The 121,334-nt window shown below is 41.3% G+C and overlaps 6 protein-coding genes, 1 long non-coding RNA gene and 2 other non-coding genes across 22 annotated transcripts; 4 read left to right on the top strand and 5 right to left on the bottom strand.

Moving 5' to 3' along the window:
• Nucleotides 1–8,411: 8,411 nt before the first annotated feature.
• On the top strand, nucleotides 8,412–15,312 carry LOC112564407 (fumarylacetoacetate hydrolase domain-containing protein 2-like). The gene is made up of 7 exons (XM_025239196.1): nucleotides 8,412–8,935; nucleotides 9,720–9,936; nucleotides 10,830–10,889; nucleotides 11,587–11,746; nucleotides 12,552–12,660; nucleotides 13,070–13,157; nucleotides 13,642–15,312. Exons 1-7 carry the CDS (start codon nucleotides 8,673–8,675, stop codon nucleotides 13,702–13,704), a joined length of 960 nt encoding a protein of 319 aa, XP_025094981.1. The 5' UTR covers nucleotides 8,412–8,672; the 3' UTR covers nucleotides 13,705–15,312.
• A 1,185-nt stretch (nucleotides 15,313–16,497) lies between these two features.
• On the bottom strand, nucleotides 16,498–24,883 carry LOC112564408. Of its 2 annotated transcripts, XR_003099208.1 has the most exons (6): nucleotides 23,445–24,883; nucleotides 22,194–23,220; nucleotides 20,935–21,945; nucleotides 20,471–20,644; nucleotides 19,688–19,886; nucleotides 16,498–19,344 (listed from the first exon to the last, which is right to left on the bottom strand). It is a non-coding gene; the product is annotated as an uncharacterized LOC112564408 (long non-coding RNA). The 2 variants fall into 2 exon arrangements; XR_003099207.1 differs by lacking the exon at nucleotides 22,194–23,220 and having other exon boundaries at nucleotides 23,445–23,706.
• On the bottom strand, nucleotides 24,609–24,680 carry Trnag-ucc. The gene has a single exon. It is a non-coding gene; the product is annotated as a tRNA-Gly (tRNA).
• Nucleotides 24,884–26,423: 1,540 nt separating the features above from the next.
• Trnar-ucg lies at nucleotides 26,424–26,496 on the bottom strand. The gene has a single exon. It is a non-coding gene; the product is annotated as a tRNA-Arg (tRNA).
• A 954-nt stretch (nucleotides 26,497–27,450) lies between these two features.
• Nucleotides 27,451–37,599, top strand: LOC112563886. 4 transcript variants are annotated; one of them, XM_025238324.1, is made up of 7 exons: nucleotides 27,451–27,723; nucleotides 28,043–28,417; nucleotides 33,673–34,200; nucleotides 34,611–34,847; nucleotides 35,397–35,618; nucleotides 35,893–36,144; nucleotides 36,562–37,599. In XM_025238324.1, exons 4-7 carry the CDS (start codon nucleotides 34,818–34,820, stop codon nucleotides 37,045–37,047), a joined length of 990 nt encoding a protein of 329 aa, XP_025094109.1. In that variant the 5' UTR covers nucleotides 27,451–27,723; nucleotides 28,043–28,417; nucleotides 33,673–34,200; nucleotides 34,611–34,817; the 3' UTR covers nucleotides 37,048–37,599. The 4 variants fall into 4 exon arrangements, with proteins under 4 accessions (XP_025094109.1, XP_025094111.1, XP_025094112.1 ...); XM_025238326.1 differs by having other exon boundaries at nucleotides 33,673–34,320; XM_025238327.1 differs by lacking the exon at nucleotides 28,043–28,417.
• Nucleotides 37,600–37,751: 152 nt separating this feature from the next.
• LOC112563888 (polycomb group RING finger protein 3-like) lies at nucleotides 37,752–44,617 on the bottom strand. 6 transcript variants are annotated; one of them, XM_025238333.1, is made up of 10 exons: nucleotides 44,540–44,617; nucleotides 43,527–43,792; nucleotides 42,868–42,964; nucleotides 42,248–42,303; nucleotides 41,819–41,857; nucleotides 41,364–41,502; nucleotides 40,520–40,538; nucleotides 40,061–40,159; nucleotides 39,324–39,416; nucleotides 37,752–38,985 (listed from the first exon to the last, which is right to left on the bottom strand). In XM_025238333.1, exons 2-10 carry the CDS (start codon nucleotides 43,756–43,758, stop codon nucleotides 38,953–38,955), a joined length of 807 nt encoding a protein of 268 aa, XP_025094118.1. In that variant the 5' UTR covers nucleotides 43,759–43,792; nucleotides 44,540–44,617; the 3' UTR covers nucleotides 37,752–38,952. The 6 variants fall into 6 exon arrangements, with proteins under 6 accessions (XP_025094118.1, XP_025094117.1, XP_025094119.1 ...); XM_025238332.1 differs by lacking the exon at nucleotides 44,540–44,617 and adding an exon at nucleotides 44,358–44,528; XM_025238334.1 differs by lacking the exon at nucleotides 44,540–44,617 and adding an exon at nucleotides 44,246–44,353.
• A 118-nt stretch (nucleotides 44,618–44,735) lies between these two features.
• On the top strand, nucleotides 44,736–51,339 carry LOC112563884 (nucleolar protein 56-like). The gene is made up of 10 exons (XM_025238318.1): nucleotides 44,736–44,855; nucleotides 45,369–45,576; nucleotides 46,166–46,333; nucleotides 46,867–47,065; nucleotides 47,308–47,495; nucleotides 48,034–48,185; nucleotides 48,521–48,621; nucleotides 48,913–49,061; nucleotides 49,273–49,394; nucleotides 50,552–51,339. Exons 1-10 carry the CDS (start codon nucleotides 44,853–44,855, stop codon nucleotides 51,002–51,004), a joined length of 1,743 nt encoding a protein of 580 aa, XP_025094103.1. The 5' UTR covers nucleotides 44,736–44,852; the 3' UTR covers nucleotides 51,005–51,339.
• Nucleotides 51,340–51,479: 140 nt separating this feature from the next.
• On the top strand, nucleotides 51,480–114,848 carry LOC112563883 (uncharacterized protein C20orf194-like). Its single transcript, XM_025238317.1, has 39 exons — nucleotides 51,480–52,384; nucleotides 53,205–53,296; nucleotides 53,604–53,694; nucleotides 53,988–54,016; nucleotides 54,286–54,410; nucleotides 54,675–54,792; nucleotides 55,196–55,271; nucleotides 55,560–55,665; nucleotides 56,142–56,200; nucleotides 56,718–56,760; nucleotides 59,811–59,866; nucleotides 62,584–62,713; nucleotides 63,003–63,075; nucleotides 91,053–91,091; nucleotides 93,004–93,049; nucleotides 98,814–98,898; nucleotides 101,979–102,061; nucleotides 102,420–102,464; nucleotides 103,055–103,212; nucleotides 104,185–104,255; nucleotides 104,504–104,648; nucleotides 105,185–105,288; nucleotides 105,771–105,917; nucleotides 106,126–106,211; nucleotides 106,865–106,969; nucleotides 107,313–107,427; nucleotides 108,577–108,665; nucleotides 109,070–109,207; nucleotides 109,772–109,848; nucleotides 110,243–110,291; nucleotides 110,984–111,065; nucleotides 111,701–111,789; nucleotides 112,341–112,427; nucleotides 112,689–112,795; nucleotides 113,319–113,393; nucleotides 113,717–113,894; nucleotides 114,015–114,080; nucleotides 114,480–114,571; nucleotides 114,801–114,848. The coding sequence occupies exons 1-37, from the start codon at nucleotides 52,272–52,274 to the stop codon at nucleotides 114,052–114,054; spliced, it is 3,351 nt and encodes a 1,116-aa protein (XP_025094102.1). The 5' UTR covers nucleotides 51,480–52,271; the 3' UTR covers nucleotides 114,055–114,080; nucleotides 114,480–114,571; nucleotides 114,801–114,848.
• LOC112563885 (FMRFamide receptor-like) lies at nucleotides 75,818–83,558 on the bottom strand. 5 transcript variants are annotated; one of them, XM_025238321.1, is made up of 2 exons: nucleotides 82,424–83,558; nucleotides 75,818–78,499 (listed from the first exon to the last, which is right to left on the bottom strand). In XM_025238321.1, exon 2 carries the CDS (start codon nucleotides 78,459–78,461, stop codon nucleotides 77,382–77,384), a length of 1,080 nt encoding a protein of 359 aa, XP_025094106.1. In that variant the 5' UTR covers nucleotides 78,462–78,499; nucleotides 82,424–83,558; the 3' UTR covers nucleotides 75,818–77,381. The 5 variants fall into 5 exon arrangements, with proteins under 5 accessions (XP_025094106.1, XP_025094107.1, XP_025094108.1 ...); XM_025238322.1 differs by lacking the exon at nucleotides 82,424–83,558 and adding an exon at nucleotides 80,036–81,400; XM_025238323.1 differs by lacking the exon at nucleotides 82,424–83,558 and adding an exon at nucleotides 80,041–81,400 and having other exon boundaries at nucleotides 75,818–78,495.
• Nucleotides 114,849–121,334: the final 6,486 nt, after the last annotated feature.

Below are 121,334 nucleotides of genomic sequence, written 5' to 3'. Positions count from 1 at the left end.
TCATTTTCCGAAAACACAACACGTTCCCAGAAATTCATTTCTCTATTAATGTCTTACAAGCGGACCAGAAGTGATTTTTGATTTTCAGAGCTTATCAAGCTGCAGTCATTGTGCATGTGATTACAGCTATTTTGCACGCGATGTGCAATCATTGTGTTGTGATTGTGATGACTGTTGCATTCCCTCTTTCCTTAGGGAGCATTGTACAGTGAAAAGCTATGAGACGACACTGCAAGTGATACACCGTGGTAACCACGGCCGGTTCTACTATGAGACGAACTAGGCAGTCACCTAGGCCCTAGGGCGCAGTCACGGAGGGGGCAATGGCCTGCTTTTGTTGTTGTTGTTGTTTTGTTTTTTTTGATAATTTTAGGGGAAAAGATCATTTTCGTAGAATGACATTTGGAGGACAGTTTTCTTTTGCTTATAGGTAGAGTACCATGCTAGTTTCTCAGTAAATGTATGATAGAAAAACCCCATCATTCGAGGGTGCATTTGCAGTAACATGGGGGCAAGTAGAGGGCGGAGGGGGGCGGAGGGGAGGGGGAGGAAATTGTTTTTTTACGCCGTGCCAGCAGCTGAGGCTATATTACGGCAAGCAGCCAGCCCTGTAAACAGATGCCACGTGCAGAGAAAGAACAGCGTGCCCGAGACGAGAAATGAACTCAGGGCAGCCAACCTTCACTGTATTGGTGACGGGCGCTAACCGTTGCGCCACCGGACCGCTAAGAGGGGGGCGGAGGAGGGGCGGAGGGCAGTGGTGCTGTGGAAGGGTGACGATGGTGGATGAAGAAGTGGCTGATGGCGCAGTCATGGAAGTGGCAATTATGTTCTATGGTTTGGGTTTTTTTTTTTTTTTAAAGTGATGAATAGTTTTCGGGAAAAATATCATTTTCATAAAATGACATTTGCACGACACATTTCCCCTGCTTGTAGGTTCACTTCACCACTCGGTTTTCTCACTTTATGTATTACAGGAAAGCCCAAGTATTTGAGGGCGCTTTCGTAGTGACCAGCTAACCAGCAGGGAAGTAGAGGGCGGAGAGTTAGACACAGAGCGAGCGGTGCTGGCTATTGGAATGTGTTTGGGCAGCACCCTGACACCATGATTTACAACTTTACGACTCTTTGTTAGCATCAGAAAATAAGAGGTACTACAGGGGGAAAGGGTAGCAAAAAATCTGTTAATGACCAGTCGGGTCAGATTATCAGGACTGAACAAAGGAGCTGCAGAAAATTCGTTTACCACTTTAACGCCGCAAAGGCCTCAGTTCGGTGACACTTGACAAGTAAAATGAAAATGTCCGTAAAATGAAAATGAGAAAGAGAGAGAGAGAGAGGAAAAATGATTGAAAAGACTGAAGTCAGGTATATTCAACAATGGTTACACATCCATGGTCCTACAACCACATCACGAGAGTTTGTAAAGATAAGTCTGCATACTTTTTATACACTGTCACATAGCTGAATATATTTTATCAACACGATTTGCCTCTTTATATTTTCATTATTTATATAATGAAATCATAATTTTATTATTACTTATGTTATCTTTCTTGCTTGTACATCCATAGACATAAATAGACTATAATGTCTATACAGTAAAGTAGGATGTAAGATAGGTCCGGTATGCTTGCAAATCGATTGTTGTGGAGATTTTCCTGTTTCTATCATGTGAGTGTACACAACAATGGACTGCATTCCCTTCGAACGGTCCTTTCAGTTTACTTTGTCCGCACATAGAGACAGTCCTTTCTGAGTGTTGAATAGTCAGTTTATAAGGTCGGTATCCTTTCTTTGTGGCTTGATTATCGAAGGTCATTGGCATGGCCGCCGAAAGCCGGCACTGGCCCCGGGGCAGACAACTTTTCAGGGTCCCTTGTATTAATCATTAATTGTACTCGTTTATTACTTTCCTAGTATATACGAGTATGCTCAAAAGTTATGATTCGACTGGCAATATCTATATTTCATTCAGTAGCTTAATCTAGACATCAAACGTTATGAAAAGTGTATACATCTAGGATCTTCTGAATGAGATGAAAATTTTAGAGCTGTGTACACGTGAGTGGTCAGTAATTGAGGAAGAATTACGTGAAAAGATCAAGCTATTCGCACGCCTTCTAAAGGAAAATAGCACAAAAAAAAAATCGACAGAATAAAGAAACGAAGATTAAAGTCAGCACAAGGTTTGTATCATTCCCCTTAATGCATGAGTGATGTCACAGTCGCTACAGGGTTTGGTACAATTATTGGAAGTAGCAGTAACTCTAGTAGTGGTAAAGCCTACACTTTATAGTTTATTTGAAGTCTTGCTTTTTTTTTTTTTCTCGTGATGCATTTTCTTTTCGCTTTTGTTTGAAAAAAACAAAACAAAACAAAAAACCCCGGTGACCTAGGCCAAGCCCCTCCACAGCCGCGGGTCCTCGTACACAAGCGTTCCCTCTAGTCAGCTTTGGTCATTGGTGTATAGCAGGGATGCACAACCTACGGCCCGCGGGCCATATCTGGCCCCCGACGCGGTGTCATCCGGCCCGCGAAACTTCTGCCCACAGTGCAGGAAATCGGCATGTTATTAATAAAAGAAGACCTTAAAAAACGAAAAAAAAAAAAAAGGAAGAAGTATTTATCCCCACGTAGGTGCGTTTCCCAATCTTTTTTTCGATGGACGAACATTTCGATTCAGTGCTCCGACTTGGTGTCTCTACGATGAGGCCGGACATTCAGAAGTTGGTTTCGGGAAAACAACTTCAAATATCCCACTAATTACTACATAATTAATGGTAAGTACAACTTGTTTCTAATAAAAAAAAATGGTATCTGCTCTATTTTTTTTTTTCCTTTTTTGTATTTTTGCGGTGAAGTGGCCCGCGACACGGCTGTCCGAAATGGATATGGCCCGCGACACGGCTGTCCGAAATGGATATGGCCCGCAGGCCGAAAAAGGTTGGGCATCACTGGTGTATAGTATACGACCGAACTGACTTCTTTTAGCTACACTGAGAAGAAAATTTGCGTATCGCTAATTTTTCGGGAATTTTTTTTTTTTTTTAAAGTAACAGGAATATGGCAATGCTTGAATGTCATAACTTGTGGTGTCCTAGGCAACTCGAAGACGCTATACTGCGACTCATTGTCAAGAGCTGCTTCTGTGTGGTAATCCTTAGTTCGTGTCAAAACGTCTTGACCTTTACCAATACATGAGTAGATCTTTTGTGCACATGCTTATCTCACCTACACTCATGTATTCCATTTCAATCTGTTCAGTCCACTGATTTTGACTGTTATTAGGGGCACTGACAAAAAATATTGGGGTATGTCGATCGAGAACTGTTACAAAGAAGTCATTTTCCGAAAACACAACACGTTCCCAGAAATTCATTTCTCTACTAATGTCTTACAAGCGGACCAGAAGTGATTTTTGATTTTCAGAGCTTATCAAGCTGCAGTCATTGTGCATGTGATTACAGCTATTTTTCACGCGATGTGCAATCATTGTGTTGTGATTGTGATGACTGTTGCATTCCCTCTTTCCTTAGGGAGCATTGTACAGTGAAAAGCTATGAGACGACACTGCAAGTGATACCGTGGTAACCACGGCCGGTTCTACTATAAGACGAACTAGGCAGTCACCTAGGGCGCAGTCACGGAGGGGGCAATGGCCTGCTTTTGTTGTTGTTGTTGTTGTTTTGATTTTTTTGATAATTTTAGGGGAAAAGATCATTTTCGTAGAATGACATTTGGAGGACAGTTTTCTTTTGCTTATAGGTAGAGTACCATGCTAGTTTCTCAGTACATGTATTATGGAAAAACCCCATCATTCGAGGGTGCATTTGCAGTGACCAGGGGGCAAGTAGAGGGCGGAGGGGGGCGGAGTAAGGCGGGGGCAGTGGTGCTGTGGAAGGGTGACGATGGTGGATGAAGAAGTGGCTGATGGCGCAGTCACGGAAATGGGAGGGGCGCAATTGTTATCTGGTTTGGTTTTTGTTTTTTTTTTTAAAGTGACGAATAGTTTTCGGGAAAAATATCATTTTCATAAAATGACATTTGCACGACAGATTTCCCCTGCTTGTAGGTTCACTTCACCACTCGATTTTCTCACTTTATGTATTACAGGAAAGCCCAAATATTTGAGGGCGCTTTCGAAGTGACCAGCTAACCAGCAGGGAAGTAGAAGGGGGAGAGTTAGAGGGGGCGGGGGGAAGGCGGCGTTGGTGGATGGGGAAGGGGCTGGTCGGATAGGATCCCAAGGATCCATACCAGCCTCATCTTTCTCTCTTCGGAAAGTAGGAAGTCGTTCCGCACTTATGTATAGGAAACACTACAGCTGAGTTCAGGGACAACACTGACCTTAGGGTTGTGTACACCGGTGACACTACTGGGGATTAAGATTTGATGACCTATAATTTTGTATTTACTGTTGTGACTCATGGTCGTGAATATTTCACTTTCTTATTTAATTTTTAAAATTTGTTCCTAGTTAATTGTTATTATTCTCTATTGGCAGAATATTTGAAATTGGTTATCAAGAGATAATGCGTATTAAGACCTATAGCTATATGCTTCTCTAGTTTTCAACTCTCAGACACAGAGCGAGAGGCGCTGGCAATTGAAATGTGTTTGGGCAGCACCCTGACACCATGTTTTACAACTTTACGACTCTTTGTACTGGTAGCATCAGAAAATAACAGGTAATACAGGGGGAAAGGGTAGCGAAAAATCTGTTAATGACCAGTGGGGTCAGATTATCAGGACTGAACAAAGGAGCTGCAGAAAATCCGTTTTCCACTTTAACGCCGCAAAGGCCTCAGTTCGGTGACACTTGACAAGTAAAATGAAAATGTCCGTAAAATGAAAATGAGAAAGAGAGAGAGAGAGGAAAAATGATCGAAAAGACTGAAGTCGGGTATATTCAACAATGGTTACACGTCCATGGTCCTACAACCACATCACGAGAGTTTGTAAAGATAAGTCTGCATAATTTTTATACAGTCACATAGCTGAATATATTTTATTAACACGATTTGTCTCTTAATATTTTCATTATTTATATAATGATATCATAATTTTATTATTACTTATGTTATCTTTCTTGCTTGTACATCCATACAAGTGGTTGAGTTAGTGGGGGGTTGTAAAGCTTAACAAAACATTTCATTGTGCCAGCGGATCCATTACAGTTCTGTCTCTGGTCTTTATTATGTCACAGTTACGCTTGGTGAGGCCTGTAAGAAAGAAGGCAACGAAAAAAAACAACAACAACAACAACAACAACAAAAAAAAAAACAACCCCTGAGGGGATATAAGCTTTACTCTGCTATTGTGTTACCAGTGATGCACATTCACCTAGGTTTTAATGTTCATTCGTCACCGAAAATCGTTCTTTACGGATCGATTGGCATCGTGTCAGGACTTATCGGGTGTCTGCAAATGTTTTGACTGCATGTGAGCTCGTGAATGCAAGTCTGTCTCAGCAAGTCATTTTCGGGAAAAGGGGACGATTATTTCTGGAAAAAGGTACTTGACCGTTTTTTCCAGAAAAAGCTGACGACACAACAGGGAAACAAAGCCAGCCGATCTCCAACCCCCCTCTCTCTCACACGCACGCACGCACACACGCACGCACACACTTACACGAACGTCTGCAGGTCACTTCTGAACGTGCTTCAGCTTGCAGAAAGACAATGCCAGCACCAACAGTTCAATGCATGCCTGCTTGCCGTGCGCCTACGTACGTGGTGCGAAAGTGAGCTTCTATTTTCTTATCGAACAGTATACTGTGCTCGTTGAGCTTCCGTGACTTCACGCCTTCGATGTTGAATTTTCACATCACATGACATAGCTTCTCGTGCAAGTCTCTTTTAAAGACCAACCTGAATGGTTTGCGGTTTTTTGAAGATATCGGTAGATATAGGTGATATAAAACTAACCTGTAAATTTCAGCCCCCAAAACCCATCCCTTAATTAATTATCCACTACCAAAGCAAAGGATTCACACCTGCGATCAACGAGCGCTGCTAACGGTGTGTTGCGTCACATTGGTACACCATTCACAACATCGCCAGCAGTCAACACCAAACAGAGCGACAGTTCGGGTCATTCGGGCGTTGAAAGTCTGCCTTTCTCGTGTTTCTAAAAAAAAACCTGCTACTTTAGCTCTTTCTATCTCTTCTCGTATGACTGGTAGATCGGCAGGTTCACTGTTTCTAGTCTGGTTGTTTTGAAGGATGTTAGTGTCAGTCTTAAGCTAGAAGTTATACAGGTCTTTAAGACGCTCAGTCCATCGGTTGAGTGCAGCATTGTTTACTGCAAAAATGTGGCTATTGCTGTCCTCGATGAGTGAGGTCTTGTGCTGATCTGTCTTAGTAGATGGAGGCCTTTTTTTTGTAGGTTAAAAGAATCTAATGGCGTGCCTCAGACTTGTCAACTGTTGTATGGCTCAGCAGGAACATCAAGATCATGTTAGGTTGTTGTTGCTTTTTTTTTTTTTATCTTGCTTGAAAAAAGCCGCATAATGACTGCGCAAGTGCAGTAGACCAGAACGCGGCAGAGAGCTGCACGAATCACTACACATCATTCGGGCACTTAGCTAGAATGTTTCAGCGCACGTATTGACATTTGGTCTCTTTGGTGCAAGTCACTCGATTTTTACACCGGACGAAGGACTAGAAGTTCAATTTGCCACCAAACAATTTTTGGCACGACGATACTTACGCTAGGCATCCGTGATTTCATGTCATCCTGGGGGTAGCTGACCTCAAGACTTATTGCACGTCGCAGATGGGGCATGCCTAAATAACTTGTTACAGAAATGGTTTTCGAAAGTCAGTTCAAGAGACACGCAAAAAATGGACACCGCTTTAACCTGAACCGAGAGCAAAGATGGACGATCGAAGGGTTGTTATATATTTATAAGTACAGTGATACCTCGGTTCTCGAACGCCTTGACTTTCGACCAAATCGGTATTCGACCAGGAAATTCGAGAAAATTTTGTCTTGGAATCCGAACAAATATTTGGAACTCGAACATCCGAACGTCCGAGATGAGCCGAGTTGAGTCGAATGGCGTTCATTCGGCCAGCGCGCCTTGCTTGCGTCATCAGTGACAATAACCATCCCCCTTCCCTCCTCCCTCCACATTCATTCCCTCCTGCCATAAAGTTTGGTACAGGTACAGTAAATGAAACACAATTTACTGTACTGTACAGTACATTTTGTTTGTTTGTTTGTTTTTTTGTTTTGTTTTAATAAATACACTTTAATTTCTTATTTCTTGTTGAGACTCTTTTTTTTTTCTACATATTATATACAAATTAGGCCAGTAAATAGGCATTTTATGGGGCTTGGAACGAATTAATCCAGTTTCCATTATTTCCTTTGGGTTTCATTACTTCGGTTCTCGAACAATTTGGTTCTCGACCGTCCTCCCGGAACGAATTATGTTCGAAAACCGAGGTATCACTGTATATATATATTTAAATTGCCTTCCTTTCACTTGCTAATGTACATCTTGAACCTTGCAGTTAACTTGTACTATTTTTACTTTTACTTTTATTTTTAACTTACTGTAACTAAAGCACCTTCCCATGTTCAAATTGCCCACTGGCACCAATAAAGTTGATCATCATTGTCATAACCCAGTCAAATGTGTGGGGACATGCACCAGTTGTTCAAAGTAGAACTAAGAACTAAGAAGGGAGAAGGAACGAAGAAGATATATATGTATCGAAGAGGACTTCATTTATTAGTCGATAGTGATATTGCACGAGGGACATCTTAATGTCTTATGTCCTCACTTTCCCGTGACCTGACTGCCGTACTTATGTCTTTCTTAAAACTAGTAGCTGGAAAAGTTCGTAGAGTCAAGAGTGACAAGAGGCTAAAGAAAGACATGTCAGGCAAATCAGTTACAAAACATTGTGCATGTTCCAAATCTCAATTGTCTGATTCTCCACCAGCAAGTCAGCCATACAACATCACCTTTCCACCACTGGCAGAAAACAATTAAGGTGACGGTCACTCTCAACAAGTGTCATCATGACAAGCGAAGGTCACAAATATAGTGATTCTGCAACTGATTTTGAAACCAATTTCCATTCCTATTATGTTTGTGTATTTTTGGTTTGTTTTTTAGTAAAGGTCTTTGAGTCCACCTTAAATGGTGGGAAAAGGCTATTGCCCTATACAAATAAACTTTATTATTATGTCGCAGTCGCTTACTCGACAAATACAAATCTCTCTCTCACACAGACACTGCTGCTGATATACGCTTGTGATTTATGGCTACTAATGCGATAGTCTAGACATAGAGGTCCTTGGCCATTGCGAAGATAATGCAGCGTGTGTCTGACAGACCACTCACCCTCGCCTACTGCTGGCGCTTTGTGATTACGCCCCCTTACGCTTCCACCAAGGGCATTTAATCACGTGATCTACAGCGCTATCGGAGCAGCACGAACTCGTACACGGGTCCATGGGAGCAGCGAAAGGTTCCTTCCACCCCTTACAAGCCTGCTGTACAGATAAAAGCGACGGTAGAGGTAGTTGCATGCTGTTTCAGTTACACTTGGTGACTGATCTCGGCTATACATGTACCGACACGTCTAAAGCATAGTTCAAAGGTCATAGGTACAAGGTAACTCAAGTCTGACACCCGCAGCGGCATGGTATAGATGAAAGTACCCTTTTGGTGTTCGCATTTATTCAAAAATTATAGCTACCAGTTTGGAAACGATCTCCATCGAGCATTTCTTAGCCGTGCCACGACAGGAAAAATGCGCTTTGTACAGTTCGAGTGGAGCGGAAGGAAAGGTGTTGGAGTTGAGGTGGAGGATGGAGGCGATGTTGTGGATGTGACAGAGGCAGACCCAAGCGTGCCTCACAACATGAGGGACTTCATCGATGGGGGCCATCGAAATCTCCTAGCCGCGCAAAAGTGAGGTTATATCTACAAAATAAACGTTGCATAAATAGAGTGAAAAAAATGATTTAGTTAAACTGCTTTTAGCGCGCAAGCACCAAATTTCACACTTTAGACACAACATTTTTTATTTTTTATTCTAACATGTTTTATTTTCATACTAAGGCAGTAAAACTAATCGCGTGATACAGGCTGCAATACTTTAAAAAGAGGAGCTGTTGATTACTGTCTCTTAACAATTGTTTTTGTTTAGCATCTAGCATAGACCGATGAAAGTAGACGAAAGCTGGTTTTCATTGTAGCTACTGTCTTTTCCCAGCTGTCAAGGGCAGTGGACTTTCCATAGAGCCTGATGACTTGCACAAATGTTTAGATCACTTTTATTTTGTGCATTGAATAGGTCAATATTTAGGTGACAGAACATTCATTCACACAATTTTTAAAAAGTTGCACTTGGTGATAAAATGCTGGAACAAAGTCATTGGTTGGGTGGAACACCACGCCATGAGCCTCGCCTACCTGGCCTAATTATAACTGATGCAAAAAAAAACAAAACAAAAACCAACCTATCTCCTGGTTCATTAATGGCAAACAACTCCATACCACACTCCTCTATTATGGTGTTATGGCGCCTCATAAGTAACCTTTTCTTATCAAAATGCTAATAACCAAGAAAGCTAATCTGTTCTTTTTTCATTTTCAACATCTATTTGAGAGCTGTTTTATCTTCAATTCAATAACAGTGATATTAATATGTCTAATAGAAATTTCAAGAATAATTTGTCCTGCCTGTCACCAGTGCAGTTAACAGCGGTCATTTTGTGCTGAAGCGGGAAAAAGTGAAGATCATTGCACCCATTACCAACCCAGAAAAGTTGCTGTGCATTGGAATGAATTATATTGATCACTGCAAAGAGCAGGACTGCCCCATTCCAGAAGAACCAGTAGTCTTCAGCAAATTTAACAGTGCCATCATTGGACCAACAGATGATTTAATTTATCCTGAGGAAACAAAGGTTAGTTGTTGCTGGAACTGATGGTGAATTGTTTCGCATATTAGCTATGGAAACCCATACTTCTAAAGCTGACAGTTATAAGTGTTCCTAAATGTATTGTTTGAATTGCTTTAATCATTATTAAGATCACCCAATGTTCAATTTAAACATTATAATCACTTATTGTAGTTTACATAGATAAATGAGTATTGAACAGGTATCTACAAGTTGGACAGGTAACCCATGTAATTATCTACATCTATCTTTGAACTTTTAACATTTTCAGAAGCTGGAATGAGCACAAATATAAAACCTTACCATTTGTAGTAAGCCATTTATTAACATTTTTCTCCAACACATGTTGTTCAGTAGAATTACAGTACACAATGCTACAGGTCAGAACTACGCTGCACAATAAATACAGATATACTATAGTGACAGGCAATTCACTTTGCACTGCTACACAGCACTATACTTACCATAGTAAAACTATCACTTGAGCTATTTCCATTACAGCATACATCACATATCATGTCATAAAAATTGTTACTTTTCAAGCAGCATGAAGTGAGTTTATAGATCACTTTCTGTGAGACAGTAAAACAAATGCACAGTATTACTGTAGGGGTGCTGGTAGTGGTTATTTTTTGGCGCTTGAAAATAAAACTGTTTATGTAAAAGTAATGCAGTTCTGAGGTACAGAAATTCATATGCAAACTTGTATTTTTCAAGTTTGCTGTATTGAAAAAATTATGCCCTTTACAGTCATGAAATAAGAATGTCCATCAGCAACTGTTAGTAAAAAAAAATTTTTTTTAGTTTAAAGAAATTCTCTCTCGCAACTTGTACATTAGAAATACTTTAGTCAATAAGTAAAGCATGCGTTTTGACCCTGTAAACAACTATTGTTTCAGCAACTTGACTGGGAGGTAGAGCTTGCTGTTGTGATTGGGAAAACAGCAAAAAATGTTCCAGTAAGCATACTAATTTCTAGTGATTATTTATTAACATTGGCAAATTGGAATTAGCCTTTTTATTAATATTTCCTTAAAGGGAATCAGATTTTATCAACTGATCATATAGATTGGTACTTTGTAATAAAAGGTGATATTGTATCTTTAAAGTTTCATGTTTCTTTGGTTGGTTAGATGTTTTTGGTTAGAATAGTGTTCTACATGTAGGTCAGTGTATATTTACTTGCAGGTTACAGCAGTTTTACTTGTATAAATGTATAATATACGCATATAATGAATAGAAGGTCACACACACGCACACATTATGATCAGTAAATGTTACCTTGGTGGACTTCTTTCCTGGCAGCATTTCTCTGATGGAGAAAAGTATAATAGATGTAGAGAGAGAAAAAAGAAGAATGGAGATAGTGTGGTTGATCTGCAGTCATGTACCATGATCCATATGAATAACATTTGAACATTGTAGAAGAAAAGTTTGATACAAAACCCAATTCACTTTGAATATGTGTACACTAGGTTCCATAAATTGTGAACCCTGTGAGAGCTTTTTGTTTAATGTTTTAAAGAAAATGTGTGATCTTACAGATGTACAATAAGCACCATTTGAAAATCATATTGATTAGTTTGCTTTAATGTCATTGAATAAGACGTGAATGGGACGTGAGGATAATCTATTTAATAGAACTCTTTTCAACAGGTGGAAAAGGCAATGGACTATGTTTTTGGCTTTATGGTTGCTCATGATGTCAGTGCAAGAGACTGGCAGTTCAAGAATGGAGGGCAGTTCCTGTTAGGCAAAACTATGGATGGTTTCTGTCCTTTGGGGCCTGCTATTGTTATGAAGGAAGACCTAAGGGGTGTGTAGGATTTTTGCATTCAATTTTAATGACAATTATAAATTCTTGCTTGTCTTTTTGTCATATCTTGAATTGGCTTTGTTGAGAGAAGCTTGTTTCTTGTTTCATCTTGTTCTGCAGAAGAGCTCAACAGTCATCTGGTCTTAGTTGGTTTCAGGTTTTTTTTCCTAAATTCTAATGAGTGCGAAAGTTTGTTTCTTTTATTTTGTCACAATTTTACAGTAAGGAATTGAAGTCACAATTTCCAGGCTACACCTTGTCTGCTACAGAAAGAATTCATACAATTCAAAAATAAAGAGATTTCTTAAATTTCACTATACAGTTACAATTGTTTTCAAAGTTTTGATTTATGTTGCCATATGTCATCTAAAGAAAAATAGCACACTTCTCCCTTCGTTATACCCTTGGAGTAAAGGATTACCTCCCATTTATGAATCATCATTAATACCAACAGTTTTACTTGCATTTAAATAGAAATACGTTTGGAAAAGTATTGTCAAAAGATGATGTACTGCTGTGGGTTTAAGTGCTAAAGTGGCAGCAACTGGAAAAAATAACAGTGATATTACAATGAAACTGCTAAAACCATTGTATGATGTTTTTTGTTCTTAGTGTTTTGAATAAAATTTGTGTTCAGACATGAATGGATTTCAGCCTTATCTTGAATAATTCAGATATTGCTTTAGTTTACATTTTTCATTTATTCTTAATTATCTTCTGCTATTTATTATATCCCAATTTCATGATAACCAGATTTGTGTTGCTAAATATCATTTTTGTATACTGAGCAAAGCAATCTGTTCAGATCCTCATAATCTGAAGATGTGGACACGAGTAAATGGTATTGTGAAACAAGACAGCAGTACAAACCAGCTTGTTTTCAAAACACCTGAACTTATCACCTTTCTCTCCAGGTAATATTGTAATGTTATTTAATCACTCTTTATTGTTAAGAGAACTTAAGACTGGTTAAAGCAAGCAGAATACATAGATATGGGTAGATTGGTATACAATTTATTACATGATGGCCACCATTGTTGTATTCTTCTTAAACAAATTTAGATTTCTTATAATGTCCATATTGGAATAAGAGATGTTAGTGACCTCTTTTGATCTTTGAAGAATAATGATAATATATCTATCAAAAGCATTTAGCTATAGGATATTAGGGTCATAGATCTATGTCTAAAGTAGCAATTTATTTAAAGCATATATGCATATATCTGCCTAATCTGATTATCAAAAGGAATCCTATTTGATACACGTTTAGCAGCAGGAAAAATGTACGCAGTTTTTACTGGGATCAGAATGTACCCTTTGCAGGTTTATGACCCTTAAGCCAGGAGATGTCATCCTGACAGGTACACCTCCTGGTGTTGGTGTCTTTCGTAAGCCCCCAGAATTTTTGAAAGTAAGTATCCTTTGCACTTTAACTTTTGTTTAATTTTTTTGGTATTGTTGCTTTCAATCATGCATATAAATTGGTGTATAATATGCTGAGGCTGAAGATTACACAGGCTTGCAAGGTGAAGTTCAAGCTAACTTTCCCATGGTATGTTGTAGTTAATGCTCTTGTTAATGACGCAGAACTGAGATATCCTTGTCAGGTTTAGAGATTATGATAAAAGAAACCCAGATTACTTATTTGCATTTCAAGCAATGAAATGGCTCATTGACTGAAATGTAGCCAAAGTTGTGTGATAAGCAGTTGCATATTCCCTTATCATACTGGAACATACTGTAATAATCACATAACAATCATAAAAAGCACTATCATTGTCAGCAGAAAGAAAGCTATAGAAGACATATGCTTTACTGCTTAGAAAAGCTAAAGATCTGTGTGATGTTTCTCGTATAAAGACATTAATAATGTTAATTACTGTCTTGTGTTGCAGAGAGGGGATATAGTAGAGGTGGAAATTGAAGACATAGGCACATTGCGGAATAAAGTTGTTTGAGGTGCAAGCATTTTGTACTATACAATGTTCTCAGTTCATTATTTTTTTATTACATTAATTCTGCATCTGTTTGATATCTTAACATGATGGTTAGTGTATCATAATAGAACACTCCTCGTGTTCTAATCTGGTGCAGAGTAGATGAGGATCATTTAGAATTTATGCATTTTTAAAGATGATAACCTTTTGCAATGTATTTTTTTTATCCTAGCCCTCTGTATTAACATTTACAGATTTTATAATGATTTTACATGAACTGCTTAGAATGCAGAGAGACATTTCTACCTTATGCAAGGAGCTATATGAATAGCATTGTGCATGCAAAAATGTGATCTTAAAGACTGTAGGAGGCTGTGCCTTTACACAAATCCTTAAATGTTTTTTTGTTCTCATCAATAGGATAAAAAATAGCTTGGTGTAATATACCATTTCGCCTAATGCCTGCTGGTGCACTTTTTTAAAAACTTTTTGTGCTACTTATTTTCTCCATAACCTAAGCCTTAAGATAAATCTGGTGAAAAAGAATTGGTTGTTTACATTACACCCTGGGTGTATTATGCCTGGAGTAAACATGTCATAAAAGATTGCTGTTGCCATGGTGAGAACCCACTGTTGTAAAAATAATTTGATACTAGTAAATTTTATAGTAGCACTTTATCACTTGTAGCACTTTCCTTTTGTCTGTTGATGCTAAAGAAAAAATGTTACCAAAAAATTCTTCAAAACCTCTACAATCCAAAATATTTCATCATATTTATTCCTGCACTTATTTGTTATCTATAAAAACAAATTTGTAAACTTTTGCACTTCTCTTTTTAATTTTTCTTGTCACGTTTTGAAATAAATGTTGTAGATCTGTAAATTGGTTTTACAGATTTTTCAGGTTAGTGTATGGAAGGGCATTCTTGTGATTATTATTATTTAAACAAAAGGGCTCTTGCTGGCTGGTGCTACTTCTGATACTTGTTGATGTTGACCAGAGTGATGAACTCCTGGCTGAAAAAAATTTCACTTAAACAGGGTACCCTTTTGATTCACATTGTTCCGTATTTGTCTTGTATGCACACACACTCCTCCTCCCTTGAGGGTTCCAGTCAAGTGCCAGCCTGGCAATGGTATCAGCTGGTATGCGCAGGGTGTGTCCTATCCAGCCCCATTAGAGCTTTTTGATGTCTTGGTTAGTGGCATTCTGGTTGGTTCTTTTTCACAGGCTGCTGCTGGAGATTTTTTCAGGCCATCTTATTCCCAGAATATGGTGTAGGCATTGGTTGATAAAGGTCTGGAGCTTGTTGTTGATGGTGTTTGTTACCATGTTTCAGAATCATACAGTAGGACTGCTTTCACATTAGTGTTAAAGATGCGGATCTTCACAGTGAAAGCATGTTACAGCTTTTGATGTCGTCATCTGCTCCACCATCCTTGTTGACAATGCTCCCCAGATACATGAAGCGATCTGTTTCCAGGATGTTCTCTCCTTCAAGTTGGATTGGGAGTTCCTGCTTTTTGTTGATTCTCATCACTTCAGTCTTCTTTCTTTTGACCTTTAAGCCAGTCTTCTCTGCTTCCTCTGTTAGCTAACTCAGTTTGGTTTTTGCATTCTGCTGCTGATGTAATGTCATCTGCCAATGATTGTAATATGTGTCAGCAGTTTGATGAAAGACAAGCAGAATAGCTGTTTTTAGTTCGTTTTAAGGATTTGGAATAAGGCACACTTCATCACTTGGTCTGCACAGAGTGTATGATCTATCTTGGTGGTGATGTTGTGCGTTATAAGTTGACATTATTATTATTATCTGGTCTTTCAACAAAAATGAGTTTCACATGCAATGATTTGTTTTTGCTGTCAAAACCAGTTGTGCATAATGCAAATTTTAAAGGAAGTCTATTTATGGAAAAAGGCTGCATTGTTTGATAAAGTTGTTGATAAAGCAATTTTTTCAGATAATTTTTTTTTTAATTACAGAATACTATTTCCATAAACTTGAGACAGTAACTCCTCTCTCTGTAAAAGAAAAAGTTTTAAACGACACCATGTATGCAGGAGAACAAAGCCAACCTCATGAGAACAGTAATAATTCTACATACATTTTTCCACCTCTTCCTGCCGTTGGTAGTTTTTGAAAGATAAGCTTTTACAAATCAGTTTCACCTTCAAATTCATGCATAAGAGTTAATGCTCATGTATAAAAAAATATTTTCTAAAAACTAAATACCATACAGTGAACTAATGTCATTGTTGATTGTATTCATAGCATGCTACATACATGCATGCATTTGCCTATAATGCTATACCTCTTAAAAGATGTGGATGTGTGCCTTTATTGTATTTTACGCATTTATCATATTACCCAGATATTTCTTTAGTATGTGACCAGGTTAATCGTTTTTTTGTATTTGGGGCACAAATGTCTAAATCTGGTTAGTCGTACTGTACAATAATGTGGGCACGTGCCATATTGTGTTGCAGGTGCAACATTTCATTATGATTTGACATGTTTTGAAAATATTTACCTTTTTTCCCCAACCACGTCTTTGGTTAAAATCTAAATGTATGCATCCCTGTTTCATGTTATTGTAATGATACCATTGTTATTATAATAAACTAAATTCTTCCTCCACAAGTCATTTGCACCTATGTATTAATGTTTATTATACAAATGTGATGAAAGTATCAAAGAGGTGTAATGGTACAAAAATGTGTCATGACCTACCTGTAAATGTTCTCATTGCACATGCTCTCATAAGCTAGAAAAGTTCCATAGTATACAATCAACCATCAGCAAGAAACAATGCTATTCATCGTTTATTTTATTAAGCAAAGATCCCAGCACCAGGCATTTATTTTTATAGTTCTCAAGAGTTTTTGCAATATGTCTCTGTATGGATAAATATACAAGCAACATATATTATATCTTATCAAGTACAAGGCCTGTGACATTTAAGTTGAAGAGAAACTTGTAATAATAAATTATGGATAGGTGTACCATTGTGCATGTGTATAATCATGAAAGATCAAGGAAATGTGTTTATTCATGGACAAAATAGTAATAATAACAGCTGGTACAACACATCATCCCTCACAGTGGAAGCTTTGAGTACAGTCCAATGATAAAAATTGCAAGAACGTGTGAAAAATTTATTAAAAATGTATAAATAAATGATCATGGGAAACTTTGCAAGAACATGAAGTGTGCAGGAAAAAGAAAAAGCATGGTGGAAGAGGGAGTTGGTAAGTGATAGGGGGAATGTAACAGTCAGCACTTTGGTGTGTTCATTCGGATATCCCAGCCTCCCCTACTGTTCCCATATGGGTCGCGAATGTTTTAAAATGTTCTGAACTGATGTAATTTTGAAAAAAAAACCCCACAAAAAAATCGAAAATGCAGATATGTCCCTCCCTGGAGAAATCTTAATGATTTTTTTTTTGAGTATTGCCCAGCGAAAGTGTGCGCTCTTGCACGTTGTGATATGGAAAGCACTCAGCAAGAATGTTGTTAGTATTCTTACCTGGCCACTTCGAAAAGGCGAAAAGTTGACAATTACTCGGCTTGTGGGACACACGGGTTAACAGTACAACACCAGTCAGATATTATGTGTGCTGTTACATGGAGCCGAAAAGCTGAACACATACTCAGTTCACTTTCCTGGAAAATGTGTATCTGGTGCGAAACTGAAAGTGGACTTTGCATCTGTAGTACAGAAGCCAGACATCTGTGGCACACCTAACACGAGGTCTTCATGGCTGTTCGAAATCGAAACCAGATGAATCCTCTCTGTGACACAACTGATCGAAATCAAATAATTCATGTTTTGTACGAAATTCAAACCGAATTATGTATGTCTGGTGCCATAACTGACCACACTATGCATGACTGCGGTACTGAAGTGAAATCACAGAATCCATGTTTGATCCGAAACACAAACCCCAGATCATGGACTCTGATACGAAATGTATATCTGCTGTAAAACTGACAGAAATTTATACAAGCTCCAGTAAGAAACAGAAGTCAGACATCTGTGAAACCAGTGGAAAGCTAAATAATCAGGTGTAGTTGGAAATTGAAACCAGATTGAATCATCTGTGGAACGTATAATCAAAATCAAATAATTCATTTCTGGCACGAAATTTCAAATCATGCGGACTTCTGGTACTACACACTGACCACAGATTATGGTTCACTGGTTCTAGAAATCAGAGTATCCACATCTGATACGAAATAAAAGCCAACTTATGGATGGCTGTTTCGAAACTTTAAATCAGATTATGGATGTCTGATACGAAATTAAGCCAGATTTTCTCTGTTATGAAACAAACCAGTTTCTGGTACAAAACTCAAACAGTTTATGGTCCTAAGCGAAAAACCAGACATCTGTGAAACTAATTGAAACGAAATCATGTCTGGTTGAAAATCGAAACCAGATTAATCATCTGTAGAACCAATCGAAAGTAAAATGCCATGTGGTACGAAATTCAAACCAGATTTCTGGTACTACACACTGACCACTGATTATGCACCACTGGTTCTAGAAATCAGAGTATCTACATCTGGTTTTCTGTTACGAAACTTTGAACCAGCTTATGGACGTCTGTTAGGAAACAAACCAGTTTCTAGTAGAAAGCTCAAACCAGGTTATGGTCCTAAACGAAAATCATATCTGGTAGAAAAGAACTAGATAACGGATGTCTGATAAACTGAAACCGGACTGTTTATTTCTTGCCGAAAACATAATTATATCATCCATTTCTAACTTGAAGCGCAAACCAGATTGTTATGTCTGCCATAAAACTAATACCACATTAAACTCACCAAGAAAACGTAACAGCATGTATATACGTCTCGCTATGGTATCTTTCCTTCTTTCTGTCTTCTTCTTAATTTGTTTTGTCAGTCACTTTAATGAGAGAGAAAGTGTGTGTGTGTTTTCGTGAGGGCCGGTCTTGTCCCAGGAAAACTGTGGAGGTATTTGATCTACATTGGTAGACTCGAATGGCACGGTTATTAAAAAATAATACAGCAAAAGAACTGAAGGACAATAAAAACTATAGTACAAACGAAGCGTATACAGAATTTTCTATATCATGTTCAACAATGAACAGCACAGCAAAATAAACTTTAGTTCCACTTTCTCGAGAGGCAAACACACACCTTGACCGTAACCTTCAAAGCCGATATATCCACCCCAGCGCCTGCAAATTTTCTTAAATACTAATTTAATCCAAGAGTCGCAGGCGCGACATCTTAGGTCTGGTCAGGGATTAGCTTCACACTCGCACAGGAGTTTGAGGGTCGATCTTAAAAGTTACCATGTGTTTTAAGTCCCGGTATTGCTGGGTCTCCATCAGCCAGCGTTTCAGTCTGCCGTCAGTGTCCGGCGAACTGTCCAGCATCACCTTGCCCACATCGTCCTTGCCCACTGCAGCCTCTCCAGCAGCTGTTACCTGTCGCTGAGCTCGCCTCCGCCGCAGTATCTCTCGCTCCAGTCGGCGCTGCTGCAAAGCGTTGTGCAAGTTTAGGTTGTGAAGGGTCAACGCCACTGGTTGATGGACACCTCCTCCGTCAAGTCCTTGGCTCAGGTCTTCTTCCAACACGTAGGTGCAAACCAGAGGCGCTGGGGTGCAGAAATGTCTTTTGTTGGATTCTGGTGAAAAAAAATTTTTTTTGAGACACTAGGATGGTGGTGGTTATTACAATAATAGCTGAGGTATGAGAGTTTTACTCGGATGTGACAATTGAGAGGATTCAGCAAGCTCCATTAATCTGCATTTAAAGGATCTTTCCTGTTTGCCATCTTTCTTTGTTCTCTTTCTCTCTTGAAGTTTGTGAGAGTATACGTTAATCATTTCTGCATTAAATTCACCACTACCACAGCCACCACCCCGCGATCTACTCTCCTTATCATTTGTCTATCACTTCTGTTTCAGAGACTTCAAAATTTTGAGATTAAGGTTATTTTGAGCTTTGGGGATTCTGACAGCCCTTACAGTTTCCGAGTTGTCGCTAGACCCGCTGTTACAATCGCGGTCTTCCATCGAAGTTTCCATTGCCTTTCTGGTCCTGCTGCACTTGAACGGCGTGGGCTGTCTGACGACCCTGGCAGGAGCTTGAGATTCTTGAGGAGGTGGTGCTGGACCAGCAGCGGTGATTATACAATCATCCTCAGTCGGACAGTCCATCACAAACCTTGCGCATAAATAACAAAACATTAATCGATGTTCAGTTTCCAATGCACAAAACTATTACTTTATGATGTGTGGTACAGAAAATATTCCTTGGTTGTTGTAAAAACACCAAGAGTATTACAAGATAAGTTTGGACCAACATTTGTATACGTTTACTGATTTAGTTATATTGTAGATATATGTTATTAATACTATTGTCTCTTGTAAACTTATTGTATTTTTTTCTTGATTATTCCGCATATCATGGTTGTGTAGATTCGACTGAGTGTGTTAGTGTGTTTTGGCAACAGGTCCGTTACAGGGATTCATCTTGTTGCAACGTCACATCCGATCAGTCCCGTCAGTCTTTTACACACAAACGACCATCGCAACATAATTACTGACACATAACATAGTTAATCACGCAGCTATTGACACATTATGTAGTTAATGACACATTTGATAGTTACTGAGACATACCACGTACAGCACTGACAGATCTGTCACGTAAAGGCCACGTAGTTAATGAGTGATCACGTAGTTAATGAAGTGATCATGTATTAAAGGTGAAGGGCAAATCTTAACAATGTTTGAGTCGTCACGTACTTGTTGTGGTTCATCCTCAGACGCCGCTTGTACATCTCTATAGAAGCTGAGCGCCGCTGGTAGTCAGAGCGCTGGGCAGAGTCGCTATGGACTGGTTGCCTTGACGACGGATGGCGCTTCCCCGCACACTTCTTCCCTCGTCTGCAGCAGGACGTGAACGGCCCCTGCTGGCATCTGTCAAACCATAGTCACGTGTGTTGTGTAAATTGTAAATAACCTACATCACAGTGGCGTATGAACCAGGATGGGGTTGGAGGGGGAAGCTACCCTCTCAGGAAGATACAGAGGAGGCAAGAATGTGAACGTCGTTCACTGATAGCATAAAGTTCCCTCTCCCCCCTACAAAAAAATCGAGCATCTTTCTACGCCACTGCATCTTCAAAATTTGTGTAGTTTTCGCATACTTAGTTGAAATGGGTTTGTTTGTGTACACTGATCTTTGCAAGAAAATAAATAAATGTTACCCATCGACTGGTTGTGTGCGTAATCGTCTGTGTGGAACCTCACTGTCCTGTCGGGGTGTGGCCCATGGGCTTCTTGGTCCTGACATGTGCGCAGGTGCTTGCTGGGTTCTTGTGCAGAATCAGATGGCACGGACGTATTGAAGACCCTTGTCCGGGCTGATCGCTGGAATGGTGAAAGAGTTCTGATGAGCATCCTGGAATAATGTTTGCCAGCTGCGGAAGCCTGTTTTGTCAAATATGGCTGCTCCTGTCTGTGGCTTCTTTCTGTTACAGTAGGGACGTTCTCTATGTTGTGCTGAATGACCACAATGCGCGACGGACCCTTCATTGAACTGATCCTTCTCTCCTGTCCAGTTACTACTTTTCTTGCCCGCCTTTCTCCTTTCTTTGCAAAAGACTTTGTAAAATCCTCAGTTGCAGCAAGGTCAGGTAGAGCTGCTGCTGCTGCTGTCATAGCAAGGTGTGTTTCATTATGGTCATCATCTTCAGACCCCAGCAGTCGAGGAGGATGCGGCAGTAGAGAAGAATGACGCAGTGTCATTGGTGTTGGCGTGTTCGTACTCAGCTCACTCAGCACGACGCGCTCACGTCCTTGCTGCCAAGGTGCCTCATGAGACTCGTCAACAAGCCCCCTATCTCGCCGCTTGACCCCAGACGCCCTCACACGCCCTCGCGACAACAGAGAACTCGCGACGCTTTTCTTCAGGTCGATGATCACCTCTGCGATATTTTCGTTGCCATGGTTATAGCTTATATCCATTGCGTTGCACGCGTCTTTGGACCTTTGAGGAGCTCCTTGTCTTGTCGTTGATTCCACTAAGCTTCTTGGCACCAGGTCTCTCCTCTTTGCCTCTCACCAGCTGCACAACCATCTGCCGCAGATTCTCTGACCTCCGAGCTCCAGTGAACCGCTTTCTGGGGTCACCCACCGCACTCGGACGGCGCTGAGGCTCAGGAGAGACTGGGGGCTGTGGCGCCCTGGCACCTAAGCGTATCATGACGGGTATCCGGCTAGAATTGTAAACAAATAAATTAAATATGCTAGATATACAATAATTTAATAATAATTATGATAAGTAGCATATTTGTATAGCGCCTTTTTCCAAAATCAGCCACACTCAAGGCGCTTTACACATAATCATGCAAGCACATCATATTAATTTATACATATAATAATATAATATTAATTAACACATCATATTAATAGAAGTAGAAAAATGTTATTGCTAGGTGCCATGGAATAGTATATAGACAGCTACTTAGATTATATCCTGCAGATGTCAGAAACACACTGTGAGGATGTTTGCTGAACCAAAGACACGACACACTCATGATATATACACAATCCTGACTCAATGTTGTTGACACCATCTTGCCTTCTGGACTCAAGTCGTTAGATTGTTAGAAGATCGGAGGTTCTGCCCTCGCCACCATGACGGACTGTCGGGTATGTCGCGAGCGCTGCTCTCACATTCCTACGCTTGACTAACGACCGAGGTAGACAAGGTTCACCAAGCTCTCAGCCGTTGCGCTCGGAAACAGATCGAGTTCACCGCTTTGAAGGAGTTGTGTACCTGGCTAAGTGGATAACGATCAAGTGGTGACAGGTTTTCGTTCGTTTATTCTATATGTTTCGTAGACATTTGTTTTTTAAAATTCTTTTTAAACTCTCAACACTCACAGATCATCAACAAAATCACACAATCTGTTCCTCCTTGCATATGTGTGAACCTGTACGTTTGCGATGTTGTACACAATGTGTGAAAACCGGTGGCGATGTTATCACAGCATGTGAGATAATATGTTGGCGTTCTTCGTTTACGCGTTTATAATCGCTTTCTTGGCATTGTCGATGTACAAGATCCCACTTGAGTTTTGTTGGCTGTAATTTCTTGTGAAAGTAAGCAATGATTGATAAAAATCAAACTACTTTCCTTATATATATAGTGTTCACCCCTAGTTTCACACACACACACACTTCAAACGCATAACTTGTTGCCTTCGATGTCACAAAGGCGGCGAGTATTTCCCTAGACACAGACTCCTGTAGTAGCGAGAGAACAAAGACTGTGGTCAGTGATGTCTCTACTCTTCTCTCAACTATCACACACCTCTTGCTGCATCTCAATCACGTACAAAGTAGAATATGAAAGTGTGCGTTTGTCAGTCAGTGATTGAGGGATATGTATGTGTCCGTGAGTGTGTGCGCGCTCTTGTAGTCTTCGTATAAGCAGTGGATTCTGGTTATACTGCCCATGGCCGCCTGATTCATCTGCACACAATTTCCTAAGAAGTAACCGAAGGGAGGAGAACAGGTTAAAAGAGACTCATAAAGCAAAACTTGCAAAAGATTTCTATATTTTCATGGAATCGACTATTTAATTAAAATGTATTACAACAACAACAACAACGACGACGACGACGACGACGACGACGACGACGACGACGACGACGACGACAGGAGCAGCAGCAAGAAAAACAAAAACCAACAAAAAATGGAACTGGCTCACCTAAAACTCTGATCGCAATCATCCAAAGTTCATGGCAGCCTCGGCTTGTTGTTCCAGACCAGAATGACTCGGTCTGCATGTGGCAGTTACAGGTATAGAGCGATCGGATATCACCGCCTCTCCTCGCATTCAATAGTCAATTATCTGTAAGCGTGAAGTCTGTGAAGAGTCCTGGCACTCGCTCAAGAGCTGTAAACAAAGAAGACTGTGCGGCACTGTCAGACCACAGACTTCTGAGTGGAATTATGGACATGTGCGTGTGTATGTATCTACGTCCGCGATATCAGTTCCAGCTCTGCTGGTCCATATCTTTATACTGAATCATCAAACTTTTTTTTAATGGGTGCCGGCTACTTTAATCAATTACTGGTGTGTGTTCATAAGGACACGTGCAAATGCCTAACTCATTTTCAATCTCTCTTTCGCTCGCTCTTCAGCAGAAACCTTTGTATATCTGCTTTTCTTCTATCAAACCAGAACGTCTTCTGTTGTTACATCAAGTTCACTTTTTAAAAATGTCTTAATGGTTTTTAGTGTCTCTTTGCTGTTGTTTTTTGCGCCGTTACTATTCTTCTGACTTGTTCTTTCTATGCCTGCACTATGACACTTTGTACCTCTACACCACTTCCTCCACTAACGGTTTTGTCTTCGTCGTGACCTTCTTGTTTGCAGTTCTTCGTTCTACAGGGTTAATTGTTCTCCACTTCTCTGAAACTTTCCTTTTTCTGACTTTTTAATCTTCCTTTTTCTCCGCTCTCCAGACCACGTACTCCCACGACTGAACTCGTGATGTTTGGCGCCATTCTGCGTCCTGCTTCATGAATTTATTAATTTTATAAACTGCTATGATATTAATTTTTGTAAACTGCTATAGGGCTCATTAATTTTGTTAGCTGCTATGGTGTTCTCTAATGTTTCATCGGTGCTGCAACTGACACCATCGTACATGTACTCTTCTCTTCATTGTTCCATACCCATCAAAAAAAAAAAAAAAAAAAAAAAGAAAAATCAGACCACAGCTTCCAGTATAATGCTCAAACTTGTCTCCACCTCACCTTGACTTGTAAGCTATGTTGTTGTCTCCGTGTCTGTTGGTATGATTTATGTGTACCTAATAATTATAAGGACCGAATACATAGAAGACGATGAGGGGAAAAAAAAACATGCGTTGGCCGGGAGTCGAACCCGGGTCGACTGCTTGGAAGGCAGCCATGCTGACCGTTACACCACCGACGCACTTACGAGCTAAGCTGAATTTTATATATATATATACATTTCAAACCAGAATTTTTTTAACTCGTCGTTTTCATGTTTGCGTACTTTTGGTATTCTTGTAAAGTAAGATATGCTGTTTCTTATTTTTCAAACAGATGCAAACATTTAAGTTTGAAATCTGATTTCCAAGTAAAATTGTTTTCAGAAGCACAGTGGTGTCTATACCTGCCTGCTGAGAGATCTTACATAGCAGCAGATGCGTACCTGACGTAAAATAAGTAAGAATTTACATATCCCTGAGTATTTCAAGCTTGATTTATAGAGGTTTAAAGTCTAGGAATGGGAATATTCACCTTTGGAAAGGTTCTACTGTTATTGGATGAAAGCAGTAAAGAGAGCCTTGGCGATAGTTTACCTGTCAGTATTGTATGCATGAAAATGCAATTAATGTATTAAATGTAATAGACGTGTGAACTCATTTGGGTCTATTTCCGGCTTTAGCAGAACAGTTCAGTGGCGTAGGAAGATGTTGGGCTTTGGGGGGGGGCAAACTCCCTGCTGACAGTGAACGGCGTTCGCACTCGCACATTACGTAAAAAAGGATGGGGGGGGGGTAGAGCACGCACGTACACAGTGGTAGCATCACAACACGCTGCTTTATTGTTTAAAAGGCAAAGCAGCATTAAACAAGAAAAAACAAATTAAAGAATGACTCCCGGCTAACGCATTCACAAGAAAATGTGATAAACGTTATAATCATATAAATATATTAATCAAGGTTGCAAGTCAGTGTGCCAAAAAAACTGTGTCCTCGGTGATTTCTATTAATGAACTCCATTGCAATCTCGTCCAGATTAAGCAGATCAACCCTCTCTTTAAATACATGCATAATGAGACAGTTATCAAGCGCGTTTGTGTCATGGAACTTCTCAGGTATGTTTTGTTCGTTTTAAGGCAGAAAAACTGCGTTCTGCAGTGCCGTGGTAACTGGGATAGTAGATACAGTTTCAAAAGCTTATCGATCTCGCTTAACATCTTTCTCACTAAACCCTTCGGCCAAGAGCAATCCCCCGTCTCCCATGTTACCTACTGGTCAGCTCTTCCAGTACCTCTGTTACAAAATACACTACCGAACATTATACTTAAAAAAGAAAACACCAAACCCCCGTGACAGCAACGATCAACATTCCAGCTCTGCACATATACACCAGCGCGCACACACCTATGCACACATGCGCGCATGCACAGGCCACGCAGTCACACTCGGTCACACACCGTGGGTGGGGGATGTTTTATGTTGGTCAAACGAAAACCGCCAAAGAAAAGGCGTCGCATTATGGGGGAGGGAGACGACACTCGATGTACCGATGTACTGTCCGGCTGCTTTCTTCACTCAGGCTTCAACACAGCCTGCAATTAGCATGGCAAACAAGACCAACGGACTGTCCCCGATCTGATCGTCAGAGGTGTTAGAGCCTCACTTGCCTCAGGCCCGCTTTTGTGACCGTGATGACCGTCTCCTCTCTACGTTCCCCTACCTTTCTTCAGTTCTTTGCTCTTTGTGAGGAATTACGTCTCAAATATTGGGGGGGCAAAAGGATATTCCTGCCCCCCCTGTATTTTCCTTGGGGGGGCGGCTGCCCCCGCTGCCCCCCTGGTTCCTACGCCACTGCAGTTTGATCATGAACGTACGTCCATGGTTTGATTGCTCGCCTCTGAACACTTGTTAGGTTTCAAAAAAGAACATATTACAACCCAAGTGTGCGACCCCGACGAGATTCGAACTCGCAATCTTCTGATCCGAAGTCAGACGCCTTATCCATTAGGCCACGGGGCCAACTTATTAGAACGTGGCTACAGGGAAAGAGATTACTGAGACGGACCTAAAATACTTTCATAAGCTTGATTCGTGGAGAGGTTGTAAGACTTATATATTCTGTTATCGGATTGCGTTTCCACTCAATATCCAGTGTCTGCAACTTGAATACCTTACCGTGTACTTATACTCGATACTAATTAAATTCTGCAACTTGACGCCCAGACCTGGCAGACGCTCAAAACCTGACTGTCCTGTCTCAATGCCACCTTTTGATGCAAATGCATGAACCGTAAAACATGTCTGATCATTTAATTGTAGGCATAGTAAGGATCTAGGATGTGCTGAAATGTAGTAGTCGGATTTATGTACGAGAAGTACGGCAACATTAAATAGTTGTAGCTGACTGTATATATATATATAGAGCTAACAGCAACTAAACCTCTAGTAAAACCTCCCACAAAACAATTAAGGCGCTAACATATATATATATAACTATGTTTACTTTAAACCGCTCAAACTTTACTATCTCTAATGTGTCTGCACTTTAGAAAACTGCATGTAGAGTGCTTTCTTACGATTATTTCCCAATCAGCTTTCAAAATTTTCTAGGAAATTATGACAATTAAGTTAAACAACAAACCAGACAAATTATCTTTAATGTTGTGTTACTGTTTTAATTTAAATTCACACTCTTGTTTTATAAATATCGCCAAATCCTTCAACTGGGACATTTTGTGTACGGTGACCGAGTTCACTTTCAAGAACAGCATTAAACGGGCACGCAAGAAACACAAATTTACAAATGGAATTCGACTCTTTAATTCTTCTTGTGTAGTACACTGCATGGTTTATTAACCGTGAGTTAAAGTGTGTCATACATCAACGACAGTTAAAATCCCATTAGTGTGATGAAGTCAGCCTTGCATATAAACTTCATACATTTCTGCTGTCTGGTGTAGTACTTGACGGCCCCTGCTCAGGCTGACTATATGCTTTATCAGCCTACAAAAGAAGATATACCACAGACAGCCACGCATTCTGTGACTGCGACACGCATGAACGGAGCTCACTGAGTTCAAACAGAGGAAACCCCGCGCAGTCTGTAGAATGTTAAAGAGTTTGAGCTCTGTACCTACAAGTACCATTCAGTCACAGACTTGATAACCCTCAACGGGCTAAAAACTAGTTAGAAGCCGTCCGTTTGTCGCTGTTGTCAGTTAGAACTGATAATGAAAGATCGCAGTGGTGAGTAACTTTGTACCTGGGCACTCACTGTTCGCTTTTCTCCCCCACAACGCACACACTCACAGAACACCTGCTAAAATCATAGTATAACCTAACCTTTAACCCCACGAGAAGTAAAATTTCTTAAAAGCCGACTAACTCAGCGCCCATTGTGTGTGCACACTCGCTTTGTGCGGAGAATGGCGAAGGTTACAGCAATATTCAGAGAAGTAAAAAGCCAGATCTTGAAGCTGTAATGTGTAGAATGAGCTTTGGTGTAAAGGCGGTAGTGTTGTGGTGATCTTTATTCCCAGTTGATTGTGATTACCATTTCTTGCAGTCGGTGTCTGTTGACAGCACAGATCAGTGCGCAGCGGCAACACGACGGCGTGTGCAACATTGTGGTAACCGCTGGCCAAGCTGGCGTCACCATTATACTGACTCTCGGTGAGTCCTCGGTCACAGCAGGCAGTGCGGGGTACCAGACGTTTCTTATTTCGCTGACGTGCAAACCGTGTATCCTATTGGCAAGCTTTGTTTGTTAACTCGCCATCTGAATAGCCAACGGTCGGCGCTAGTGACGTCAGTTGCAGACAAGTGGCCAGTGGAGGACGTTGGAGAACCTGCGAGTGATCGCCAGTGGCACGTCACACAAGCACGTACGCCGGCTTCAAGAGCAATAAAACGGTCATGGGAAAATTCGATGGATATTTCGGTAAGCCTCCTTTATCATAAGATTGGTTTCTTATGAGCTCAAGCTATTCTGAGCTTTGGAAGCATTAATATTTTGATCTGTGAATCGACCAAAGAGTTAGATACCCTAAAGTATATTAATTCCGATACAAGTTTCTTGCGAGGAAGTTTTATGACTGATTCAAATGATGGAGCAGGCTCGTGCAGGCTTAATGATGATGTATGTATATTCACCCACTCTTGTATGGATTACGCAAAAGGCACGAACATGTTTTTATTGCTAAACCAATGCAGCTAATATTTTTCTTCAGATATTTTTCTCAACACCTTAAGATACGACTAAGTAAGAATAAGTAACTTTAATTATATATACGAACGTAAGAAGAAGAAACTCGGGCTGTAAAGAGCGAAATTCACAAACTAATTAAAAAAAAAAAATAAAGCCTCGCTGGGTAACTGTGGACAGGTCCTCCATTCCGACTTTTCAAACTGTCAGCTCGCGAGTCCTACGGCTCTTAACTCCGTGACCTTACCTGTGAGCGTACACCTACACCGACGGTAAGGTTGTTACTATTACCATCTGACGAGATATCTAGAGCTTACCTGTGTTGCATGCCACAGTCGACAAGGGAGGGAAGGGAACGGGTCGCCAAAGGTCGGGGCACCTTTCGTGGTGTACACAAAGTAGCTGTAATTTATGCACTGTGTTAGGCGACAGTAAAATCTACTTATGCAGCACTACCCTCATTTCAGTTCTCAAAAGCTGATAATAAATGAGAGTAAGTGTCATGTGCTAAACTTTCGCACTTCACCTGCATCGTCAGGATGACAAGTTGCGTGTGTCTAAATTATGTTCTGTTGAGAATTGCCGTCTGCGCCTTTCTTTGAAATGAAGGCACTTTGTTGTTTCCGTTTGTTTGGTTTTTTTTTTTTTAACTATAGTACGTTTCCTCGTGAATTACTTTTAAAGAATGGAACTGCGATTTTCTTTTTCTCTTCTCTTTCTCACAACTAATACTGAACATGCATACTGCCTGGCCAGAAATATTACTTCTTTTTGATTTTGATATTCTCTAATTTAGTTCTGTAGCTATTACCCTTCTGTATGGACAGTCCGGTGGCACAACGGTTAGCGGCTGTCACCTTAAGTTGCCTGTCCTGGGTTCAGATCTCGTCTCGAATACAGCTGTACTTTCTCTGTATGGGGCATCTGTTTACAGGGCTGGCTGCCTTGCCTTAGTTGCTGGCTCGGCGAAAAACACGAAGTTCCCCCCACCTTCTTTTGTGGATAGAGCTATGGCCTACAACTCTCTCAGCTGCTGTTAATGCTCTTATTGATAATGATGATTGATGATGATTGATTGATGATGATGATGACGACGATGAAGAGGATGGTGTTCTTGTTGAATATCCTTCATAACTGTACTATCGAGAATGAAACTAGTTGCTCCTTTTCTCACTTGAAATGGGATCAGGTTCTGTTCAATACAAGTTGGAGCTCCCCCTCTCCCTCCTGTTTTTCGTCTTTCTTGACGTGCACGTAGGACCCATTACACCTGATTCGCAAATCTTGATTTTTTTTTTTTTCATTTTCTGGCTCCTAGGTATATTTCTGGCGGGCCACAAAAACGGGATCGTAAAGGAGTCAAAATATAGCTACGGCCTGATATTAATGCTTTTATATCATAAGCATCTTGTTTCAACTTCTCTACCACGAAAGATTCTGTTGTCTCTCGCGATGAAGTTCCTTACTATTTTAATTATGAAAGGATTATTCGAGAATGCTGGATTTGTATCCTGGATGTGTACTATGCAAGGTTGGCCTTAATTACAGATGATCAATCTTTCTGAAGATTCAGGTCAGAGCCGTGTAACATGTAGTATAACCACATTTTCCAAAGACACATAAAGAGAAATGCGTTAAAATACGCTAAAGATAAAGTAGTTAATAAGTATAATTAGCCATCCCGAGTGACAGGTTTAGAGATAAAATAAACCTGATCCTATTACAAATACAGGCCAACGTATATATATATATATCTGACTTTGTAAAATTGTTATCAGAATATATAGTGTTTAACCCGTCTGTGTACAGTAACCCACACACAAGTCCTGCGACTCAGTCGGAAAGCAATCGATCTTGTGATTGTCAGGGTCCAGTCACAGACATTGCTCTGCGTGCTAACAGGACGTTTTTGCTTGAAACCACTGGCACCACGTCTGCTATTACCTTTGCTACGAATACTTTGCTGGAATAAATAAAAGCAAAAAAGAGCAAATGGATTGGGTCGAAATCGATGGCCATACAGCCTTTACTTTGAGATCGATATCACACAAAGGCCGACAGTTACATACACATTATTTTCAGCTCAGAAACTGTGTAAATTGTATTTATAAATCGAAGACATTTAAGTGCTACTTCTAGACCACCATTATGTTAATTTGATTTCTAAATCGATGTTAAACAAATTTGATTTGTAGATCGACATCACGTAAATGAAATTTTAGTAGTTGCATGCCAAGTAAAGGTTGCTTCTAGATAGGTGTGGAGTACATTTTATTTCCATGGTCATTTACAAATAATGCTGGTTTTATATCCCCGTACAATGGCACACAAATTTCGTATTATAAGATCTTAAAGACCTGCAGTGAACTACTTTGCCTGCTTGCTGTGGTCAGACTGGACCGTGTGTGACTCCAGCTCCAAACTTTTGTCCTTTCCACTTCAAGGCAGCTACAGCAGGAAAACTCACCTATACTTCCATATGCTCTTCACCGGCTGCGAACCAGAAAGCCGTAAGTCTTGGGAGACATCAAGCTTCACGAATACACGCAGCAGCTGAGATGTACTGTTAGCATACCTGTCTATGCCCCTTTTCTCCAAAAAAATGTACTTCATACCACTATAGAAGCAGGGTTAACGTGGCATTGGTCCATTAAAATATCATTTTTAAGAGACATCGATCTGGAAATAACATTTAAAATGCATTTCTCGTATTATAATTAAACGTATTTGGCTTTAAGTATTGTTATAATGCATCGCCAAATGAAAAAATGTATTTTTGATCAAAAACATGACAGGACTGCTAAGGTGGACCATCTGGCAGACTGTACTTTTTGCACCATAACATTGTCTGCTGTTAACGTTTGCGTCATAATTCACTTTATTGGCTCCTGCCACCTGTCTAATCCGATCAGGTGTTGCAATGGAGAGCAGGTGGCCTTCACCAGGTGAAAGACTTCAATCGCAAACACGTCACAGAAAGTCTGTTGCCAACACATACCACCGGGGACTGTGACTGTCCCGGTACACGGACTTTTCGCCGACGGACGTTTCGCCGCCGGACGTTTCGGAGCCGGACGTTTTGCCGACCGGACGTTTCGCCACCGGACGTTTCGGAGTCGGACCATTTGCCGACCGGCGTTTCGCCGCCGGACGTTTCGGCGCGGGGCACTCATTTCGGCATTTCACGCGGGACCTTTACGAAGTCAAGTGTGGGACGCCCCTTCGCTACACATTTCTCTCGCCATTGTATCAATGTATCAGTGAACTCTCTCTCCACTATCCCTCCTCATGTGAACCGTTAGCTCACACATTTCTCTCGCCATTGTATCAATGTTTTTTCTCTAAGCTGTTGCGCATAATCTGTGACAATCAAAGTGAACTGTCTGTGAAGTCTGTGTGTCAAATTTGTTTGAAATAAAGAATTATTGTGTAATCTAGTAGTTACTTTCATTCTTTGAGAAGTAAGCTATCTCTCTCTGACAAAATGCGACGAAACGTCCGGCGGCGAAACGCCGGTCGGCAAAACGTCCGACTCCGAAACGTCCGGCGGCGAAACGTCCAGTCGACAAAACGTCCGGCTCCGAAACGTCCGGCGGCGAAACGTCCGTCGGCAAAACGTCCGCACACGGACTGTCCCACACAAAGACCACGACACCGTCTTGAGCAAGTGGGCAATGTACAGTGGCATTACAGGGCTCCACGAGCTGTGGGTTATCTCTTTCATCTGTTAAAGGATCCATACAACCACATACGGAGATTAAGGACATTATGCATGAAGAAGGGAAACGTTATATACAAAAGCTCATGGAATACGACTCAGAGATATTAACAAATGTGTGGCTTATAAAATCAACAAACAGCACACATGGATTTGTGAGATAAAATGGACGATATTTAGCTTCTAATAAAGAAACTGAATGAACTAATCGAAAGCTTGTGTTTCGGGTTGGCGCCTGTGACGACAAAAGAGTGCTTAGTTGCCGGAAATGCTTTCATTGTTACGTGAGGCCATGAAGGTTCATCGAAAGGTTACCCACATTATTATGTGAGGGTTCGTCGAAAGGTGACCCACATTATTATGTAAGGGTTCGTCAAAAGGCAACACACTTTGCTGATAAAAGTTCGCCTCTCAACAATAGAAGTTTCTCCACAAAAACGACCAGAGAAAGCAGTGTCATCTAAGTCAATACTGGAACCACTCGGTGATTCTTGAGAGGAAACCAAGGAGCTTGTCGGGACCTATAGGTCCTGTATATACTATATATAAGCATTGATCGAGTTTCGGATGGCGAAGTCATTCGCGTGTCGGCCTGCGTCGGGAAAATGACTTCATCACTGCCCCGAAGGTGTTGGTTTACTTAATAACAATTATCATAACATGCATCAGACAAGAGCATTTCTTCTCCCCTCCATTTGAAATTGTCCCCTCTTCCAACTGTGACTAAGTTCGAAGCTTTCAAGTCTGGCCTCACAACCCACATCTTTCGGAGGTATCCATAATTCGGGGAATATATATTCCACTCAATCCTCAGTTCTATTTCTTGGTCCATGCACTTCGTTTGTTTGCCATCTTTCCTCTTTATGACTTTGATTGTTTAATTAGTCATACAGTAAATTGTCGGCTTAATATATAATTGTTTTCACAGTGAATTGAGTTCACGCTCTGCAGCAACAAAACACGCACAAGCGGGTTTCACAAGCCACAAATACGGACAAGTAGTTTAGTAATGTCACCGTCCAGTTGCCTTCTACACTTATAGAATTATAGGTATAGACGAGAATGAAAAATGATAGAATGCGTTATACTTCACATTGCAATTATCCGTCTGCTCAAACAATGTATCTTATGATGTTCTTCATTGACAGGTGAATACAATTAGTATGCATTCCTGAATTTGGTAGCGTGTAACCGCAAGATATGATTAAAATCTTATACTTGGAAACTTTTTTTTAGAATGCTTACTGAAGAATGGTTTTGTTTATTTAAACAGATTATAGACGGCATGGCTGAACATGAGCGTGCCATGACCGTATCGTTTGTGCAGAAACAGAACGTCCCTTGCTGACATGATGGGTCTGCAAGACATCCCTATGAAGTCGCCCGCCTGCTCTAAGGATCTCGGGAACTTGAAAAGTCTGGATAACGTCCGACCCAGAGGGTCAGCCAAGGACAGACGTCCTTTTTCTGGAGAAAGATGTGAGACAGCGGGCGGCACCGGCTCTACTGCCACTGACATTGTCACCGCTGCCACAGTCACGAATGCTGTTAGCAACACGGAAGAGATTTACGACGACGATGACGAAAACTTTGGAAGCGACTCTGATGATTGGGAGACGGAGGAGGGTAGGTTGTCGAGGGCGCTGCAAAGGTGGATGCCAGAGTACGTCCTGACTCCCGTACCTCAGCAGGACACCTCCTCCCGCCAGCCCGTCTTTAGTGCGCGCCTGGGCTCCCGGGGTGTGACCGTCAGGCGTTCCGACAGTTCCGAGTCTACAGACACACAGATTTCTCTCTTCAGGTCAGTTCTTTGACGACCAAATACCAACAGTCAATCAAGTGACCGACTGACCGACCTGACTAGCCAGAGAAGCGGAAGAAAGCCACTCATTTCAGGCAACGAAAGTTTGTGCGTGCTCACGTGAGTGTGCATGTGTGTGGGAGAGTCCGTCCGCCCGGCTGTTCTGTCAGGAAGCTATTAATTAAGCTTTGCTGTCATTAGAGCTATCAAACTTCTGTCATTTGCACTTCACAGACATAGATTTTCCAGTATCCAGGTTAATTTGATTATAGCTATTCTCACTATTAGGGAACAGCGATCTATGAAGCCGGTGTAGCTGCTTAATTATACAGATTACTAATGGATAGAGGGGAGAAAACTCTACCATCTGCCTCTGATGCTTTTATCCGTATGTATCCGTCAACCTACAGCTGTTCCAGCTACAGTTCACGCGTCGTCAAACGACGAAAGAGACGAGGACGACGAAAGAAGGCGGAACCCACGTCAAGGTGGACGGAAGAGGGGGCAGCACGACGAAGCCAGGGTCCGCAGCATCAACAACAGCATTGGCAACAGCAACAGGGGGGAGTCGCTGGGAGGAGTTTGCAAAGAAGCGACAGAGCGAACTAAATCGCTTCATGAAGTCACAGACACATGCTCTCTCCCAGGTATAATATTTCAGAAGGAAATATTTCACTTATCATTATTGTGAGCATCACGGCCATCGTCACCCAGCAAATCGTTCGAGTCGTTGATGCATCACGGCTAGTAATTCTTTAGAGTTTTTCTCCATTCTGTGCTAGGTCACATAAAAAAATATTTCTTAAATCACCGGTCTTAAGTGCAAGTCGATTTCTCTAAGTTTGGTCGAGTTGAGAAAGATGACTTAAAAATCATTTCTAACATATCACATGCACACCAGCTTTAAGACAGATTTTTGGAAGCCCCGGCACCCCCACCCCTTCCAAAAAAAAAATAAATAAAATAATAAACTTTAATCCAACCCAGCCCTAATGTCTTTAGCTTCTACAATCCTGAGAACACGAGCTTTGAACATTGTCTTCTTGCTAAGCACAGTTTGTTCCACTTGTTTTCACAATGTTGACATTAAATGTTGTTTAATGTTTAATAAAGTTAACACCTTTTAAAACTGAACTTGTCACTCTGCATACACCACAAAGAAGAGAGATCCTGTAGGTGAGGGTGTCGATTTGTAGGGCTTCAACTTGACGGAGGAATCCGAGGCCTTCCGACTGTGCGACAAGGATGAACAAAAAGCTTTGTTTGAGTGTGGGAGGCTGGACAAGCTGGCCTTCGCCGCTGGACTCAAGAAAAGTGGCAGCATGACCAACATCAAGCAAGAGGTCCGAGGAAAACCCCAGCAAAGAGTGGCTTCAGCGAGCGCCAAGAAATCTTTCGGAAAACCTGTAGACTTCCAAGTAAGCGTCATGCCAATCATTAACAAAACTGCTTCGTGAGTTTGAATGTGTAACTACCTTTAACACATTAACCGATCTTCTGTACAGTAATAAGACGATCACATTATAAGTTATAAAAATGGACTCTTGATTAGCAGTTTACATTGCTTTTATCTTTTACATCTGCATCCTATAACGGAAAATTGTCTTCCTTGACATTATTGCAACAGTTTCTGTTACTCAACGTCTTTTTTTTTTTAAATTTTAAATGCCTTACACATAGAATTCTTTGTAGGAGCTGAAGCGCCAGTTGCTGATGGCACAGCGTTTGACAGCAATGTCACACAAGTCCTCCAGACGGCGATCCTTGCACAGAACTGCCTCTCGCCAATCTCTCTTCTCCACTGAAAACAGTGAGGTCTACCTGTCAGCACGGACACTTACACCACCGTCAGCAGCAGAACCCGTGAAAGAGAAACCAGTGACCGTTTGGAAAGGCGACAGCCAGATATTGGCTATTGATCTCAATCGGGAATTGACAACAACAGTAAGCATACCTAGCTAGAAAGTGTAACTGTAGTGTACGAGGATGCTGACAAGTGTGATTATATTGCTGACGTGAAATAATATTTTGTCACAATGTCTTGTTTTCAAAGCAATAAATTTCTTTAGGAGAAAGCTTTCTTTGTTATGTAAAACTTGTTCCTTTACATTATCACCTTCATTCTTACTTGGCAGTTTTAAGTCATAATTGAAAATATTTTGTGAACCTTTTTTGTAAAAGATTGTTTTACATAAATATTTTATGCCCCATTTTTCACAACTTTTGGACTTTGTTGTTGTTGGTGTTACATTTGTCATCCTCGAACATTTGAGTTGATACTCGACAGAAATGCAGTATGCAATTGCCATGAGATCACATATACCAAGAGTATACTCAGGACTAATTGTTGACCTTTTCCAGGTAAAGCAGCGTATTGCAGGCACAACAATCGCTCTGGAGCGAGTGACAGGTATGGGAGATAATAATGAACCACGGATGTACCCTGCTCATCTAGACGAATTTCCGTCCTTTACTGAAGAAAACTTTGCCACGATAGCCAGAATACCTCAAAAAATCCGTATTTCTCCCCATCTTAGTGATGTGATCAAGAGTGACATCAAGGTTCGCATGGGTCGTCCTCGATACCACGAAATTCGAGAAGAAGACCTCGAGATGTGGAACCGTGGGCTGTCGCTGAACAGGGCACACAGGAACTTGAAAGTATTTAATTGGCTCCACAGTTTACGAGAAGATGAATTTGATGTAAATCCCATGCATCAGACTATCAGTGATGTACTTCCTGATGAAGATGACACTACATTTGGGGAAATGGTGTTGGTAAAAGCAGTGGATGAGCCAGACATCAGGCCATTACTAGAAAGAATTAGAAAAAATTATATCAAATAGCCTTAAAATCATCTGAGAAAAACTCGAAATTGTTTTTTTAATTTCTTATGATTCTCCTAGTTCAATACCCTCCACTAATAAAAACAAAAAAATACTGACTGCAAGTAATGGTATGATTGCAATGAGTTTCCAATAAACAACCTTCCTGCAATGAATGCATACCGATGATACGTCACATCTGCATGTGAACATTTTAATCATAAGCTGGTGTCATAGATACAATTTTCCAGATTTAGATGCTTTACATCTTGTGTAACTTTCTGAACAGCGATAGGGTCATGCCTAAATTGTATGCTCGCATGTGTGTTTCTTTGTCTGTATGATCGCCTGAGAAATTTCCTAGTATTACTAGGGGTTAAACGGATATTAACTCTTAGGACTCTAGGACATAATTAAAATATTCTGTTTTACAATTACAGGAGGAATGCTTGTTGATAATGGCTGACTCATGTCTAGTTGAAATGATCCCAAAATTGAGTAAACGAAGAATGTCTCTGTAATACTATCATGACCGTAGCACAAATCTGCCTTCAAATATTCTTATACGAAACTAATCACCGCACATTTACTGAGCTGGTGGATTTGAACTATTAAGAGAAAGACATAAATCAGAAGAAGAGAAGCTACTGTGAGGATAATGGCAAAACAAATGTTAAAAACACAAAAATAATTGATCAATCAAACAATGTAAGCAAAATATAGCATTTGTTAGAGCAACGATTTAATAATAAAGCATACTTGAGATAAAGGGAAGACAATTCAACAAAATGCAGACCATGTAAAATTATCTTAGTTGTATTGCAAGGTCTTTGTAAGCCATTCACTTGAGGTAGGTATTTATTATTTCTTTACTACTGTGCATATTAAACAATGTCAAGACCTCAAATCTTTAAATGTCTTTTTCAAAAGGACGTGATAGTATTAACTCCAAAGATTTCTTAGCTTTAGTTATTTCTGTTGATGCATTCAAATCGTAAACCAATGTTTTTTTCACCCCATCTTAAGTTTTAAATAATCACATGTGAATGCATGCACACACACACACAGAGTACACATTAACAAAACAACCTCTTTTTCAAATCATACACTCATGCATGTTCTCCCTTGGGAACCGTTCAAACCAAAGTTGCTAGATATACAACTTAATCGTCATAAATTGATACAAATAAAAGAAACTTCTCACTTAAAAGCTGTTTGGGTATATTTAAAAAATGCAGATCTCTTGTAAGTAAAAATCAAATAATTTAAGTGAGAAAGTATATCACAATCACTGTAAGAAAAAGCCAAAATGCTTAATAAGCCATGGGTGGACTGCAATGGTGGTCTTTATCTTGTTTTTCCTTCCATTTTAAAGAAAAAAAAAAAATCAACCTTTTTGTCCTCTTGCAGACATTTTTAAGAATGGAAATGAAGGTAGAAATGCTTATGCAACCAATTCCACATTCTCTGCAAGAAAATGTCTAAATGAAGGGTGTCATCAGCGCATATTATCAACATTACTTTCAGTGCAGGATAGTTTAAGATATTATGAAACAATTGCCTCAGTAGTAACAGCTAAGGGCATTTATGACTGAAAGTTAACATAAATTGCATAAGAAAAGAATATTCATGCATGGATTTCTTTAATATTTCCTTAGCGTAAATGTCTGAATCCTTTCAGCATTTTCAAAGTAATAACATCAAGGCAACTCAGCCTTATAGTCTTTTTGATTCCACCAAAGAATCTCATAAAATGTTCAGCACCGTTATTCTCCATGCACCAAATGGATATCCCATCATTAAAATGGGCTAAGTCAAGGTAACCAACAATAAAAGGTTGAACATGGAAGTTAAATCTGTAAAAGCTAAATCTGACTCAAAAAAACACAATCTTCAAGTGCTCCTGTGTTTCATGCTGAAGATGATTTAGCTGATGTCAAACTCCAAGTGAACAAATTCCTGTCAACAGTGAGAAACACTATAGTGAGTTTCCCCAAAAGCTTTCTATATCTGTAAATTTATTTTCTTTGCATCTTAAAGAGGATGGGAACTCTTGTTCATATGGATATTCATCCTTCCACCTCCAAAAATAAACATGTTTTATAAGACTCAGCTTTATGATAAATTTTCTGCATTATAACATTTTGTATACATGTAGACTTAATTAAATATTCTCTTCTTTTTTTTCTTGTGTTCACTTGTGCACATACACACACATATATCTTGCACACAGAATTTGTACCATCTTCCAGCAAAACAGCTATCATTAAAACACCAAATCAAAGCAATTTTCTCACTGCATTTTTGAAGTATTTGTCCTTTAAAACCTGCATAGTGTTGCCAGTTTCTAAGACGATATAGCTGTCACCACAGCAACAGTAGACATCAATCTGAAAACAAAATATTAGCTATAAGCACTATGACCATATTGAATTTTTTTAAAGCAGTTTATTTCCCAGCCTTGTTTTATTTTTTTAACTGAAAGTTTCTTTTGTGTAGTATAGCTGCATGATCTGAAAAGTGTGGAAGAACAGTAATTTAGGGTAAGCATTTTTTCTGCCATCAGTAAGAATTTTTTTCTACCATCAATAAGAATTGTCCAGATCTATTGCTTCCCATCTGTTTTAGCATAAAACTTGTTTTTATCATGTAATAGAAATACAATTTTTGAAATAAACAAATGAGTAATTTTCTATTTTATTCATAAACTTGGTAGCTCTGTAGCATGGTGGTCAGCGTATTGGACTATAGAACAGAAGATTGCCACGCAGCTTCAGACTTGCTTGGTCCTGTGGCTAGAAATCTCCCTCTGCCCATTGGCCCCTGAATTAGCAGATCTATCATGGAATGCAAATGTTGTGTAACTTGCAAATGACTGCTTAGAGGTGAAATGATATTGCTGACAAATTTTGTCTATTTTATATATATTTTTTAAAAATTAGTGAAACATGCAATCTAAAGCAAATACTTTGGAAGAAAAATGTAATGTAAAAAAAAAAAATAATTGCAGAGTGAATATTTTAATCAATCAAACCCTGTGTTCTTCCTCTATAAGTAATTTCTTGCGCAGGAACGAAACAAGATTTTGGACAGTTGCTAGTCCTGTAACTCGGATGAACTTCTTCTCCAGTACCTACAAGTATGAAATAATAATGAGTTTGGCAACTGCATCCAGAGGAGTAAATGCACAGGAGTAAATGCACAATCAGGAGGAGAAAGAGGAAGATGAGAGATGATGAAATAAATGTCATGACTGCTAATGGAGACAACATTATGACAGAAAGTGAAAACAAATATTAGGATGACAATAGTTATAAATATAATGACAACAGGTAGGGAGATCAAATGGATTATATCCTTGCCTCTTTTCATTAACTTTTCATACTGTAAATGAAATTAAGCACAACTAGGTTTGATAGGTAATGTATTCTTATTATATAAGCTTTCTTTTATTTAAGCAAACCAATAAATAAAGATACAAAAAAACATTTACCTTTTCTGGTGAGGAAGTGCTGTAAAGATACCCCCACATCCCCCAAAAAAAAATTAATTGGTTATGCACAAGATTTTTGTTTGCAGTCAACAGATTCTGACCTACTATTGAAGTCTGTCAATCACACTAAAAAATGTGCTCATTGTAAATCTAAACCTTGTCACATACACTTCTGTAGTAAGAATATTCCATATGCAGCTTCTTTACTGATATACAGCCAAGGCAATCAAATAGTAAAATCTATCAATATTACAAATAAACAAATTTTTCTGGTCAGTGTTTCAAAGAAAATGGAAACTTGTTGGCAGGTTGTTGAAGTTACTATGTCAGCAACATGTACCATATCAATGTAAGTTTTTAAAAGAAATTAAAGAAAAAATTAGAAGCTTAAGTGCCTACATCTGGTGATGGACAAAGCACCCACACCTAAAAGGGTCAGCATGTGTCAGAGCACTTGTTAGACATGTTATGTCTTTTATGAATAAAAGCATTTATGCACACATAGTTTGCTCTACATTCCAGACCAATTAAGTACTGTAGCACTTGCTTATTAAATTTGTGTAGGTAAATTAATACTTAAACAGTATTATCTGCCTCCAATACGTTGTTGTATACACCTATATGGACAATTTCAATCACAGACTTTCAAATGTTCATATTCTTACGCCATTGCACTGCAGCTTTTTTATTGCTCCAGTTTTAAAATTCCTTCAGGATATATTATGGAAAACATATTTTAAGTCTATGGGTTTTGTCCTGAAAAGTATGCAAATAATAAATCAAAGACAACTATGTGAGACTGCCTGCATGCTAGTGAACTGCTTTCATATATTTTTTGGCATACCATCTGCATTGAAGAACAAGAGAGACAACAGGAACCACTCCACTTTTACTTGATGCTGGTTGTGGCATGCCACAACCAGCAGTCTTTGTATTTTCTGGAGATTTCACAGGCTTTACAGGCGACGCTCTTGAATCAGAAGCTAAAGTAAAAAATTATTTACATCAATAAATAACATCAAATCAAATGTTATTCTGTAAATTACTTTACAATACATAAAGGAAATGACCATGTGTTATATAAAAGTAACTATATGTGTCAAATACATGCATTGTTTTTGATCTGTAACATGTGTCTCAGAAGAATTTGAAAGAACTAAAACTTGCCATGCATTTTACAAAATAAGCTGAGAAGGAAACTACCTATTCATTGCTTTTAACTTTACAGAGAAAAAAAAAAATTGTTGCCAATGGCATGACATGTCTGTTTATAAAACAATATTTTGTTTAGTTTATTACCGCAATCTGCATAAAACTTCTTTTTCTTTGCAAGCTCGTCTGAAATAAAATGATTGTCATATGATAAATTTATATAAATATTCCATTAAAAGTCACAAATATCAGGAAAAATTACATATGCATGAAGATAATTACAAATTTGGTAATGAAGCAGTAATGCATTAGCTGCAAATAAGTAATTTTAAAAGAAATACATTAAACAACTGTGTTAGCATGAAAATTAAAAAAAACAACAACTCAGATTTGTTTTGGCAGGAGAAAAACTAAACCTTTATGCTCGATAAAAAGTATGCAAGCATCTGTATAGAGATTTAGCACACATTTGATAGTATACACAAATTGTTTTTTGGTTGTTCATGTAACTAACATAAATATGTTTTGGACAGATATATATGTTATTAAAAAGATAAATACTGGCAACAATATTACCTTCTGCAAGATGTGGTAAAAGTCCATACACAATGTCCTGAAGAAGCCTATCAAGTCTGTTAATTAAAATGCAATAAAATCTTATTATTTTAACATATAACAGCAATCAAAAGCAAATCTACACTCTCTTTATTACTGTCTGTCTCTCGTGCACACGAATTGTGCTGAAACAGGCTTACATATAACTGGTGACATCAAAAATTGTATGTTTGCCTTCTTGTAATAGATATTTAAGTACAAGCAAAATGGAAAAAGTTGAAATATGATATACTGCCTAACTAGATTTTAATAACAATGAATGCATATGAATGGCTGTATAGTATATTCTTCTTTATAATGCAATAAAACCAACATATACTGACTGAGAATTCATGCCACAAACTTCATTATAAAATATGCGTAAGCTAAAAGATACTTAAAACAATCAAAGTGCTTTTACAGTTAAAAATAAATCAGAACAGTCTGCTAAATCAGTGCCAATCATCAAGCCAAACATTCCCCTTAGCAAACGCTTTTAATACTATGCATGTCACAAAACATGTATGCTTTTTTTTTGGTTTGATGGTAAAAAAAAAAGAATGCAAAAGACTACAAATTTAAAGAAAACTGAAATACTTTACCTGATATGAACAAAAGGGTCTGTGGGATGGATTAAGATGTGACAAGTGGGACAGTGAAGGCTGCGTTCTACATGCCTGACAATGCAGTTTTTGCAAACTGCAATGAAGTAATACATATGCAAATGCAAAAGGTGAATGAAACCCAGCATGAGATAAAGATGACAAAATCTCAAGACTTTGACACTTTTGGGCAGGAAGACCTTGTACAATCATTATCTACCCATAAATACATACACATGCAATGCAAATATTACAATACTACTAACTAGTTAAATTTTGTTCCAAATCAAATTTTAAATTTCCATATCCAACAGCATGATCATCATCTGGTAATGAGCTAAAGTATTAATAAAAAAAAAGTAGACAGTCAATGATAAGGTCATCTCAAAACTCTGACAATAATTATTTTGTATAATCTTCATACACCAGTATTGGTTAGACTCATGCTACAAACTGGAATCCCAACACCATTTAGCAAATGATGGGTTTTTTAAATTAATTAAAAGTTAAGATGAAAGGGAATTTGACTTACAATTTACACTTAACCATCCATAAGCTAACATGATGACTGACTTACATGATTAATATTTAAATGCTGTAACTTGCTATGTCTGATACAGTCTATTGATATCTAAGGATACTGTACCATTTTAACTTACAGGAATGCATGCATTCTGTAACTGTAGAAGCTTCATAGAGATATCCATAACAGATGCCACAAGTAATGTACTGGTTAATATTTTTTATAGGCAGCCACAAAGTATTAGTGGCATCGATTCTGTTTTTTCCAGAGGTGCTTCTTGTGTCTAAATCATCTGATTTCTCTGCTGTGATGCTACCATTGCTAGAGTGGGCCGACTTCTGTTCACATTCTGCGCTGCCGTCTGCCATCTCGTATTGATCGTCAGGACAGAGGGGGATGTATCTGTACAGAAAAAAATACACTTTTTCATTTACAGATTACTTGGTTATGATTCTTTTTATCATTATTTTCACAACATCAGGTACAAACCCCATTAAGCTGCGAGCTATCGAGTCGTTAGAGCTACGGTCTAATGACGACGAGCGTGTGTGAAGCATTCGCTTTTCCACCCAGGCGATCTCATAATGCTACCAACACTTTAACGTAATGTACAGGTTAATTCGCTGTTTAATACAAGGGTGTGTCGTGTTGATTTCTTGCGATTCACACGCGGCGTCCATTAATTTGTTCCAAGGCGGACGCTGGCCCCTAAACGGAACCACAGCCCGTCTGGATCACAGCTCGCTCGCCGTGCAGCCAACGCTGGACGTAGTTTCAGTTTGAACAGTCGTACGCAGAGTATAAGAGGAAAGAAGTTTCTTTGTGCACACTCTTAGTCACCAGCTAACAATTCACCTAGTCTAAATATGGCGATCGTTTTCAACCTTCCATATATTCCATCTTAGTCGCAAAACATGTAATGGAAAAAGCAGGCTATTTTTGTTTGTCAGTAATGAATGTTCCTTACGTCTCTTATGAATGCTCGCCAAATACGATCTGTTTTTTTAGTCAATTAAAAGATAGATATCCCTTGGACGACAAGATTAACGTATGGAAACGCTAGAATGATATTTCCTCTAGAAAAGGATATGCTATAAAATGCAGAGGTAGACGTGTTGTATAAATTTATCACAATCTACTAAGTGTCACCATCGTTTTTCCCCTTGCTCCTGCAGAAAGGTTTGGGTCTTTTAGTTATACAAGCGATAGTATGTAGTGCTTTCGTGTTTCTATTCGTTGTACATCAAAGCGTAAGTTGTTTATAATGTGTGCAAATGTACAGAGATTTATTTAAGAAAAAATTTCGATCTGTCTGCTTGCTGTCCATCGCTACAATTACATAATAAGTCGACAAAGAGCAATGTTGAATCCCGACACGTGATTGGTCGAAAACTGGAAAGCAAAGCCTGCTGGAGCCACTAGCTGAGTGGCTTAGTAAATGAGTCCGTAAGTCGGATCCATCATGGTGGGTATCACAACACGTGGTGAACTTTAAGTTTTGTCTGTAAAATGATGTTAGATGCACAATGTTTTAACCGTTTATTAATATCCATGTATAGAGTTAAACAGGATTTATGCAATTTTGATATCAAGAGAATGTGTATTTAAAGTTAAACATAAATTACCACACTCGAGCATGTGCTATCTGTAGTATCTCAAATTCATTCGATCTTCCTGTTGTCTTCTCCATAGTATACTTACTAGCTAAGTGAGATATTACTTTGTGCTATTGCTACTTTCAAAACGCAGAATATTTAAACTGAATTTTATTAATAGGATTTCGAAACTGAACATTTTTCACGTATTAAAAAAAATCTCTATTAGCAGTAGATTTATAAACCTGCTAATATAATTTAGTACTTGATAATTGAGTTCTAATGATTCAAACGAAGTGTTTCAAGATTATCGGATTACTAGCGACTTTGCGTAACAATTAAAATTGCTTTTGATACTGAGATGTTTTGCTTTTTATTTTCAGGCTCAGAAACTATTTGTGTTATTTGAGCATGGCTCAGGTTACGCTATTTTTGAAGTCAAAGAGTTTGATGAAATTGCCCTTCTTGCCCCTCGTGTGGAGCAGAGTATTGGAGATCTTAGTAGATTTAACTCAGTTGTTCAGCTTGCTGGGTTTTGTCCTTTCAAGAGTGGTACTAATGCCTTGGATAACATGAACAGTGTGTCTGAAGGTAGGTGATAAGTTTCTGTTATACACATGAATAGTTCCTACAACTCTTCTTCCCTTCCAGAAGGTATTGAGTGAAGAAGTTTGTAAAGAATCATAGGTCATGCGTATTTTGCCTTCAGTGAACTTCTCAGTTTATTTTTTGTCGTTAGTGTTATACTGTCAGCAAGTTATATATTATCTGTGCTTCCGTTTAGCAGTTATCACAGCTTTGCTTGCTATCCATCTAGAGTTTGCATTCTGCATCACATATCTCAAAAGTATGCAAATGGATGAAGCCCATTTTGGGAAGCTTACTTTGATGTTTAAATAAAGTTGAAGTACATTTCAAACTTCTGCTCACCAAAATACTGTTGATGCTAAGAGTCAGGGCTTCTGCTAAGGCTAAATTTTTGGGGTCCCAGGGACCCCTTCTTCAGATTTTTAAGGGGTCCCTGTTCTTCGCCCAAATTTGAATGGGACCCCATTGACGAAAATTGAAGGGGTCCTCCAAACTTTTAATGCGTACTGTACGCAATTTTTTGCGTAAGCAGAAGCCCTGAAGAGTGTTAACTTTTAGCAAATTCTATATAGTTTACTTATTTTGCCCATAGGGTTGCTTCACAATGATCTGAAAGTTTTCTTGGAAAGTAATGTTCCAAAGTCTTCAAAGAAACTGAAGGTGTTATTAGGTGTAGCTGACGCCAAAATTGCTGCTGCCATCAACGAAGAGCTTCAAATGAATTGCCTGTCCAGTGGAGTCGTGCCAGAAATTTTGCGAGGTAATAGCTGTAAACAAACCATTTAATGCATTTATCTTAAAGATCTTACTCCCTTTTGCCCCCAATGGAGCATAGGTTCCCAATTACATCATGCCATTGGATCCACTTCTGGGTGCTTCCCTCCAGTTGGGACAATGTCGTGCCAGCTGCCTCCGCCTTGCTACGGACTGAAAATATACACAGGCCCTTCCAGAGAGGGATCTTACAATCCAGGCTCTCCTTGTGCTGTGTTACATTTGCGGTTTCTGTAGTAGGGTTGTTTTACAGGGTGGGTTTGCTAGCCCCATGCCCAGTTCTCCTTCATCTGGGCTTGGGACCGGCAGGTTACCTGTGGGGCTTTCAAGGCAGAGTTAAGGATCAGGCTCTGCTTTTTTTTTTTTTTTTTTTAAAGTGAATGTAATCCTTTACAGGTAAATAGTTGTTGATTTGGGTGTGTAGGATGAATTATAAATTTTGTTGCAGTTTTATTAAGTGGTCTGAATTTTAAATATGGGGAAAAAATAGTTTACTGATTTTTATTTTATTTTTGCCAGGCATCAGACTGCATTTCCACAACCTTGTTAAAGGTCTTACAGAGCAGTCAGCATCAAAGGCACAACTGGGTTTAGGACACAGTTATTCCCGTGCCAAGGTTAAGTTTAATGTTAACCGTGTAGACAACATGATTATTCAGAGCATTGCCTTGCTTGATCAGCTGGACAAAGATGTGAACACATTCTCCATGCGAATCAGGTTAGTTGTGCAGTACAGATTGGTGGACAGAGGTTGATTAAATTTCTGTTGTCAAATCTTTTTCATGTGTATATTTTGATGTTAATAACTTATGTTGAAACCATTGAGTGTTTTAGAAGATAAAGAGATCTAAAGTAAAATTTTAGATATTTTGGGGTGTGTGATAAGAACTTAATATATTGTAATTTAAGTGTTTTTTTATTATGTTAGTTTTGTTTTTGTTTTTTTTTTTAATTTTGCAGAGAGTGGTACTCCTATCATTTTCCAGAGTTAGTGAAGATTGTGACAGACAACTACATGTACGCTAGAGTGGTACAGGTTATCAAAAACAGGAAAGAGATTACGCCAGAGATGGTTGAACCTTTGGAAGAAATTATCATGGACAGTGCAAAGGTTCAGGCTATTTTTGATGCTGCAAGATCCTCCATGGGTAAGGATCTTAATCTGATTTTTATGAAAGATTAATGAAACTATTTGATGTTGATTTTTTTTTATTGCTCTTCGACGTGGTATGAATACTCACCTGAATTTTGGTGGCACTGAATTGTGAGGAGCTTTGGACACATCTGATTACTTTGGTAAAGAGTCTCATAGACAAGTGGCCAAAAGGAAGTCAATATATGGGTTGTCTGGAATATGGTATGTGGAAGGCATAGCTCAATGTTCTGCTTTCTCTACCTGATAAATAAGGCACCCATTTTTGTTGGACAGCTACTTTGTGGGCAGGGGGAGTTCGTCAGCTACAGGCCTTGAACCAGAAACCTGCTTCTCCACAGTGAAATGCAATAACGGGAGCCTCCTCAGATACGAAACATCTTTTTGTATCAGGAAATAAATATGACCAGAAGCCCATACAGATCTCTTCATTGCTGCAGGGTAATTAAAGCATATGTTGTACATGATGCTGTAAATTAAATTCAGTCATGTGATATACATTTAGTTTTCCACATTTTCTTTTTTTCCAATAGGAATGGATATTTCACCAGTTGACCTGATGAATATCGAATTGTTTGCATCACGAGTAATTGCACTGGCAGAGTATCGCAAGACTCTTGCTGAATATCTTGTTTCACGTATGCAGACTGTGGCACCAAACTTAGCAGCACTTATAGGAGAGCAGGTTGGTTTTGTACCATATCATTTTCTTATCTGGTTTTAATGTTTCTTGTTGATGCATATTTAATAAAAAAAAACAACAAAAAAACGTACCGTAGCAGGCTAGTGTTTACATTCCTGAAATGGTTGATAAAACCTCTAACATATCTAAAATTTTCTTAACAAGTTTCACTTCGAATTTGAAAATTTTGCTTTTTATGAATGGAAAAACTAATTTTATGATATTTTAAAACACCTGGTGAGGAGTACTAAGAAAGTAAACATATTTTGTTAGGATGATTGCCTTAATCAACAATCATTTTATTTTTTTAACTGAAAAAGCTGGTCTGTCTGTGGCAGGTTGGTGCTAGACTCATTGCCCATGCTGGCAGCCTTACAAATCTGGCCAAGTATCCAGCCTCAACTGTTCAGATTCTTGGTGCAGAGAAAGCCTTGTTCAGGTAAGAGTTTTCCATGTATGAGTTTTTCTTTTGTTACTCTTTCTAGAAAGATACAAGCAGTTGACACAGATCATTATTATTCTGCTTAATTTCAAAGCACTGTTTTAGTCATTTTCAGAAAATATTTAATGAAATCAACAGTTGGGATAATTCTGGATATACTTTGACATTAGATTCAGATGCATCATAACCTTTGGTGTATTAAATTGAAAAAAATGCTTATTTTTCTAAAAGAAATGTAGATGGTGTTAAGAAAAAAAATTTACTGGTGACATTCCTTTTTTGTTTTAGGGCACTTAAAACCAGAGGTAACACACCCAAGTATGGTCTCATTTTCCACTCCACTTTTATTGGACGAGCTGGTACAAAAAACAAAGGGCGCATTTCACGCTATTTGGCTAACAAATGTTCTATTGCTTCCCGCATTGACTGTTTTACAGGTAAATATGAACTGTTCCTGTTCATAATAATCCTAGTGGTGTGCTAGATATTTTTGTGAAGACTCAAGGAAATATTCACCTGAAAAATTTTGTATTGTTGCCATGTCCATTTATCTCAAGCTCTTTTATCTCAGGGACACCAATAATTGTATCTGTTAGTGCATAAATAAAAGGCATGTGACATTAAAGCTGAGTTGGAAATCTGTTTCAGACATTCCTACTTCTGTATTTGGGGAACATCTTCGACAGCAAGTGGAAGATCGTCTTAAGTTTTATGAAACTGGTGAACCTCCAGCAAAAAACATTGATGTAATGAGCCAGGCTCTTACTAAGGTTAGAAACCACTTTTTTCTTTTCTTGTGTCTGTGGCTGCTCAGATGAATCTGAAGTATTTTCTGTAAATTAATGATTCAATTTTTATTTAATATGTGAACCTAATGCCTTTAAAAATGTTGCTGTGATGTTTTGCATGTTACCTTCGAATTTCTTAATGTTATGCTTGCCAAATCCCCTATAAACATATAGATAGAGAAGGCAATAAATAAGAAATTTTTTTTTTATTAATGGCCCTCCTATATTCACACACATGGAAGAGGAGAAACAGTTTTTTTTTAGCATTAGGAGCCTCTCGGCATATGAATATTTTTTGTACAACACTGGGCGCTGTTTCAAAACTTGCTATTTATTAAAAGCCCATATAATTATTAAATTAGGCATATAGTTGTGGTGATCAATGAATATGCAGCTCATGGGTAGATTACCGTGCATCTTTGGTTTCAGTGAGTTGAAACAGCTTTTCTCAAAATTCTCCATCCCTTCTGTCCTCGCTCAGGAAGAAAGGTGTAGTTAGTAGTGGCCTGTGCACAGCTAACTGTGGAAGAGTCTGGCACAGGCAGATTGGGCAGCACTTTCTCACGCATTGAGCAGATTCACGCTTCACTTTTATTGGCCTAATTGGTTTCTACTACCACTACCTAAAATTACTATTTCGGCAAGAGCAAGCAACCTTGAACTTCTCTTTTATTTAAATCGCTTTTGCTCCATGTTAATGAAGATGAAATTATGAAGAATGTAGAAGAGGCTCACAGTCAAAGAACACTATTTACCAAGCCATTTCCACAAGATAGTAAGAAAACTTCTAAATTCTGATTGGCTGTTGCCACAGGCACCAATCTACGACCCTCATTGTGATTGTTTATGCTTGCACTAAAACTGGTACCATTTGTTACTAGTGTTTCAGGTTTCACAAGGAGCTTCTGATTGGCTGTTGCCACAGGCACCAATCTACGACCCTCATTGTGATTGTTTATGCTTGCACTAAAACTGGTACCATTTGTTACTAGTGTTTCAGGTTTCACAAGGAGCTATTTTTATTGAAATTGAAGTGTTCTGTGGTCATAGTGCTTTAAATATATTTTATAGTTTTGTTGCTTTTTTAATTGTATTTCTTTAAATTTTTTTTGGTAACATTTTACAACATTCTTTTGCAGGCGGAAGATGTTAAGGCAAAGATCATCAAACAAGAGAAGAAAAAGATGAAGAAAGAAAAGAAAAAAGAGCTAGAAGCTCTGGAGCATCAGCAGGCAGAAGAATCTATGGAGCTTGACGTGAAGCCAAAAAAGAAAGACAAGAAGAGGAAGTTAGATGACTCTGCAGAGTTTTCCACTGAGAATGCAGATGAGGAAACAAAAACAAAGAAGAAAATAAAAGAGGAGTCAAGAGATGATGAACCAACAAAGAAAAAGAAAAAGAAAAGACAGGACAACTCACTTGAGGAGTCTCTTGTAAGCGAAGCAGTCGATGACAGTTTAATGGAAAAGCCAAAGAAAAAGAAGAAAAACAAAGGTATTGTCAATGGTGATGATTATCATGAAGAAAATCTTGGAAAGAAGGCAAAAAAGAAGAAAAGAGCCACTGAAGATGCTGATGATGCTGATGATTAAGAATATGAAAGAATTGAATCGTTATAGGGTGCATAACTTGAAATTTATTGTCACTGAAGATATTGCTGCACAGACCAGCAGCTTTATAAATAACATACTATGAAATAAAAATAAAAAAAATCATTAATGCACACACTGTTCACAATGCCAAGACACTTATTTCTGATAGTTTTTTTTTTTTTTTTTTTTGATGGCATGCAGTGAATTGGTTTTGAGTAGATCCTGAGATCTTTTCAAGTAAAGGTCAGTTTGAAGAAATTATGATTATGATTGTTGTTATAAATGTGATACTAAATAGGTATCTATCTTCATATGAAATAAACATTTTAACATCACCTTTTTTTTTTTACTATGTCTTCTTTGTCACTTTTAAAGGAGCACTTCAAGAGAGTGTAAACTTGATAGCTCAAAATTTAGGATTTCTAAAGTGCTAGTTATAAAAGCTAAAATGCAGCTGTGGGCAATTTGATTATTGGACAAACAACTTACGTAAAATTGTGTGTGACTGCCATGAACAAACTACTGAAATCACCCGAAGATAATATGCCACTGATGCAAAACAGAGCCAACAGTCACTCCTTAGTATTAATTTTAAACATGCATATAGCAGGAAAAACGCGAGGACTTACTAAATGAAGCATAGGTATGTGCATATCGAATTTAGATACATGTTAATCAGCGAAGCGAAATCTCCATAGAAAGATTATATTTTATAGTTGATTCTTTAAAAATCAAAATGGCTCAGTCTCTAATACGAGATATAAATTTTGTCATTACTATATAAAAACCCAAGACAGAATTCTTTTTAGTCCTGGTCCCGGCGACAGCTTACGGCACTCGTATTTATGTCACCAAAGCGGGTATCCATACATTTAACAGTGTCAATAATAAAATAATTCATCAATAGGAATGTCAGACTGGACGTCATACAAGTTCGTGGTCACGTCTTGCATACAGCACGGACGTGTATGTCTGTCTGCCAAGACCAACGCTTAGCCTCTTGCGAAGTTCTCCACTGTTAGTCTCGGCTAGCATAAATAATGTGAATAAACCGGAAGTTATATCGTCTAATGCCTCGTTTTAATAGTTAATCTGAAATGTGAATAAACAGGAAGCTCTGTCGTCTAATGCATCTTTTTAGCAGTTAACTTGAAAGAAAAAGAAAAAAAAAAATTCGTCTGCCAGCAGTCCAGGGGTATTCGTGCACGCAGCGTCGAAGCCAAAGGGAAATCACTCTGTGTTCTACTCGCTGCCCAGGATAATTCGCATGGTGGTTGAAAAAACAAAAACCCGTAGCTCTGTAATGTCTGCTAAAACTCCAAAAAGACCTTCGTCCGCCAAACGTCATATTAAATATGACAATTTTTCGCAATTCGTGAGGTAAAAAAATTATCTATTCTTTCATTTGCTAGGTCCCATAGCAATAAAGTTGTCCGTTTCTAATGACGCCGCCGGGAACAGTCCCTCTTGGAATGTCAGTAGGGTGTTGTTCACTGTTGGTGTTAGATCATAGTGCTACTTTTAGATAGTTGTGGAGTTGGACTGGAATAAAGCGAGATAATAATAATAATAAAAAATAGTAGCATCATCAAGTTAAACCAAGTTTTGAACCTCTGGTGTTCTTTTCTCTGTATACGACGGGGAAAAGTGGATAATCTAGCTGCTGGTTAGAACAGTGGTTTCGGAGCCCGAGGCGCGCAAACTATAGCCGGTTTGTTGCTCGTGGGAGGCAGAGTACTTTCCACAGTTGTCCCAGCTGTGGAACCATGGTTACATAAATCTTTAGAGGGTTGGGAAATGTAAGGCGCAGCGATGGTGAGAACATGAGAACTGCCCTTACAAAAAACTGGCCCGGATTCACACCCATATGACTATAAAGTCACGAAAAAACCTTTATCTATTTTTCACTTTTATCAAACGATGATTTTTTTCCCTTGTTACTGTGTTGGGCTCTTACATAGAAGTGATTTTTTTTCGATTTTGTGAAGCGCATAAAGGTCCAACTTCTGATTGTAGGGTAAGATATGGCATCTTCTTAATTGTTTATGTGACGTTTTTGCTCCATAGATCTAGTTGTTTTCCTACTTAGTTTATTAAGCAAGCTATAAATATATATGCTTTAAATAGTGAAGAAAGTTTGGACTATGACATATATGTCTTTTGTTTCTAAGGAATCAAACTCAATTGTCTTTTCCTTCAGTGCTAGTCGGTTGAGAAGAGTACAGAGTCTTATGGATGGTGGCAGCAGCGGAAAAAAGTCAGAACAGATAGATGCAATTCTCTGCATTGCAGGTATACAAAAGACTATTTTACATTTTATAGGAATGAGAAAGGTTTCATTAAGCCAATTTATAGATTCTGAAACATGCAAAATGTACACCAAGTGTAAAATAGCTGTGACTTTAGTTTTCATAAGCATGCACATACAAGTCCATGTGCTGACATTACATAAAATATCTATGTATGGCTATGCAGATGCCTGCAACCTCTCCATATCAATTTCTTACTTTTTTTTACTTGAATATGTTCTTGAATAATATCTTATAAGTGAGAAAGTTACTGATTACTGCAGTTTTTTCCCCTTAATACCTTTTTTCAGGCATTGATAGCAGGTATAATGAGGGTTGTTATGAGCTTATCAACTATCTCCTTTTTGGATTTTTTGATGTCAGGAGAGCAGAGCTTGAAAAGTGAGAGTCTCTTTTTATCATTATTCATTATATTGTAACACTTTTAAATTACAAGAAAGCTATTTGTCACCATAGAATTCATTGCAATCTCCTATCAGGAAGGCAATCTAATAAATAAAAAAGTTGATTTCTTTTCTCTTTTAAAAGGTACATTATCAGACTGCATTTGCAGAATAATTGCATTAACATATACTTGCATACATTCTTAGTTACTCTGGATCTTCATGTATGTATATGTATGTGGTTTTGTCTCTAAACAGAAATTGAATATCTAAAAATTGTATTTATCACAGATCTGGGTTTCCAGAGGAAGTTGTAGATGGTGGGTAATGTATTTAATTTTGTAAAGGATTTGATTAAAAAGAAGACTTTTGTTGAATGATTGAAAGAATAATTTGATTAGGGCAAACAATGATTGTCTTTAACCATTAATTTTTCATTATATACATATTAAGAACTAACTGCGCTTTAAGTTAAATATTTGCTGAAATTGTAGTTTAGTTACAGCTTGCTGGCAATGGTAGATATAATACTTCATCGCTGCTTGATCTTTAAAGAACAATATTATTGTTGGATTTAATTTTACTACAGATTTAATAATTGTAATCCGCAAGAATAGAGTGGACATATACTGCAACCCTATAAACTGGCACTACTTCTTGCCTTACACTAGTCACTGGATCAATGTGACCTACCACTGTTTGCAAGATGAAGAGGTAAAAGCTTTGTTTTAACAATTTGTTTTGCAGCCTTTACAGTTAAGAATTTTCAAAATCAGAATGTTTGTAGCACAGAGACTTAATGCACCCACCACTCCTACAAATTCATGTTGCCACTTAGTGATATCATTGTTTCTAATGCTATTACTAGTTGCATTTTGGAAAGTCGATTTTTTGAAGACAGGCTGTAAGTGATGTGTTATACCATGGATGTGTAATACAAGTTCGTGGTTATAGTTAAGCATTGGTCTCGTCTTGTAGTATAATGTTGAGAGCGAAGAAGGAGCACAGCATGCTGAAGAGTTCAAGATTCAGTCATTGATTTCCATGACTCATGGTTGTCAGTTCATCGGGGTTCCCTACTACAGCCTGCTGTCATGTATGTTTTATTAATTTTATCATATCATTGGCATAGTGGTGTTCCCTACTACAGCCTGCTGTCAAGTATGATTTATTTTTATTATATGTTTGGCATGTTGTTCTGAAGAAGTCTATTATTTTCCTAAATCCAAAAGTTTGTGAGACATTCTTAACATTCGACGTTAACCTAGTTTTTGAGCACTTTTGGCAGCAAGAGTTGTAATTTTCCTTTCTGACACCATTGGAGAGAACAAATTAAAACAGAATAGTTATTCTTAATATTATTGTCCTCAATGTTCAAGTAAACTGAAAGTAAAATTCAACAATTATTACAAGATTATTTTCGTCTTGGCTAGTAGCTGTGACCAACATTTTAAAGAACCTGTTATTTTATTGTTTTGAACTTGTTACTTATCTTGCAGATGATCAGAAATTTGACAAAATGATGGTGGAAAAGTGGCCTATCATTCAAGCTTTTGCTTTAGATGACTATAGTGGGTAAGTTCTCCAAAATGAAGGGGCTACCCCCATTTGTAGTAGATATGAAAAAATGCAGAAAGAGAGAATTTTTTTTATGAATATATGATTTGGTATGTGTTGATGGAGGAATAGATCAGTGAATATGAGAATGAACAGATAAGAAATATTGGGCATCTAAGATATGAACGAAATATTTCCTTTTCTTTTGAAGGAATCTTCTGGCTAAAGATGCCAATATAGATTGTATGCTGCTATACATGAATTTGGATTCTGTAATAATGCCTTCCAATAAATGTCTTTCCACAGGAAAGGATTTTTCACACTAAGGTTTGATGTGTTGGATGTTAGCAAGTCAGTGCACAAGTTCTATGGATTTTTGGATCCTGTCTCTGTTGAGATCCTTGTTACAGAGGTGATGGTATTATTTTCTTCTTGCTATTACAGGCTGTTACATAACCATGAAATAAGATTGTATTAGTCACACATCCATTGAGCACATGGTGTTGATGTGCTGGATCACCATATGTGACATGCTTGGCAGGCTTTTTTTCATATGACATTCTGGGTCCAAATACATGTTCTATTCCATTTTCTTGGATGACATATTAGTCTTTTTTATTAATTTGGTCTGCATTGGTTATAGTTAAGGCATTCAATTTATTTAAATATTGATTTAGTGAGAGGTATAAAGAAAACAAAAAAACAGAAAATAATGTACATGTACATGGGTTATTGTCAGTGGTAGTGGTGGTGATGGTGACATGAATGTGGAATGACATTATCTTTCAAATCAGGCCGATACTAACATAGCTGCAAATTTGTGCCACCTTTTATATACCTAGTGTGGTTTTAGGAAAATATTTGCATAATCAAAATATATTTTTACAGGGTCTTCCTATGCTGGAGAGACAGTGGGATAATATGTGTGACAATATCAGCCTTAAAATGTAAGAATAAGCTTGACATAATTTTCTTTATGAAATTAAAGTGCATTTTCATTTATAGAGATTATACAATAAAATTGAAGGTGAGAATAGGTCAAGTAGCTTTAAAGATTCAACATTTTCTTACGATTATTTGAGATGCACTTAAGTGACCATGTTAACTGATTATCTAAAAGGAAAAAACAAATTGTCTATGAATGGCTCTCCACATTATGTTTGATGCAGCATATGTTGATTTAATTACTTGTTTAAAATGTGACAGCTTAAGGGAATAATACTTTATTTTGAGTGCTTGCTCTTCCACTCTATAAACAAGCAGCCACAAGACAATACATGTTTTTTTTTTTTTTACTCATTGTTTTTTTGTCTCTCACTTTCACTCCCTCTCTCTCCCTTCATATTTCCTCCTTTTCTTCTCTCATATTTTCCACTTAAATGTGCTTCACATTATCTCCCTCATTAAAAAGCTCAGTAAATGGTATAGATGTTTGTGAAAATTTTTTAGATTTTCCTTTTACAGCTCCAATGGCATCGCTGTTATCAACCAGAAAGGGATTGCAGAAGTACGTACAAATTATCAGTGGTTTGTTCAGAGAGCTTAGATGTAGAGAGGGTGCACTCCTTCTTTATCCTTACTTGTTAAGAAAAGTAGTGACGGAGTTGCGTCCCTTCGAAAAAAGATGCTACGCCGCAGTTGCTACTATCAACCACTACTAAACAAAGTCGGCGCTAGCAGTGTTTATCTTTGGAGTAAATGTCTAGGTGTTTGCGATATCAAATGACCTTTTTCTAAGAACAGATTTTTGTGTCTTTTATTCATGGGAATTGCTTAGATGAGGGTAGTTTGGGAGATTTTAATACATGTATGACAGCTGACTATATTTAAAAAGGATAACTTTTATAAATTCAAACAGCACATCCATGAGCACAAATTTGCATTTATTTAAAATCCATAAAAATCTAATTTATGAGAATTTATTAATATGAGAAAAGCAGTTAAAAACAGAATTACACATGAATATAAACAAGCCACATTCAGAATACTTGCTCACATCTACTGAGACATATAGATTTCTGTTTACATACAAGCATGGGCAATAAATTCTCACACAAATCATAATAATCATAATTAATAACAAATCATAATACTACTATTAATAATAATGTATATATTTATATACATTCATATCCCTTGTTGTAATAACATTGGTTGACAATTTAAAGATAACAGCTATGCTTACTATGAAATATACAGCAAGCAGATACTCAAAAGGGATCATTCACACATGTACTTTAAATAAAGATTTATAACATTTTCTTTCACACTGATCTAAAATAATTTTAAATTACTTTAGCTTAAAAGCTACAAATGATGTAACTTCAACATTTTTTGATTTCTTTTTGCTCCTTTTTCAAAAAAGGACACAGAGCTATCTTTCAAAGAAAAATGAAGGCGAACATTGATAAATAGATAATCACACTTCCTTTCAGATCACATGCACCAAGTGGACAACAGAGGTCAATGCTTTTTAGCTCTTCCCACAGAAGTCGAATCAACTGAGATTTAACTTTTTTCCCAGGAAGTAACTGGTCAATATTTTTACATGTACACTCTAATATCTTGACTGTCTCACTCAGAATTTTTGTTTTTTTGGTGGTGGTTGTATGGAGAAAATAGTTAGAGGGTCACTACAGTTATCATCAAAATTATTGAAAGTGATATTTACTTTATCAATAATGTCTTTGTCATGTAAACAATCGATGTCATGGTCATAGTCATTCTCGTCAATATCTACATTACATATCATTATGTCCTGTTGTTTGTCAGTGGTCACAGATGTCAGAGTCAATAAAGAGCTGTCATTGTCCTTCTGGCAATTAGTTCCACTACTGTGATGAAACAGGTTCTCAATCATGATCTGACGGAAGAATAATCTAAACTGTTCTGCGGTGGGATTATGTAGATGTCCCCCTTTTCCCTGAAAGCAAGAAAAAAAAAGTCTTCTAAGCAGTCTTGATTCCGTTTTTCTGTAAGAAGTAATGAAATACCATGATTTGTCTGAAGCTCATCAAAAAGCTCAAGCAGAGCCTGCACAGTCATCTTCCACCCTGTCAGACAAGGTAGTGCATTGGATGAGGGTGTTTCAACAGTGTGCAACCATTGCAAAGTGTCACAGAGAAACTCTTTATGCCCAGATGCAAGCTATGATCATCATTAGCCTTATGTGCCAGTTAGAGTGATCTCTCATGATAAATGTTAATTAAAAAATACAATATGACAGAAAGAAAGGCCCATGATGGTAAAATATGGCTTAGTAATATATATTGGAATATATCATTATCTAATAATCATAAGTTATCAACCTTGAATGGTGGATTTGGAATGGCGAAAATTGTGGGTACTGCATTCCAGACAAGACTTTTTTGGGGGTTTGACAGTTGTACTGACTTTCCTCGAAATGATCCGAGCAAAGACAGTATCCTTTTCCATACACATCAGATGGTGTAAGATGGTCAAAATCTTTCCTTCTCGTAAAGTTCATCCATATTTTGCACCTGTTGTAATGATTTTTTCAATATATTAATAACAAATCTTTTTATAACACCCAGTGGCGAATGCCTTAAATGAAAATACTATAACAAATTTAAATAGGTTTGTCATCAGATAAGTGAGAATTCATCACACAGTTTCACAGTATAATCTGTAAAGTCGTTTTAATAATCATAGAAATCGAGCAAACGTGTTATAGTAGACTGCTCTCAACTACAGTACACTTATGGATCGTAATTTGAGAATAAATTCGTAGCTTACCTCTCTTCGTCCTTTGGGAAACTGTGGAAACGTTTTTCTTTTGAGGTTGATTTAAATCTGGCGTTCTGACAGTTAATTGCAGAACAAAATTGCCCACCTTGCCTCAGACGATCGCCTTGTGCCGTGTTGTTTCGTAGCATCCAATTACGAAAGATAACTCTAACCGACGAGTTTTCCCGCGGTCACGAGTGAACCCTCTCTACATCTAAGCTCTCTGGTTTGTTTCTGAAATGGCAGGCTTTAAGCAGTTTGCGAGCAAAAGAAAGCTGGCTCGTGTTTTAGATACTTCATAAAACTTTGAGGAATTTCAGTGAACGATCCATATGCTAAGGTGACCAGACGTTTGGAGGGCGAAAGCGGGACACGTGCCGATGATGGTGTCGTCACCGTCAAAGAACGCCGAAAAAAGTGATTTTTAAAGACAACCGGGACATTTGATAGACTTGCCAGAAAGCCAGAAAGCGGGACATTGGGCGTCCCGCCCGATTAGCAGGCGGGACACGAGGTTAAAAGCGGGACTGTCCCGCCTAAAGCGGGACGTCTGGTCACCTTACATATGCTTTGTCTTGAGCTTTACATGGAAGGTGATTGGGACACTAGTAGTTATGTATTTTGTTGTTGATATATTAAAGACATTGCTATATAAGCCAGTCATTGCCACAAACTGGGCTCTGAGTTCCAGCACAAAAAGTAATGTTTTTTAGATTGAGTATTTTAAAAAATTTTATATATTCTCAACAATAAGTGTGAGTTCTGTAGAAACAGAGTATATGCATAAGATTGGATTTCTTTAACTTTCAGGGACTTGACAGTTTTTATCAACATGGCAGAGTTGGAAATCATAGGCATGAGTCAGGGTAAGTACTGATTACTGTGTCATTGAGTCATCCCTTGACCGGTATCGTTCATTGAGGGTGGGTTTGGCAGCACGTGGATAGATGTGGCAGCTGACAATTAAGGCCTACCACTCATGCCTGTTTTGGGCGATAGGGGGCAGTGTCGCGTAACCGTCCTTGGCATCGCCGGATGCACGCTCGCAACCGCTCAAGCAGCAGCACAGACACAACCACTCGCTCAGCCAGAGGTGGCGCACGACGTTCTTGTCGAACCGCGCAGACCACACAACACTAACAAAACCAAAATGAACAGTACAAAACAACATATTTACTACGCACAAAATAATACTAATAAAATATTTTACACACATGCACACCCACAATTAGAGGAGAGAAAGAAAAATAAACTTCCCAGTACACAGGCTAGAGACAAAGATAAAATGAAACGACTCGTCCATGGTCGACCGGTCGATCAAAGACAAAAAAAAAACAAAAACAAAAAAAACAACAACAACAACAAAAGACAAAAACGCCGGCTGCTAGGGTCACGGTCTGACACCGTCCCGTTGCTGGAGGACGACTGTCCAGAAGCGGCAGAAAAACGTGCCAAGGACTGCGCCCACGGGAAGAGAACGGTGAGAAAAAGAGGGGAAAGTTGAAAGGGAGGGGATGTTGTCCGGTTCCGCAAAGAAAAGGCCTGGAAGACCCTAAGACCCTTCGCGACGACAAGTGAAGCGCCGCGGGTCAAGGCCTTTGGGCTGGCGAGATGGATAGGGCTACACGAAGACGAGGTGAAATATCGCTTAATTTCTCCCATCCGCGCTCGCGCACCCAACGACAGGTCAGCCAAGTATGGGAAGCACAACAGGAAAACAGCAAAACAATCGCCATCACGCGACAGGCAGTTCCTGCACAGGACAACCGGTCCAGTCTGTGATGTTAGTAAACCCATTCTTCATGTGGCCACCATGGTGTGGACCACCTTCCAAGGTACCTTGAAGAACTTATTTTTTGACAAAGTGTTGTGCGGGGCCACATGGAACCATAAACCAGACCAGCCTGCGTCGTTGCAATTGATAATTGCTGTTGGTGCCTGCTATCAGACCAATGTCGTCTGTATAGTATAAATTACAGTCGGCCTTCCACCAATGGAAAAGGAAGTGTAATGGTCATGGAGGGTTTCATGCATGGTGTTCTCCAAAAAGATGTTGAACAGCACAGGTGATAGGGGATCCTTGACGTACTTCTGCAATCATGTGAAGGAAAGCTTTCATTTTGTTATCAAGCAGTACTGTGCTTACTGAGCTGTTATACAATTCCTTGATGATTTGGAGTAGACCATTTTCAATGTTGAATTTTCTCATCACATGCCAGACTCTTTCAATGTCTTTTTTAACTCTATGAAGTTATGATAGAATTCTTGCTGATGGTGAAGATCCTTCTCTATCAGAATGCAACAGTTAAAGATCTGCTCAGCTGTGTTCCTACGTGGTCTGAAGGCAACCAGTTCTTCTGTTAGCAGTTTCTCACCAGTGGTGTCGATGCGATTCTGTGTTACCTTCAGCATGACCTTCTTTAGATGGGTTACTAAGCTGATTGTTCTGTAGCTCAAGCACTGTTTGCTGTTTCACTTTTTGGGGATGGGTATGATAAGTGACTGTGTCCCTTCTTTCAGCCATTCTTTGCGTTCCAAGACTTTTTGGCAGAGAAAAATAATGGCCTTTGTTGTTTCATCCCCACCATGCTTAAGCAGCTCAGCTGGAACTTTGTCAGTGCCAGATGACTTTCCTTTAGTCTCTATAACATTCCTGCATCATAGTAGCTCATCACAGGTGTATACAATTCTAAGAAAACTGGATATACAGTCCGGACTATGACCCATAGCATGTTACTTTACTCATTCAACGCAATTACACAATTAAGTTAAAAAAAATTGAAGAAAGAGGTCTTTGGGTACATGAGGTAAGTAAGACAACTAAAATATTTATTTCTATACTAAGAATTTGTTTCAGTATCATTTAGAATCGACATGTACACATACAAACATGTTCTTTCATGTCATCAACAATAATTAAGGGCTGTGTGTGGCCTCATTTGCCTCAACTTCGCAGCAAAATTTAAACATAATTATAGACCATGAGTGATCAATTTTCTTGATCTTAGCTGTTGATTCAGTGTTTGGAATAGCGATTCATTTGATGTTGTGGAGATCTTTCTCGGCGTATCTCTTGCGTCATGCGGAAGCATCATAACTCGACGTCTGGCAGGTCCCTCCAGCGAGCTCAAGATGTAACCACGAGCCGCATTCTGACACATCGGGTTTATGGCGAGAGCTAACTCGACCTCTGTTTCAATCTCGTCTACACTCGTTGGTCCACCGGCAAACTACTGAAAGCGGACTGACTAGTATGCTCGTAGAGCCTCTGCCCACCCAACGGATAGCATCATGGTCCTCTCTATGTACTAATCTTCTGTCGTGGGCTTCTGCCCGTGATGAACAAATGTTTCTTTTTGTTCAGCAGTGCTTTTAGGCCTTGGTACCAAGGTTTGTTGTTAGGATAAACATACACTGCCTTGATGGACTGGTGCAATCAACACTATTTTACTCCTCACTTTTACTCCTAACTGTGTGTTAAATGCCTGTATGGGTATGTGAGCAAAGACAAATTTCTGTCCTCCTGGGCAGACAATAAAGTCTGTTTTGATTTGATTTGATTTGATTTTGATTTTTCTTTCAGGAATTTCAAAGAGCCCTATGTATTGTTTGGCAACAGTTCTAACCAGGATATATTGGTTGCCATGCAAACTGGAAAACAGGCGCCAGATTGTCAGTTACACCTCAGCAAGATTCAGTCAGTAGCACATATGGTAATCAGTTTTACTTGCATATTAGTACAGAACTTTTAATACTTGGTGTGTCTAAGCTCTGAACATCTTTTCATAGGATATTTTTACAGGTTTATTTTGGGGTTTGATGCTATGGTTGTTTCATGTTTTTTAAGCTTTCTGGTTTTATTGTTATTGTTAAACCTTGATTCTCTTCTTTTAAAAAATCTTCCTGATATGTTGTTGAGATTGTGTTTTGTTGCTTATTGTTTATGGATATTTTTCTGTTCCAAGTTAGTGTCTTGAAATTTATAGTGCAATATCTTCACAGATATGTCGAGTGACATCCCCTCGCTACCCAATTACTTGCACAAGGACTTACTTTTTCTCACAGCTTTTTACAGGTATGTTGAAAACTTTTTGCTCTCTTTGTTTGCCCAGTGAACTTTAGTAGTCATCTGTTACAAATATAGATAACAGAAAATTGAACATATTCCATTTAGTGTTATGTAAAGGCATGAAGCATGTTGAAGACTAGGAACAACCATATTTTTTTTGTAAGCACGCTTGAAAATATTTTTATAGTGTAGTGTTTGATGTGATGAATATGGTGTGACTGAATGTCTCATGTCTACTTTGCCGTTCTCAAAGAAAGGCTTACTGTAAATTTGCTACTATTGAAGAATTTCATAGTTTTGAACAAATTTATAATGTTGACTTAATGAACAGTTTTGTTTGAATTACTTTCAAACGGGTTGATGTGAGCATTTCTTATGGTGTTGAATTTTGTTTGAAAAGAAAGGCAAGCTTATTATCTCCTAATGAAAATATTTTGGGTTTTCCAGGAAGAAATGTTCTCTACATTTAGTGATTATACATATTATATTTTAAAACATTTTATTATGAATTATGATGACAGTAGTGAAACCAGCTAGGTCTTCCCTATTTCCGCCTGTTGACCATGATGCTAGAATTCTTTCCACGCACGAACCTTTCAATGGTTTTCGTCTTGCCAATGGACAAAGCCTCTTGTCCAACAAAGAGGGCATTACAGTGGCATTTGAAAATTGAGCACAGACACTAGCGTAAAAGACCAAAAACAAACAAACAAAAAAGGCGTCGGAAGACCAGGAATAGAGGTGTGTGGCATGTAAAAAGGAAAAAGACCGTGGATATTGATCCACACTGATGTCTAAACCAGAACTTCGGTAATCAATATAGATGCCTGTCGGTGCATGTTCTGCACAGAATTCGTATGAGACAGTGTCAAAATTCGATGGATTTTTTTTGTGTGTGGAACCTCTGTCACCATCCCCGCCCGAAAACAAAATTGGATAAAAAGATTGAAAGGTGGGAAAATGCCCCATTGACCCGACTACATCTTTAATAATGACCAAAAAGAATCTTTATCTCACTTTTTGGTCCTTTGTCCTTCAGACAGAGCTGTTCTCCTTGTTAAGCCCTATATTCCTTTCGCCTGCTATCCTTGCTTAAGCCCTTTAATCTTCGCTGGATTCACCGAGAGCTCCTCATGTGCTTATGAAGTCCCCACTAGCTGGGGTCAGCTTGCACCTATCATGGAAGATTGATGAAGTGGTTTTACTTTGAGAACTCGCTCAGACATGATAAGCAGATACCTTAGTTTTGATTGCCCTGGCTAAGACAGGACAGTTTGGGATGCAGCCAACTGTGCACTGGTTAAGACTTTACAGTCGCACTTTCAAGCGTTTGCAAATGACAGGAGACCTGTGCACTGAATAAAAGGCAGTGAAATGACGCAGGCAATGCATGCAGATAGCCCTCTCCTCCCCACACCCCTCCTCAGATACATGGCCTGAATCGGAAGGATCTGTGGTGGAGGAATGGAATCCTGTTTCCCAGTCTTTCAAGGACGTTCTGTTCCTTCAGAACGGATTTTCTTATTTTTATGGTGAATTATTGACAATTTTGTTTTTGACATTTTTTGACTGCATTATCTGGCTATCGATCTCTCCCACTAAGTACAGTGTCGCGCCCGTATGAGTATAATTAGGGTAGGGAGTGAGCCTGATTCAGTCTCCACACTGTGACTTCTTAATCATTTTGAGTTTTGGAGCTCAGGGGGGCTAAGGACAACAGTTTTTCCATAATGAGGAACACTGCCAGCAGACGGAATGTCTGTCAAATGCTGGCCTTGAAATTGTAGAAACTAATGTCTTTTTCATGCATTGAGATATAATTATAATCTTTTAACAATTTTGCATTTAGCGCTTAACCTCAGACATTTTTATGATGTATACATTCAATGACAATCGTTGTCCTAGTGTTGGAATTACAAGTCGAGACACATTTTCTAGTTAATCTCCGCCACAGTTTCATCCAACAGCAATTCAGTCGTCGTTTTAGACTGGCCAAGAATTTTGGAGTGTACTGAGATACTTGTGTAGCAAGAATAGTTTCCTGCACTAATAGATTTTTTAAGGGAATGGTACTAGGGTTTCCAGCGGACTTGACTGTGGAGCAAAAGGGTGCTTGTTCTAAGCCTGCTAGGACAATCCACCTAGCACCTAGCACAGCTTATCAGAAGAGGGTTAATTATCAGATAAGATAAAGGAGAGAAAGGGCTCTGTCTTCCACATGCCCTGCCCTAGATACTGCTGTAGACTCTTCGTCTCAACCTTTTTCTAGTCAGAAATGAGGAGGAATCAAAAGTACCAACTTTAGTTGTACGGCGATAAGGCCATATTAAGATTGGTGACATATCATCATGGCATAACAAATGTTTAGCTGTTAGTTTATCAATTGTATTATACAGATATCTCGAAAGGTGAACATTTTCTCTGTTCTTAACAACGAAGCAATCGCAGGCTGCGGTATTTATCAGAGACTCTGCTTCCTACTCAAGGTCATTCATAACCAGACAATTTTTCGAACGTTGACCAAATTCAGCAAAGTTTTGTATCATGGTCACGGTAAACCGATAGTTTTGGGGTCTAACGTTCGGGAGACTAGAGCTGTGGACAACATGATGATAAGTCCAGACTTGCTAACCGATACAATGGGACTTTGGGACACTTTAGAGACTTGATGCTTCAGCACTTTACCCGGTTAAGAAGGTTGTCTCCCCTTCTGGGTACGAAATGGTACGAAACCATTTAAAGCAATTTCTCTTGAGACTTGATAATCTTTGAGTGCCGGCGACAAGGAGGTGTGAGCCAGCGCCGTCTACTGTGTCTCGACGTTGTCAGCTCCACCAGCCGCAAATAGCTGGCAGTCTGGAGAGCTCCACCTTGGACTATCGACAGGCACAAGGCTCCCTTAATGTCACATGCCTTCTTCTGCCCAAGGATTTGCGGAATATCGTGTGCTATTTCCTCAGGTCGCTGTTGCGTGTTGACAGTAATTACACTTATTACACTCTTGAACGCTGGAGGTTGGGGGAGGGTTAGAGGCGAAATGCAATCGTGGAGATGACGAGGAGGTTTGTTAAGGACGTGCACGTCAAAAGACGGCTTTTCTGACTGTTGCCCGATGGACCCCGATTGACGGGCTGTGCCCCACTCTACCCTATTCCTTGTTTATATGACGTACTGACTTTCCCAACCTTTGCTGGAAAAACATTTTCTTGTGCAAGGTCCAGAAGATGCTACAGACAATAATGTCTGTTTCTTCAATAGTGTACAGGCTTGTGAAAATTTGATGAGCAGTTCTCTGTACCTCAGTCATTGATCGCATTTGGCGCCAGCCTCCAACCATGGCGCAAGCAGCAGAAGAAACTGCAAGTGCGCAAAGAGCCTGATATGATTTCAGCAATTTGGCGTAGCGCCGGTCCCACTGGGCCAGGGGCAGTTAAAGCTTCGTTGCACCGAGGGTCAGGGAAAGAGTGGGGGAGGGAAGATCTGGTTGCTGGGAGGAGAGAAAGGAGGGGAGGGGGATGAGACTTTCATCTTCTTCACAGCAGCAGTGCGTCACTGTGAAGTCGCCGATGGTGACAAATGAATGGAAGTCCCCTCCATCCTACTAACTCCCAAGAAAGTGTTTTTGCAGATAAGGCACTTTTGTTACGTGAGTGGGCTAAGGTTGGAACTGGAGCTGATTAGACCAATCAGCCACCCCACCTTCACCCTCCAACCCCGTACCACCATCACCACCCAGTTGCTGTAGCTGTATGATTCCGCATGTTGCTACTGCCATCGATCTGCTGGTACTGGGCAGCACGTGTCAGGATGCGAGGGTGTGAGGGTGCGAGGGTGTGAGGGCGTGAGGGTGTGAGGGCGTGAGGGTGTGAGGGCGTGAGGGTGTGAAGGTGTGAGTAGCAGGCTGTTTATGCAGTCCTTAATTCACCCTAACATTTTGACGACACCGCTGCCGAGAAAACGATCGTCCGCTTCCGGTGCGGAGCTGGTGTGGCTAGCTTGTCTGTGGCATTAGATCTTACAACTCCAGTAATTCAGCAAAGAGCAGAAAACTTTCATTGAAGGGGCCTTTGGGGTGGGGTTGTCGATTAACGAATCCCTCTGTCGTGTCAGCTAGAAGTAGATATATGTGCAGTTTGCAGTCTGACCTTCCTGCAGTCGGTGAAGGTTAGAAGTTTTCCGCTGATTTGTCAAGAATGCCATAATTATCAATAAGTGTAGTCGAATGGGGGCATAGGGGCTGGACACAGTCTGGATATTCCCAAATTACAAATGTGAAAGTCAGCTTCTTCAGCCAAAATTTTCCGAAAGCTTTGCTTTAAGAAATTCATTGTCGCTATCTCACCTTAAAGGAATCTTATGTATTCCAAAGCATGCTAACCCTTCTCGTTGACAAGACAAACATGAGAGAGAGATTAGAATTTTGTTCTGCTTTTTAAGCCGTGTAAAATGTTTGTCTTTTTCTCGGCTGATAAGCATCCTTTAGCAATTTGTTCTTGTTTCTTTTTGAGGTATAGTTGTCGCAGCGAAAAATCTTGACACAAGATATGCAAGTATGAGTATTGTCACCTGTCACCCACATTCCACCCTGCTGTATCAGAGTACTCGCACGGGGAGTTAGCACTGAGACTACTTTCACAGATGCAAGAGTTTTAAATAACACACACATACAGAGTCTCGCGCGAGAAACAAAACAACAATCACAGTTACATCAAAGAAAGCACGAAGTCCACCCTCTTTGCATCAGACAAGTCCAGAAGTGCAGCCTCCACATCCCACGAGCGCACGCAAGGGCGTGCATGGGCACCAGCGCGTAAGCACGACACTAATAAAAGGAGATTAGAGAAAATCATGAGACGAGCTTTATGTTTGAATCACCCAAGATGCAAACAATGTCCTGATGCGATTCCCATTGATTTCCCACAATGCCAAGTGTTTGATTGATTGGTGCTAACGAGGGGTTGTTGCGGCATCCCCGTCAGTGCCCGCCAGAAGCTGATACTTGCCGACAGACAGGGTGTGGACTGTCATCAGCCCTCGAGTGCTAGACAATGACGACCCTGTCAATAAGCACTGGCATATTGGAAATTGTGTGCATTGTGTGTTTTTTAAAAACTCGATTCAATTCCTTTAGAACGGATGTCACGCTTGAGTGACTCGTGTTCGTTGTGTCAAGGAACACACGCGCACACTTTATTATATGTGACTGAACACGTGGCTAAAGTTAATATTATTTTAAGTTACTGTCGTGTAAATTGTTAAAATAGACACACATTTATTGTCAGTTATTGTCACCAATACGGTGAGGACTGGTTGTGCTGGGTTCAGATCTCGTCTATAATAAAAATTCTATAAATTCTATAAAACGCTAAACTAATATCCCTAGCAAACAACTACCATACATTCACTCCTTCATTCTGTCACACAAGGGTTCAGTCTGAAAACGTTACTCTTTCAAACTGGAGCAAGTCTTTATGAAAAGCAGGCTACCGGAACTGGGTCCGTGTGGCTGGAATATTTCAGGACAAGGCTTCACACTTTCCGTTTTGCCAACATTAGAGTTGGTGCCCTCGCTGTACAGGGCTACTTCCCTTGAAACTTGCTTTCAGTCCGAGGGAGTACTTTCCCTGACTGCCATAAATACTGCATAAATCCGCTAGCCAATCACTACACAGCACACCACAGGTAAAACTCTTTGAACTCATCAGAATCATCCTCGTGGGCATTGAATTAATCTGTTCCGTCGCCTCTCGCTGCTGGGGCTCGTAGTGTGAACTTCCTCTGTCAAGTCCTCGTCTTCTCCACCTTTATGGTTGGGTGCACAGCTTTCCCGCACAAACTTGAGAGGCACAGACTTCGTGTCTTGGCTGCCAAGAGTCTAGTCAGTCCTACAAATGATTCTCGAAAAATAATAGTTTACTTTTTTTAATAATTCTTTCGAATGAATTGCCCAGTTGTGAAGAATGATACTGGGCTGTTTTTGATTCACCTGGTTTGGGGATGGGGACTTCTGTGGTCATTTTCCATGAATTCAGGAAAAAATATTGTTATCAAGTAAGCTCTAAAATAAGATGTTAAGAATATTCCTCGCCATTTTATTAAGGCCAATCCACCCACAAGACTTGATGGTTCCTAGGTGGAGGATGCAATGGTGATGATCACAGCAGAGGTGACTAGATTATTGGTGACCGCAGTTATCACCGTTGTGGCATACATGACAACTGTCGACCTCTGACACGCCGCGTTCTTGGTGTCGGTGATTAGTAATTTGGGAAGATGAGTCCCAGCTTGAGAGGAAGTGCGGAATGACACAGGAACTCGATTTAACCTTTGCGTGCCTTAAATCAAATCATATGCCAAGGCCGCGGGCAGGCCGTCGCTTTAGCGGGGCCAGAGCCTTCCTGGGGACCTTGGATAACCAGATATGGTCAGGTCCTTTGAGAAACATTTTATTAACGGCTGAACGTGCTTGCGATGTGATCGACTGGTGCCGTTCCAGAGAAAGAACATCAAAACGAAGAGCAATTTCGGCTCAAAGCGCCACTATCGCCTAGAAGCTCAGGGAAGTCAGACAGTTAATGGACAGGCAAGCAGACTTCTTCAGGAGAAAAAAAAGTCTTGCAAAAATGACCTCCATTGCAGACAAAGGGCACTAAGACTGGGGTGGGTGTGGGGGCAGAGAGCAAATTAGAACCACAGGGCACACTCAGCTTCTTCTCTTGCACAAAGCCTGCTTTCATTTCGTGCAAGAAAATGCCTGTTTCTAACGAGTTCTATTAGATGTTTTTAACCGTTAGAAAGACGCTCAACGTCACGTGTTTCTAATAACAACACAGAAACAGCCTAATATGTCGGCATAATAACATCAGTGGCGAGCTAGGAAAGAGGGCGCCAGAAACTTAGAGTTTTGTTTGTAAAATCTCATAAAATGCGGTCACTACTGACACATGACACTTGGTGGTGCCAGCGACCATTGTCTTGCACAGATTGCCGTTAGAAATCGATGCCGTGGACATCTTCTGTGGAGACTTCATCATGTCTCAAGGCCCAGAGATCGATGTCTTGCTCCTGTGGCGGCATGGTCAAAGCAAAATACAGCTTAGTATATTAGTTTGGAAAATTGTACCTTGCATCCACACAAGCCAGTCGAGTATAGCAAGGGTGATGTCGCCCACTGAGTGAAGGGAGGGACATACTTTTTTTTTCTCTCTCTCTCTTTTCCTTCCCGCTCTCTCCTGTCACAGCTGTGTATGTGCTCACGACTTGGGAAAGTCACGTGTTCGACGCTCAATCTACGGGTCAGTGACTGGAAACCCCCTTTCTCCCCTCTACCACTCCCCTCCCTGTTTTCACAGCAGTGAAGACCTGATTTGTCACTGGAGGTGAAAGATGACAGAAGGAGATGTTAGACTTGTCACATTGAGCCACTTGAGAACTCACTACCTCGACAGCTATACGAAAATTATACCTTTACCTGAGATGGATTTCTGGCTTTTTCTGTGGCATCACCTTTGTTGAAACCGTGGTGGAATATGGACAGTACTGGGTAGATATACTGACAACATTGACTCGATATGATATTGACAGCACAGGATACGTGTGATGTGAACAGTACTGGGTGAAAATGTGACAGTACAGGATACATGTGATGTGAACAATACTGTGTGAAAATGTGACAGTACAGGCTAGATATGGACATGAGTGGACTGAGGAGATGTCGACAGGACTGCTTAGTATGATTGTGACTTATATTCTAGACACAGTCCGGGCAAAGTGCTTTGCCTTGTCGTGGCCTCAACTCAACAGAGTACGAAAGTTGTCTGAAGGATGTTATTTTCCTAGATCAGTGATTTTATTACTCTCCGCCACAGAAACGTTCAGTCAGGTCAGAGGTCAAGATTACACATACATACGTTTACATTGCTAAGGGTTCAGTCAATGGGACAGCCAGGACCATAAATAGGCTTGTCTGTGTACAAACGTGACATCACGAGTTTAACTTTCTAGGCATGCTGATGTTTGTAGGCGTGTATCTCGAGATGTTTGAAAATAATAGTCTTCTACTTAACTTTATCGTCATTGGAAAACCAATTTCACCCTTTTGGACCTTTAAGTGGTGGGTGTGTGAGACAGGTAGTGCACGCAGTTTATTGGGCGAGGAGCGCTTGCTACCGACAGAGATCAGTGTTTACGGCAGGTATTGCCCAGGTAACCAGCCACTGTGTTGTGAAGCAGACAGCTGCTGTAGACCACGAGAGCTGCAGGCTTTGCTGTCTTGGCCACCACTGATGATGCTAGTTGATGTGTAGCGACTAGAGCAGACAGTGAGAGGCTGACCAGATTTCCTATGGATTGGAGGAAAGACTGGGGTGGAGGGACTCCTCCTGTCTAGATGCTGATAGACATTGTCGCTTTCTCTCGTCTTTCAGCCCAGCATTGATCCACAGACGCGGCGAACAATGCCAGACACAGGTGGTGCGGAGTTGGAGGGAGTTGGGGGAGATGGCTTTCAAGGGCCGTAATGTGGGTTTCCAGGCAGGGAATATGGTTACACCCTTCCGCGGAGTCCAAGAGGCTATAACAGCAATAATGCCCGCTCGCCCTCCAGAGGTCACCCCCATCTCACTAATCTGGAACCGTGATAGACGTCTGGAGCGATGTCGGCCTCTTATAATATTAGTCTCCCCCATCCGCTGCCACCCACCACTCCTGTCATCAAGTTGACGAGGTAGCGGTGAGACGCAAATTGTCCTGTTCCTGAGGTTGAGTGTACTTCGGTCAGCTGGTGGGTTCAGTGGAAGGTTGCTACATTTTCCACGAATAGTACCTGAAGATATTCGTGAAGTTGATGTATTTTCAAGGTTCCTGATGACACCTGTGAGGACTGAAAATAATGGTGTCCCCCTATACCCAGGTGGCTGTTAAGAACAAAATGTGCGGATAATTAAAAGTCTTGATTACAGAACTGGTTTTGTGTCTCGCGCTAGTAATGGGTCACTTAACATTGTTGTTTTCTGTATTTAGAGTATTCTTGTGTATAATAAATAGGTGTGTGGCAACACCAAGATGCCGATAGTCTTAATGGGGAGTTGTACGAAGATGTACGGCTGGGAGTTAACCTCTGCCGCCTGAGGTCCTAAGGATCAAGTAGGTGAGACCGAAGCCAGGAGTGGAAGTGTTGTCAGACCGGTGTCTAGCAGTGGCGGGTACATCAGCAGAAGCCCTGTCGCAGCAGCCGAGCTGACTGGAGGTGGAGGATGACACCTACGGCTGCAGCGTCTCACTAGCAGCTACATCACTTCCTTGCGTGACTCGCTTGAGTGCTGGGCCACAAAATCTCTCTGCAGTCGGCGGCTGTAATTCGGGGTGGGTGGAGGGGACGAAGGGTCGGGGTGGGTGGAGGGGACGAAGGGTTGGGGTGTGTGTGGGGGGACAGCTCGCGGCGCTGTCTGCAAGGTCAGACTCGGGCCTGAGATGGGGAAACAGCGAAGCAGCTGCTGGGCATGAGAAAGAGGCCCGCTAACACAGTGCTAAGACAATTCGCTTGTCAACACTCCAGTTGAGGACCAGAAGGTCTGTGTTATCATCATCACCCTCCACACAAATGGTCCAAACTGTGACGTCACTTTTGTACACAGTTATAAATAACATATGGTCGTATATCTCACTGGCTGAGGCGCTCACGATGTTATGTATTCATGTATAACCTGTGTAGGTGGTGCTGACCGCTGTTTGTGCATGGCGGTGTTTGTAGTGAATCTCCAGAGCGGAAAGGGTGTTTTCATGATTCAGGTATAGGAAAACTATATCTTGCGGTAAACTTTACCCAATTATTGGGAAAACATGTTCCCCATTAATCCTTTAACTGTTCTCATGTTAACCGCAAAGATCATAACATGATTCACCTCGCGCACTAGGTAATTGGAGGTCTCACAAAATTTGAGTACAGCACTAGGTAATTGTAGTGTCGCTCAAATCTCCAACATGACACATTATTTGTATCTTTAAGGATACGCAGTTTGCCGTTTTATGGGTGATGATGTAAAGGTCCTCGAAATCTATTTCCATCGGTATCCACCACTTACCGGGACGAAAGTACTGGGTTGTTTTCCAACAATTGCCCAGACACGAAAGCCACACGAGTTTTATAGTTACGACAGAGACCTTTTATGGCAGATCCTTGGTGAGGGTCGTGTCCCGGGCAGTGGTGGCTCTTTGCCTGTTGATGAGGACGTCACATCCGCGTCGAGAAGTTGTCCAGCGCCCAGCGGGAAACGAGTATCGACCCCAATACCCACCGCAATTAGCAGGCTGCTCACTCGACCATGAGTGGTTCACACCGCCAAGCGCAAAGTGGACACAACGGCCGGACACGCCAGTGGAGAGCCCCGGAGAACCGACTGCCTCAGCACAACATAGGCGAGTGGTCTTGGTCAGGGATGATGGTGATTTTAGTCAGGGATGTTAGTACTGGTCAGAGATATTGGTTAGCGTGTTAGTATTGATGCCAGAATGGATGTATTTCCGCTTGATGAGCTTCACTGCTCCACAAGAGCAGGTGGGGGAAAATAAACCATTCCAGTTCAAATATCAGAAAAAATATAGAGAAGTAAAGGGGGCTGAAAGTAAAATGAAATAAACATAAGGATGTCTTTCCCATTCCGCTACACAGCTCACAAAAACCCACTCAACCACTCAGCCATGCTGATGTGACAGGAAGACGGGTATCCTCCAAGACCATCCTGTCTGAGAATGGCAATGAAAAAATACGGTTTCATTTCTTCATCTTTGCTTTCCTAAGTGGCCCAGTAGCCATGCAATTTTTTTGCCCTACATGATTTTAATTCCATCAGTTTGTATTGGTGGTTTTTTTCTTTGGCCCCCCAAATTATGGAAATTTCAATGTTTTATATCACATCTGCACCGTAATTTGTGATTGGACCAGCACAGCCCGACAGACAGGGCTAGTGGTCCGGAAGAGAGATGCTGCTTTGCTTTCAGGGCATTCATTTTGAGAGCAGAAAATATTAGTCGTGACGTGAACAGCCGCTATTTCGAGAAGCTGAGCAAGGAAAAAACTGAAAGTTTAAACGAGACACCAAATTGCTGCCTGCGGATAAAATAAGTGCTATGTATCTGAGACAATAAATTTGGACATTTTTTTAGAAAGCTTGTGTCTTCTCTCTTTAAAAAAAAAAAAAAAAAAAAAAAAGCGCTATTCACCCGAGACAATAAATTTCGTGATTCTGGTGGGGCTCAAGCCCACAGCCACGCAGGGGAAAGTGGAAGGATGCCGGCCTGGAGAGAATTCCAGCCTCAAGGCTTTTGCAGCTTTTCTAGTTTTTCCTGAGAAGAAAATGACCTGAATATTCTCCCAAGATCCTGCCTTAAAGTATGTAACGTCTCTGACAAGAAAGAACATGCATCTTGGCTTTGGGATAAATAGTTGTGACAGGCTTTATGTCCGCTTTAATCAGTATCTTCACTTTGAAGTCAATCAAGCTCTTCAGAGTAGGGAGTCGTGTCTGAGAATTTTCTTACATGTTTGAGCAGTACCTGCGTTGCTCACATAGTACTTAATAAGAAATAAAAATAAAAGGGGTTTTAATTTAAAAAAGTGAAATAAAAGGGAAGACCGCGGAGGAATGGAGTTGAAGTCCAGGGTTTCAGCAATGAATGGAGGGATTGACAAGTCGCTGTAACAAGAAACATGAAGCTGGGAGATGGCTTTCAACGGGGCACAGTCGCATCGTCAGCAGATGATAACCCTGACCACCACGCCGATAATTCCCTAAGTTCTCAAGAGTGAAATTGCAACACAATGTGTTTGTGCATCGATTCTGGGGCTTAACAAGATATTAGGGAGGGCGTGTGAAGATTCCGAGTAGAAAATAGCAGATTTATATGAAAAGGTCTAGAGCAGTACATATTGCCTCCAGGAGAAATCAATCTCGGCTTGTCAGCCAGTTTCCGCAATTCCCAGGCCCATCCTGACATTTTGCTTTTCCTTTATTTTTTGGTCGTTAACTGTTATGAATGTGGGGCTTAATGTCTGTAAGTGAGTACACGCGAGTACACGTGCGTTCATGCCTGTTCGTCTCGTGCATGTGAAAGTGTGTCTCGGTGTTAACTTACTTTTCTCCGTGTGCTAAGTGATTACAATTAGTACATAAGATTTTGCTATGATGAGAGGCATTCCTTTCACGGCTGTTACCGACAAAAATTTGGCTTCATTCGTCATTTTTTCTGTCAGTTGTCCATGTATTAATCAACGGTCGTTATCGTCTGATAACTTATCAGTAGCATAAGTAATTTTTTACTGTGTTTTCTTGAACTACAAATGAAAGGTGGTGTCATTGTAAACCAGGGCTTATAGCTGAAGGAGAGAGAGAGCTTTAATATTCTTCGATGAAAATGCACAAAAACGAGGCGGCCTTTGATGTTGGTGATAAGAACATTATTGCTGTGACAGTATTGTAATCACTTGAAATATCGCTGTCGTTAGATGACAGCTGGATAACTATAAACTAGGCAAGCCTTTCTCAGCGGCGGACATGGACTGCATCTCGATATTTTGTTAGACATGAGTGAGTGAAAGAAGAATTATTAATCAGTAATGTGTTGCAGCTAAGTAAATGTAGCAAAGAACACGATGTTTGTTCACACAGACAGGCAAGCAGGCAAGTAAGGAGTTCTAGGCAGACCGCTTATTTTTGTGAAGGAAGGTATAAAGTTCAAAAGAGCAGTGTTATTCATCCTCGTCATCGTTTATTTGGTGTAATTTTCATATCATCCATCAGCACTGTCCAGATTATGTTAGGGCATACATCTCTTTTCAACCTTTTCAAAAGCGCAACGGGAAGTCGAGCTATTATTCATCTAACAACAAAAATTGTGTGGTGCGTCAGTCGGAGAACTGGAGTTAAGATGTTTCCAGTGAATACGGGAGGGAGGCAGGGACGGAGGGAGAGCGCATGATCAAAGTGAACCTGTCAACTGCCGGCGTGCACGTGCAATTCCTTGCTGTCCAATAGAATCACAAGGGTCCAGGTCTGCGAGCACCAACATCAGGTGTTTCAGTGATACAGCAGCATTTGTGATTTGATTGCTGCTCTACGATGGTCCTCCTGAAAGTAACTTTGTAACCCAAAATCAAAACGACCAACAAGTTGCTGTAAATATCGAAATCTGGTCGTATATGTATGTGCACCGGAAGTGTACTATCGCCTTATTGGCCATCAAACTACCCTTTCACGCTAAGGAAGATGGGCCTTCGTTTTAAAAAGCCAGCAGATGAGCTTCTGATGAAGGTCTAGTGAGATGCCACTTGTCCATTTACAGTTGGATCTTGAGCCAAGAGCTGATGTGATGTAACAGCCAGCACACAGCAGGATTGGCCAGCTGACTGCATTCATCGAAATGGCGAGAGCAGAGCTGAGGTAGTCCACAGAACACAAGGCCATTTCTACATCTTTGGTTTGGATCGCTGTTGGTCTTTCCATATAATCACTAATAAAGAGGCTGGTCGAAGTTTTCCCGAGAAAGTGGGCAGTGAAATGAGCAGATGGCCAAATTGCTGTCCATCCACAAATGTCTCGATTTTCTGTATGGTGGTGTTAATGTGTGGAACATACGGGTATACAATGTCTTTTCTACCCTGATATACAAATATCCACTCACGAGTATTGTCTCTGTGTTGGCTATTTTAGGAAACAGCAGGTTTCTGTCATCTCCACCCTTCCCGGAGGTTAAAAAGATCCGGCAGTAAGAGGGAAATATTTTGATAAAATCTTCCTGAACAAAAATCTGAACATGTCAGATGTTTAAGTTAATATTTCAACTTGCGAAAGTCCCTTTCCAGGGAATATTGCTCTCAGGTATTCCCAATAACGCATTAAATAAATGCAATCGGCCGCTCTCTGTCTGTAATACATGTTGGATACTGTAGGTGTCCCGTAGCATGTCTGGCAAGAAGCTAGCTACTGTCCTGTTAGCTACCTCGTCACTACCATTTCTGCGTGAGGTCCCGATGAGTTCTGTGTTTCCTTTTGTAAGTCGTGTTAGTGACTTTGTCTCTAACCACTTCTTCAGGCCAGTCAGTAGCATCATGATGTAGGGCGGCAAGATGGTCAGGGTCTTCACGTAACAGGAGTACATGGTGTTGTACTCGGCCGTTGCCGTGGTCGTCGTCTTGTCGAGTGCTCCTGTCGACACCCCGCAGCATGTTCGGGTCTTCAACAACGACTAACTTGTATCACTTCCCCATGTCTTGCAATATGTCGGCTGCTGTATCCGCTCTGACACGCCTGGTGACGTCAGCAGCAGCAACAGCAGAGGGCGAGGAGGGTTAGGCGGAAGTGCTTGCTGTAGCAGAAGTACAGGATGAGGTGCAGGGCATAGTGCAGGAAGAAGAGCACAGTGAAGAGGTTGTGCAGCGCGGCGAACACGCGCGTCTCGGAGTCGAGCCATGCGGGCAGGACGCGGGCCAGCAGCTCCAGCAGGCACAGGGGCGTGGAGAAGGCGGCGTACATGGCCATGAGGAGGATCAGCAGGCGGGACAGCGCCGTCTCCTCCTTCATGCGCCGAGCCATGGCTGCGGCCGAGGTGTGCTTGACGGCCGTGTAGCGGCGGGCCAGGGCCGGGCCGCGCGTGCGGAGGGCCAGGGTCAGGCCAGTCACCAGCATCATGACGTAGGGCAGGAAGATGGTGAGGGTCTTCACGTACCAGAAGTACATGGTGTTGTACTCGGCCGTCGCCGTGGACGCCGTCTTGACGGCGGCCAGGGCCGTGGCGTTGGTGCGCTTGTCGAAGTGCTCGGCCGAGTGGTACTCCCAGAAGCGCGGCAGGGCGCTGACCAGCCCCACGCAGAACACCATGACCACCACCACCGCCGTCTGCGTGGGCGTGCACAGCACGCTGGCGCGCGTGGCAGACACGGTGAGCGCGCGCTCGAAGGCCATCATGACGATGAGCCAGATGGCGGTGTACCAAAACCAGTCTCGGCAGCTGAGGGCGTAGGGCTGGGCGCGGATCAACGCCTCGTACACGCCCACGTAGTGCTGCGCAGCCAACACCGAGGTGGTTGCTAGGAGCAGCAGTGAGGCCAGGCACAGGCCCAGCAGGTAGATGTCGAGCGAGGCACGGGTGTGCTGCTGACACAGGACCACCACGCTGGTCACCTGCGTAGCCAGGGCAAAGGTCACGACGACCGGAAGGGCAAGGAAGGAGAAGTAGTCGCTGATCTCCGTCCAGTACGGCTCGGGGTCGACGCTGGAGTTGCCGCTGCCCTGCCCCAGCCCGATCGTACACGCCGAGTGGCGGGTGAGGCAGGGGCGCAAGGGCGGCACCAGGTACGGGTAGATGTTGTCCGGGTACAGCTCAAAACGGATACGCATCCTGACGGCATTGGCTAGAGCTCTGTTCAGGAAGCTGCCTGAAAAAAAAGGACAAGCCATCTTTGTTTAATCGAGATGCTTGAAGGAGTCAAAGCACGTAAAATGAAAATCTCCTTTGGTGGGAGGGTGGGATCAAAAGCAAATGCTAGTTCGTTTTTGTTTGTGTTTTCTTCTTTGGATTTCCTTTTCAGCTACTACAAGTTTTTATTTGTTTGTTGAGGGAGACAATCTTCCGAAATGCGGTATTTTTCTATCTGTTGGACGTCAGACTGCATTTTAAAAATTGCTGCACACAGAAAACATCTTTGTGTGTGCGGTCAGAGTATATTATTTATTACTACAATCATGCCATTTTGTGTCTACCTACTTAGCTAATGGAAGGACATTTAGAATGGTCTACTAGACCATAATGACAGGATGTTGGCTAGGACCGAAGGATATTTACAGTTAGCGGATGTGGAGGGCATCCGTGCTCTGCTCCCTTCTGTGTCAGCCCCTAAAGCTGCCCGCATCGAACTCTGTAATTAACCTGTTCAAATCAGAACCCGAGGAGATTTCAGGGGATGCAACTGTTAGCTCACACGAGAGAGAGAGCCGCGTGTTCCCCTTCCATTTAAAATTGCTACAGAAACTGAGATCAGATGTTTATTCCGCTGGTATTTTTTTTTTTTTAATCGGAATATCGTTCAACAACATTAAGCATCACTAGAGAGTTGGCTTCTTCACAGGAACTGCTGAACTGCTTGCTTACAAGTCAAGAGGGTTAGGGGTGAAGGAGCTGCGCGGCCATCTTGTCTGGTCACTGGACTTTTATATTTACCTCCACTAGTCATAGTCAAACACAAGGCAGAATAAAATGAACTGTGTTCACAGTTGAAAGCTGTCATCACAGATACAAGGGACACAGACACTGATTATTGATAGTTTTTACTTCGTAAGCAGCTGTCATCAGGAACAAGGAGGAGACTAAGGAACTTTCGATACTATTAAGATTCCACTCACATCTCAGCCTCATTTGGAAGATTTCAAAAATCTGTAGTCGATCTTATTTACTTCCCAGTAGAGTTTTGCGTATGTATTGTAGTAGTACAGCAGTAATATAGTGACTAAGTTAATAAAATCACATCACGATCAGAGCATTACTAAACCAGCTGTAATTAACGACAGAACATTTTAAAATAAAACAACTTGACATTTGTTGTAACGGATGTAAAGGAATGAGTTTTGTCGTTTGAGACTGTTTCTTGTGAGAAATACTAAAGACCTAAGATGGGTTACAAGGGTTCGTATTGCATATTCCCGACCTTTTTTTGTCTTTTTTTTTTAAAGCACGCATTAAAGTTCCCGTATGTTCACTCTAAGAAAGTTGTGTCCCCTTTTGTAGAGGGACAGGAGAAGGGTATAATCAAGCAACTCAGACCTGCAAGGCTTCCTACCATGTCTCTTTTTATCCTATTTTTTCTTAGGTCTCTTATCAACATTCCTTAGGAGCAAAGGTAGTGTGGACTAAAAGTTGCTGAGATGTCAAACTGCAAAACAAAGGTAGTGACAATAAGAAAGCAAGAAATTAATACTTTACGGTTTGAATGCCGCGTAGCTTATGAGCGAGGAGCAAATGCTGGAGGAACAGGCGTTGAGTCTCCCACGTCCGACACATTGGGAATCTGGAGTGGCACGTGATTGTCCCACGTGACTGAACCGCAGTCCTCACCTTCTCCCTTGTTGTGGAAGTCCTCGAAACTTTCGAATACAAACTTGTATCGCAGAACAGGTTTTTTTTTTTTTTTGTTTGCTTCTTTTCTTTAGAAATGCTTGGGGATGCCCAGAACGCCAGGACGGCTGATTTCCAGTGGGGTCAGGGGATTGTCCTCTTCCTTCCCATCCTCCCTGCAAGCCGTCAGTGCGCGGCGTCAGACGAGCAAAGGTGTCAGACGTGATCACAATCCGAGGCTTGGCGCTGCAAACGAGGCAAGCTATTACCCTGACCTGTGGGGCCTGGTCGGAGCACGAGGGTCCCCCCCGAGTGTAGGATGGCGGCACAGCGACTGAAGGAGTCGGCACCTGGTGTGGTGTGTGTGTGGAACTCCCCGCTGTCCTCCTGCTCTCGCCGCCTCTTTCCACGCTGCCTTCCTCCTGCCTTCTGGGCCGCCTGGCATCTCGTGTGGAGAGCTATTGATTGCCAATGAAGTTTTCTAGCGCACGGCCTATACTATAGTGATGCTTCAGATTGCGCCCACAGGACCGGGGGTTAGGGGGCGGGGAAGCAGGAGACTGAGAAAAGTCTATGTGAGAGAGAGAGAGACGCTCGGATTATTGGAAAAAGCATCTTCATTTCTTATGTTCCTTAAAAGACTTTACACGATTTTGAGTATACATCCACTACTCTAGCTGCGGGTTTTTTTTTCTTAGAGAAAAATCTATTTTATACCCCTCTCGCTGCTTGCCTCTAGTATGGTCACGTGATACCACTATGAGCGCTTGTTTCCTTGATTGGGGAGAGGGGGGAAGAAAAAAAAAATCAACGAAACTTATCTATTAGAAAGTGCATGGCGCTGCTTCTTCCGCCATCGCTGACCTTTCTTCTACTCCAGTTGTCTTCTTAAGTAAATGAAATCAATAAAACATAGCGCATGTACTGGCTTTGGCCTCAACAGAAACAAGTATCATTCTTGCCAGCATCCATGCTGCTACAAACGTCGAGGCGAGCCATGCTGTCGGAAGCGAGGGAACCATTCTGCTGCTGGATGCTTGGCGAGCTGTGGTGTTGCTGAAGACGAGGCCAGCAAGACTGTTTACTACACATGTACCTCCAGCTGCATTCTTACAGTTAATCCGCAGCGACGCTTGATACTTGAGACTTGGTGCGTAGGGGCTAACACTTGGTACTTGACCTTTGACATTTGATAGAGACGAGTGCGAATGTTTATGGGATGTATGATTTAGGTGGTTTTTGGGGTTGGTTTTGGCGTTTTGTATTGATTGTATAGTGGTGCTTCTGAATGATTTTATTTATTATTGTTATGTCTGGTCGTAATCGTCGTCATCATCACCATCATTATCACCATTACCACCAATAAAGGCAATAGTATTGAGACTAGAGGATTGTCTGTTGTCGTTTGTGTCATTGTAAACCAATCTTATAGCTGAGAATTGGTCGCTATCTGTCCACCCATATTTTTGACGGTTTTCTGGCTGGCAGAGAATTTTTTTTTATTTAAAAACCAAACAAACAAGCAAAAGGCTACTGGATTAAATATGGCGATCTTTGCGGCCACATCAAATCAACACGAAACATGGCAATTTTTCTGACCACTTGTAAACAAACTAGTGTGCAGGTCACCGGACCTGCTTGTGTGGAACGTGCTGGGTGAACATGTTTGAGAGGGATCATTCCGCTCTTCAATGACAAGAAGCATAACCCATGTTTATGTCACCCATCCATGACCGCCATGAATCATTTCATGTCTGATGTCTGTTAATGTCAACGTCTGATTATACAGCTCTTCACTGATATCACTTCTTTGTGCGCATAAACTCACATTGCCATTGGCATTATGAAGCTCCTATGACTAAGATGACCTTCATTTGATACTGTATTTTCTGTGTAGTGGAATTCTGCGAAGCTGGAATTATGTAGCGGAACAGCAAAAAGTATGTGAGATAGGAGAAGACATGTCAGCTTTTTATGATATTGTTGTTTTGAAAAAAAACTAGATCGGATGAGCGTTTCAGGATTGAGGACAAAAGCCTGCCGGATTGAATGTAAAAAGCCGGGTGTTTGTCGGAGTTGTAATAAAGCTGTCGAAGGTCCCCGGATGTTAAGAAGCCCGCCACAGCCCTCGGAGGTGGCAAAAGTGCGGAGCGACGTCAGAGCTGGAGAAATCGCCATCACAATTCAGAATCACGGGGGTAATCCACTTTGCTCGTCTGCTCAATCAAATTAAAGCAGCGGTGACACTTACCTTCTCAGCTGTGAAGCCCTACTCCCCGGGCGCTGGAACTCCTCCCGTTGTCCCCCCAGGCTGCTGTTGCCAGTCGCCAGTGTTGGAGGCAGCCGTCATCATGGGCAGCGGAACAAGTGTTGTCAGGGCTGGCATCACCCCGGTCTGGCCGTGGCCACCCCACTGATCGATACGTGACTCCTCCACTGACATTCGGGCCCCTTTTCAGCAGGTCATCCACCCGCCTGGCACCACCACACGTCCCCACGTCAGCCCCTTCACGACTGGTGAGCAGCTCTCGCCCTCGGTGTAACCAGTCACCGGTGTGTTTAATGTGATTTCACACCACCACGTACTACTTTCTACCACCACCACAGCCGCCACCACCACCATTATCACCATCGTCGTCGTCATGTATCGTTTTCGGTCCGATGATGATACGGTGTCGTGTGCAGAAGAGCTTGAAGTTCTCGCACAGCACATACCCACCTACGGAAAAGCACGCGCATGAACACAGGCCTGATGGTGGTTCTCTGACTGGCAGGAAGCAGCCTGCAAATAAATGTTTACACACCGTTGTTTAGGAGCGTTTCTCTGTGTCGCCATTAAAATGTTTTCCTTACCAGTGAGGCCCGCATAGGCATGCACGTGCCGTCCGATGCAATCTTCCAAATAAACCCTCCCTGGCACACAAGGACTGTAGTTTATACAACAGGCAACAGTAAGTTATGTCTGCCTGCTCCCATTCCATCTCTTACTTGTTAAGGTTCTGGCACTTCACACAAAGCGAGTATTGACGATCAAAAAGGAATATGCCGAGTTTTAGTTAAAGAATGATGCTATGTCATAGAGACGCGCACTTTTTCGCTCCATGGTGTGCGTGTGTGTAGATAAATAATAAGATTTATAAAGAAAAAGATAATAGACATAGACAAATTGAGAGATTTCTAAAAATTATTGCTTTGTGTCTATTTTCTCTTTTTTTTTTCCTTAGCTCTCATTTATCTGTTTTTAGAGGGAAAGTAAAGATATTCTCAAGGAAAAAGTTCTTGTCAAATACGATTTTGCCTAATTGCTGGAGACATCCCGGGAGTGCAATGTGTGTTGGTGTCATGAAAGTAGTTGTTGTAGCACATCCTTTGTCAGCCATAGTCATAGCTGGCGTTCAGTGCTGCTTCCTCTCACCGCTGTCACCTCATCATCAATCATTGTGAATTTTGATAAGTCATGTGAGATATCAGAGAAAACTTGAAACAATAGTAGTTAACCGATTCTTAATAAATAGTGTGTAATTAACTGTTGAACAAGAATAATAAATAATGGAGGAAGTAGAAATAGCTGAGGCTTCCAAAAAAAAAAAAAAGAGAGAGAGAGAGAAAGCACCGGCTGTAGTATGAATGAACAGTTCTTCTCGTTATTTATTATCGAAAGAATGATTCTGTGAATGAAATATCCCATTGTATTATTGAAATACCGTAGTGAAGGGCTGCTGGGTGTGTTGTGGAGGGCTGGATGTGTTGGTTGGTGAGGCTGGGTGTCTTGGTGAAGGGTAGATGTGGTGAAAGGCTGGGGGAGCGATAAAGCAGGCTCGGAGCAGGCGATGATTTTGTTAGAAGGCGACGAGAGGAGCGTCACGTGATGAGCCATGGAGGTTGCTGGCTGCTCGCATGATTGACTTCACGTAGATCAGGTGGACACACCTTCTGTTCTACTGACAACTACCTGACCCCTCACCCACCTTCCCCCGACCTCCCATGGCGCTGTTGTGTATGCTGTAGTTATTGCAGGCCGTGTCTGGAGCCATGGATGGTGTAGGTCTGGCCATCACTTGAGTTGTTAAGCTCTCGGCATCTGCCTCGCCGAATTATTCCTAATGTTTTCTGCTCCAGAAGCCGAAAGTTTAAGGCGCGGGTTTCATCTGTACCCATTGATTTCCCCGATCAGCATATTTTGGGAGGGTAAGTTCCTCCCCCAGTCTGGCTTGAAAGAGTTCTATCAGGTTCACTGAATGTTTGCAGTCTACTGTGTCTTAGGGTTGGTCAGGGAAGATGTGGCAAAGTCGTAAGACGATTTTCTGTGGGGGACGATCCTCCAAAGTGATGTTGACTTGGAGTGTACTGATGTATGGTCAAGTAGTAGTCTTCACGAGGCATTAGTCTGAGTGTGGCTTTAGTCACTATGACCTACAGTCCTTACAGCAGCCTGTGTGTAGACAGTGTGTAGACTGCATAGACTATTCGTAGACTTTCAGTGAAGACTTTACTGTACACAAACTGTCTTCTCGGCTATGTCAGACTATACATGAAGGATTAGTACACATATTAGGAAAGTGCGAGTCGTTAGGCATTATGAAACATCGTATTTTAATAAACATTTTCAAAACAGAATTTTCTTATTTTCTAAGGTCATTATTTTCTTTATTTAATTTAGAGATCCACCTCATTTTTTAATGTTTCACTTTATAGGAAAGTTTGTACTCACAGAGATGCTGACGTCTGTCGTGGCTTTTAAGAACTTACCGAGTGGTAAGTCCCGCTCAAAATACTCATTTATATGAGCAATTAATGGAATTACAAGGAACAACATGAATCTCGAGAATTAACTAAAGGCCACTTTCCTGATGTGTTCAAATCCCACTGAGTGCGATAACCGCGTGGCGTCCAGCCGGTGGCCGGCCAGAGGTCGTCTCCTAGTCACATGGCCGAGACCAGCTTCTCTTGCAATACAGTAATACCAAAATTTTTAATGTCTACAACTCAAGCTGAATGCTCAAGAAAGAATTTTGAAAAATTAAGTGTTTATACTTAAGTATATATGTATATGAAGTGCGAACTGTTTGGCTCTCTTGGCTGGATTCCACTCCGCCATGTTTCACTCACTTCGGCAGCGACCTAGAAGTGACGATCACCTTTTTGCAGCTTCACATGATAACATTTCTTAACATTCTCAATATTTCTTAATATGTTCTCAGTATTCTCCTGATGTTACTCCTCATTCTCTGGAGTCCGTTAAGTCTGCAGTGATCGCCCTTTACTGCCGCAGCGCAGCGAGTTGTTCTTCCTTCGACATCTTGGTGACTGTTTCGTGATCGTGTACAGCTCAGTGAGTTTGCCTTGGGCTGAGATGTTTTGCCATATCAGTTCTTCCTCCTCCTCTTCCTCTTCTTGTGTGATTGAACATTGAGAAGACAGCAGTGCGAGGTATTTGCAGGCTGACTTCACATCGCCTGCTGATGACAGTGACAGAAACTTCCAGTGTTTGTGCTTTCAAAAACTCTAAAGCGGCGGACACACGAGAAGCAAAAAGCGCGAAACTTTTCCGAAGCAAGCCTGCTTTTCCTGCTTGCCGTGTGACCACCACTGCAAGCTATCCCCAAAGCGGCTTCGTAAGCCTGCTTGGCTTTAGCTTGCGGCCTGCTTCGCGCTTTAGAACCTGTTCTACTTTTCCACGCGTTTCCACATGGCTGTGAAAGCAATAGTGCCTCTGGCGAACCTCAGCGAGGACCAGACCGTTCATTTGTTCGAATTAATTAACTCCCATAGCGAGCTATGGGACTCGAGACGGCCTAAATATAGGCACAAACAATTTAAGACCGAAACAGCGTTCGTTCTGAAAATGAAAGCCAAGCTTGCGAAGCCGCTTTTTGCTTCTCGTGTGTCCGCACCTTAAAAGCGGTGAAAGTACAAATTCAACCATTGCTACCATATTACTATACTGCCATACTGTCATACCACCAGTCTGCAAAGACCATTCTTGAACATATGCTTACTGCCGCGCATGCAAAATACTGCTGTAACAACACACTGTGTTTTGTCATCGAACACAAAACATTTATGGCATCAAATCGGACATTTTCTTGTCAGTTTCAACATCTGAAAAACAAGGGAAATTCTTGGAGATTAATAGGCACTTTCTTTTTAACAATCATTGCGATTGGGTAAAACGGGGTAGGGGGATATTCTAGAAGACATGAATATATCTCTCGACCTCAAGGAAGAAGGTTCTTACATGAACATATGAAGACATGCTTGTAGCACATTAACACGGATTTGGAACAGAGTGCACTTCTGTCATACAATGCTGAATGCTGGGACTGATGCACTTCTGTCACATGATGTTGACAAGCTGTGACTGGTGCACTTCTGTCACATGATGTTGACAAGCTGGGACTGGTGCACTTCTGTCACATGATGTTGACAAGCTGGGACTGGTGCACTTCTGTCACATGATGTTGACAAGCTGGGACTGGTGCACTTCTGTCACATGATGTTGACAAGCTGTGACTGGTGCACTTCTGTCACATGATGTTGACAAGCTGTGACTGGTGCACTTCTGTCACATGATGTTGACAAGCTGTGACTGGTGCACTTCTGTCACATGATGTTGACAAGCTGGGACTGGCGGCATCTCCGTCACGTGTCATGTTCGCGGACACGGAGACATGCTACAGATGTTTGTGACAAACTAAAAGTGTCATTGCACCTTCTGCTAGAAGTAATTCGGTTTAAAATAGTACTTTGATTTTAAACCGTTTCCCCATTTGTTGACTTCGGTGCAAACTGTCATGTCATCTGGCAGTGAACAAATAGTCTGTTCTGTTGCTCTAGTTGTAAAACAGTTGTTTGTAGGTAGCTCCCTGTCTCTCCTCCCTTCAGAACAGCACGGTTGGCCAGGGGTGTGACGTCAGAGAAGTCGTTTGTAGGGCAAGGTGCTGATGTGAGGAAAAGATGACAAGTCTGCCACGGAGCTGACGTCAGCATCTGACGTGATTGTGAATCAGTTGAGCGGAAACCGTTGGTCTGCCACCGGAGCTTGGGGTTTGTGGTGAGCGCCATTTCGTTTGAAGAAGTTGTCTAATATACTGGGTTGTTCTGAAACTTGGTGGTGTTGTGAACTGTCCACTGAAGGCATGAACCCTGCTCAGCATCAATGCTTGGAATAAACATCACTATGTACACAAGTACTGCAGGCGTCGTCATGTCATTTGCTTACAAAGTAGGAGGCCTGGACTCACAAAGCCGTTTTTAAGGTGCTTCTCATCTCGAAAGCATTTATCCTTCATGAATATGCGCAGAGAGGAGAAGAAACGACAGTATGGTGGCGTGGTAACTAGGAATAGGAGTGATAAGGGAAGATTTCAATATTAAGCTGTAACAGATGTTTGCGAGGTCATCATCGACTTGTGCGTTCTGACATCCTGCAGATACATGCGATCTTCTTTGCTGACTGCCATTGGTTCCCATTCTTGCGATTTCCAATGGACCACTTACAGTTTATTGCTGTTGGACTCCAGTCTGATCATTGTTCCTGGTTGATGACCAGGTGAGCTGATGTCCGTCTGCAGTCATGAAGCATCCGAGCATCCCTCCATCAGACGAGGCGCCATACTAGTGGATGCGCGAGCGCGTGTCTGTGCGAGACACAATAACACTTAGCATCAGAGAATGGGTGCAGACGCCCTTGACACCACCATAGGCTGATGGTTTTCATTAAGACAGTTGTCCAGGTCCATCGGCGTTCTCCTTTTCATCTTCCGCTTCACGTCTTGTGGAGAAAGTCATGTTGCCAACCCTTTTAGCGCCTTTCTTCCATTCTTGTGGTAGTCTAGCCGTCTGCAGTCAATGACAGGCCGATGCAGACCTCTCACAAGCGGTAAACATCATTTATCGACAATCAGCTGGACAAACAGAACAACATAAGGATGTGTCAAGAAGAAGGGTGGGGGAGTGACAGAAGGACGTGAATGGGGAATAATGAGCGAGAAAAGCCAAGATGATGCACGTGCACCACACACACGCACGCAAAGACACGCGCGCTGGCTTGTCCGTCCGGAGTCAGGCCTCCTGTACTCTGGCACTGGCTGAATGGAAGTGCCACACTTGAAGACCTACGCGGGAGAAGCCGATAAGTCAAATGGAGGCCGTGTATTTTCAAAGGGCAAAGGGCAACTGTAAAGATCGGAGAAGTTCTCTCTCCCTCCCACCCGCGTTGACTCGCCCCTCTCCCTCTTTGCATGGCTGTGGGAGGAATGCTGCCGTAGCTTTAGAGATCAATGTCCAGCTAGCAATTGTCCCTAGGTCCGGGTCTGTAGCATTACCATCATAAAGCACATTCCTTCGCCATCTCCTGACCTGCAGAGCCACTATTTGCCCACGCATTACCATGACAAAATAACTTGTGGGTTTCTCCAAGGCTGCGCGACTAAAATGGCCGCTGCTTACAAAGGGTAATGAGGAAATCAGCACCCAGTAGGAGAGAAAAGATAGTTTAGTTTAATGCCATCAGACAACATATTGGCCGCGTGTACTTACTAGCTTCATTGGATGCGACTCCAACCCATTGATCAGCACTGTCTTTGAAGCTTAAAAGGGTGGAAGTGGACACACGTCAGACGCCCGGCACGTGCACGTGTGTGCCATCTCGCCCAACGGCCATTTGCCGCGCCATCCCACTTCATGTTTACCGCACTGTACCCGGCCTGTGCCTTAACTCTCACCAAGTGGTTTTTCTTGTCCAGCCACTCCAGTCTTTCCCTTTTATCCCATGGTTGCATCGCAGACGTGGCTTGAAGGAAACGTGCCCTTTGTCGAGGGTTTTCTCCACATCCCGCACGTCTATCCACATCCCATACATCTATCCATTTACCTATTGTTGAAGTTTTTTCACTTCCCACACCTCTGTGGACCTTTTAAAAAACGATCTGGACTAGATGTCGAGCAGCAGGATTGAATGTGGAAGGGGCAAGATAAGTCACATCGCGCATGCGCGTGGATACAAGTAGACACAAGCTCCGGTTCGTACTCTCCTTTCTACGCACGGGGAACACGGGGGCTTTAGATGGACCTGCAGGTAGGGGGGAGTGGGGGCAGGTGAGCTGCTGATTAAGAGCGAGAAGGCGCTTTCCTTGTATTGCTGCGCACGCAGCTTCTCTCTGTAATGACATTTCAGCCTTTGATGTCCTCGTCTTTATCAGCTTCTCTCTGACCACAGCGCCTTCTTAACGGAATAATAAAAGTTCTGGCAGTGTTTGATGTCGTCTCTCGTGTGCTCCAAGTGCAGGCAGTGTTTTAATCAGAAGCCATCGACCTCAAGAAATGGGCGACAGAACCATTTCACGGGTGTTCATGATCGAAAGACAGCGTGCAACTTGGAAAAGGACATCCTGCAGAAATCATCGTTACACCGCCTTCGATGTTTGCCTTGTCGTTTGGTGGTCTGTAATGCCTGCAGGTATTTCATTCCTTAGTCTTGGTTATTGTGTCTGTCGGATATAAAGTTACTTCTTTATGTACCTGCAGGATTAGTGAGTCTCGAGGTAACATTTCAATCAATGCTGATGCTATATCAGTAGACAATGGCGGGACCAAAATGGGCTTTTAGAGGATCACGGGAGACAAGGGTGAAAGGTTTGTAGGTGGCGTTCGTCTCACTAGCGTCTGTGGTCACGTGGCTGAAGGTGAGCGCAAATCACTGTAGCAGTGCTAAATCTTGCAACATTTTTCTCAATCTGCTTCGCAATCGCTGCGATACTCAGGCTTCAGCCCTTGATTAGCACTCTCAATTAGCACCTGATCATCAGTACCTTAGTACCTGGTCGTCATCATCTTAGACAACACTTGGTTGACTTGATCGTCATTACATTAATTAACACATGGTCGTCGATACCTTAACACTTAATCGACATCAACAGTTATTTAGCACTTGGTCCTAGGACCTCGGTAATACCTTATTTAACATTTGATCACCAGTTCCTCGCTTAGACTGGCTCAGGTAAGTGCAGTGTTCATTACACGAGATTACATTGAAACCTCGAGTTCGCGGCCCGTTGTTGCCAGTCTCATCAGTGGGGCACTCAAGGTCTTGCATTTTTCATGGGGGGACAATGTGATGCATTCTAGGGCACAGGTCTTCACACTGCAGGGCATGATCTTACAGGACAGCCGCTTGACAGGATGAGGAGACTTATCTGATGAGCCGAAATGACTGATTATACATGATGCCAAGCTAGCATGCAATGAGTGTCTAAACAGCACAGGTCACCTCGGCCACCAAGTTTGGCCGCATGCTTCATTCCTGATTACAAGGTCCTAGCTGTTGCCAGTCTGCCTTTTCCTAGAAAGACCCTGGACTTAATATTTAAACAGTTTGACTAGCTATAGGTACAAAGTTGGGTCAAATAAATTTAATACTTGTGGGTCTTCAAGAACCATCCTACTGATGGTCAGTAGAGCAACTGGACCTTGCTGCTGGCATCCGTGTCACGCGCTCCATACCTTCATCTTCATTGTCTGACGGGTGGCTTCCTCTCTGAAGCTCGTCTTTCATTTTCTTTTCGTTCTGAATGAGGTCCACTTTATTTACAATCTTTTCCACCATGTGCTGTCATGATTTACGACTGTCATCAATTCCTCGCGGAAACGTTTCCGCTCTTCTAGAGATTCATGAAGGATGGAATTTTATTCAAAGACAGGATAGAACCTTTCTAATTCTGTGCCAGAGAAAATGACAATAATTAACAGGCATGATGTAATCGCTTTAATGTTTGGTCTTGAAGGGGTAATTGCTAGATTAAAAGGAGGATTGGCACTGCAGTTTTTATTGAACTTCGTTATCCGGGTTCATTTTACGGTCCGTTGCCTGTTTGTTACAGATGATGACGATCCTGCCAACGAGCGGAAAGCTACCAGCAGTAAGTTTCACATCTAAAATTCTCTCACAATTTTTCTGCCTCCATTATCCTCTAGATTTTTACAATTCTCTAAAGTAATCTTCAGTGAACTGTTTTGTTTTTTTTAAGTGAACATTAATTCTGTCATTCTTCAACACATAGATGATCAAGACACAAAGCACGGAACTCATTTTTCTGATCCTATTCCATTTTTGTTGGTGCTGTGCCCCCTGAACTTATGGTGTCTTAAACACATACTTTTGAGTATGTGAGGGGTAAAGATACCCAGGCTTACTGGGGATTAAGCTATGGTTCAAGGGTGAGGTGTGTGCCCCCCGATCTTCACATAATGTTCGGGCTTACAGCTGGCTCCCTCCATCGTTAAGCTTTGACTGCAGTGGAAGGAATGGCTGTAATACCTCAGCCGGTCTTCATCAATCTTCTTATCTCCTTCCATGTACAGAGGTCCCGTAAATGTTGAAGGGTAAATGGGCTATATGGGAAAATTTACGTGGAAGATGGAAAAAGGCTCATGCAACCAAGCTGTGCCTGCGACAAGATTGCGTGTCTGGACTCACGTGACAGACTACAAGATCCACCTTCTTGTGTGGTGTCTTCAGCGGCCTTTACCTTTCTGATCTCATTTGCAGACGAGAGTGCAGTTTTAAAGTAAACAAACAATCAGGTGAGAGCACACCATCAGACCATCAGACCATCAGATGTCAATGGACGTCGGGTCATCAAAATGCCTGTCGTCCACCCCCCATCATCTCCGACCTTATTATGGGTCTTTTCTTTCATCTTCCTGTTTTCTGTATCTCATCACAAGCAGCCGTTGGACGTGAAACAGTGTTTTGCTCAAGGGCCATTATCGTGTGATCGTAGACACGAGCTGGAGAAAACGTGTGGTGAAACACGAGTGCAATGTTTTCTCCAGAGTCCACAAGGAAGAGGGAAGAGGAAGAGCGTGCAGCTGAGTCACGTGACGAGAGCACTGTTAGTAAAGACGAGTGACAACAATGCGCGCGGTCAAGCGGCGCCATCGCACGTGTTTATTGGTGAAGCAGCCTCCAACATCGATCTTGCTCCTCAGCAGCAGCAGCACCAGTGGGAGGTGTGCACGTGGGACCTGCAGTTGGGATGCGCCTCGTAAAACGCATTATAAAACTGAGAGCGCGACATGAAACTTCAGAGCAGACTACCCGCAGCCTCCCGCCAGTGTTTGCTTATTTCCCACTTCTCATTGACCTTTGCTCTTTTCATCAATTCGTCACATCTCTTCTGGCGCTGTCTGGCCTTGTGTGAGCGTCAGCTGTCTGGTGTGGCCCTCCATATCAATCAAACATAACAACAGTGAAAGGAGTGGCTGACGAGTCTTGTCCCGACATAAAAGAACTGACACAGGCCTGATTGAAACCCACTCCAGTCATGCACATATCTGGAAAATGTGTTTAACGGATCAGAAATATTTTGTGATAGAATAAAGCCTTTTTTTAAAATGAAACTTGTCAAAGCACACTGCCGCCTGTACTGGACTGTCGAGGCTGTGAAACTTGTACACGTGTCTCTCAGTCTCCAATTCCGTCCTCGAGGACGCCATGTGTCAGGGGTCACAGTTCATTTTGTCTTTTTGTGTTTTTGTCACATTGTCTGGCAGCCAAACCGTTTACATTTTCAACAACTAGCTAAACAAATGCTTTTCTTATAATTATTAACCCATACACTCGATCGAATTCTAGTCCATACTATTGCTGACCACGGAGACAACACAAAAGCGGCGACTGATTCGACTTCTGCTGACATTATCAGGACAAACAAAACGGAAGACTGACTCGGGGATGGGAGGGAGGTAGGTCCTGGGGAGTACATCTCTCAGACAGTCTACCTTGTGAACAAACAAGGTCAGGATTAATTCTGTTTCAAATTGTTACAGGTGGTGGAGGCAGTCAAGACGCGGCGAGCAAAAGAGCAGAGCTGAGGTAAGAACCACCACATTCAGAAGTAACCCCAATACCAAGTGTTTATTCCAGACTGGATGGTGCTCACATTTGGCGAGAGGAAGTTAAATAAAAGTGATCATCAGCAACAAAGAATTCGTTTAAGTGCGATGGAGGTATATCTCAAGCTATATCCCGCCATGAACCTGTGTCTACAGAGGGCCAGGGGCTGGGTACACAATCACCGCTTGCCGGGTGTTAAAGGAGCAGCTCTGTTGGCAGGTGAATACTCAGACAAGGATGTTGGTAGTGCACCTGGCTGCTAGACCGTAACCACCCAGCTTCAGCGCTGTCTGATCCATTCCAGGCAAAGATTTTTGTAAACAGGCGGTTCCACATACTCTTTATTACATATTCCATTCGATTCACTGGAATGTTCCAGTCGAAATTTACTGTCATTGGCAAAGAATATGAACGCGTGCGCTGATGATTGCAGCTGTAACATGATCACGTGGCTGGCTTAATTACAGCTTTAGCAAGTGACACATGATGATCACAGTTTAACAGGAAATTCATCTGATGATTACGCTCGACTTCTAATGGGGAAAAGCTCACAGACCGACTACGAGGGACGACAGGACCAGAGAAGTGTTCCAGACGAATGCTGCAGAGGACAGACATGTTTTCCACGAAGGCTGATGGACGATGTGGCTGAGGTCATAAGTTCAGTAAGGGGGCAATCGTTACTACAAATACAGATGTTTGCCTGTAAGGCTGGTATTTTGGAGTGGAACATCTCCCTTCATCGGACACTTGTTTGCGACCGTGTACTTTTCGCACAGTACAACAAGTCTGCTTGGATTGACAGATATTTGTCTCACCCACAGGCGAATCTCGTACTATTCTCTCGTGAAAGTTCGTGGCCGCCGGTGGTGGCGGTGGAATTAGGTGAGAGGAAATTTCTTGCACTCGACGACCGAGTGAAGAAGATGGGAGCAAAGGATTACTGCCTGATTAATTTTCACGAAGACTGCTGGAAGTTGTAAAAGACTGTTATACTCTGTAAAAGACTGTTATACTCTTGTTTAGAATGGAAGAGCCTGAAGCCTGTACAAAGAAGGCTGATATAGTCTGCAAGCTTACAGAAGCGACACATTTCCATCCCTAACATACAAATGTGTGAGGTCGGTAGCTATGGGGCGCCAAGAGGAGAGTTTTCATCTAAATTACTCTCTACAGCTATACAATGCTTTTCATACTTATAGAATTCATTCTGTAGTCTGACCCTTGAGCCACTCACTGCAGGGATGACAAGCGAGTGTTTTGACGACTACACCATCAGGCGCCACTACATTGAGTGATTAGGTCATTAGGTCAATGGAATGCTGGTCAGACTAAGTATCCACCCTTTACACTCTCCTCCTCCGTATCCGCCACCTAACCACCATCGACTTCTTTACTCGTGCACTATCGTCTGTTCTCCTAACAACAATTCACAATGCTAGTCCTTCCTCTAACCATACTCTCACATTTCATGGTCTGTTGGCTAGTCCGCGCGGTCGTTTCCCTCTAACGATTAATGTCATCTCAGGTTGTTACCCGATTCCTGTTTACTTCCTCAGTGTTTGTCTTTTATTACTTGCCAGTGCTGCTGTTCATCCTTCCATTCTTCATATACTGTTCATGTCGTGTTCTTGTCTGAAGCGATGATATCATGCTTCTTGTGAGCGTCATCATCGCTATGCAAGGCACGCGTTTATGATAATAATAATAACAATAATAACAACAATAACAACAACAATAATAACATAAACAATAGGAAGACAGCAATGATCATGACTAGGTGAAGCACACCACGTTCGCTGGTGGGGATGGAGGACAAGAGGGGTATATACTCTCTGTTATAGTCTTTGTAATTTCGAGTGATATAATTAGTAGAGGCCTTTTTAGACTTGCAAATAATATCCAGGTAATCCGTGTAGCCTACATTGTCTCGTTCAAGTAAACCCAGGTGGTCAAGTACTTGTTGTTCTTTTTGCCGTCAAGTGCAGGTAGTGTCTGCAACTGAGGTGACTGTCCTACAGACCATCATCTCGTGTGGTCAAGCAACAAGATGGCCACGTGGATCCCAGTTAGTTTTGTGTGGATGTTGCCATTAGAAGGAAGATGTTGCCATTAGACATGGAAGGTGGCGGGGTCACTCAGTACACTGGACTGCCCCCTCATTCCGACACTTTAAGATGTGCGGTGAAGCCGAGGATGTTGTGGGTGTGTGGCCTTGCTTCCCTAATTACCACGTGCAGCACGTTTCCCCGGAGACAATGATTTCTCACGATGTCGACCAGTGACGCACTGCACGGAAGTGACGTAGTAGCAGCTGTCGATGACACTTCGTGCTGCACAACGATCTTTGGCCGCCACCACTGGTCCTCAGAACATCGCCGACGATATGCCTGGCAGCGGTGAAAACTTCGTACATGGTACCCAGCACCCTAGCCCCTGACCTAAGGATTAGGGAGTGAATGACTGAAATAATGACTGATTATAGTTTGTCACGTGTCATGTCACACAGACCACATTTACTTTAGTCGACGAACGCTTATCTCATATTATGTTAAGAATTTGAGTTTATGTTTCTCTTCAAAAGGCTGGGGAAAATATATCGTAAGGACAGGATGTCGTTTTTCTTCCATCTACAGTGACCAGTGACTGAGGCACTCGTTAACAGAAGGTCCCCAGAGCGTTAGGCAGACAGTTGACAACACTGTAGTCCCTTCTGCAGTTGTTGTTGTTTTTTTTTTATCGTTTAAGAAAGCAATCGGTAGCAATACAAATGAGAAGTCAACGTTTTATCGGAAACATTTGAGGAAGGTAGACGCATTTCTCTCTCTCACACATTTACCGGCTTTGTCTTCTGTGTGCGTGCGGTCTGCACCCTGACCCACGAAGGGAAGACGACTACAATGGACTCCCTGCGAACGTGGTCGCCGAGCAACACTCGACCTTCTGTCCCTTTGTTTTTGTGACTGAACCACAAGTGTTTGCGATGTCGCTGTGTTCGGCAGTGGCGTGGTTGCTGCAGCTCCAGACCTCCCACTGTCTTGGCCTCCGACCATTTATTTGCGGACCTTTGCTGGGAGGCTTGCGTGAGCCTGTCAAGTGCGAGTGACTGGTGGGATGCTGGCAGGCCGGTGACTAAGTGCGATGTGGGGTCGGTCGCAGGGTCGCAGTCACGTGGCGTAGTTACACGGCGGGTATCCGAGCCTCACACTGGACTCGATGTGACGTTTTATCGATGACCTTTAGGCTGCTCCTGCTGGGACAAGTGCCACGAGCGTCCAGAGGTTCGATGTGGTTTCCTGTTCTTCCAGCTTTGACTCAGGCGGCATTTTGTTTTTTTTTTTTTGGGGGGGGGAGGGTTGGATGTACTTGGTTAACATAAAATGCTTGCCCAGAAATACCCCGCCTGCCTAGTCCGATTCTTCTCATGCAGCTTGATGTCTTGCAGATTTTTGTACACTTTCTTGGCTGGAGCCTGGCCAGTATCCGCACGTTTTGCTAACGTGCTTTGCCGCATGGGCAGCCTCGGCGAAAAGTCCTAACCCCAGAGAGGTGATTGAGGGACCGCGGGATGCCTTCACTGTCCTGTTTGCCCGCTTCCTGTCTGCCGGTGGTTGCAGTCTGTCACCGTCAGGCAGACAGCAGGCAGCTCCGCGCCTCTCGTGCTCCCCTCCCGAGCTGCCTTGTTCTGTAGTCGTCCTGCTGTTCGCTTGTCGCTTCTTCCTGCATTGTCTTGTGCACAGTATTACACGGATCCATCAAAGTCTTGCAGCTTTTTGCTGCTCCGGGACTGAACAGAGACTCGGCTGTTGGAAGCAAGAACAAATGCTTAGCTTGCTTTTCGGTTAATGACAGCTCACATTATTTAGCGTGTTGCTCACATGATGACAGTGATGACAGTTGAACTTGTTGTTCGCATAATGATGGCGATGACTGTTTAGCATATTGCTCACATAATGATGGTGACAACTATTAGTATACTGAGATGCGGGATGAGAGGGCCCTACAGATTGATTTGAGGAGGACAGCGCTTTGTTAGGAGTATCTGGGGATTGTATGAATACACAAGCACCGTAGAGAGAGAGATGGAGGGTTAGACCATTCTCGCTGCTCTCCACTATTGAAGAGTTGCAGTTATTCTTAGTTTTCCTCTGTCCTTAGTAGCTGTGATAATTCACTGTCCTCCTTCACCCTCCCGTGTATGATTCCTGTTCTCTTGTCTTCGGTGCTTTGGCCTCTCATCTCTCTTTGGCGCTGTCTACAGGAGCGCGTGCATGTATATCAGCTTCATATATAGATATGTGTCAACGACGTGTGCCTCTCTCTTTGTGGGCTACTCGTCATTAGACGACAACATTTTACTTGCTTACCTATGTCCTCACCATACTGGTCATATTTTCTTGTTTACTAAAGTCCTTGTTGCTAAACCAATGACATCCTTGTCACTAGGGTAGTAGTGTTTGCTAGTGCAACAACATCCTTGTCACTAGGTTGGTGGAGGTTGGTGGTGTTTGTTTGCTCACTGTATCCTTGTCGTTTGCCTACTAATGTCTTCTCTGAGTAATAACGGTTTCCTTCAAATATCTTCGTCTGCCACTGTGCCATCATGTGGGTTCCTGCTCTTACTGACACCAGTGACACCATTTATGTGTCCGTTGTTGCATTTGACCTCAGATTTCACTGTCGTTCATACCGTCCTCGTCTCTAATGATGTGGACGAGACAATTACAGCCATCATGTTGCAGATTAGAGCTTAGCCTTGACAAGTGCACTGAAAGAGATGAAGCATTTGATTCCATTGTTTCCTCTGTCGCCTCATCTCTTCCTTCTTTCTTCATCTCCTCGTCTTTTGTCTTCACACGTCACCTCCTGCTCTTTCTACGGATACATTCGTTTACTCGGCTGCTGCATGAATGAATATCCTCCACACACACACATGCACGCACCTGCGCATATGTCATCAGTTTCAAATGAGTGACGCACGTGTGCACGTGTGATTATGCATGTTTGTACGCACGCGCGTACCAGAGCGTCTGGTGCAAGCCTCTGAGAACGAGACTAGAAGTTTGTACCAGGCAGATACAAGGCTTGTGGTGAGTACAGCTCACCATGTCGACTGTAATGTAGTTAGTTGGCAAAGTGGCGACATGTCTCGGGCACTCGCTGCACGTGACACCTGTCAACAGTGTCAACTGGGCGTCGGGGATTTGCTCCGGGTACTCCGGTCCCCACTCCCTCCCCCCATAGTGCGAAATCACCTCGAGGTGGACGCACTTTCCTGCTAAATAAAGCAACTAATACAATTGTGTTTATTCCTCTCTTATTTAGGAAGGTCTTGTTAAATCGTACATATGTGAGATGAGAGTACGATGTACATGATGCGTGCTCCCATAGTCGTAGCATTGATATTATGATCATGGATTCATGATGATGATGATGATGATGAAGCATATTATGTATGGCGCTCTATTAGTATGGCGCTCTATTATAACATTAAGTAAAGAAGTGTATAAACCGTAGAAGTTATAACACAAAAGCAGTGCAAGCTGCCAATGATATAGAGCAACAGTCAGACTCTTGAAAGTCTTTTTTTCTGATGGCATGAATGTGTCACATCAGGGAGGGAGTCACAAGAAGTTTATGCTGAATGTAAAACATGTTTTCACCAAAAGTGTTTGTCTTGATTCTGGCAACGGAGGAAGGCAGCTGAAGTACAAAGGTACAAGCGAACTTCCAACTGTTGCAGGTACTTGGTTACGGTGTATGCGGCAATGGTGAATGGCGTCATGAGGGGCATCCAAGCATACTCACAGTCGGCCCTCGTCGCCAAGGTAACCCTTTCGTTCCGCAGACTTCATTGTGTTTGTTGGTTTTGTTCGCTGCACGACAGCGTGCAGACATAAGTACTAATGCATGCAGCTCCCAGAAGTGTGTGAGCATCCGCCCACCGGGCGTCTGACCAGGTGTCCTTTGACCGTAGACGCTGCCTGTGCAAAGTTAGTCGTCATAGCAACGGCCTGTTCAACGTGCCCGGCAGTGATGTCACGGGATCGCAGATGCCAGAGGTCAGCAGGCATGCGCTCTTACGTGGGGTCCCCTGGAGGCAGCTGCATGAGACTAGACACTATAGACACTAGACACTGTAGCCACACCAGATGCTGCAGATGTTGCTGTTACAGACATTATTTTGTTAGAATTGAAGCTGGTGTGGCAGTGTGCATACTTGTCTGTCTGTCTGTCTCTGTCTGTCCATGTAAATCGCATACTTTGTTCGATTCAAACATTTGGCAAGATTGTTCTTTTTGTGTGAGGGAAAGTTATCAACTATGTTTAGTCAGTGACAGTTCCTCAGTTCTTCGAAGCTGAGTTACTAGGTTTGCGAAAAACAACAGCCATCATGATGGGAAGTAACTGCCAGTAGGTGGCCTACCTCTCGGATGATGGTCATACTACAGCAATCTGTCTTACACACATAAACAGCTGAGCACAAATGTATAAAGGCCTTTCACCTCGCATTAAACTTTCAGCCTTCATTTCAACATCAACCTAATACATTCTTGGTAAGACTGAACTATAAGTATCACACCTTTTAATATTTTTAAGTGTTAAATAATTGCATTAAAAGTAATGAGATATTTCTTATATGCGAAACAGTAATAATATTTGTGTATTTGTGTTTTGTTTATTGATTGGTTGAGAAAGGTTTTTTAAAATGAAGTTCCTGATTCCTTAGTTTCACGACTTTTTTAAAGTTAATCTCGGGAAGGTGGAAAGCCGATGGAAAGAATCATTAACTGGCAAATACATGTATCGCGCCTGTGACAAATGTTTTGAGTGGTGTTGTTAAAATGTGTTTCCAACATAAAAATATTAACGAAGCCGTGTTTCGATCAGTGCCACGCTGCAAGGACAAGTGTAGATATTTTAAATATCTCAGCAGATAAACTTCTTCAGTTTTACAGTTCTGTGAACAGAGAGATATGCAAGGCTTGCAAAGAGATGGAAACAGTGCAATGCCTACAGTTCAGAGATGGGAAGAGTGCAAGGCTTGCAGTTCACAGAGCTGGCTGCGATCAGTTTGGTTCTGTGGAAGTGAAAAGGAAAGGGGAATTAGCGTGGCCTTAGATTATCTACCCTGATCCTTTCTCTGTCCTCCATAACTCTTTCTTCGCAGAAAATTAGAAAGACGCATCAGACCGATGTATGAAAGGCTTGATCAAGGGAGAAAGCACAAAGAGGCAGAACCATTCTTCAGGTCATTGCTGAAACCCTAACCTTCCCCTATCCTCGGACCACCCGACATAGCAGCCTAGTGTGACCAGGACAAACACTCCCGTACTTCTCCCAAAGCAGCTGAAAGGAACCAATAATCAAACCAATATCCGGTCTGTCCCCAGCCGCTCTCAAAGACATTGATCAGTTCAGCGGGCCATGGCTACCGAAATTGTTTTAGCAATGGAAATGTGCCGGGTTGATCAGCATGGCGGGTGTAGGGCTAGGGTCCTGTCGTCAAATGTGGGGGCGAGTTATTCCCCCAATTACACCCCCCTGTAAGTCCTCGCCAACGGCCGACGATGGCAGTGTGTCCAGCTTGACACTACACTTGGAGTGTTTGTACACCTAGTCTCTACATCCCCGTCGTGTACTACACGTGTAGGGGAAAGGGCATGTTTCCATGGCTGCATGTAAGACGATTTTTTGGCCATCAGTCGCAATGTCATTTTGATGATCTGAGAACCGTTGTTAAAACTAATCGAGCGTGGTTTGCTAATAGGGAATAAGTATCATTATAGAGGCCCAAACAGACGATCGGGTTCTTCCTCTATGAGGCTCCCCCACATATGTATGATGATACCGCTGTGAGGGCTCCCCCACATATGTATGGCGATACCGCTGAGGTCCGGTAGCGGGTGGGGACGGGAGTAACCTCGCTACTGTTGCTTTCCCACCCCAGGTATCAGGGCAGGTCTGTGTGTTTGTCATGTTCCAGAAATTCAGTGGCAGCCGCTTATTACTCGGTGACATTAGTGGCAAGTCGTTCACGACATTCAGACAGCTGGTTCACGAAAGACAGGAATTTGATAGCCGAGTTCAGCGCTGGTTCGATACCCGTGTACCGCAGATCACTTTATCACTTTGCCCCTAGTGGATCCAGCTGGTAGGAATGGGTACCTGTGTCTTAAGAGGGTGAGGGAAGGCAGCGAGTGAAGTTATGTGTGCATAATACACACCACACGCATGTAATGTGTAGATATTAACGTACGTGAACAACGATGTAATGCTCAAATACAATGGCGCCAGGGACTTTGGAGGCAAAGCTATACTGCATACAGTATGACATTGTGCATTTTGTCTGTGGTCGTCTGTGCTGGTCGTCACTTTATCCTGGGTGGGCTGGGTGGATTTGTCACATGTGCTCCTCATGCTTGACTGAGGAAAATATCTTCTGTGAAGTACAGTGTAAGTAAGGTGACCAGATGTTTCGGGAGCGAAAGCGGGACACCGTGCCGAAGATGGTCCGGTCGACCCTCACTTCGTACATTAAAAACGGAAACGCCGAAAAAAGTAGGGGGGGGGGTCCAGTGTATATTCAGATTTGGTAAGACAAGGGACATTTGATGACTTCCCCACGGTAAAGCCAAAAGAAAAAAAAAAACTTTGGTCTATCGTTAGTTCCGCTCAGCGCGATTCTTCATATTATATTCAGGTACCGTGACTTGACACAGAGGTCAAAAGCGGGACTGTCCCGCTAAGTGAAAGAGCGGGACGTCTGGTCACCATGGATTCAGAACCACAAAATGTAGTTGTTAGAAGTCTAGTACAGGATGAGTGCCACAAGCAAGAAGGGAAATATTTAGTGAACTTGTACTTTTGTTTACTAACCAAAGTATGTCTTTTTGCTTGTGTGCAGGCTCAACAGGAGGCCCTTGAAGCCCTGGTGGAGGGATGCCATAGCATTATGACCTCCGCTCTCAAGGGCTGCCTCTCCAACAGGTATGTTTGCTATTCAGTCACACCAACACTTACTGCCAGTATCCTGATTTCTCTATATTTCTGTCCTGCCTTCTGTATAACTTGTCCATCCATCTCCTGTATTACTAACACCACCTTATGTATTACCAGTGCTGCATCCCTTGCCTGTATTACCAATGCATCCCCTGCCATATTTGGATGTGAAAACAAAAACAACAATTAAAATGCAAACAGAACATTGTGAGCTTCCTGATCCAGAACACTATTTCTGTGAATGTTAGAAGACAGTATAGTCATGACCTATTGCAAAGTCTTGTTGACGTTTAGAAACTCACTAGGTTAGCAGAAACTTTAGAAATGTCTAATTTGTTTTGTGAAGGTCAAAGGTTGTCTTCTCCATCGAGATGTTACACAGAGACGGAAGGTAAGTGCATTGACAGCGGTGTGTTAGATTTTTGTGCATTTCTTCAGGGGCCTTTTTGTGTCTGTGACATGGGTGCAGTTTTTACATTATTTCTCTCTCCTTCTCTCTCTCTTTTTTTTTTTTTTTTTTTGTTTTTTTTTTTTTGAGTTTTCTTTCATATTTTTAAATGAATAAAAATATCTTAAAATATTTGGATTTTTATAACCCTCCTGGGCATTTTAATATGAACTCCAGATTCCTTGACGAAGGCAATGTAAGGGAGATAATTGACCAAGAGCGTTGTTGTGCACTTATCTGCCTTTGTTTTTGTTTTGTTTTCCATTGATAATACATGTAAAAATGACATTGCTGCCATTATTTGAAAGAATAAAGAATAATACTTTGCTAAAGATTTGAGCCTATAGATGAATGAGAAAAGGCTCCTATCTTGCTTAATGGGACTCATAGTTGATTACATTTGATGGTGGAATGCATTTAACATTTCTAAACAAGTAATGTTGCAGAATAGTTTAACTGCAGTAACATTACTCACAAAAGTAATGTAGATATTTATTTTGAGTTAGAATGAAAATAAAATGTCACTTTCCCAGCGTGTCTGAAGTTGTTGACGGACAGCACAACACCTGTGCAAAGGTTGCAACCATGACCCTGTATGATATTCCTGCTAGCCAGCTGGATGCTTGCTCTCCTGGCTCTCTGGTCTTCTCTGAATGCTTTCTGGATTCTTTCATACCGCTTGCTGATTTAGGTCAGTCAATGTTCTTCATTTCATTTTCATGCCTGTCCTCTTGTGATTAAGTCTACCTCTCAGTGTTCATTCTAATAAAACTGATTGCATTAACCTGTAATGACACATGGCATGCATGTATAGGGAGCCATCTTGTTAACTATGAAACCTTACAAACACAAAATGATCATTAATTTTATTTGATCAGACATAGACTATATAATGACCCCACAACTCTTAGACAAGCAGAACAGGAAAATGCAGTAGAAACTGCCTGATACAGTGAGCAGAACATTGCATTTGGACAATGTGTATTATCTATCATCCTGAGACTTAATGAGCAGCAGTAAGCGGAGAAGTGTGTCTCTGGGGAAATGGGTAGATATCACCTATTTGCTTTGTCATTAGCACCACTATAATGCTGATATTTTCTATATGTCATGAGCAACCCTATAAAGGCTCATACTTTCTATATGCCATGAGTATGTAATGCTGATACCTCCTATTTTTGCTATGTCATTAGTACTGCCATTAATGCTGATCTCTATGTTATGTCATGAGCACTACTGTTACTGCTGATACAGAGTGCCATTTTGTTTTAACAACACCCAGGATAATTTTCTACACATTGCTCACAAGCTGGAAGAACCAGCTTTGACAGAAAAATATCATTGAGTTTTTATCTTTTAAAATCCCAAAAGAATAGAGTGCAGTTTTTTTTTAAAAAAGGGGTATCTGTGTCTCACTCTTGCTTTTGTATTTTTTTTTTTTATTTCTGGGCACTTTTCTGAAGTGAATTTCAAAAAAACTAAAATGCTAGTTTACTAGGCATATGATATGTATGAGATGCAAAGTAGAGTGAAAATAATCTTTAACAGCATAGGTCTAACGGTACAGCTTGTGAGACAGTTGCTGCTTGGATTCAATAGTTGGGAGGATTTGCTGGGAGTCTTTGAACTGGTAAATTTACATTCAGGATTTATCCCTCAACAGGAATGTCATCCACTGTAAACTATGATGTTCTGTATATAACCAGCCACATACCCAGATACAGACTCTGGGGGGTAAGTATGCATTTACAGCTTTCAGTGTCTTCTCATGAGCAACTCTGTAAAGATAGTATTGTGAGATAATGTAAAATTCACAAATTGTGTATGATAGATATTTCTAAGCACTGTGTGAAACTGTTGTCGAAAACCAAGAGTTATGGCTTCCTGTTCTTTCTTAGCTCAACAAAACTTTGCTTCAGGTTTATTTTATTTTCTCTTTCTACTTATCTCATGATTTAATAAGCCCACATTTGTGTGCATAGGTGACAGCAAACACAGGAAGTGATCATAAAGCATTAAAGTCAAAGATAGAGTCCAATACTGCTAGAAGGATGGGGTCCATGTTGATGTCAGGTGACCAAGTGGATCTGACATCCAGTGCATTTGTTACTTTGCCTCCTGAAACAGGTGAGAACTTTTGCTTTATTATTTTATTGCCATTCCTTTGAATTTTACTTGGGTTTAACATTTCATACACATAATTACTCAGAGCTATAGTTTATGCCGTTAGAGGTAGTGTCCAACCTGAGTTTCACCTACGATAACTTGAGTAGACCCTTTAGAACTTTACTCAGTCTTAACCTGTTTTATCAAATCATGTAACACTCAGGGCTAATGTCAACAAAGTTAACAAAGTAGCTTCCTGAGATAGAAAACTGAAATGTTTGTTCTTGTTAATTACAGTATCAAAGTATTTTTTGAACAAGTATGAGCTTACATTTTGCATCATCGAAAACATTTTTTAACACTTTTTTCTTTAGATAAATATTTGAAAGGGTTTGGATCTTTAAGACTTTTGTGATGCGTACATCGTGAAATCATTTCCATAAAATTTTTTCAGTCATAATACTGTCACTGTAGATGTACAAACCAGGGTTTAGCTGTCTTTAAACTTTGATATGTTTACTATATTTGATGTTTTTATTGTATGTTTACTGTTGCAGTAAGCCTGTATGTGTACAAACATGGACTCACTCTGTACAGTGATAGCTATGGGTCCTTTTCTCTCCTGGCTGCAGACTGTAGCAAGCTGCAGCTGTTTGATGGGGTGAATATGCTGTCATCACAGTCTAGCTGTTTTTGTTATCATGTCTACAGATCTAGTAACTGGCTTTTTAATTCTTTGCTGTGTTAGCGATTATTATAATAATTATCTTCTCAAAATAACCCTTCTTCTGCTGCTTTTGTTGTTGTACAAGCCATATTCACAAAGTCTAGATTTAATTCTGATCAAGCCTGGTTGTGCATCTGTTTGTTTGTTTAAATGTTTGTATGTCTGTCTGGATACCTGTGTCCATGCACATATACATGTAATTTCTCAGGTACTTAATATAATTTAAAGAATAATAATCTCGCAACTATATTACATCAGCTTACTATTTTACACTTTTGTGCATACAAATAATCACAGTTATTCACTTAAAAGTTCTTGTTTGACATATCTAACACTTATTTTGATATTTTTTATAGATGTGTAGTTCATAGGACACTAAGACATGGCATCATCTTGTTCATTCTTGTGCATGATAGGACTCAACAGTAACTGCAGTGCTTTTGATTATTACTTATCACACCTGGTCTGCTGTGAAGCTTCCACCACATTTGGTTGCTCCTGATAAGATGCTGGTCATTGTCTTTCCTCCACGAAGCAAGGCTCATACACATCTGTTTGGGGAGGTAGGTAGGGAAGGGGAAGAGTGAGTGTGTGTGAGAGAGAGAAAGAAAGAAAAAGTGACTGATACTAATTTACAGGTCTATCAATTGATCAGGTGTTTTAGGAGAGTTATCACAGTTATCTTAAATATACCCTTATGAAATGCTGTTTTATATAGTTTTGTAAATAATGACTTTCTTTGTTCTAATATTGCTTATGATTAACACCCAGGTGTTAAGGGGCTGGAAGGAGGACTCACAAATGCCCCAAGTAAACCGGCTTCAAAGGGAAGAGCTGCCTGATCGGTTGAAGGAATTGTAAGAATAAAATGCCTCTCATGTTTACATTTGACCATCAGTCTTGTTTTTCTCTCATTCTCTTTGCAAATGTGTATGTGTGGGTGCAGAGGACAGGAGGTGGATTAATGCATTGTACCAGACTGCCAATGACTTTGCATCATTTCATTTCTGCATCATCCCACTCATGACATTGCTGTCTTCAACTCATTTTTGATCAGGGAGGAATGGTCAGAAAAATGTAGCACTGTTTGGTGTGATGTAACAGCACTGTTTGGTGTGATGTAACAGCACTGTTTGGTGTGATGTAACAGCACTGTGTGCTGTGATGTGAAAGCCATTTAATTGTACATAGTGTGCCTGAGAGGCAGACCTGAAAAGATGGTTGTCAATCAATGCTTGTAAAAGTGATGTTGTGTAGCCTTATATTTATTTTCCATTGTACAGTTTGTTCCCTTGTTCTCTCCTCCCTGCTATCCTCTTCTCATTGTTATCTTTGTTTAGGGAATAAATGGGAAAAGTGAAATCATTATGAGCTTTCTTGACTATAATGTAAATAATTAATGACATGGACTGGTGAACCACATGATAGTATGCATTTCACAATTTCCCTATTCTTCTATTTTTTTTTTAAAGGAATCCGCAATGAGTTATTTTTATGATTTTTGTTGCAGATATGGCTACCTACAGCAGGTTCACAAAAACAGTGGATGGCAAGTTAACCCTTCTGCTGTCATCTCACTCAAGGATGCTGTGCACAACCTTCCACACCTTCCAAAGTATGATTAGTCACAGGGTGAAAGGAAGCAGGCCTTGTAGTCTTAATGCAATTTTAAGATATGGAATGTTAAGATATCTTTTAAGACTTGCAGTGTTACCAGGAATACTTTAGTGGTTTTCTTCTTAGTTACTGTCAGAGTTCAGGACAAGGATTAATCCAGTCAGATTTATTGATGATAATAAATGAGAGAGAGGGGAAGGAAATAGAGAAATATTGATATATCCTGTACATGTTGACGTGTATGTGTATGTGGTTACAAGCTTAAAAGTGGCAGAAGAGATACAGACATGAAGATAAAGTTGGCTTTCTGTTCTTTTCTATCTTGTGGCTGTATTCAACAGATTTTTGACGCACTTAACTGCAACCGTGTCAGTAAACACTCCGGTGCAACGGTCAGATCTGTTACACCTGATTGAGAGAGAACCAGCCGTTGCTGTCTCAAGCAGTAATGACCAGGTGATTATCTGCAGCATCCAGTCTTACTATATAATAACTTTGTGTGATTATCTCCCAACGTAGTCTAACCAACACCTAAGTCACTGATGGCTACGTAGGGATGGGCTAGTTGTAAAAGAACACAACAAAGATGGAATTGGCTCACTACTGTAGATTTTATTCAGAGTTTCACTGGCAGCTGGCCTGCCGTCTCTCCACTCTCACTTCCAAATAAAAAAAAAACCTCTCTCAACTGTAAAGCTACTCTACTTATCCTATCCCCGTTGAACGTTCCAGAACCATCCCCCCCTTTTTTCCCATGGCCTTGTTGGGACCTTTCCCTGCCCCCTGTAGCAGCCGTGCACCCCCACCCCGCCCTGTCTGGTCCTGGTCTCCCAAAGTAATTCAGGCGACTTTGTAACTTCTGGTGTAACAATAGGTCAAGTAGCCAGTAGCCACTGGTGGACAGTTCAAGGCTGGCTATTACGTACGCAGCTGGCGTGAGAAAGAGACAATCCTTGGAGCTGTCAGACTTCTACCCTCTACAAAACAAAGACATAACTTAGTACTCTACAAGAGTGCTACAGTAGTTATGATGTTTTTACCAGTAGAGAGGTGTGGCAGCTGGCACAAGAATATATAATATGTTTACTCATTTTTGAACTTGACTTTGAAGCAGAAAGTCACTGTATCAGTTGGAACGTGGCTGAAGAAATTCCTCTGCTGTACACAACAAATTTCAAGAAGAAATAAGTTCATGTTTATCAGGCGAAAAAAAGGAAGCAGAAAGAGGGCTATCTCCATATTTCACTTCCACTACAGCTGCTGCATCTGCTTGATTATGGGACTTTTTAAACTTCGCTGCATAAATTTGCATCTTTTACATAGACTTAGAATTTGTCATGGCTTCATTCCTATTAAATCATTACAAATTAAACTCATACATGTCATTTGTGTGTGTGCACGCACACCCATGCACATATACATCCCTGTTATTTGTATTTGAAAGAGGTTACTTTTATGTACAGCATAGTTTAGGTTCAGATCCCTAAGTTTTTTTCACAAATGTACCAATTTAGCAAGTGTCCCACTGTTCTAGATTACAGCAGGAAATGTACAGCCAAAAATAAATTTCTGATCATGTTGACATATTGTAATTGCTGTTAACAGGTGGTGGTGACAATTCTGACGGGAGTGCCTGGCAGTGAAAAAGAAACTCTCTGTAGTCATCTTACTACAATAGGCAAGGATCATATCAGGTACAGACTGAGATCAAACAAATTTGAACTGCTACAACTATTCAGATCTATCAGTATGAACACATTTATAAGCGTCTATAAAAGGCATACATTTGCATTGTTCTTCACACGTGTGCATCCATGTGGAGTAATAGCCAAAGATCTATATATGCATAAAATATTATACTGGTAACTGTAGCAAGGGAAGGAGATTCCTGGTTCCTGGTTCCACCAACCTCAGTTTCGTTACAACCACTTATGAGTACAGACATTGTATAATAATATTAAGTATGACTTTTTCTGTGTTGTTATGTCATCTGTTGGCTTTTTTCTTTGTCAGTTTCCATTTCTTGATTTCTTGAGTGTAGCTGCCGGCTTTGCAATGATATAAAACTGATGCTAACAGTGTTATCTCCTGCTGCTAGGTGGACTGTGGTCAGTCAGATAGAACAAGCAACACTGGATGTGGTCCAGCTACATAGGATGCTCAGCTCAGCTGTGACGTCACACTTGCAGCAGGATGCTAATCTGCGTCAGACCCGTGTTCTTCTAGTGGCACCAGGGTCTGTTACAGTGTACTTGTGCATGTATTGACAGCTGCTTCTGGGCCTTGATCACATGCCCAGCTGCAGTGTGTGCCAAGATCTCAGAATGGTGCACTGTCATTTATTTTAGCAATATGAGTTTGCTTTTCAATGCCATTAATACTGCTGGACCCAACACTTACGCCACCTGTTAATCTGCTTGATATTTATCTACAATGACCTCCCAGAAACTGTGATCATCCTGAAACTAAATATTTTTGTTAAGATAGAGGAAATCCATAAAATATTTCACAATGGAGATGAAAGCATTTGCAATAAATGCAGAGAACTAATCCTTCAGCTGGTTTAAATTGTGCAATGCATATGTGAAAAAATAGGCATGAAAACAAAAGACATGAATTATGCTGGGAGTGACTGATACTTATATACTACAGAACTGGGAGGAGAGGATGTAAAACAGTTTAAGGCTATGGAAACAGACATGGGGAGACAAGCAATTTTTTATCTAGCAATAGTGTGATGTAGCAGTATGTTGTCTCCCTTGGTACATTTCTTACTTGCACTTCTCCGGACTTTTTACAGATTTGTGAACACTCCAGATGTAGTGAGTGCCATTCTCAGGCACCCAGAAGCCAAAGTTCGCAGTAGTCTAAAAATTGGTAAGAGTGTGTTGGCATGCGAACAAGCTCTTACAGATTTTATGCACGTTTATATGTAGAAAGTTTAAAAATGTTTATTTGCTAAAATAATGTGTAATTGTACACATTAGTTTTTCCTGCTTTATTCTTGCTATTGCCACCATTGTGACCATTTCTTTCGGCTCTAGGAACATTTCTTCCACTTAATTTTACTTTTTATGAAGAGTATGATTATTTGATCAAACGTTCTCATATGTTCCTCTGTGTGCGTGTGTGTGCTTTTTAAAGATATAAACATCATGTAATGTATTATGTTATATTCACATGGCAGATTGATTAATTAATTTCCCGGAAGGGATTTATAAATATGTTTTGTATTTGTAGTCTCATTTTAAAAAAAACTTCATTTTTACAGGAGCTATCACAGCTTGCATTGACCCACTCAACACCTTTATGCAAAACAGGTATTTTTTTTTTAATGTTATCATTGATAACATTATTATTGAAAGATTAGAGGTGGTGTAAATGATGAAAAGATGAAATAATAATACTTTGTTGAAAATTGTCAATGTCTAAGAGGGATAATTACAGTAAAGTATTTGTGGTAAGGTGATAATAATGGTAAGATATCTGTGGTAGGGTTATAATAAATTATACTAAGGTATTTGTGATAGAATTGCAATAGATTTAGCATATTTTTCTGTGGTTATTCACAAAATTAGTATATGTGCTAAAATAATGCTGAAAGAAACAAGAGATCACAGTATCAGAGGTCAGTCACACTTCCCAGCAGAAAGAAAAGAGATGCGAGACATCCCACCTCCTGCCTCATGTATTTAAGCCCCAAGTTGAATCATCATAATCTGGGAATGAGATTCTGACCCAGTTCTTTGGTTAGCTTGTCACCAAAGGATGAATGAATGGACGGATATTTAAAGGAATCTCTTTTGTCTGATAACTGTTGGTTTCTTCACGTCTGAGGTTTCAGATTGATTTTTATAAACATTAGCTGCTTAGTTTTTTAAGTTCTGTTCTAACATGGGGTGCGACATTTCTATCTGCTACGTTATCTTTAATTTGTACTTTAGTAAATGAAGTAATTTCATTTACCAATACTGCATCAGTGTGACAGTAATATGATGCGACATGTCTGTAGGATGACATTGCCAATGTTGCTGAACCAGTGTGCCCAGGGCTGGGTGAACAACATTATCTTCACCTCACAGACAAAAGCACCAGTAAGTGTCTCAATGCAAGACATTTTTCTGGCAGATGGGAGTGAATATAACAAACTTACTTTGTTTTGTTGTAGTGTAAATAACCTAGCTGTTTATTGGTATGGTTGACAGTGGAGTAACTTTTTCATATCCTGTCTGACATTCCACTGTGATATATTTTTTTCTTTTTACCTAATTTTGATAAATCTTCATAATCATCATGTCATATACCTTACTGCTTACATCAGACTTAGTCTCGATAATTCCCACAACTTTTTAAGTTTCCTTTTTATGTAGAAGATGGTCAGCCATTCTTGCTGACTGAACGACGTTCACATTCTTGCCTCCCCTTAGTATCTTTTTTGAAGGGTTGGCTGTCCCTCCCCTCTCTCTCCCCCGCCCTGGTTCCTACTCCACTGCATAAAGACACATGCACAGGTGAACGTACATGATTTTGAACCTTCACTTGGATTAGGAGAACCAATTCCCGCGTCAATTGAGAGACTTCTATTGTACATATGAGTGGTGTGGACGCTAGTCAAACAAATACAACGCTTAAACAATACTTTAGACATTAGTCCCTTCATCGTTTTCACTATTTAATACACATTAGTCTTGACAATAAGACACCTGACTACTCAAGGCTGATGTTTCAGAGTGCACTACTGGACACCATTCAGAGCATGATCAGAAGCCTCAATGTTGATGTAGCGCTCCTGCTGGCGGAGAATGGAGAAGTCAAGAGGTGTGTGGAGAATTGTGCATTTATGTAATCTTCACCTGCAAGTGTCGGTTTGACCTCTTCATATTTTGATGTCCGTTCATCGCTATATGCTTTATCTGAACCACGTCTGTGCTTTTTACAAAAAAGTATTCGCTGAAATATTATGAGCAAAACATGTTCAGCATCAGTGTCAGTGCCCAACCTTATTTCTCGTAAATGTTCTAAGTGGATGAAATATTGTGACTGTATGTGGATGTGAACATTCGCAGCAGACAATGGTGCCTATGGCTGTATTCTACAAAGATGTGTAGATACTTGATTATTCTGTCACCAAATATTCAGATAACTAAAATTGGTTTAGTTTGCATTCTTTTAGTTCAGTGCGCGGGAGGCTTTGATGAGAACGAATAACGAACCATGATACAACTGTCTTGAATGGGTGTTGAATTGACAAGTACTGTTTCTTAGGAAGATTGTTACCAACATTTCGAATGTTGTCAATCAAGCAGTAGCTTTCTTGTTTGTTTAGTAATGTAGTTTTTCTGTCAAATGGAAATTGTGTGGTGTGGCAGGAGCACAGACCTGGACCAGGTGCTCAGTGACACCGCCTTTGATGAGCCCGCCATGATACGAGCCCGCATCCTGCTCTTCTCTGGCTGGTAAATATCTTCACACAGTGTAGGGCTGGAGGCTCTTTCGCTGGACCAGGGAGATAGCTAAATGTCATAACTGACAATAGGATATTTAATACAAGTTTGTGCTCATATTAGGGCTAAGTGGTGCTTCTTCGTCGTTATCGAATGTTGTTATTGGGAAAATGTTATTTGAGAACAGAAAACTCTTGTTTTCTTTGCAATGCCAGTGTCAGAGTAGGTTTGTGAGCTAAATAATCTGCAGGCGTGTGTTGTCTGTGTGAGCAGGAAGGTGCTGAGGAGTCCGTCTGCGCAGTGCCCTCTGGACATGAACGACATCATCCTCAGGTTCTCACGGCCCCTGGAGAAGGCCAGGCTCCTGCAGCGACTGAAAGGTCAGACCGAGAGCGTGACGTTCACGAGGTAGTGTGACGTCACTGGAGTACATGTAACTAATCGATCACCTGCTTTATTTACCGAAAGACTCCTTTCAATCGGAGAAATATGGATGAATGTTGGTAATAAAAACTGTGTATAATGTTCATTCATCTTTGCTGCCGGAATGCAGCGAGTCCTCGCATAGTTCCTCCTTCTACATCTTTGTTATTTTGTGATCTTGATCAGCGCAATGAGGCCGACTCTAGCTGAGCTATTGTGCTTTATAAATTCACTCTTCTTCTTCTCAATTCACCGAGTTCTTAACCTGTTTGCTATGTCATCCATTAACCGTTACATCTAGTTTGTTTACAAGTTTATTTGACATCACCTAAACCATGGCAACGGGAGTTACCTGCCCGCATTGTCGGCCTCATGTTTCTGTCGTCTGACACTCCGAGATACGACAGACTCGAGTCACTGAACTCCTGTGAACCTAGAGGAAACAGTGTTTAATCACGTGAAATGACTTCTGTGTCACAGCTCTGCCCAAGACTTTGTCCAAGTTTCCCTTCGAGGGCAACGTGTATTACATCGAGGGCTACGTGCTGTTTTCAGGTAAATTGCATTGTAAGAAAAGACTTGGAGCGGTCATGTAAAATGTTGTAGGTAAAAATATACTGATATAATGAAAACATCCACATGTTACTTAAGAACTGAGCATTGACTTGATTTATTTGATTGCTTGAAAGAGTTTTCTGTGCTGTTCCGTCAGTATGTACTCTTCTTTCATGCCTGAATTATTGCCAAGCTGTTTGTCACATGTTTTCGTGTTGTTACACAATGGTCTACTGTGCCATGCCTCTCTGTTGCCTGCTGACCACACTGGTGACCTGACTACCAATGCCCTCACTGACCCTGTCTATGCACGGTGTCGGCAGACGTGGCGGCCACTGTAGACATCCGCTACACCACACTAAGTCAGAACCTCATCCTGCGCACCCAGGCCAGCAGTCAGCGCCCATCATCAGAGGGCAGCACCAGTACTTCATGGCCTTCACTGGATGCAGCCTGCAGGAGGACGTGCTCAAGGACTGGTTGCGAGCATGCACAAAGCAGGTGACGAGGGGAGATGGGTGGTGGGTGGGTCGTCCTTTGCTCCAGTTCATGCTTCAATGTTTTTGTGTAGGAACGAAGCTTATCTCGTGCTTGATGTGCTTTGCTTGTCTCTCTTGGCAGAAACCAGAGAAGAAAAAACGCTTGGGTATATCAGACTTGACGCAGAAGGAAATCAACAACGTTCATGTAAGTAGTCAGTCAGATACTCTCGACCTGGTGACCTAAGTTCTTAATGAAATGCTCTTAACCTAATGACCTAAGCTATTGATTAGATGTTCTCAAGATGGTGGCGTTCTGTACTAATTGCTTACTTTCAAGAAGATGTAGTACGCAAGCGAATGTATATAGAATGGTAATCAGCTGTCGGTGCACATGATTAAAAAAAAAAAAACCTAAAAAAAACAGAGAAAGTTATTTCTGGTTTTAGTCATATGTAAGAGAAAAGATATAACAGAAACCGTACTAAGATTACTTTTAAACGCCTTGATAGTATGTTGGTGAGCGTAGTAGCTCCAACCAGACAATAGACATGTCACGTTTATTGTGAATACAGCAACAGTTTATTTTGACTGGTTACTGTTGCAGAAAGAGCGACATCTGGAGCCACTGCCTCCTGGCTGGTTCTACAACGGCACACAGTTTGTCAGCATGTCTGGCGAGCGCTCCGCAACACCCTTGTATCCTTTTTACATCATAAAGAGAACACGAGAAGACTGAGGGTTGCTGTGCAGTCACCCGTGGCTGTGCACTGGACTAACCGGATATTTGCTGTTGTATAGTCACCCTTGACTGTAGACTGGACTAACCGGATATTTGCTGTTGTATAATCACCCTTGGGTGTGTACTCGACTAACCTAGCTAGAAAGTGTCCCTGTATGTTGTATAGTCGCCCTTGACTGTGCGCAGTACTGGAGCAGTTTCTGGAGGACTACCTGAAGGCCAGGAACGAGGAGGTGGATCTGTACAACGCCGCCATAGACAAGGAGAAGTTCCCCGATTTGTTCCAGTGACCATCACAACAACCTTGTGGTCAGACCCATGGCGTTGCTTGTTGGACAATAACAGGGATCAATTGTTGTAGATTAATACCTTAAGCACGTGTGTTTTTCTCTTTTTCATAAAATACTTCACAGGACGTGTAAAATGAATTGTGCTGTCTAATGCTGTCTTCAGTTTTCTGATGTCTTCCTGGTCTAAATGAGGTTTGTCAGATGATATGCGGTAGTTGATGGTGACTGTTGATGTATGCTGTTGGTCAACAGTCCCGTGGTGTCCAGACTGCGCCATGCAGCTGACGGGTCTGGGCATAGACATTATACCCTATGGTCTGGGTGACTGATCATGTGACAGCACAGAGTAATAGGCAGGTCAAGAGAGACAGCAGTTTCCAGACACTTGTATGATGTTTATCTAGAAACAAAATTCCCTATGACGTGTATTATTTTACTAACAAGTTAGGATGACATTTTGTAAGGTGAAAGGGCGAAAATGCCCTGTCCATTGCATGGAGGGTGTCTTACCTGGCGAGAAAGGAAGCGAGAACTCTGGATGAACCTGATGGTAGTGAAGTCACCATGATGCGGTGTGACCTCTAGAGGCATTGCCTTGGAATGTTTGAGCAGGTTAGGTGAGTGGCTGGTATTTTGCAGGTCTGTCAATCGTGCCTTATAGCTGTTTCGGTCACATCATTGTTTCTTCAGAGTTAGCACAGCGGTGCTATGGCCGATGCTAGTGTAGATGTAGTGTAGATGCCTGCTAGCCACTCACCACCGGCACAAGACAGCGATGACTGTCGACTGTTTTAAATTCATGGTAATTCATAGATTTTACTCTTTGAAGAGGATGCGATGCTTAGTCATTTGTACGGATGTATCGGTGAATAGGGTGCGAGTCCAGGTCAGCTCCCCTGACGACCTTTGTTTAGGCGCAGTCACTCAACAGAATTACCGGAGTGTAGAGGGACAAGGTGGGGAGGTGTGTGTGAGAGAGAGAGGGAAATTAAAATGGCAAGCACAATTTGTCTGTAGCCACTGATCAGTACCTTTTCAGCTGCTCATTCAAGCGGTGCAAACGGTCAAGAAGCAGCGTGAGTGACCAGGTCACTGCACAATGACATTAGACCATGGGAGGGCAACGTACGGCCCGGTGACGTCATAGGACCGGCCCGCCTGACAAAATGTGAAAAGTGAACTTTTTTTTTTAATTATTCAGTGTAGGTTAATTGGATTGAAATTTAATTTATCAAGTACAACAGCGTTAGAAATCGGCGGTCCGTCACATTCTAACAAAGTACAAAGATAACAAATAACAGACTGACATGTCTGGTGGATGTAGAGTCGTTAGAGAACTTCGGGGCGGCTGCTTCAAAGGAAAGGATGGTTTGAAAGTTTTATTGACATCGAATTCAAATAGCTTCACTTTATACAATAAATTCGGTAGGTGAATGTCATTGTGTACTCATTTGTTGTCCATTCCATCATCACTGAGTGTGTTGTGTACTCACTTGGCTTGAGTTTTTAACGACCCACTGCATAGCCCAGAATTTTGAGACCGGCCCACAAACAGAAAACTTTGCCCACCCTTGGCATAGATGATGCAACTGTTATATAGATTACTTAAGTCTGAACACAGCAACGATGATTATCCAGAGTCAGCGTGGCTATCTGGCAGTTATTTCACATTCAACCCTACCTTTATTCTTTGCAGTATTTACTCGCCAACCTTTTCGTTATTCGGTCAACATCTGCTTTATTTTAGAACATTTTTTGTATACTCATGGTTTGTTTCATCTGTAAGTGTTCTCGTTTCCACCCTGATAGTGTTGGGAGGAATGTTGATCAAACTGCTTGAGTGGTGTTACATTATTTTTATCTGTGATGTTGTTTGATGATTGATGTAATAAAATACATTAAGGATTGGGTTTTCTTTCATGTAATTGCTTGTGGACATTGGTGGCGGCTGCTTGTTTTTCTGTTGAGTGTTGCGCAGTTTGTGTGAGTGGTTGTCGTTTTGCTGGTCTTTCCATGACTGACACCATCCCCTGGCAGCTACTGTGCATCAACTGTATAATGTGACTGAATTTCTCTGTTCCCTTGGAGTAGTATAAGAATATTTAGGTGTGGACGAGGTCTTTTGAGTTTGATGTTCAAAAAAGATGCGAAGACTGTCTTTTAGCCTCGACAACACTAATGTTGGTTTAACTGCGGGGTAGAAGAGAGATGGTGATGTGGCGCTTGTCATTTTGTGGACATGTGTGGACATGGACATGCTGCCCAAAGTTTGTCCGTAAACAAGTAGTACATTGCAAGAACATCAGGGTTTTTTTTTTTTTTCAAATTCCTATTTTATCACTCAGACGTGACTCTTTAGTATCCCAGCCCTTCAGGCAAAGTCTTCTATTGATTGCAGGAGTGCTCATTATTTGTCTCGAGACAAGTTGTGATCGTGTTCGTCTTTCTATTTTCGAGTTGAGATTGAAATCAGAAGGCACAAGCCCTGCTCCGGACAGGCTCCGTCCCCTGGGAGGGTCTTCTGTCACCCTTGCTAGGGCGTCTCTTGGGGAGGGGGGACTGGCCAGTGCCCGGGTTACAGGAAGGCAGTCTTGCTCAAGGAGTGAGTAGGACTTGATAGCCTTCATAAAAACACAAATTTTACAAGAAACTTCCTCAAGTAGCGAATGTTATCCAAGTGCTATACCATCAACGTGGGCAGAAAATTCATGTTGCTGTGGAGTCCATTGGCATTTGTAGTTAGGCCGCGTTTGGTTTGTCAAAACACAAGGGAAGGTGTCGAGACATGCTGGAAATGGTGTACCACTCCATCATCTTTCCGAACTATATGGCGGTGAGTTGTGGGCGTCCCCTGGCGGTAAAGATGGATGGCTTTGTAGTCCACGCACCAAGCGCGGCTACTCCAACCGATGGACCAAAGTGACGTCACCAGGACATCTGTATCCGGGTCATCTGTGAGCTGCAGTCGCCCTCAGAACCGCGCCTCCTCGACTGACAAAAAATGGAAAAGATGTTTTAAGATTAAACTTGAGAACTTTTTCTAGCACTATGTTTACTAATTTGAAAAGTCAAAAATAAAAAGTACCCGCACTACATAATGAATGTTTTTCAGTCGAGTATCTTATATTTTCTTTTTTATTCTATCTTGGCCTTTCTCAGTCTGTCTCCTCCCTCAGTTCCTCCGCGAACTAATATCCCTGGACTGCTTGCAAACCATTTTTTTCAGTCAACTACTAGAACGAGGCTGCTTGCTCAAATGCTTCCGGTTTAGCCACCGTGGCTTAACGAATGACTTTAATAACTATATCAGCAAAGTCTGCGAGAGTAACAACAATAAACACACAAAAGGTGGTTTAATAAAAATAATAATAAATGCAAAATTGATATAGCGCATACTCGATCACACTCCTAAAGAGCAAGCTCTTAGCGCTTAAAAACAAGAACGAAACATGGACAGCATACGAGGGACAGGAAAACAAACTAATAACATATGAACTATCAAAGAATAAACAACCGTACTAAACGAAGAATAAAATCAAATACAGAAAACAGTTTTGTTTTGTTTCTTGTTCGTTTCCGCGGCCAGGAATATCGACAGAGCAACACAAATGGCGAGCGGCTCTCATTCATGCTACAGGCCGTTCAGACTAAAGTTTCAATCCATTGAGAGCCAAGACTTGTTCACGGCATTTTGAAGAAAAGTGCATAAAAAATACTGATCTCATAGTTGGCTCACTTATTTACTTCTTACTCTTCTCTGTCCTGTACATGCTTTTAGTTCGCCACTATGAGGCTTAGAAAATCTTCACATAGCCGACGATATGGCCATACAAAACAAATTTAGTTTGTAACAATTACATCATTCATTAAATTACTCGAGAAGCATTGATTAACTATTCTTCTTATTATTTAAAAACTCGTTGTACATGAATAGACCAACACCAGTGCTTTCAGTTCACACACCTTCGCCGACACAGAGATGATTTAAGATGTTTCTTATGTGTAAACCAGCATCAGAAATTTTAAATCAAGAATAGAAAATACAAGCGGATTTTATATAAAAGCGAGAGACCGAGGTGAAGCATATGTGCGAACATTTCAGTGATTGTACATCTCCATGTTTATGTGCGATTCATATTAGTTGTTATTTCATAAGACAGATTTCAGACTAATGAAGCAAATACGTTTGTGTTCTAAATAGGCACACGTTGGGTTCATAGTGCAGCAAAGAAATGCAGAAAAGTTAATTATATTAATGATATCGAAAAGTCTCGTTAAATTCCATTTTCGCGCTGCTCTTCCGGAAGTCAGGTCGTCTTCGCCGAGACTGACCGCGGAGAACTTCGCAAGAGGCCGAGATGCTTTTCTGATTTCTGGTGAAAAATAGTCCCTGCTTGCCTTACTTTTGAAATGAAAAATTTCAAACTTTCCTTAATTCTGACCAGAAATATGCCATGCGTCCCCTACTTTTGGTCAGAAAGATTCACCATCAACTCAGAAAGCCCGACGGCGCCACTTGCTCGCAGAGGTCATGAACCCGCACAGATATGAGATCTCGTCCATCGCGACAGGCGGACCAACGGCTTGGTGACCAACGACCTTAATCACCAGTGACACCGGAACAGAAAATTCAAACCTCGTCTGTCCAGATACGGGATCTGAGACTGCAGCCAGGCCAGTCGGCGGCCGGCAAATTTAGAAGGAGGAGACCAGGAGGGAGGTGACGGTGCTTGACGTCCGAGAATGCACGCGGAGGAGCGCGTGAGAGAAAGAGTGCGCTGCATGGAGGAAGGATCTTGCTGCTGTTGGGACACGTTTGGCGCAATCAAGATTGCCGGTGTGATGTCTCGGCGCGCAGGGACTGCCATGTTTTGGAAGAACTTTTATTGAAAGGGCAGGGAGCAGTGCTGTCGTATGATGTTCGTTTATGAATAGGAATTGTGCAAATAATGCCCGTCTCCCTAGGGACGGCTTACAAAGTTAGGCGTGTCGGGCCTTCCTCTTCCTTCAGACCTGCCCTGTTATGTTCAATTACTTATCAGAATGCTTCGCCTTCGAATGAAATCTTGATTGATTTTCTCTAAATCGCACGGCGTGCCTCTTATCAAAGTTGAAAGCTGACGGCCGAGGCTCCTGGGGTGGCGCGAGCTTTAAACAAAACAAAAAACTCGGGGCAAGAGGTGTTAACATTTGATTTAGGAGTCGTCTCCTGTTGGCTGTTAGTTTACCTATCCCTCTATGCGTTTGACTACCTGTTTGTCTGAAAGTCACAGAAAAAGGAATATCCTACTTTGACCGTTATTTAGAAGGTTCATGTCGGCATCTGCCATGGATGTCAGAGAGTTCACAGCCACAGAAGGCAACAGAAATTTGTTATGAGTTACGGTCCTTGCAAAAGTAAAGACGAATCCATTTTTTTTTTTTACCAGTTATTGAATGATGGTCGACAGACGACTATACTTATAGTGTGGGCCAGTATTAAACAATGACGCTCGTGGCATGGAAGGTAAAAGTAAACTAGAAACGTTATTTTTAAATTTTGAAATTGAAAGTTTTGAAACTGCACGAGTTTTGATTCACTCAGATAACTTTGGTAATGAAATAACTTCTTAAGATCCTGGACATTTTAATAGGAAATATATGGTTTTAAATGCTTAAAATATCCGTAACTAATTTACTATTATGATTATTTTTCAAATGTAGCAACAACAACAAATTCTATCAGACAACAAAAAAGAGTGATACAGACATTTAACATAAAATGTAACAACAGTGTTTACACAAAAGTCAAACGAAAAGGCTGGCTGCTTCACAAGAATCCGTTATATCGGTGTTTTAAAACCTGCACCTAAACACTTCACAGGAACACAAAGCTTCTCTTTCATCAAAACAATGGTGAGACTATAATTAGCCTTTTAATTGTCTATAATGTTGTCTTGGTTATTTACAACTTTTTGTAGCTGACTATGCCTTCTACAGATTTTGTGGGTGCGTATGTAATTGTTGAAAGATTCAGTGGGTGCACAGGTGCCGAATACACGATGTGAGAGTTTATGCCAGACCAGAATCAAACACAAAAAGCAGGTGCATGCACACATACACACATACACATCAGCACGATGACACACGCATGTATGGAGATATCACCTGTACCAGCAGCCAAAAATACCTGAGTAGCTTGTGACATTGTCAGTGACATCTTACAATGCTGGCTGACAACCCAGTCTTGTTTGAAATTGGAGACAACTGTTGAGTGAGAAAGAAAGGAAGTATGAAATTCACTATATAATTAAAAATCAACCGCGTAATTTTACAACCAAAGGTGATTTAATAAATTTAAATAATACAATCAAAACAACAGCAATAGCAAGAGCTTACAAGCAACTCACAAATTAATTTTTCTTCCAAAGAAGTTGAGTTTGATGCTCAA

The sequence above is a fragment of the Pomacea canaliculata genome, linkage group LG5, assembly GCF_003073045.1.
Source record: "Pomacea canaliculata isolate SZHN2017 linkage group LG5, ASM307304v1, whole genome shotgun sequence".
NCBI lineage: Eukaryota > Metazoa > Mollusca > Gastropoda > Architaenioglossa > Ampullariidae > Pomacea > Pomacea canaliculata.
Note: the sequence above shows the minus strand (reverse complement) of the source record. Positions and strands in the feature narration are given on the sequence as shown.

What these genes read in the sequence shown, in the direction of transcription:
- LOC112563883 (XM_025238317.1), top strand. Translation starts at nt 52,272, where the DNA reads ATGGTGGTTGAAAAAACAAAAACCCGTAGCTCTGTAATGTCTGCTAAA. An exon ending in AATTTTTCGCAATTCGTGAG is followed by an intron (nt 52,385 to 53,204) that starts GTAAAAAAATTA and finishes CTTTTCCTTCAG; the next exon opens with TGCTAGTCGGTTGAGAAGAG. An exon ending in TTTCTCACAGCTTTTTACAG is followed by an intron (nt 63,076 to 91,052) that starts GTATGTTGAAAA and finishes TGTTTGTTACAG; the next exon opens with ATGATGACGATCCTGCCAAC.
- LOC112563886 (XM_025238327.1), top strand. Translation starts at nt 34,818, where the DNA reads ATGAAGTCACAGACACATGCTCTCTCCCAG. An exon ending in GAAAACCTGTAGACTTCCAA is followed by an intron (nt 35,619 to 35,892) that starts GTAAGCGTCATG and finishes AATTCTTTGTAG; the next exon opens with GAGCTGAAGCGCCAGTTGCT. An exon ending in ATCGGGAATTGACAACAACA is followed by an intron (nt 36,145 to 36,561) that starts GTAAGCATACCT and finishes GACCTTTTCCAG; the next exon opens with GTAAAGCAGCGTATTGCAGG.
- LOC112563884 (XM_025238318.1), top strand. An exon ending in GCAGAGAAAGCCTTGTTCAG is followed by an intron (nt 48,622 to 48,912) that starts GTAAGAGTTTTC and finishes TTTTTGTTTTAG; the next exon opens with GGCACTTAAAACCAGAGGTA. An exon ending in TGAGCCAGGCTCTTACTAAG is followed by an intron (nt 49,395 to 50,551) that starts GTTAGAAACCAC and finishes ATTCTTTTGCAG; the next exon opens with GCGGAAGATGTTAAGGCAAA.
- LOC112564407 (XM_025239196.1), top strand. Translation starts at nt 8,673, where the DNA reads ATGAAAGTACCCTTTTGGTGTTCGCATTTATTCAAAAATTATAGCTAC. An exon ending in TTTATCCTGAGGAAACAAAG is followed by an intron (nt 9,937 to 10,829) that starts GTTAGTTGTTGC and finishes CTATTGTTTCAG; the next exon opens with CAACTTGACTGGGAGGTAGA. An exon ending in AGCCCCCAGAATTTTTGAAA is followed by an intron (nt 13,158 to 13,641) that starts GTAAGTATCCTT and finishes CTTGTGTTGCAG; the next exon opens with AGAGGGGATATAGTAGAGGT.
- LOC112563885 (XM_025238319.1), bottom strand. Translation starts at nt 78,973, where the DNA reads ATGCGGGCAGCTTTAGGGGCTGACACAGAAGGGAGCAGAGCACGGATG. An exon ending in GCCCTCCACATCCGCTAACT is followed by an intron (nt 78,500 to 78,906) that starts GTAAATATCCTT and finishes CTTTTTTTTCAG; the next exon opens with GCAGCTTCCTGAACAGAGCT.
- LOC112563888 (XM_025238328.1), bottom strand. Translation starts at nt 43,947, where the DNA reads ATGCTTCACACACGCTCGTCGTCATTAGACCGTAGCTCTAACGACTCG. An exon ending in TACAGAATGCATGCATTCCT is followed by an intron (nt 42,965 to 43,526) that starts GTAAGTTAAAAT and finishes ACTTCATTGCAG; the next exon opens with TTTGCAAAAACTGCATTGTC. An exon ending in GACCCTTTTGTTCATATCAG is followed by an intron (nt 42,304 to 42,867) that starts GTAAAGTATTTC and finishes TTTAATTAACAG; the next exon opens with ACTTGATAGGCTTCTTCAGG.